The sequence below is a fragment of the Poromitra crassiceps genome (assembly GCF_964638095.1).
Source record: "Poromitra crassiceps genome assembly, chromosome: 12".
Classification (NCBI taxonomy): domain Eukaryota; kingdom Metazoa; phylum Chordata; class Actinopteri; order Beryciformes; family Melamphaidae; genus Poromitra; species Poromitra crassiceps.
The window spans coordinates 23,039,099-23,183,277 of NC_139632.1; the positions used below are offsets into that span (position 1 = coordinate 23,039,099).

At 42.4% G+C, this 144,179-nt stretch overlaps 8 protein-coding genes across 11 annotated transcripts in view; 5 read left to right on the plus strand and 3 right to left on the minus strand.

Annotated features, from left to right (window-relative positions):
* Nucleotides 1–5,963: 5,963 nt before the first annotated feature.
* LOC310787046 (cyclin-dependent kinase-like 5) lies at nucleotides 5,964–42,257 on the plus strand (the record flags this gene model as incomplete). Its single annotated transcript, XM_083648379.1, has 18 exons — nucleotides 5,964–6,027; nucleotides 8,484–8,518; nucleotides 28,985–29,030; nucleotides 29,261–29,397; nucleotides 29,524–29,644; nucleotides 30,317–30,376; nucleotides 32,136–32,226; nucleotides 32,353–32,542; nucleotides 33,777–33,857; nucleotides 34,748–34,902; nucleotides 35,032–36,067; nucleotides 36,765–36,866; nucleotides 37,987–38,092; nucleotides 39,429–39,552; nucleotides 39,791–39,893; nucleotides 40,177–40,299; nucleotides 41,507–41,656; nucleotides 41,895–42,257. 18 exons carry the CDS (start codon nucleotides 5,964–5,966, stop codon nucleotides 42,255–42,257), a joined length of 3,087 nt encoding a protein of 1,028 aa, XP_083504505.1.
* Nucleotides 42,258–44,573: 2,316 nt separating this feature from the next.
* LOC310786424 (E3 ubiquitin-protein ligase TRIM39-like) lies at nucleotides 44,574–52,175 on the minus strand. Its single transcript, XM_083647632.1, has 2 exons — nucleotides 52,118–52,175; nucleotides 44,574–46,661 (listed from the first exon to the last, which is right to left on the minus strand). Exon 2 carries the CDS (start codon nucleotides 46,652–46,654, stop codon nucleotides 45,272–45,274), a length of 1,383 nt encoding a protein of 460 aa, XP_083503758.1. The 5' UTR covers nucleotides 46,655–46,661; nucleotides 52,118–52,175; the 3' UTR covers nucleotides 44,574–45,271.
* A 939-nt stretch (nucleotides 52,176–53,114) lies between these two features.
* On the plus strand, nucleotides 53,115–68,064 carry LOC310787034 (AP-1 complex subunit sigma-2). 2 transcript variants are annotated; one of them, XM_083648367.1, is made up of 5 exons: nucleotides 53,115–53,155; nucleotides 53,709–53,887; nucleotides 55,329–55,437; nucleotides 56,170–56,307; nucleotides 66,521–68,064. In XM_083648367.1, the coding sequence occupies exons 2-5, from the start codon at nucleotides 53,709–53,711 to the stop codon at nucleotides 66,566–66,568; spliced, it is 474 nt and encodes a 157-aa protein (XP_083504493.1). In that variant the 5' UTR covers nucleotides 53,115–53,155; the 3' UTR covers nucleotides 66,569–68,064. The 2 variants fall into 2 exon arrangements, with proteins under 2 accessions (XP_083504493.1, XP_083504494.1); XM_083648368.1 differs by lacking the exon at nucleotides 66,521–68,064 and adding an exon at nucleotides 63,849–65,422.
* A 244-nt stretch (nucleotides 68,065–68,308) lies between these two features.
* On the minus strand, nucleotides 68,309–73,129 carry LOC310787033 (synapse-associated protein 1-like). Its single transcript, XM_083648366.1, has 9 exons — nucleotides 72,868–73,129; nucleotides 72,575–72,693; nucleotides 72,414–72,480; nucleotides 72,144–72,217; nucleotides 71,860–71,999; nucleotides 71,504–71,655; nucleotides 70,436–70,494; nucleotides 70,151–70,295; nucleotides 68,309–69,739 (listed from the first exon to the last, which is right to left on the minus strand). Exons 1-9 carry the CDS (start codon nucleotides 73,064–73,066, stop codon nucleotides 69,612–69,614), a joined length of 1,083 nt encoding a protein of 360 aa, XP_083504492.1. The 5' UTR covers nucleotides 73,067–73,129; the 3' UTR covers nucleotides 68,309–69,611.
* A 407-nt stretch (nucleotides 73,130–73,536) lies between these two features.
* Nucleotides 73,537–111,179, plus strand: shroom2a (shroom family member 2a; the record flags this gene model as incomplete). Of its 2 annotated transcripts, XM_083648253.1 has the most annotated exons (11): nucleotides 73,537–73,764; nucleotides 75,623–75,833; nucleotides 83,731–83,879; nucleotides 97,003–97,125; nucleotides 98,005–100,540; nucleotides 101,084–101,166; nucleotides 104,940–105,578; nucleotides 106,699–107,247; nucleotides 107,980–108,151; nucleotides 108,859–109,131; nucleotides 109,454–111,179. In XM_083648253.1, the coding sequence occupies 10 exons, from the start codon at nucleotides 75,627–75,629 to the stop codon at nucleotides 109,724–109,726; spliced, it is 5,004 nt and encodes a 1,667-aa protein (XP_083504379.1). In that variant the 3' UTR covers nucleotides 109,727–111,179. The 2 variants fall into 2 exon arrangements, with proteins under 2 accessions (XP_083504379.1, XP_083504380.1); XM_083648254.1 differs by lacking the exons at nucleotides 73,537–73,764; nucleotides 75,623–75,833; nucleotides 83,731–83,879 and adding an exon at nucleotides 96,178–96,269.
* Nucleotides 111,180–113,312: 2,133 nt separating this feature from the next.
* On the plus strand, nucleotides 113,313–114,056 carry cldn34a (claudin 34a; the record flags this gene model as incomplete). Its single annotated transcript, XM_083647278.1, has 1 exon — nucleotides 113,313–114,056. The coding sequence occupies one exon, from the start codon at nucleotides 113,313–113,315 to the stop codon at nucleotides 114,054–114,056; it is 744 nt and encodes a 247-aa protein (XP_083503404.1).
* Nucleotides 114,057–121,392: 7,336 nt separating this feature from the next.
* On the minus strand, nucleotides 121,393–122,586 carry cldn33b (claudin 33b; the record flags this gene model as incomplete). Its single annotated transcript, XM_083647132.1, has 1 exon — nucleotides 121,393–122,586. The coding sequence occupies one exon, from the start codon at nucleotides 122,584–122,586 to the stop codon at nucleotides 121,924–121,926; it is 663 nt and encodes a 220-aa protein (XP_083503258.1). The 3' UTR covers nucleotides 121,393–121,923.
* A 3,308-nt stretch (nucleotides 122,587–125,894) lies between these two features.
* wwc3 (WWC family member 3) overlaps nucleotides 125,895–144,179 on the plus strand; it is a 42,984-nt gene continuing 24,699 nt past the window's right edge. For both annotated transcript variants that reach the window (XM_083647962.1, XM_083647963.1), the window contains exons 1-2: nucleotides 125,895–126,261; nucleotides 143,528–143,637. In XM_083647962.1, the coding sequence (XP_083504088.1) occupies nucleotides 126,116–126,261; nucleotides 143,528–143,637 (256 nt within the window). In that variant the 5' untranslated portion in view covers nucleotides 125,895–126,115. The remainder of the gene's footprint in view (nucleotides 126,262–143,527; nucleotides 143,638–144,179) is intronic.

Sequence of the window (144,179 nt, forward strand, 5' to 3'; positions counted from 1 at the left end):
AGCTACTGTATTTGAGCTACGTTCTGAAGGTAGTCAGAGCTAACGCACTGGCGAGTTAGGTATCGACAGCCACATTTTTGTTTTGTTATTGTTCAGGATGGTTAGGAGTGAGATATTTGTGACAATAAGCAAAACAGCCTGATTCACTCAATTCACAATATCTTCCAGCAATCATTTAAAAACTCATGCAACATTTTATTCAAAATGAATATTTGGCTGTTTATATATATTTTTTGTATTAAGTCCTTGTTTTTGTATATATTTTTAATACAATGTCAAATTTGAATGATTATAATCATTCATATTAGACATTGTGTTTATAGACTATTAGGCTATAAATAATGCTGCATTCCTGCTGCAGGTTGGAGGTCTTGTGTTTTGAAAACATGAATTCCACAGACTCAGTCCATTACCACGCATGAGTCATTCTGTTGATAAGAGACAATATACTGTATATGATCTACTCTGCAATGCCCTATACATTCCTGCTCATATTAGCCTTCTAGGTCTAGGCCTGGCTGTCTTAGTATTGGTCCAAATCTGATCTTGAAACGATAGGCCAGATGCCACCACATGTAGGCTATTAGATACGGAGAAGAAGGAGGCTCTTTAACACAATCAAATGTTAGAATAGAATAGATGAACAAAAGCAAGTGTTTGAAGAGATCTGAGAATCAGAAGAACCTTTATTCGGCAAGGTGCATTACTCGTAGGCCTACTACCTGTAGTAATTTTACTTGGTATTCTCTGTGCCGCTCAGTACAGTACATAAACAGAATACACAATAAAAAGAATACAGTGTGCAGGACTTACAATATAGTAATATACGCTGTACAATATACAATAAAATACTATGCAATATTTAATCAATCAAAGACCACACAATGAGACATGCAATGCAATGTTATTTCTGTCAAGTAGGTTATTATCAAAATACTAAAATACCATCTTAACAATTCACTGTCAAGAAACCAAAGTCGCTGTCAAAACACCAATTCAAATACCAGCCACTACAAAAAATAAGTACTATAGCAATTACTACAAAAGTACCATTTCAAGTAGTAATTATTACATAAATACAGTGTAAGAGTTCAGGAGGTATTGAGAAGGGCTACCACCTTTGGAAAGAAGCTGTGCAGGTGACGTGTGGTTTTAGTCTTGATAGACCTGTGCTGCTGAATGGGAGGGAGTTCTTTCTTTGAACAAGCTGTGGGCTCGATGGGAGGGATCAGCCACAATCTTCCTCGCACGTTTTCCCACTCTGGTGCTGCCTGTGAATGTCCTTGATGGAGGGCAGGTGGCAGCCGATGACCCTCTGAGCCGTGTGTATGACTCTTTGTAGCTTGGGCTTGGAGCGGGCAGACACAGAATTGTACCAGTGTCAGACAGTGATGGATGAGGTCAGGATGCTCTCTATGATGGCCCTGTCTGTAGAACTTAACCAGATGTGTGGGCAGACATGGAGTATCTTCAGCTGTCATAGGAAGAACATCCGCTGCTGTGTTTTCTTGACTAGAATGGTGATGTTATTGTCCCATCTTAGTGTGTGACAGTGTGTTAGTGGTACCCAGGAACTTGAAGGATTCCGCCTTGGTGACAGTGGTGTCATTGATTGCCATGAGGGGGGAGTGGGTTGGAGCATTTTTGCCATAGTCTATAATAGGGATCATAGTCTATAATCATCTTCTCCACTCACTGTTTTGTTGGTGTTGAACTCCAGATTATTGCTGGCACACCTAGCCTCAGAATTCGACTACTCATTCGTTTCACTCATATCATAGTCTCAGTCAACCCCCCACGAATTCCACTGCAGGCTCTATTCTCAAAGGCCCTACTTTTTCATACATGTAGCAATCACAAGAAAACAGCACTTGCCTTAAACACAAGGTTGTTGTCCGTTGAACCGGGATATTCGTGTTCTTAAATATTGCATAATGTCCAATACCGAGCCGATTATGTCATGCCAGCGCCTGTCTCAGACTGTCTTTTCCATTGAAAATGGCCGTTGTTGTTCTTCCTCTTCCCAGTGGGGAAACAGCGCCCTCTCTGCTGTGGCTACGGGTGGAAACCAGTAATTACGTACAGTCGTACACATCTAGGCTCTGGCATGACAGAAACAGCTTGATATTTGAAACTACACAATATTTAAGAACACAAATAGCCTGGTTGCAAGGGGTCCATACGTTGTTCAGTAGAGGCTTTGGGGTAGGAGAGGACCAGACATTCAAATGTTTTCATAACCACAGAGGTGTGTGTGACCGGTCTGTAGTCATTCAAAGAGGAGATTTTGGACTTTTAGGCACTGGGATTATGATGATGACTGATTTGAAGCAGGCAGAGACTCATTGGTTGCATAGGTTCAAAGGCTCGTTAAAAATGTCTATGAACACTGAAGCCAGCTCGCTGGCGCAGTGTATGAGGGCAGCAGATGACACCATGTCCGGGCCCCGAGAGACCGCTTGCAGTTAGGCTGTTTGAGGTTTGTAGCTGTAGTAGCTTTGCTTACAATGAGACTAGCCCTCTTCAAGTCTACGGATGCTATCAGTTTGCCTGTGTTAGGTAGCTGCAGCTGAAGCCTGAGTAAGATTAGAGAGTAACAGACCCCAGTGATGTTTAGTGTTCTGGGAGATAGAGTTTATTTTGGTGCTGAGGTTTTGCATACTGATGAGCAGCTCCTGAGCACACAAACATGTAGGAGACAGAGAAGGTGAGCAGAAGGTGATAGCAGCATCTGGGTCTAGAAGATACAATGCAATGAAAAGGAACAGATAGCCTGCAAAGTACTTTGGAGCATTAATTATTGGACAATATGATTGGACGCTTTAAAATGCTTCAGGGTGGCCAAGGCCAAAATAATAAACAAAATACCCAAACTGCCTATAAATAAATAGCTAAACTGCATTAAGCCAAAAGTACAATTCTAAACTCCCTCTGACCAAACAAGAAAAGATGGTGGGGGGGTTGGGCACTCCCCTACAGAGCTTCCACAATAGGAGCCAGCACAGAAACATTACAAAGTATAAGGTGCAATCTTTTCAATGTTGGATTTTGAAGTAATACAAAAGTAATACAAAAGTATTCAGATTAGATTACAATTGTTTTGTAATCAAAGGGATTACGTTACTTATAACAAAAATTGTCATGTAATTTGTAATCAGTAACTGACTACATTTCAAAGTCATCTGACCCAACACTTCAAAAAGTCTTAGCTGTCAAAGACTGTGTTGCATAGTTGATTTCTCTACTGTTGACAAAATGTGACATTGTAAGTCGCTTTGGATAAGAGTGTCATAATGTAATGTAATGTAATGTAATCTAAATGTAAGGGATGTAAATCAGATGACAAAATAAAAATAGAGCATGCATATCCACTCCTCAGTTAGCAGGTGCAAGACTAAGAAAACAGCAACAGGTAAAAAAAAAAGTCGAATCCGCAGACTCCGCACACTGCGTAGAGACTTGCTCCCAGTAGATTTTTGTATGGATTTACGTTTCAGTCATGGTGACCTTCATCAGAATGATCAAGGTCGCCATGACCGAAATGTAAATCCATACAATACGGTACAATACCGTTGCTGAGAATAGCGCTGCACGATATGGCACGATATGCCAATCCCATATTGGGATTGTACTGACAGATATTGCGATATGAGATACGATTTTAGTGGGAATGTCAATTGTTCAATTTATTTTTTACACAAACATAAAATAAAAGTGTGATGTGATTTTTACTGGGATCTGTACCAAACAGCATGTTCCCTTACATCTGGAGATTATAATTTGTAAGCCGGGACATCTCTGTAGCACCACAATGCTTCATTTAATGCTACGTTGTGACACATTTTTCCTTCATCAAATAATTGCAACTCCTGCGATTTGGATATTGCACTTAGCCATATTGCAATTTCGATTGCGATTCGATTAATTGTGCAGCCCTAGCTGAGAACAGCGGGAGGAGCGCCATGTTTGTGATAATAGAACAATGCATGAGAACAATGCCAACAAGCTCCAGGTGAGACCACCTCATAACCAATCACTGAGTCAAAGAGGGCCGGTCTGAAATGAGAGACAGACACACCCCAAACCATGGCCAGGATCTGGCATAGGCCATAACACTTACAATAAAGTATATAGTATATTTTGTACATAAAAAGCATACAATTTGTTACCTAGAATTTGCCTATATTTATGTTAACTGGAGATATACCATCCATCCATCCTTATCCCTCTTGAATTGCCCTGTAGAGAGAGCTTTAATTTACTGAAGTGCAACTACATTCTGACTACTGATGATGACCAGTACTGAGTACTGATAAAAGTACTTAAAAAAAACATGTGATGCTATTCTGAGGCTCTCTCCAGTCCTGACTACATATCTCACTACTATAATAGAGAGCCCCAGGGATGACGTATTTTTGTAGTCGGAACGCGGAAGTCCCGGACTTCCTGGTTCTTCACTGTTTCTGCCTATATGATTTTTGAATGGGTTTTTGCTGCAATGCTTCAAATAAGGTCTCTGGGCAACGCAAGCTTAATCAAACACGAACCAGTGTTCAGCCGGATAATCTTCACACATGAGGACCACTTTCATGAGGTTTGAAGCGTAAATGCGAGCCCTAGAAGTAAAAAGCTTGTGCTAAGCTAAACCATAACTACACACAGTGTCGCATAGGCTTCCCCGTCATGTCACCACTCAACCTGGACTGTTGTTGATGTGTGCGCTGCTGTGCACTGATTACCCCGGGCTGAACCAGGTGAGGGAAAGAGAATTTCCGTGTTCGTCCTTTGAAGTGATGACGTTATTGACGTATAATATCCCCGTCGACTCAACAGTGTAGTCTCATTTAGCCGTTTGCTAGCTAGCCGGCCTTTTAACAGCACGTAAAAGCTTAAAAACTAAAAGTGGTCCTCATGTGTGAAGATGATCCTACTGAACACTGGTTCGCGTTTGATTAAGCTTGTGTTGCCCAGAGACCTTATTAGAAGCATCGTGGCAAAAACCCATTCAAAAATCCCATAGGCGAAAACAGTGAAGAACCCGGAAGTGTTAGCATCAATGTTTTCTGGACTTTCTTATGGGGCTCTCTCAACTGCGTATGCGCGAAGCGCATGCCGGTGCAGGCGACATGCTAGAAATGGACGTGCGAAGTGCGCAATATTTCTAGTCAAGATATTTTGTGCCATGTTCACACCAAAGTATGAGCTCTTTGACATTGTTCTGAATGATATACAGTTCTTGGTATCTGTGGCCTTCACCAATACCAAGTATTTATGGCCATTAACCAATATTGGTGCACTACTAAAGGTAGGTGAGTAGTACCCGTAGGTATTTTATGTTTGATACAACTCTTGTGTGTTTTTGTGCAGGTGAGGTGAAGTCATTGCAGAAGGCATGTTGTGGGGACTATGGCTCACAGCCGGAGCACGCCTCCTCAGAGCCAACAGCTGGCTACCTCGGGCCATCTTTTAGCTGGACGTCTCCCTGAGCTCCAAGCAGCTCACGCAGCTTACCTTTTGACTTCATGAAGATTCCTGACATCAAGCAGCTCACGCAGCTTACCTTTTGACTTCATGAAGATTCCTGACATCAAGCAGCTCACGTAGCTTACCTTTTGACTTCATAAAGATTCCTGACATCAAGCACCACAAGCAGCTTACCTTTTGACTTCATGAAGATTCCTGACATCAAGCACCACAAGCAGCTTACCTTTTGACTTCATGAAGATTCCTGACATCAAGCACCACAAGCAGCTTACCTTTTGACTTCATGAAGATTCCTGACATCAAGCACCACAAGCAGCTTACCTTTTGACTTCATAAAGATTCCTGACATCAAGCAGCTCACGCAGCTTACCTTTTGATTTCATGAAGATTCCTGACATCAAGCACCTCACGCAGCTTACCTTTTGACTTCATGAAGATTCCTGACATCAAGCACCACATGCAGCTTACCTTTTGACTTCATGAAGATTCCTGACATCGGTGATGTAATGAATAAATTTGAAGTCCTTGGGATTGTAGGTGAAGGTAAGACTGCTGCCACTGTAATTTCTAGATTTTTTTTTATGTACTCCGCAGTCCGCAGGTCTTTACACTGTCAAGCCCAACAGATATTACTGGGTACTAGTCCCAAGTAACAGAACCTTCCATGTGACACAGTGGTTCGCGCATCTGGTAAAGATGCCACCTGGTGGCATCTCGTGGTTTTTTGAAAGCATGTCATTTTACTAAAGCTGCTTGTTTGGTGTGGCAGAGGCCCCACTTGTCCCAGTTTTTACACCCCTATTCCCACCACCTGCTGGAAGACACAGGGAAACTGAGCTAGATTTCGGAGCTGAGAGCGTGTCTAACTATGACTCAGCTTGGAAGGAAATCATTACTTTTAATGCCATATTATACCGCAACGTTTTTCTTTTGCACAACTCTGTTGCCTCTGCACTCACAGTGTGCTCCACCATGCAGCATCATAGATTTGTCCCTAGTCATCTTGAGGTCAATCAATTTTGTTAATCGTTTAGAATTGCCTTCAGCATATAGGCCCATTCTAGCAATTACAAATACATAGACTCTCAATATTTATATTAGCAAAAGTACCAGAAAAGGACTTTGGTAGAAGTTAAAGTCACCTATTAGAATATTACTTGAGTAAAAGTATTAAAGTATCTGATATTTACTGTACTTAAGTATCAAAAGTCCTTTTCTGATATTACATGTACTTAAGTATTGAAAGTAAAAGTACAAGTAAATGCTTAAAAGGCAAGTAAAAGACATGCTTGGGCTAGAGTGGAAATCTTCTCGAGTTTTATAGAGCTCAACAGGCATGGGACTTTTCATTTGCCCCGGAAGTAAGTTCCACATTCATTTTCTCCATAGACATTTTGATAAATCCTTATACAAGTTTTAAGGTTCGAACCAAGCCAAACCGTTACCTACTGAATCGCGAGTGACCACAAAACATTCGGTTTAAGCAAGAACAAAAAATAACAACGGGAAAAAAAATCAATTTATTTTCCCACGCAAATTGGACTAGACAAAGCCAGATATAGGGCCCGCTTGCGCTGGCCAAAAATTCTGCTCACAAAATAGGGTCCAGGTTGAAAAATACTGAAAGTCTCCTTTAAGTACTGTAACAAAGTATTATTAAAGGTACAGGATGGACAACCCGTCTTTATTTGCCACAATGCACCAATGCATGCACATACGCATTATACACACACACGCACACACATTAGAGGCGCCGTGGAATTTGTCCTCTGCATTTTTCCCGTCCTGGCTCATCTTCCTCCACTGGCATGGCCAGGAGTGGTGGGCAGCTGCAGTGAAGCGCGTGGGGAATACAACTTCTTCCAACTGCTGCTGGTCAGATGACGCTCTTCTTGCATGTTTTCAGTGGGGGTCCATATTGATGTTATATGGAGGAAACCCCAGAGGAGCACAGGGAGAACAATGCAAACTCCACACAGAAAGGCCTTTTCATGAGATAGCCCATCTGGGTACTAGGCACCGAAGGCATGGGAGACATACCCCCAGTGCCAAGAACAGAGAATCCAACCCAGGACCTTCTTGCTGTGAGGTGTGAGTGCTACCACTGCACCACTGTGCCCCCACAATTACTTTGTTACATTAACTCCAGTGCCACAATCCAGGAGTGGGTGTGTCATTGGTCTTTTTCTGTGTAGCAAAAATTATTGTTGTACTTGTCTCTGACTGTACTCTCTCAGGTTTTGAGTACTTTGGACATTTATCCCCCGCAAAAAATAAAGTATGTTCATACATTAGAGTAGCCCCCTGAAGAGAGCCGACGATTTGTAAACGTCTTCTACCACTGATGTTCTTGAAAAGGCCCGCTGAGCGGCTCGTCAGCCTACTCCGTCCAAGAATTCCACGTGGACCCTCGGGGGACATGTGAGTGACTGCCCGGGTCGATAACATCAGAACTACACTCGCTTGCCAACACTTGTGTCCTACTTTCTGAGCCACCTGTCCTTTTATAGAGGATGTTTTTCCTTAATTCGTTTGAGCTTTATAAGAGAAATAGGAGAAAGAGGCTTTAAAATTCATGTCGCTTTGTAGCAATAGACTGAAAGAAGAAATAGGTCCATTCGGTCCTAGACTTTTACAAAGGGGGCATTCATTGTTCCATGTGAGAATGGAAGGCTTTTTAGATACAATCAATATTTGTTCATTTGTAAGCTTATCTCAAGCTGACATTTTGGATCACAAATCTCTCTTTTTTTAGCCTAATTTATATTGTCATTACCTTCCTCAACCCCTTTTTACACAGGTCTTTAAGTGCCACCATTAAAAGGCTATAGTAGCTATTGGAAGACGTGGCTACATTACCATATTCATTAGAAATGTAGCTGTGGAATATGTCAGAGTGTGATTCTGATTCTCACAGCCGTACTGATATACAGTACAACAGCACTCCCCCTTGTGTGATATTGCTTAAGTTAAAGACACTGTTTGCTTCTTTGTTTTAGGTGCCTATGGTGTTGTTTTGAAGTGCAGACACAAGGTAAGATCTTTTTAATTTAGCTATTATCCGTTTCACTCGCACATCTGTTACTTGTAGGTCTTGTCAAACCATTCCAATCATCAATTATTTTTCAAATCATTATAATCCAGAGCTATTGTATACAGCACATTATCTGTTTGTTGCATCAAAACATGGTCTTATACTACAAAGTCAAGAAAAGCTTGGAGGATGGAGGGATTGAGTACTTGATGGAGTACTCTAAGAATCTCAGCTTTCTAGTGATACTAAAGCATTGCAATAGTACAGGTTTATGATGATTGAATGTTAGAACGCTTCCACAGAACCCGGGACCCTAACATCTAATAAGACAATGATGTTTTAATTGGTTTGTCTGAAGCAGGTGGTCTTTATGTACCAGGTCACTCCACTTTAGTTTACTGCAGTGGTCCCTGTGCCTCAGATTTACTGAGATGTCTTGGTGGCTAGTCTACCGTGGACAATTGGACGATTGTTCAATCCTGTTGTCTCTGCTCTGGTTCATCAGTGAGAGAGATTTGTGTACAGTAGCTGTGATCCCGACGAAGATAAGAAGATCTGCTTTGAATGGCGGGAAATTTTAGAATCCCGTTTCTAATTCTATTATCAAAAAGTTTAGTTTCTGTCAGTGAAAAATATACCAATCATGTTTACAACGAGTGAAAAAGAGCTCCTGCACCCAGTCCTGCTGATCGGGGCAGATCAATTCTCTTTTTCTCTCACAGGTTCTTATTGTTCCACCACCACTCTGTCACACATCACACATGTTTTCATTCATGTAATAGTAACTGGGATAGATGATTTTCAGGCACTCTGAACTTTGTCACGCTAAATTAATTTTTCAGCATGAGAATGATAGAAAAGTAGAAAAATTCTCAAAAGCAGGACTCAGACAGTTATAACCTTGTCATCTTGATCCATTCAAGGAAGTGACTGTGCCCGGAATTCACAGCAATCCAACATGAATATTCAAATGATACAGAGACTATACTGCCTCCTACAGTACTTACGGTTCTAGAGGGTTTGTGAGAATTTCTGGGCCTTTCTCATCAATGCTTTTCTTGTTCTACCATACCCAAGGGAATACTACATATGCCCACATGACAGTATTCATTACAGTATTGATTATGGAATGTCTGTCTTGTTGTCAATATTATCAACTGTGAGATGCCACAGTGAGCGAGGACTGTGAGCTTTGTAAGGGGAAAGCTGTACCATACTTGATGTTGAGCAAGCACTCAGATTATTGTGAGGAGAAAGAGGAAAGCCCTGCTGTAAACTGGATTCACAGCCTGTAATTATGGGCTTTATAATGCAGCCTGATTGATCCCAGGCCTAGGCAGCTGTAAATGCCAATGTCTTCATTTTATACAACAGAACTCGCATCAATGAATAGGCCTCAATTGGGTGACTCGAGACAGCTCTCTTTACTGTGGCTATTTGTGCTAAATCTCAGTATAGAACATCCTTGAGGATATAATAATGGCTTTTATGTTACCAGTGCTAACACATGTTCACTGTCTCAAAACTGATTTTTCAATGTTAATACATTACATGTTAAATACATTTGATTAAAGAATTAACAAATTCAGATTGCATACAGTCTCACAGTCCACACTGGCTCTATAGCTGATCAGCTGCCTTAATCTCTTCTATGGACAATACAGTAACGTTGGGCTACTTGGCTTACAATTTGACGTCAGCATCGGAACTGTTAGAAACATGCAATTCATTTGCATATGAGAAGAGGGTTATCAGAGTTGTGTGAAAAATCGCAGTTAACGTGTGAACATTTATGGTTAAAGTTACATTTTCACAATAATTCACCTTCAACTTCCTTCTATTATGTAGATAATAGAAATGATTGGTAGAATGTAGGGGTGTCACGATACACTCAGTTCACGATACGATACGTATCACGATACTGGGTTCACGATAACGATACGATACGATACGATTTTAACAATATTTTTTTAAACTTGAATAATGACAATATATGACTGGAAAAGTAGTATTTTATTTGAAATGCACAAATACAAAACATGCTGTTGTGGGAAATTGTTATTACAATAACAACTAGAAAAAACATGAGATTGGAGATAAGGCTTATCTTGAAATAGAATGAGTTACACCGTCACTTAGATTTACTTTGAACTAAAAGGTTTCTCAGCAGTATAAATTCTCATTATGCATCTTCAGTTTTTCTTCAAACTCAAACAACAAGACTTGCATCTTCAGTTTTTCCTGTCAAGTAAACAGTTTTGCCAGAAACTCAATTGAATGGTTTCTCTCCTGTATAACTTCTCATGTGTCTCTTCAGAGACTTGTTCAACTGAACTACTTTCCACACATTGAACTTCAACAAACAAAGACGTTTCTTAGTCTATTTTTTGAAAAAAAAAAAAAAAAAAAATTTTTTTTTTTTTTTTTTTTTGCGATATGATATTTCATCTCAACGATACATATCGTGACGTTTTACTATCGCGAAATTTCGTGGGACGATATATTGTGACACCCCTAGTAGAATGTAATTTTTACCACACCATGATGACGTTTGATAGCAGCCAGGGACAGGTGTCTCACATCCTCACGCACAGAGCTTTGTTCTCTGCTTGATCGCGTCAGCGTTGTGGCGTCAATGCAGTTAGTTTAAATAAAATACAATTGAATTAAAGAGATGCTTTACTAGTTTATTATAAAGGGTTGGGTTGGGTTGTATATTTAATCAGATATAATAATTTATCATTTCTTTGCCATACGTATACTGTACAGGTAGTTGAGAAAAACAAGCCCATAAAAGTCCAATACAGTATTGTGCTATGCATTCTCATTGCAATTTTTAGTTGGATGGCATGGCGGCCAGCTCTAGAAACAGCTCACACACCATCCAGCTATATATGAGGTTCACCCTAGTCTTGTTTTTTTAATGAGGATAACTTGCCAACAGACATAAATCTACAACATAATTACATGTAGGCACGTACATACATACAGAAAAAGACACATGCACACACACTCAAGCACACACACTCACTCACTCTCTCTCTCTCTCTCACACACACACACACACACACACACACACACACACACACACACACACACACACACACACACACACACACACACACACACACACACACACACACACACAAGCCTGCATGCATGTGCTGACACTCACAAAACACACAGACTCACACTAAGCCTACCCAGTGATGCTGTTGTGACAATAGGCAGTAAAGAGCACCGGCCAGAGAAAATGGCTGCATTTGTGGCAAACTGCCCGCCTTGCAGCTGGCAGTGCTTACCATAATTATTTCGCCAGTGCCACTCCCCTCAAATTTGGTTCATACATTTATTTAACAGCACGGATGAAAATAGTATGAGTCCCACTGAAATAGTCCTGCCCCTCCTCCCAAAAAAGAGGGAAAAAAAACATATATAAACAATGTATACGTTTCTACAACATTTTCTTACAAGCTTAATTTTTATTCTAACGACAGTAAATACGTTTACATATTTTCACCCAAATTATACTGTGTTGTTGAAGAAGAAGAAAGCACATGATGTGATAATAAATTAGGCCTACTCATGTGTTATCAATAAATACCATAGTTAGTTAGTTTAGTTTAGTTGACTGTTTTGTGCATACACAGCTTTTTAGTTTCAAATCCACAGAGTTTTATACCTCACTGGCCCCTGATCTGGACGACTAGTGACGTATTGTGCAGCAAACTCAATCAATCAGTCACAAGGGCTCCCAGCTAATGTGAACAAACAAGCCTGGCCTGTTATCGCAACAGAAAGTCTGCTCCGTTTGCAGGCTGGTGAACACCAGAGGCATGCTGGATGGGAGCAGTGAGCAGTCTGCACTCCTTTTATAAATCCTAATGCCCAACACAAAGGCCAGATACCCTGTTTAAATACAGTGATTTGAGTGCCCAGCACAAAGGCCAGATACCCTGTTTAAATACAGTGATTTGAGTGCCCAGCACAAAGGCCAGATACCCTGTTTAAATACAGTGATTTGAGTGGCAATTGATAAAGAATCCCCCCATTATATGTCACTTTGAAGGACTTTTACTTTGCACTTAATAATTTATAATAATAGTTTGAGATTGAGTTCTGTTTGCTCCATCTTCTGCTGTTGATGTGATCGCTGCGCTACATATTTGCACTAAGCCAAATTCCTCGTTTGTAATCTGATTACTCACTATGGCTATTAAAATGAATCTTGAAGGCCTAACTTTATGCTTTACATTGTTAGTAAGAAGAACTAGCTGGTACCTGGTTTTAGGGACACAATTCGTTTTTTAGAGTTTGTGACAGGTCTGCCGTACTTCTCTTGGTACCTCTCCATGCTCCTGCTGCCTCAATGCTTCTTATCGTGTCTTGCCGTATTGTGCGGCAGCTGTTTGAGGAGAGGGCTGCCAGACAGGAACAGCAGAATGCTCTTATGTCAGGTTCTGATACACTGGAGGACAGAGAAGCCTCATGTCTTGGAGCTCTGCCTCATGTTTTATCTTGTCCATGGTTAATGGAGCATAAAAACAGACGTTGGCTGGGTTTAGTCCTTGTTTCTTCCGCCCACTTTCTGCTGGGCATAATAGCGTGGCGTTGAGGGTTGACAACAGGAAAGAGGGGGATGCCAGAGTCAGACTCAAAGGTCTATTTCTTATGTCTGTTGATGTTTTATAAAGTTCTATGAGCCAAACCGTGAATCAATCTATCTATCTATATACAATACATATAAAAGGGAGTTAGGGCTCTGTCTGTCTGTTTGTCTGTCCCACTGATGACATCATCAGTAATGTCATAAATTCACGCTCTCTCTCACACACAGACACACACAGACACACACACACAGACACACACACACACACACACACACACACACACACACACACACACACACACACAGTCCCAGTGATGTTGTCATCAGTGATGTCATAAATTGTGACATCATCAGTGATCTCATAAACAACTTCAGCTCATTCAGAATGCGGCTGCTAGAGTTCTAACAAGAACCAAGAAAGCTGAACACATTACACCAGTTCTCAAATCCCTGCATTGGCTGCCAGTAAATCTTAGAATAGACTTTAAAATTCTGCTAATAGTTTACAAATCTCTCAACGGGTCAGGCCCACACACATCTCTGAAATGCTTCTACACTATGAACCATCCAGATCCCTGAGATCTTCAGGCACTGGTCTACTAATTGTCCCAAGGACCAAATCAAAACATGGTGAAGCCGCGTTCTCCCACTATGCCTCTCATAACTGGAACAAACTCCCTGAACACATTAGATCTGCCCCTACTCTGCCTATTTTTAAATCCAAGCTAAAGACCTTTATGTTTACTCTTGCTTTTAACTGCTACTAAACTACTGCCTCTCTCGGCCTGTAATTTAAAAAAAAATTCCTGTACATTTCCAACAAATGGACTGTACATGTAATAATAATACTGAAGAGTGCCTTGTAACTTATTTAAAACAGAAATAATGTTTCATGTTTGTTAATTTGAGTATATATTTTAACTAAAACTGTCGGCTGTGTTTTTTATGTGTTTTTTATATGTGCATTGCTTTGCTGCTTGTTTTTTCGATTATTTTTTTGTAAAGCACCTTGAATTGCCTTTGTGTATGAAAGGTGCTATATAAATAAAATTTGACTTGACTTGACTTGACTCATAAGAGTCCCACTGATTATGTCGTCAGTGATGTCATAAGAGCATTCAAAGCATAAGAAACTTTCTTTTAAAATGTAAAATGCAAGCAAAATCTAATTTCACTCATGTAAATCCGGTATAAATTTGCAAATGTCTTTGTCACAGGTAGGAAAAAGAGACCAGAGAATCTTGATAATGTCACAATATGATATATATATAAATGTGACAGAAATGGCACATTTGTAAGTAACTCTTAACACCAACATGAAGTCAACTAATTGCTGAAGAGTAGTGAGCAATGGCACAACCAGGCTGGCAGAGGAGAGGCAGGGCAGAGCTAAGTGGTGAGAGGGACTGAGGGGGTGGTTCCAGGAGTCAGGACACTGGTTCTACTGTCGAGCGCCTCAGAGGTGTCGTGGGCTAATCATTGAAACAGCGGTGAGGAAGGGTGCCCACTTGAAAACCCTCTGATGTTGCAAACGTCTGAACCATAAGGCTCTGCCCTCGGACGATGGAAGAGCGTTTGAAGAGAGCGATCCTATGCCAACTGAGGTAACTCCTGCCAGGTGTGGTTGCGGCTCCGATTTGACATCATGTACTGTAAAGATATATATATATATATACTGTATATATATATATATATATATATATATATATATATATATATATATATATTTTTTTTTCCCCTTTCAAAGTCAGCTTCCTATTCTGTGTCAGTGCAGTAGCTCCAGAAAGTGTACATTTTCAAAATTACACATTAACCTCTCGGTTTTCTAATTTAAGGCGGGTTTTACTGTAATGGGCAAAGTGAAACCAGTTATGTCATCACACCTATTTTAAGAGTCCCGCTGAACACACTTCCTCTGATGTACTAAGTGCATGCGACCCACCAAAGTGCACTCACATGTATTTGCTTCCTGCTAGATCGAAAGTTTGGAATGTTTGGTGTTGACCTTTCCTTTGTTTATTCTTTGTGTGGACGAAACTGGGCAGATCGAAAGTGGAAAATCCGTTTGCCTGCTCTTGAGTGACCCTGAGTTCACTGACCCTCAGTTTACTCAGTGTAGATCAGTGGTTCTCAAAGTGGGGTCCGAGGCGGTTCCATGGGGCCCCCCGGAAAAAGGTCAATAATTTACAACCCGGCTCAAGAAAGTAACAAATGAGGGGAGTCATAGACCAAAGTAAAAGTTAAAACAATACTTTATTAACTAAAACTAATGGAAAATAACTAGACAACACAAACTACATTAAACAAACTAAGAACAAAAGGAGCATCAGTGAGGAGGGAGAGAGACTGAATAGTCTCAAGTTCCTGAAGACCCTGGGACAAAATCTTATCAAATGGGGGTCTGTGGTCTAATTTGTGTCAGTTTAGGGGTCCTCAATGTGAAAAAGTTTGAGAACCACTGGTGTAGATAGATTATAGGTCAAGCTCAAATATTTCACTCAGTCTGTTGACCCATCAAAGTATTGTAAGCCCTCGTTCACACCATACACCAATCCCACGCTGAAGCTACGCAGCGCTATGGCAGTTTAATTTCGGCGTCCTTGTTAACAGGCGAAACCGTTCACACCAGCCGCACGCCACGCCATGCTGAAGCTGAAGCTAGCAGCAGTGATAGTTTCAGCTTCAGTTCTATTTTTCAAGCGTGCAGCACGCTGCACCCGAGCTGCTAGGCATGAAGTCAATGCAAGTTGTGAGTGGGGGATAGCACCTCCGAGCAAGGCGCTGAGGAAAAGAGTGTTTCTGGTGTGACCGGTTTAGCATGGTACTCTGCTTCTGTTAAGCACTGCTTCAGCCCTGCTTCTGTATAGCGCCTGGTGTGAACCAAGGCTTAGGCTATTACACTCATGCAAGTAGGTTTTGGGCAAGTTCCCTTTGTGCAGCATTCAGAAATATTGAGACTTAACAGAAATGGATTTCTATGATATATAAGTGTTTCATGATCATTTAAGCATTGTTTGAGCCATGGTGGCTCATAGGCTGGAGCTTATCTCTTGTTGTTTGTGTTTGGTATGACTTGGATGTTTTATTTCTGTTAGGCTGGCTTTACACAGTGAAACTTTCAGGCAACTAGTTGCAGGTTGCAAATTGCATGAAACATACTTTTCGTGCAACTTGACATTTACACAAAGCAATTAAAAAATAATCAAGTCTCATGCAACACGGTAGTGTGTTTCACTCAAACAAGCTAGCTAGATTGGTAATGTTTCATCTGTCATATTGTTTTTCCTTTTCTCTCTCTTGCTACAGTAAATTACTGTATCAACTGGGGAGTGTCTCATTGTAACTTGCATCTTTGTATCTTATTTTGTATCGTTTTCTAGCTGGACATAATATAAATTCGAACATGTTGTATCAGGTTTTATACCATGGTCTGAGTGAATACTCGATTCTGATTGGCTGCAAGGTGTCCATTAAAAAGTGATATTGTACAGTGATAATGGACACCTAGCTAAATGGTCTGTTCACCGTTCATATCAATGCGCCATAGTTTCATCAGTGTTATCAGGAGAGCAGTTTGAGCTCTATACCCCCGTTAAGGGTTAATATGACAATTTTGGATGTTGAGAAAAAAATTGACTCGGTCAAAGTAAGTATTTAAATCACCCCTGTGTGCTCAGTTTATCAAAAATAACTCTTATTTACAATTTTGATTTTCGTTTCGGAGATTTTTAACCTCGCGTCACCAGGCTCTTCTCGGCGAGAAAGAGAAGATTTCCCTCGTGCACGAGAGAGAGAGAGAGAGAGAGAGAGAGAGAGAGAGAGAGAGAGAGAGAGAGAGAGAGAGAGAGAGAGAGAGAGAGAGAGAGAGAGACAACTCTCTCTGCATTTCACCACATCAGCAGCACACGCAGGGCGCTGCTCTCTCACTCTCACTTCCTGAAAGTCTTCGCTCTTAAATGTTAATATACTTGGCCAATACGTATCTATCATACAAAATAAAGCAAGCTGCCAAACGGTAATGTCTTCATTTAATGTAGAACGCAAAACATCGTTAAACCTGCATTCCTGTAATAAAGTTAACGTTTGAGTCGGCTTTAAAACGGAGCGGGTGGTGGAGGTGGGAGGGACTATTTTATTTCGTGGAAGACTGATTTACAGTATGAATAACAGACATTTAGCCATTTAGATTGCTTTATTTATTACACATGGAAATATAAATGACTGGTCTTATTGTTTTGTTGGCAAGTGACCATGGTATAAGCGGGTTAATGCACTTCGAGGTGTCCATTATCACTTTTTAAGGGACTTCGCGGAGGCAACCGTCCCCTCCACGTCGTCCCTTAAAAAGTGATAATGGACACCTCGTCGTACATTAACCCTTACTTATTCTGCCACTGGCTGGCTACTTTTGTTCATTATGGCTGTCCCAGAGAATAGGAAGAGAGCCATCAGTGCATTAATAGCCTACTTATCAGCGTTTTGATTGGCTGTTGCATGAAAGTTGAGTTTTGCAACTGTTGCAGCTGAGTTTCAGACAAGTTTCAAGTGCATTGCAGAGGGCCTTAGACCATGCAAATCATTTGCAAGTTAGTTTCACCTCAGTTTCAACTAACTAAAGTTGCGTGAAAATTTCACCGTATAAAGCCAGCCTTACAGAGGTGAAAAAGGTTTCTCACTGCATTTGCCCAAAAACCTCAACATAAATATTCCTGTCCTATTACATTTTTACACAACAGCAAAGATGCTACTGAAACTGTATTATTACCGGTAATTCATTAATTGAAAATAAACTTCAAAACAATGAATGGTAAACTGAAGTAGCAACCCTGACACTTTTTTTTTATCACCTCTTTCACTGGTTGACTCGCAATATGGGACCTCCCATCAGCGCCGCGGGAAGTAGGGGTGCTGCAGGTGCTGCAGCACCCCCTAGATTTTTTCAAATTTTTTTTTTTTTTTTTTTTTTTTTTTACAAATGTAATTAAAAATATTTTGCAGTGCACTATGTTCCTTTCTTGTTTAAGAATGTTTCGGGAAATGAAAATGTAGCCTATTTAAATAGAATTATCAACAATAACAATCAAGGAAGTTACATGCTTGTAGGCTAGAGAAGAAGAAGCGCACATGCACGCACATGTTGTGTTGAACCAACCAACAACCAATACGAATTGTTTAATCTGGCAATAAAGAAATGTGAACTTGACATGCTATTTTAATAGCCTACTCAAAAATGCACCTCCCACTATACAGCAAAGAGAGGAGTCAATGTTTATTGATATATGCCATTCAGATCAGAATAATTAGTCTAGTCATTAAGTTTGCTGATAATATTTCTATCATGTTAAGTCTGTGTCATGTTAACTGGTGTATTCAGAGCAAATAGAGAGATATAGAGCATTATCATCATGCTATATATCTCCCTCTTTGCTCTGAATGAGTGAGAAAAGGAGAAAATACTGAATAATTACATCACAACAGTATCCTAATGTTAATTTATAATGAGATATTCCTCTAAATATGGCAAAAAAAATGTAAAAAAAAACGTCCAAATTCCTCCCAGCACCCCCTGCCTAAAATGACTTCCAGCGGCCCTGCCTCCCATCCTCTCTGCCCTCCCTCCTGGGACCTGTTGATTTACAAATGAAGCACTTTGTGTGCCTCTATCAAAACAGTCATTTGATACCTTGCTCTGTGGTAAGCCAAACACAAAGGCTTCTGTCTAGTTACATAGCTAATCACAAATCCAAGGTAAGCCTTGCATTTGGCCAATACAATGACAATCCTCTTATAGTGATCACCTTGGGACGGGTCAAATTTCAGTTTGTAAGTAAAAAAAATAATTACTGTAGTTTTAAACATTTTTTTCATTATTCTCACATGGGACAAGGCCTAAAATGATCACTGTAAGTGGAGTATTGATCACGATAAGCAAATTATTTAAGCAGCATGTGTATCGGAATGATTCCGGACCAAGCTTTTTGATCAGTATAACCGTGATCACGATAAGGGGATTCCACTGTATTGTCTGAGTCTGTGAAACGAAATGAGAGAGTAAACATTTAGTATTTATTTAAGCATGGAACTCCTCTGAGGAATGCACACAGCAAACAGCAGAATGCACTTATCATCAGCCCAGGAAGTGATTTCCCAAGCCACTCTGCCTAGAGAGAGGTCAAACATTGACAGCGTCAGTCTGCTCATCATGAGCTCTTACATTATGCAGTTTGGAAAATGTTGAGCATTGAAATTATCTGTCAAATTGTTTTCATTAATCAGAGGAGACAAAAGCTGCTTTGTGGAAAGCCTTCTGTCAATGGAGGTGGTCTGGCTCGCATTATGATTGGATTCTCAGCCAGTCAACCAAGTGCAAATGCAATCCACACAGTTTGCATTAGTGAGAAGAAAGTTTCTGCCCACGGAGTAGAAACGTCACCACTGCAGCCAAACGCCATCACATGGCTTCTATCCTCCACCACTTCACCACGGAAAAAATGGACACCTCTCCGCCTGTCTAGTTTGTCGTTGACTAACGTGATGTTTGAGAACAGTGTGATGGCAGGTGTTGTCAGGGACACATTGGGAGTTTCTATAGAAATAGACCAATATGAGATACGCAGATAGTAGAGCAGGGATGGGTGAGTCATCTACGACTAGACCTCCGTGACCTGACCTTACAGCTGCTGTGTTTGTCAAATCGGGTAATGGTCTGCATTGCATAGTGGATACAAAAATGAGATCCCATCAGACAGCATGCAGCTGAGAAAGTGTACCGCATAAAGGTGTAACGTAAGGGTGTGGTGGTCATGTTCAGCATCCAGAGAGCATACAGTAATTGCATTTTAATACTAGGTGTAAATTATGCCTATTTCTTGGGTACACTTGTGGGAAGAGTTTCAGTGAGGAAGATTGCCGATGTTCCACACGAAAGAGTGACAGAAATCTGATGGAAAGACATTAACTTGGGGTATTGGGGTAACTGTAAATGTCTTGACCATGACGTCCATGCATGGGTTTGAGATGCAAGGACAAGTAAACGAGTAAATCAGTTCACTACAAATGTCAGTCCAACACATGAGTTTTTATCAGAGCAGTTTGTTGAGAACCATGGTCAGGTGGCAGTGTATAATGACCTTCTTACACCTTCCCCCCTCCCCCACAAAATAAGTCAAGTGGTGCAAAGAACACAGGCAGTGTTCTACTGAGCAGTGGAAAATGTCACATGGTTCGATGAGTCATCCTATTATTTGCAACCAAACAAGTATGTATGTGGCACATGCCAAAATAAATCTACAGGTTCAAGCTCTTGATTGTTATGGTGAAGGGTTCTGGCAGCTCTGATATGGTTCTGGCAGCTCTGATGTGGTTCTGGCAGCTCTGATGTGGTTCTGGCAGCTCTGATATGGCGTGGGCTTTATTTTCCTACCATGGTTCAGGTTCAGTGAACCCCTTGGGGTGCAAGGCAAGTGCTAATGCAAGCCACTTTTAGTGATACGTGAGGTGCGTGGATCCTGATGTCACTGGTATCTTCCAGAATGATGATACCATGCTGAGCACAGAAACAACCACGGCCCATCACTAGGGCTAGGTATCGGTGCTCAGTACCTTTAAGGTATGCACCAAAATAGCCCAATACCAAGTGGTATCGATACTTCTCCATTCAAATGATAACTGCATTCCATCCTTTTTGTACATAGATCTAGAAAAAAAATACTGTTTTTTCTCGCAGCCAATAACTGCAAGCGTTCTTTGATTTAATGTGACGTGTGATTGGCCCAGTCACAGTCTGTGGTGAAGTCGAGCGCGTTGTATGTGACAGAGTTGGGAGTTCAGCATGCTGAGATGCCTTCAAAACACTCAAAAGTATGTCTATACTACATGCCTGTGGCATCTGGAAAAAAGGTATCGAATGAAATACTCTTGTTATCGGTATTACTGGTACTACTGGTATCGCTACTGGTATTAGGGCTAGGTATTGGCAAGGACCTCACAATTAATTTATTTATTTATTTATTTGCACATATTAAAAAATATAGAAACAAAGAAAGGAAAACAACAAAAAATCATGTACAGGAAACCCTAAGTTGGCTTTATTCAGGGTCTCCACCTCAGAAATTATATTCAAAATAATCCTTACAAAGCATACAATATAAACAAGAGCAAGTATTTGCACAGTTGCATACTACTGAACACACTGACATAAAAAAAATAGTCTTATTGTGCACAAGTGCACAAGTATTCTTACTGTGTCGCTGAACACACGGTTGTGCAAAAAATTGATACAGCAATATATTGCGATATTTTTCTGAAATATCGGTGTATTGCAGGAAGAAATATTGTGATATATTGTCGTGTCAATTGTATTGCACAGCCTTAACTATAATCATGATTTGAGCTACCCATCACCATACCAACACTAGCTACTTGGTGTACAGTTGTATTTTGGCAGTGACTTGTAGTTCATCTGGCACTAATGTTTCTATAACCCAACATATAAATCCCCTTCCATGGTAGGTCTCTCTCCAGCCTTAAAGGAACACTCCGCCCATTTTCAACCAGCTTTGTATCATTAGAACATCAGTAGTATATCAGAAAACTGTAAACGGTTTTGAAGTCTGTCATTTAATTTGACAGTTATTGAGTGTTAAAGTGTGGACCAGTGACATCACTGGTCCACACTAACTCAAATGAATAACTCATTAACTAAAATCAACGCTCAATAACTGTCAAACTATTAATCATTCATCTAGTTTGACAGTTATTGAGAGTTGATTTGAGTTAATGAGTTATTAATTTGAGTTAGTGTGGACCATGTCACTGGTCCACACTTTAACACTCAATAACTGTCAAATTAAATGACAGACTTCAAAACCGTTTACAGTTTTCTGATATACTACTGATGTTCTAATGATACAAAGCTGGTTGAAAATGGGCAGAGTGTTCCTTTAAGCAGATGACTTATATACCTGCCCGCATGGTAGATGCTCGAGCCCGTGCTACCCAATCAACCTGATCAATAGTGCGCTCTTGAAGTACACAGATGACATCACATTTGTGCCAAGTGAGGATCAGTCTCTTTCCAATCGCTCTTGTATAAACATTGTGTCAGTTTGTTAATTAAGAGGAATTATATTAGAGTTAGCTTTCTGGAAGCCATTCCTGGATGTTGGCGTTGCTTTTGCCTGTGACTTTCAGTCGTTTGAAGGAGATTTCACAGAACGGTCCAAAACACAGTGTATTAGTGTATTGACTAGATCTATTATGCACATTGCTGTTCCAGGAGCAGCCATACATACATCATCGACTGAGTCACCACAGCTCTGCGGTCATCTGTTGTTTGTCCTTTCTTGTTCATGAATGTGTGTTTTATGATGATGATGATGATGATGATGATGATGATGATTATTTGGTTTTTAGCATTGATTGAGTTCCACTTTTATTAGGTTGTGTAATTGATGTAGCCTTTTGCACAGATAAATTAATACAACTGATGCATTGTGGGCTTCAATTGTATTCCTCCTAAATAAGCTGAATGGCTTTCAGTAACATCTAGAATTATCCAGTGAAAAAAGTATATCCGCCTCCTTTGGAGGGAACAGTTATTTTTGCACCCACTGAACATAAACTGGGACAGGAGAGGAAAAAACGGACTTCCACATGTAGCATTAAATAGGTCACCTTGAGTGGAGCACTTGGCTATCTGGTCCTATCAGGAGGCAAGGAGGGAGAGAGAGAGAGAGAGAGAGAGAGAGAGAGCGCGCGAGAGAGATGCATCTACTGTCTGAATATGTTCATTTCTTCATCGTCTCCTGATAGACCGAGGCTATTTCAGGCTGTTTCTGAAGTATTGTCAAATGCAAGCTCTCAGGTCTTAGCCCACCTGTTGTACCCTTTTGTGACTGTTGTGTCTCACTTTCTCGATGCGTTCTTCTCTCCAGAGATGTAAGTCTCAAGAGACGGTTACAGGTAGAGAGTCAGACCAGTCACTAAAGTAATAGTGGTAACCTATGGATGTAAAGGCCTACATTAAAATTCTCCATCACAGCAATATGGCCAGGGCTTCCATGCAGTTTTGCTCACACAGTAGATATCCATTCATTTAGTCTCTCACCCCTACTCTTAATTACTGGTACAGTGATTAGTTACAGTGAAATATTTATCCATCTTTTCCTTCCTTGAAAGTGCACAAGGCGAAACAATTAGGGAAATAGGTGTTATAGAGGGTCAAGGCCCTGACCTCAGTCGTGGTCAAGCCCTGTCTGTTTCTATAAATAACCCTACTGCATTGATGTAGCCAATTTAGACTGTGCGCGTCTTGTAAAAACATTGTGTGCTTTGGGTGCAGTGCTGCTACTTTCTTTGTAGCAGATAACATTGCAGCAGTTGCTCAGAGATATTGGTATTCTCCATTTGCCTTGTGGTGCGATATACTTCATTGTCCCATTCGCATGGAAATTCACTTTGCGAGGTCAGCACCACTTGATAAATAAAACAAATACACACAATGCAGCACAACGCAGAAGAGTTAATTTGCAAAACTTAAATGCCATTCTTAAAATGAATCAACAACACCTGTTTGATACACCCTGGAGTGCACATAAAAAAATATTATTGAGGTGATTTATGTGAAAAATGATCAGATGAATATGGTTTAATCATGATTGATAATAAACATATACAAAAACATCAAATAATTACAATATAATATAAATACACCAATAGGGTTAGGGTTGAACTCTTCATATATTGTCACACAAATACACATAAAACTCACTGTATATTCTCAGAAAACACCAAGCATGGTCACTCACTGCCATCAGTTCTGTTCATGATTACTCCTTCTTCAGACGTCTGAATGCTGTGGGATGAACCTTGCTCTGTATCTCCAATTGGAGGCAACAGGTCAAAGTCCACAAAACGCTTGTGGGAGCTGTCTCACTGATTTGCATGGCCTTCTTTCTCACTCTCATGTTGAACAGTACCTGGAGTGCTGCTACAGCTGCTGCTGTACTGCTGTCCACAGAGCTGGAGTGCTGCTACAGCTGCTGCTGTACTGCTGTCCACAGAGCTGGAGTGCTGCTACAGCTGCTGCTGTACCGGGCCACTAGAGACAACTCTCTCTGCGGCAGGGGTAGCGTGTATGGAGAAGCCATGATTCAACAAGACGTGGATTCAGTTTTCTGATTCTGGTTTGGGATATCCATTCTTATAGAAATAAATGCAGTGCTCCTTGTTTTATGTTTAGGTTGAGGTAGTTCCTCTTGCACCAAGTGAACACCACCCTGTTGGCTTTGCACGCAAATTGTTGATCGTCAAGACTGCGATTCGCCAGGCAGTTATCAGGAAATTTCGCATCCAAGCAGTCCACGTTTGAGTTCCTTATCAATATGTGTACAGTAGATAGAGAAGAGGATGGGATTATTCTGCGTTATTCAATTGATCATATCACTTTCAGTGTAGAGGTCTGTTAATTGCAGTTAATGCAGGGTTCAGTGTTGCAGTTGACAGGTGTGCCTGCATGCTAGTGTTATTTAGGGCCACCTTAGTGCATGCCCTTCAGACCAGATGAGAAACAGGAACATCACATGCCCATAGGAGTATGGGCTCTCAAGGTGTCTCGGTGTGTTATGCAGCACTGTTAACACTGCATCCTCTAATGACTAATTGTGCCTTGCTGGGATGACACACAGGCACCGATAGCTTTAATCAAGACTCAACAAGTCATAGCCTATTTATTTGATGCCTTTTATGGTTTCCATTGGGTGATATTTGCAGTCAGAAGATTTATGTGCGAGTATAACACATTTTTATAACTGGGTGGATTTGCGTGGTCTGTAGCCTAATTATCTTTATGTGGTCACTCAGTTGATAAGGCTTCTGCAATGTTATACAAAATAGACCAAATTAATTGCTTGCTAGATGTTCTGCATAATATGACATTCTTTTGGCTGATCTATCATCTAGCTTTTGCGTGGGCTCGCTCTATCCCCTGCTGCCCTGGCTGTAGAGTCCATGGGGTGCGTGACCTGAGGAATAGGTGCTCCAGTATGGAGGACCACCCATGTGATCACTCTGTGCTCCTCATGTCGTGTGAGAGAGCCAGAGTTTTCATAATGAATAATTTACATAGCTAGGTTTCTCTCCCACATAAATGAGCTTCCCCATCCGTTGCTGCATTGGAATTCCTAGAGGGCTTAAAATCAAGTGTTACCCAAAAAGACCTTCAGCGGAGATGTACTTAACTGATGCCTCTGAGCATGAGCATGCAGGCTTAATAAATTACCATTATTTTACATGGTTTTCACTTTTCAGCAATTGAGAAGAGATCAGCATATGTGCTGTATTCTTTGTTCATACTATACCGTCTCAATGTTTCAGCTTTCAATATTTAACAACAAAGTAGCCCTGAACCATTGGAAGTTGGAGGGAGGATTCCTTTCCCCAAATATCTTAAGGTTATGTATATAACCCCGGTTTTATGAATGAGTGAGATAACTCACTTTATGGGGAACAGACCTCTGTGACCCTACAGAAGCACACTATTTAATCTACACCAATATCCTCATGTTGGGGTCGGAGAAAATTACATTTTTCACTTTCTGCCGCTAGGGGCACTAGCACTGTCCTTTATAAATAGGAGCTGTGGGGGTGGTAGGGTCTACGTTAGTGAATAAGATTGAAGCTAACAATAAACAAGTAACCGGTAATTTATTTGACACTGACTCTTTTCATCTGCACTCTTGTTTGCATCGTCTCCCTTGGCTCAGGCTGGTTTGCGTGTGTGTGTGTGCTGAGTATGATGATCATGATGTTGAGCCTGCTGTGACTCATCCTATATTCCTCTGTGCTGGGAGGAGGGCTCGCTCTTCACTGTGATCCATGTTGCTCTGGCATGATGCTGGGAGGAGGGCTCCCTCTTCAGTGTGATCCATGTTGCTCTGGTGTGATGCTGGGAGGAGGGCTCCCTCTTCAGTGTGATCCATGTTGCTCTGGTGTGATGCTGGGAGGAGGGCTCCCTCTTCACTGTGATCCATGTTGCTCTGGTGTGATGCTGGGAGGAGGGCTCCCTCTTCACTGTGATCCATGTTGCTCTGGCGTGATGCTGGGAGGAGGGCTCCCTCTTCACTGTGATCCATGTTGCTCTGGCGTGATGCTGGGAGGAGGGCTCCCTCTTCACTGTGATCCATGTTGCTCTGACGTGATGCTGGGAGGAGGCCTCGCTCTTCACTGTGATCCATGGTGCTCTGGCATGATGCTGGGAGGAGGGCTCGCTCTTCACTGTGATCCATGGTGCTCTGGCGTGATGCTGGGAGGAGGGCTCCCTCTTCACTGTGATCCATGGTGCTCTGGCGTGATGCTGGGAGGAGGCCTCCCTCTTTACTGTGATCCATGTTGCTCTGACGTGATGCTGGGAGGAGGGCTCCCTCTTCACTGTGATCCATGTTGCTCTGGCGTGATGCTGGGAGGAGGGCTCCCTCTTTACTGTGATCCATGTTGCTCTGGCGTGATGCTGGGAGGAGGCCTCCCTCTTTACTGTGATCCATGTTGCTCTGGCGTGATGCTGGGAGGAGGGCTCCCTCTTTACTGTGATCCATGGTGCTCTGGCGTGATGCTGGGAGGAGGGCTCCCTCTTCACTGTGATCCATGTTGCTCTGGCATGATGCTGGGAGGAGGGCTCCCTCTTTACTGTGATCCATGGTGCTCTGACGTGATGCTGGGAGGAGGGCTCCCTCTTCACTGTGATCCATGTTGCTCTGGCATGATGCTGGGAGGAGGGCTCCCTCTTCAGTGTGATCCATGTTGCTCTGGTGTGATGCTGGGAGGAGGGCTCCCTCTTCACTGTGATCCATGTTGCTCTGGTGTGATGCTGGGAGGAGGGCTCCCTCTTCACTGTGATCCATGTTGCTCTGGTGTGATGCTGGGAGGAGGGCTCCCTCTTCACTGTGATCCATGTTGCTCTGGCGTGATGCTGGGAGGAGGCCTCCCTCTTTACTGTGATCCATGTTGCTCTGGCGTGATGCTGGGAGGAGGGCTCCCTCTTTACTGTGATCCATGGTGCTCTGGCGTGATGCTGGGAGGAGGGCTCCCTCTTCACTGTGATCCATGTTGCTCTGGCATGATGCTGGGAGGAGGGCTCCCTCTTTACTGTGATCCATGGTGCTCTGATGTGATGCTGGGAGGAGGGCTCCCTCTTCACTGTGATCCATGGTGCTCTGGCATGATGCTGGGAGGAGGGCTCCCTCTTCACTGTGATCCATGGTACTCTGACGTGATGCTGGGAGGAGGGCTCCCTCTTTACTGTGATCCATGGTACTCTGGCTTGATGCTGGGAGGAGGGCTCCCTCTTCACTGTGATCCATGGTGCTCTGGTGTGATGCTGGGAGGAGGGCTCACTCTTCACTGTGATCCATGGTGCTCTGGTGTGATGCTGGGAGGAGGGCTCCCTCTTTACTGTGATCCATGTTGCTCTGGCGTGATGCTGGGAGGAGGGCTCGCTCTTCACTGTGATCCATGTTGCTCTGACGTGATGCTGGGAGGAGGGCTCCCTCTTCACTGTGATCCATGTTGCTCTGGCATGATGCTGGGAGGAGGGCTCCCTCTTTACTGTGATCCATGGTGCTCTGACGTGATGCTGGGAGGAGGGCTCCCTCTTTACTGTGATCCATGGTACTCTGGCTTGATGCTGGGAGGAGGGCTCCCTCTTCACTGTGATCCATGGTGCTCTGGTGTGATGCTGGGAGGAGGGCTCACTCTTCACTGTGATCCATGGTGCTCTGGTGTGATGCTGGGAGGAGGGCTCCCTCTTCACTGTGATCCATGGTGCTCTGGCATGATGCTGGGAGGAGGGCTCCCTCTTCACTGTGATCCATGGTACTCTGACGTGATGCTGGGAGGAGGGCTCCCTCTTTACTGTGATCCATGGTACTCTGGCTTGATGCTGGGAGGAGGGCTCCCTCTTCACTGTGATCCATGGTGCTCTGGTGTGATGCTGGGAGGAGGGCTCACTCTTCACTGTGATCCATGGTGCTCTGGCGTGATGCTGGGAGGAGGGCTCCCTCTTTACTGTGATCCATGTTGCTCTGGCGTGATGCTGGGAGGAGGGCTCGCTCTTCACTGTGATCCATGTTGCTCTGACGTGATGCTGGGAGGAGGGCTCCCTCTTCACTGTGATCCATGTTGCTCTGGTGTGATGCTGGGAGGAGGGCTCCCTCTTCACTGTGATCCATGTTGCTCTGGTGTGATGCTGGGAGGAGGGCTCGCTGTTTACTGTGATCCATGTTGCTCTGGTGTGATGCTGGGAGGAGGGCTCCCTCTTCACTGTGATCCATGTTGCTCTGGTGTGATGCTGGGAGGAGGGCTCCCTCTTCACTGTGATCCATGTTGCTCTGGTGTGATGCTGGGAGGAGGGCTCGCTCTTTACTGTGATCCATGGTGCTCTGGCGTGATGCTGCCTGTGGCTTTCTGAGGGGGGAAACTAGAGCAAGCTCTGAGCCATAGGCAGAAATACCAGGCCTAACTAGGACATGTAGAGAAACAGGGCTAGTGGTGGGATGTCTCTCGCAGAGACCTCATGCAAGGATGATGAGAATGCTCTCAGTAAAGACAATGACTCAGTGGGGATTTTTCAACTTTATCAGGTCATCTGTCTGCATTTCTTTGTATACTCCTTATATTGTTGATTATTCCATTGTTGATTCATCCCTGTATTTGTCGATGATTGTTTTTGCAGGATTTGTTATTGATAATCCACTTTCCAGATGCTTTTTTTGAGCATTGATCCTAATCATCCCATGTGCATTGCATTTCATCAGTGAGCCCTTCTACTGCTGCTAGTGAACTGCTCTCTGCTTTCATTGCAGGAGACAAATGAAATTGTGGCCATTAAGAAATTCAAGGACAGTGAAGGTAAGGTCACTCTTCTCTGTCAATGAAAATAAGACAAGACATGTTGTTTCTAATAACAGTTGTCTTTGTATTGCAAGTGTCAAAACATGTACCATCGCATCTCAACTCCTGAACTTTCTCAGCACTCTATTCCTTATGTGCATTCTGTCTTAGGCTATTCTATTCTATTCTATTCTGTGTCATTCATATGTAATTCCATGTCATTTGTGTTCTCGCTGCCCTCCATGCAGAGAATGAGGAGGTTAAAGAGACGACGCTACGGGAGCTTAAGATGCTCCGCACCCTCAAGCAGGAGAACATTGTTGAGTTGAAGGAGGCCTTCCGCAGAAGAGGAAAGCTATATCTTGTCTTTGAATATGTGGAGAAGGTAGGCCCACTGCAGAGCATAATATCATTCATATCAGCGATGTTCTGATTGCAGAAGCCAAGACTGTTAGCCAAGATCATTCCATACAGTTAAACTGTATCTTCTGGTTGTGTTTTTCTCTTTTAGAACATGCTTGAGTTGCTTGAGGAGTTACCCAATGGTGTGCCCTCTGAGAAAGTGCGCAGTTACATCTACCAGTTAATCAAAGCAATTCACTGGTGCCATAAGCATGACATTGTCCACAGGGGTAAAATCCATCTCTTTTTGCTTTTTCATAGAATAGGCAGTCCACTCATCTTAGTGTGTTTTTACTTTATTAAGATAAATGGTAAGAAAGCAGAGAGGGAGACAGTCTAAGAGAGGCGTAGGAGAGAGCCTGTTCTGGCAGGTGTTTTAACCACTACTACACCCTCACATTTGGTTAGAAATGGGTTATCTCAGATTTGCAGTGTAAAGTGAGAAATGACAAGTGGGAATATTCCTCTGTGCTGAAATGATGGCTTGATTGGGTCTTCTGATCTACTGTAACTACCCATTCAATTATTCACAAGACGAGCTTTTGGCAAATCAGTGGCAACAGAGCAGGAAACCAGATGGCCCATGTGAGCTTTTGGCAACTTGATTGCAACAGAGCAGGAAACCAGATGGCCTGTAGTATATCCAGGCATACATATGACCCTGTTATGGGGGGTTTCTATTCATTATGGTCTATCTTTACATTCTGTGGATTTTCACCAATCTAATTTGGCTCTTGGGATTCTTTGTTGTATTTAATCAGATAAATCATTCACACATATAATCTTTTCATTGAGACAGATGAACATGAGGCACTAGAGCTGAGAGTAGTGATGATGCAATGAGGATGCCCCCTGCCAGCCATCGTATTGTCTTACTCCCTGTCTGTGCTCCTCTACCTCAGATATCAAGCCAGAGAACCTCCTCATCAGCTCTGATGACGTCCTCAAGTTATGTGACTTCGGTGAGCAACTCTGTCCAATTACATAGCTCTAATGCAAAACAATTGTATTCTATAGAGTCTCTATAGGGGCTTAAACTTGTAAGTAAGTATGTAAGTAAGCAAGTCATTTATTTGTCAAAGTGGGTCAGACTGTGCCTTTAACACATCAGATCTAAAGTGGCCTCCTACAATGCTGGTAGGCATTGATTGAACACAAACTGAGCTAGGTGAAACCCTTTGTCTGTAAACAGGTACTGAAGTCTACAATCATCAAACATAGAAAACAAATCAGGACATTCTGCAGACATTCTATGGAAAAGCCTGTCTAAGATTGTGCACAACAGAACAAAAAGTACATTTCATTTTCGACCTCTCCCAGATCACACAGGTGACACTTATCTTATCTATCTTATCTATCTCATCTTGTCTGTTCTCCTAATGGTAGAGTGTAGGCAGTCTTCATCAGGCTATCTAAAGCGACCTCTTCTCATTCTGGACGTGCTGCTGTGCCTGATCTCCATGAATGAAATGTGTTGGAAAACAAGAGGCTAGTCAAGCGTTGATTCAATCTGGACGTAATACCAGCACCAAAACAAAACGGGGGGGGAAGCAGCAAACATAGCATGGCTGACATTATGTGGGCAATGTGGAGTGAGAGAATGAAGACCTGCTGCTGGCTCTGTGTCAGAGAACAAACACAGGCCAAACACACTCCACATGGACCACAAATTCAGAGGCTTATATTTGGGACTTCAGTTTTTGCACGTTTTATTTTCAATGCACAATGTTTTTCATGTGAATTCATGCCGTTTTGAAAGATGCACAAACTGAAAATGAACGGCTCATGCAAACAGTTGGGTTTCTGGCTGTATTGGATGATGTCATGATGCCATTCATTGTGGGTTGTTATTTTTCCTCTTCCTCTTTTTCGATCAGTATGTAATCACTCAGAAATACTTTTGTAACTATTATGATAGATTTCTATATTTTCACATTAATGGTGGTTTGGGTGTATACAAATAAACAGAACAATAATCCAAATAAATAATCCAAATAATTGAAATCAGTAGGAGAGGACATGTGTTAAACAAGATTCAGGAATAATGTGCCTGATGATTTCTCCTCTGTCCTAGTCTATCTTCAGAATTCGGCTCTTACCTAAATCAACAACTTCCTTTGACTCACTGCTGGACTCAATGTTGTAGTCAAGTCACTATATCTCGAGTCCCAGTCGAGTCTTGAGTCCCCAGTGTTCGAGTCCAAGTCAAGTCCCCATTACCTGAGTCAGAGTCCGGAGTTACTGAACATGAGCTTGAATCCACATGCCGGTGGAACACACATGCCTGCCCTTGCACGAAATTGAATAATGTCACAGTCTTATATAGCTATCAATATATTTTATGCTAAATTATATATATATGCTAAATTATATATATATGTATATATATATATATATATATATATATATATATATATATATATATATATATATATATATATATATATATATATATATATATATATATATATATATATATATATATATATATATAAAATACTTAAGTCTGAGTCTCCAATTTCCAAGTCCAAATGCATGAATGCTCGAGTCCACGTCCAAGTCTGAGTCATCAGTGCTCAAGTCCAAGTCGAGTCACAAGTCCTGGAAATGAGTACTACAACACTGGCTGGAGCACAGAGAGGTGGCCAGCTGTGTAATCTTTTTTAGCCATTTCAATACCCCTCATCTCACTATGTTGCCTCTTGTGTCTTGCTCTGCCAGGCTTTGCACGTAATCTCTCTGAGGGAAATGATGCCAACTACACAGAGTATGTGGCCACTAGATGGTACCGCTCTCCAGAGCTCCTGCTTGGGTAAGTCAGCTCTTCTTTAGCCTTGTCCAGGAGCCCACAGCGGGTGGCAAACTCGCTTACTATTCTGAACCCAACGTAGTGCCATGTACTTTAGCAGCCGCCCCCACCTTAATTATCTTGTCCCAGGGCTCCTTATGGCAAGGCAGTGGACATGTGGTCAGTGGGCTGCATTCTTGGGGAGCTGAGTGACGGACAGCCTCTGTTCCCAGGAGAGAGTGAGATTGACCAGCTCTTTACCATCCAGAAAGTCCTGGGACCCCTGCCACCTGAACAGATGAAGCTCTTCTACAACAACCCTCGCTTCCACGGGCTGCGGGTAACTCCACGCCGCCACGTCACTCCCAACGCCCCCCCAACCTTCATTCTACTCTACTCTGTTCTCCTGCTCTCCTCCCATCCTTACCTCTCTCTGTCTCTCTGTCTCTTCCCTGCCGCTCTTATTTCAGCTTCTTTGCATGTTTCTCTTGTTTTCCATTTCTTTATGCCTCCTCCTCTTCTCTCTTCCCTGATTTATTTTCTCTCCCTGCTCTGTCTCTGTGCTCTCTGCTTGTTTCATTTCTGGCTGGCTTTGCCGTGGCATGACTGATTGGATCACAATGAGTCATGGTGTATCATGTATCCTGTGTGTGCTCTGTGAGAGAAGGCTCTGATAGTCTTCAGTAGCAGACTGGTGGTGCAGCTGACCCGGGCCACCCCTTCCCTCTCTCTCTCTCTCTCTCTCTCTCTCTCTCCCAGCCCCACAACTTCACTATCTGAAATAAGTAGTATGCAAAGTTCCCTTCTGTGAATCCCTGACAGTGAATGCCCGCTGATGATGCCCCCTGCTGCTTGACAGTGCTACGCTGCAACATTTCAGATGCCTGCTCGTGGGTGTGGAAATGCGTGTAGGCAAATTCAATGGTACAGGGCCTATTAATAACTACGTTCTCAATTGACTGCTAGTTATCTTATGAAGTTGTCTTTCTGAAATGCTCTGGAACGACAGGCGGAAGGAGATGCTCCATGAAAAGACATCAATCAAACATCTGACGTTCTATTTGTTAAAACTCGCCCCAGGAAAATGGGGGAAAAGGTAGACTTCACTAGAGCCCAGAATCAGTCAGCTGGTCAGTGGGCATTTACTCTTAAGCCTAAAACTAACAAAGGCTGCCTGGTATAGCCAGATCCACATGACGATGCGTGCGTGCCATTTTTAAAGGGGTGGGGGGTGGGGCGAGTACCCAAACAGCGGCAACATTACTCGAGTACTGACGTTATGAACGAGTACTCGAGTACCTGAGTACTCGAGTACCTGAGTACTCCCGCCCATCCCTAATACTTAAATCACAGTAGCATGCTAATAATGGATATTTACAGCTCTGCACGTGAAGGACATGAGCCCAACAATGAGCGTTCGATAACCTTTTCTTTCTTTTTACACAGGGGACTTTTAGCACTTGGAGGCAGACTACATGTCTGATGTTAAACTCCCCATTGCTACACCAGAACAGATTTATTGTTAAACTGGCTACATTTCTTACAATCCTATTTTGTGCTGTCTTTTGTTTTAGTTCCCTGCTGTGAATCACCCCCAAACCCTGGACCGTAGATACCTGGCCATCGTCAGCGGAGCCCTGCTGGATCTGCTGAAGGTACGGATCACAGGTCTCACAAAGCTCTCTGGCTGCTGCTCTGCTGAAGGTACAGATCACAGGTCTCACAAAGCTCTCTGGCTGCTGCTCTGCTGAGGGACTATGTTCTTTTTATTGTTTTTACATTCATGAAAGCATGCTGTGCTGCCATGAAACAAAACTCTAATTTATCAGAAAAATAGAGGTCTGGCCATTGCATCAAATGCATCAAATGTCTATAGTGTGTGTTTACATTGTGAATGCATGATGCCTCTTTCATGCTTCAGCATCTCTCAACTCATTTCCTGGTTTCAGCATTGCTGTTATTGCTGCGTCTGCACTGTAAACAGGAGCTCCAAGCTAAGCATGTGGGCTGTGCCTGTGCACTTGCACTTTTATTACTAATAATAATGAAGCCTACCTTGAGGTGAACCTTTATTTGCTAGAGTTGCAGTTAAATATGTTGTCGTAGGCATACTTTCTCATGCAAAGCTGCATGGCTCATAAATAATAATTGTCATAGTATCCTTAGCTCCGTTGTTGTTCTCTTCCAACAGTATCGGGGTTACTCACCCTGAGAAAAGTCGCTACCACCATTTTAGTTGTGTGGGAAAGAAGCTTCACTGAGGGTTCAGAAAGTACCTCCAGTTCACAGGATTTATTTTTAATGCACACAAGATTCAGGTTTCGCAAAGGTATATATTATTATAGATATTTATTTAAGAAATAAAAAAGAAAATGTCACAGTAACTAAGTGGATTTCACATCACTGTTTAACTAATGAGTCATTTTGCAGCCTGACTTTTAGGATAATGGAGATGACTCATAACAGCACGACTGTTTGGTTTGTTTTTGCGAGGTGTTCAGTGTTTCCTGAGGACTCATAGGGGTCCCGTGTGTTTCTGCACCAGAACTTGCTGCTGCTGAGCCCAACAGAACGCTTTCTGACAGAGCAGAGCCTGAACCACCACGCCTTCCAGACCCAGTGTCCCGGCCCACCCACGCCTACACCTGTACGCTCGTCCAAGAGAAAACCTCACCATGGAGACAACAGCACCCCCAGCAGGTCAGCGGTGCACACTAAAGCGAGTTTATGCTTGGCAGCATCTCCCTATTTTTGCAGGTTATATGGCATGCAGTTGGTGAATGCGTGCAGTTGATGCCCTCCTCTTGTCTGTCTTCTGCTCTCGGTCAGGAACCATGGGGGAAAGAGCTCAGGACACCACCGCTCTGGCAGCAGAGACTGCTCCAGCCTGCCTCGGCACGAAGACCACCCCAGCAATGACGGCTTTCCCAACGGCAACATGCATACGGCGGTCAACCTCAGTCCCACCCTCCATCCTAAGAACTACCAGCCGCAGATCTTCAACCACTCAACCTCATGCAGCATGGACCTGGCCAGCAGCAACCTGCCCCATCTGCTCAGCCCCGGTGAATCCAAGAACCAGGGGGAATTTGACGTGAACCTGGGGTCCAAGGTTTCCGACGGCCCCGGAGCCAAGTACCTCAAATCCAACTTCCGCTCACAGCAGAACCGCCATTCTTTTGTGGAGGGGAAGACCAACACGCTTCAGTCCGGGGAGAAACACGCTCGACACAGCCATATGGAGTCCCACGGCTCCACGCCCTCCTCCAAGTTCGCCTACCTGAATTTGTCCAAGAGCCACGGCACGCTCAGCGACGCCAAGTCAGTGGGGAATCTGAATGAGGTGCACCTGATGGCCGACGAGCCCTCGTCTCGCTACTTTCCCTCCAGTTGTCTTGATCTCACAGCTCCGAGCAGCCCGTCGACACGGCGCATGGACAGGCTCGGCCACAGCCGGGGAAGCACGCGCTCAGAGAGAGAGAGCAACACCCTCGATTCGTCCTACCGGCGCTCCTCCTCGCGCCACAAGGCCTCCGAGGGCGACAAATCCCCAGAGGCCCTGGAGCCCGCGGAGAGCGGTGTGGCAGTAGGCAGTAGCCACGCTCACTCTCTGGCTGCCCCGCATGACGCCCTGGTTTATGGTCAGGGATACACCAGCCCCTTCTCATCCCAACAGCGGCCGCACCGCCACTCCATGTACGTGCGGAGGGACCATCAGCGGACGCATGCGGCAGACGAGGGACTGTCTGTGGTGCAGGGCATGCCCACCCGAGCCAACAGCCTCCAGCTCCTCTCGCCACAGCTGCAGCACCGCACCCTGCCCCGCCACTCAGGGGGCTCCTCCAGAGAAGAGGACATGAGCAGGGTCAGTCATCAACCCACAACAAACTTCTCCAATCCCACCCCCTTCCCCCAAAATAAATTCTAAGCTTAGAGGATCTATTAGTAACAAATGCTGATTTATGCCAGGTTGTATGGAAAACTCAATTTTAGTCACAAGCATCCACAGTCCTGCAGTCAAGAGTTATTACTTACTGACTTACTTACTGGCTTTATTGTCTGCATAGGGAAACAATTTCTGCATCCACAGCAAACAGTATCAAATGAAGGCAGTAGTAAAAGTGAAAAATGCACACTAGAGTATCAAAGTGCACACTACAGCATCCAAAAATGCACATCACAATATATCACAAAATCAGAGCAGACACGTTGCAAGTTACACAATACTCTCTCTGCCCCAGACCAGCTGGGCAGAGTCGATGAAGGTCACAGAGAGCATGTAATTTGATAATATTCCTTAAAGCATTCATTTTTTGAGAGTGTCTATATTTGATCTATATTTTCATCCAATTCTTGGTAGTCGATTCTCCAGGTTTGTAAAAAGCACTCACCCTATAGATGTTGAGTGTGGCCTTCGCTTTAGGATATACAATGAATCATATTACCTGTATATATTTATATATGCACACATGCAGTATATATATATATATTGTGCGTGTGTGTATATGTGTGTGCTGTGATGTGAAGCTCACCCCCCTGCTTCATCATCTTTACATCAACAGAGCGAACAGGCACCCACTGAGGTCACCCACAGCCGACCCCCAATAAGGGACTCCACGCGGGACAACACCGCGTCTTTTCACATACAGCGGCAAAAAAGCGAGGTCCGATATTCTGCCTGCACCCACCATTCCCCACCCACATCCAGTCTCCCGAGAGCGCGGATGTGGGTGGATACTGCTGTCATGAACTGCTCTCTCTGTGTCTGTGCATCAGATGCCTCTTCATTTTCTCTGTGTGCTGTGCTTCCCTCTAATGTGACTACTTACGATAGCTTGTCAGTGCACGACATTTTGATTTGAGTCTGGAATACTTACCTCATAGCTGAATGCTACGGATATTGCTCAGTTCATATTAGGGCTGCAACTAATGGTTATTTTCATCCTCGATTAGTCCATTGTCGATTGTTTCCTTGATTAATCGATTAGTTGTTTGGTCTATAAAAGGCTGAAAAAATGTCGATCAGTGTTTCCCAAAGCCTAAGATGATGTCCTCAAATGTCTTGTTTTGTCCAAAACCCCCAAATATTTACTTTACTCTCATAGAGGAGTAAAGAAACCAGAAAATATTCACATTTAAGAAGCTGGAATCAGAGAATTCTTAAAATCTTCTTAAAAAATGACTTAAAACGATTAATCGATTATCAAAATAGTTGTTGATTAATTTTCTGTCAATCGACTAATTGATTATTCGTTGCAGCTCTAGTTCATATGCAAATTTTGTCTACATGACCATTTTTTTTCATTACCGTTTCATCCCATGTTGTTTCATAGATGTTATTTTGAACCAAATAAAAATAAATCTGCTTAGATAGTGAGGAATAGACTAGAGTACGGCAGGGATGACGTATTTTTGTAGGCTTACCCAGAAGTCCCTGCACTTCCTGCTTTCTACCTGTAAAATTCAATTCGATTTTTGTATGCAAATTTCGGTTAATTGCATGAAACAAGGTCTGTGGTTAACTTTGTGTTCAGCAAGATCATTTTCACAAATAAGGACCACTTTTATAACTTTTGAAGCATTTTCTGAAAATCATAAACTTTCATAAACTTTTGTTAACCACAGACCTTATTTCAAGCACCAAAATCCGCATACGAAAATCGACTTTTAAAATTGACTTTTAGTGCTAACATATAGGTTTTCCGCACTCATTCCTGCAGTACTCTATACCTAGCAGCTTCTGCCTCTGACTTTTACGTGATCAGTTCTTCTGTTGTGAACCAGGCTGGAATATATCACGACCAGCAAACAGAGGATGGGAGCTCTTCCAAAGAGAACCGCAACATCTACAGCGAGTCGATGCCTCGGAGGGTGGGCAGCTTCTACAGAGGTTGGTTCAGTTAGTCATGCATTTTATCCACAACGCTGTCATCTGCTGCTGGGGGCATCAAGATGCAAATTTCAGTTAGACAAGCATCAGACTCTTTGCTCGTCTGTATCTGCACGCTGTCAAACTTCATTCAAGTTTACAGCACTTGAGAAAATAATCTTTATACCTCCACTGGCGATAGCCGTGGCCGGAGGCATTCGGGTTGTCCTTCCATCCCTCCGTATGTACTGTCTCATGCTCATTAACGTGATATCTCAGGAATACATTAAGGGAATTTCTTCAAATTTGGCTGAAACATCCACTTGGACTCAAAGATGAACTGATTAGCTTTTGGTTATCAAAAGTCAAAGTTCAAGGTCCCTGTGACCTCACGTTCTCCGTTCCATCAAGGAAGGAGGCAGGCTAGGTAAAAGGGGCCATACTGTAGCTAGGGATAGGAAGGTTGTAGAGAGTCGGAATTCGAGAGGTGGGTAGGGGGGATGGGTAGGGGTGTGGGTGGTGAGAGGGGGTGTGGTGAGGGAAAGGGGTGGGGCTAGGGAAAAGGGGCCGTAGCTAGGGATAGGAAGGTCATAGAGAGTCGGGGTTCCAGGGGTGGGTAGGGGAAGTTAGCATTTTCCATGTTGAAAACGATTAGCCGTGTTGTTGAGATACCCCCAACCATTGCCTAAAGTGCCATAAGGCTGAATAACCCACACCACTGTGCCGTGGGCTTCAAGGTATTTCTGCTTGTATGAGTCTGGACATAGATGTAGACTGCAACTTGACTTGTTTGCGGAGGCATACAACCGCTAGGCGGTTATTTCTAGTCTACAATCGTATCTACTGCTTATTGAGCAGTATCTACTTAATGAAGGGAAGCTGATGTTCCATTATTGTGAAATGTATCCATAACATAACTCTTCACACCTTAGCTGCAAAATTTAACATAACTGTCACAATCCTCTCCTCATATTCAGAAAGATCTGCCATATGTCTTTTATTACTCAGGTCAACATCTGTCTGTGGGAATTCTCCATTGTTTTTAATGCATAATGCAGTATATGATTGAAAATACATCATCTTACATCTTATCTGAGGTAAAACGTATCACTTTGGGGTCACAATTCACAGTCCTTTCTGATGTGGATTATGGCTGATATTTACACTTCAGTCATGTGTTTTGAAATTGTTTTAGCTAGTAATAAAAACAAACCACGTATAAACAAAGCAACACATTCAATTACGTACACCTCTAATTAGTACACTTGCAAAACCACAACTGCACAGTGGTACTGTAACACTTGTTTTCTCCATGTATCAAAAGGTGAACAAACTAATGGTTTGTGTTTTGTAACAGTCCCTTCTCCCCGGCCAGACAACTCCTTCCATGACAGCAGGGCTCAGAGCAGGGGCTCTGGCCTGGCAGCGGACGGCAGCATTTTGACTAACCATTCCAAACGTCAAACAGCCTTTGACCCTTGGTAAATACTGAATATCTTCTCATCACAGCAAAACTAATTTACCGGATAATATCTTTCCTAACCCACTCATTTGTTGGTTTGCTCTGTGACACGAGTCAGTGGCATGTTAAATCTCACCCTGGCCCTATTATTACATGCTGGCTTAGCAGAACTTTGCCAAATCTTACATTAGGAGTTGTAAACTACCATATATTGTTACTTAGATCGACCTTCTCAGTGTCCTTTGTTTCGTCCCAAGGACTGTCCCAGAGTCTGTCGTTTTGAACCCTGAGCCAGCCAAAGAAAAGGAGAAGCAGGGTTTCTTCAGAGCAATAAAGAAGAAAAAGAAAAAATCACAAATGGTGCGTTCAATGTCAGTCAATCTCAATGACATTTTATAATGCCATCTTCTTAATATAGTTCTGTAGTGTACACGAGCCATTTCTGGATGCAGCGCTACATTTATTTTTGGATTGATGTCAATACTGTGTGAAGTTGTCTACATCTCCTCTGTTTTTTGCAACGTTTTATTTCTTGCACTTTTACCTGTAGAGAGAGATAAAATCCTTTGTTGTTGTTGTTGTTGTTGTTGTTGTTGTTGTTCATGTATTCCTGTTCCACCGGAGTCATGTGCCTCTATTGCAGATGGAAGTCCCTGACGGAAGGCCTCCCATCATCAAGAAATGTCTTTTCCCTCTGTTTAACCCAAAGAATAACATAAAGCATAGTTCCTCTGTGCGAGTCCTCCCTGTAGTGTCCTCTCCCATGGTACAGCGCTGTTTTACAGTATCCTACTCACCTCCTAACTCCATCTGACCCATTTGACATTGCATGCATTAACAACATTAATCAAACCCACTTTATTGTTTTCTATTCAAATCTTGCTTTCAAAGGTGTTATTTGGTAATCATGTTATGATCAAAATGTGGTTCATTCATGTAGCGAATGCAAACAAAAACCAGCCAGATCCATCTAGGTGTCCATATAAATCTTAACCTATGGACAATAGAGCTACAATTAACAATGTATTATGATGTGTCTATTATGATTATTTACATAATAGACAATTTAGTGCAGCTGGCTTCTTGCACTTAAAATTTTCCATTTCGAAAATTCCATTTGGAAAATAGTTCACAAAACTGTTTACAACTAAACTCATGGATCTGGTGGGTTATTCTCTGATCACTTTGTTGGTCTATGATGGGATTGCGATTCAATTACCACTGATTCCAGCCACATATTCTAACAGCATGTCTCAGGTTATGAGTTGAGGATGAAAGAGAGAGGTCAGGAGAGTCTGGTTTGCATGGTTACACTGGTGCTGAGTCGAATGTTTACCAACATCACACAGATGTACGTCGCCCATCGACTTCTCTGCCCCTAAAAGCATTCCTTAACACTGCGGAGAGAGACATGGAAGAGCGCTACCTCCGACTTGATTATAGAGCATAGATCAGTATAACCCTCACACTTACATGAAGTACCACTTGGCAAAATAATTGCTAAATTCAACAGCAGCCACATTTTCATATTTGATATTCCACTCAGGAGTTCAAGCCACTTTTCATTCACTATCACCCAGTGGCAATAATGGCTTTGTGTGTGAAACAGGTTTTTGAGACTCTTCCATTCGGATTTATTTTCTGTTGGTCTGTGACTATTTGCTTGGATAGTAAAAGAGGGGCTGCTGGTGACAGAGCCCATGTAATCTGGCCAGAAGAAATCAGGCCATCAATAAATTTGATGGAAAATAGTGTCTGCTGCGCAAACAGTAGAAAATACTGCGCCTTTAGACGCATCATTGATTGTATAAATGTCTATAATCACCAAGAGAGACCATACGATATAAAAGAGGAAGTTGTGTCTCCCCCTGTCCTCTCCCTTGGGTCGGGGAACGCTTAGGGGTGCTTGCTCTGGATGCATGTTAGGTTCTAAGTGTTGGCAGGTAGTGATACCTGCTCCCTCTGTGTGACAGGTTGCTAGTGAAGATGCAGTCTTCCAGAAATCCTCCAGGGCCTCTGGGCACCAGAGCAGCCGCCATAGGGGACGGGACAAGAGCCGGGACCGGGAGCAGGACAGGGACAAGGACTGGCAATCTGAGAAACTGTCGGACACACACTCTCAGGTACTTGCCAAAGAATGCTTAGAGTTCTTGCTATGTATGGCAGAATGCTTAAGAGTTATTGCTATGTATGGCAGAATGCTCAGAGTTCTTGCTATATCATTTCATGCAGGTTAGATATCAAAGAATGCTTAGTTCTTGCCATGTATGGCAGAATTCTTAGAGTTCTTGCTATATCATTTCATGCAGGTTATATCAATGTTGTTGACCCTATGTCATGTGTCATCATGACCCTTTTCAGAGTCAGCCCCTGAAGTCTCTGCGCAAGCTCCTGCACCTTTCGTCCTCGTCCTCCAATCAAACGGCCCCATCCGACATGCGCTTCCAGCCACTCCCCAACCCGGCCTCCGCTAAAGGCGGTGCTTTCAGTGAAGGTCGGGGTCACTCAGGAGTCAGCACCCCCCAGCTGAAGAGCCGGCAGACGGCCTACCCGCTCCCCGGACAGCTGGAGTCCAGCTGGCACACGTCGGCCCTGGGCCGCGCCGAGGGCAACCCCTACCCAGAACAAATGAGCATCAAGGGAGGCCAAAACGGGCACGGCTTCGGACGCCCTTCTCGATCTCGAATGCCAAACCTGAACGACCTGAAAGAGACGGCTCTGTAATATCCCCCCCCCCTCAGCTCTCAGATCCATTTCAAACTCCTCTGTTTCCCCCCTGTTGCTCATATGCTTCTACACTTCTCACATAACAGTACAGCCATTGAATAGACACATACACACAAACGCTCATACACTGTTACCGAACCCTTCAGTTTTAAACACTGCTTGCAAATAGGCCGAAAGCATTGGTCTTCATGTCTTAATTTTTTAAAGCTTCCATGTTTGATAGGATTTATAATATTACCTATGTAATTCTGATTATAATTTTATTATAAAGTATTACAAATTATGGACAGCTAAGGTGTAGAGTTTAAGTGTAGCTTAGGTGTAGATTTTAAGTGTAAGTATTTTTGTTTCTATTCAATAGAAATATAGTACATTTTACTGCATAGTATTTCCTTAAGATGATCTAAAGCAGTCTGAACAAATGATTTTATCAATTGTTGCAATAGATTGGTAATGTCAGTAACTTTGCATTGTGTTCATCCCACCCAGGTTTGCAACTCTTCGGTCCAGGCAGTCTTAACGTTGGATATGTTCTATCATACTGGTTAGAGATGCTCAAATGTGGATTACATCAACAACAGGTTCATTTCAGTGCTTGTTTTTGAAAACAGAGCTATAGTAAAGTTTTCTGAGTTGGCACTGACAATCTAAAAAGCCTAGATTTGCTTTTTTGTTTTGTTTTTGTCATATTGAAACGCAGCCATTTTAGAAACTATGGTGCCATAAACTGATAAACACACTTACCTTCATCACCCTCTGTAGGATATAATGAAGCACTGCATTTACATTTTTCGGACTGAGATTATCTACCTAGGTTTAGAGACTGACTTTATTAAATTCAATTTCACATTTTTCACGCACAATATATGTAACTAATATTAAGGACCCCCCCCATATATATCTAAAAACTATGGTCACAACTCAATCATTAGCAGTAGAACAAACATGCATATAATGTTCCTTATAGAAATTGTACAGGTCAATTTGGTAGTAACATTATCTACTGTAAGATTCTTTACTGTAAACACAGAACTATTTTTATCTACAAACATTAAAAACAAAAAAACAGTGCAAGTGTTATGCAGTCCCCTTAGGTGTGAATCTTTTCAGACAGTAAAACCTTAATACTTTTCTTTGCACAATTTGGAGCAAACGTGGAGAGTCCAGTCTATGGCAAAGGACATATCTGAAGCTGGATACTGAAGGATGTGATTCTTCCTTGTAAGGAACAGAAGTCCCACTCCTGCCGTGATTCAAGGACGTCTTTTTATTGCTCATTTCTCACATAGAGATTTCTCAAAAGCTAGTTCCAAGAGGTTCCATGCATTGAAACCATTTAAACATTTACCTGTAGACCCAGGATATTGTGCAATTTGTAAAGATTCTTAAAAAGCATATAAAGTACATTGTATAACACACATTGTAATTTCTACAACAGTTAGATGACATTGTAGTACATTCTGGGTGTCCTGGTAAACCTTTAGACTCAAGCCGCCTGGAACCAGGTTTTAAGAAATCTTACAATGGAACCACAGTGGGGGCAGAAGCTCTTTACTCCACGGTTGTTTTCTTTCTGAGACTAAGTGCCATGAAAGTAGCCTGGCAGAACTTTTTAATGTTGCACTTTGAAGAGACTGTGTGGCATAGCAATACTGCTATTAAGCTAAATTCCTCTTCACCTTGTGTTCATTGTCTGCAGTGTGACACATGACTCCAAACCTGACCGTTGTATCGTATCGTGCAATGTGCATCTTTGAGGACTGTGCACTCTAGCCTACTTGACACCGTACACTTCTTTGTTTGGATTATTGTTTTGCTGAAGGAGCACAGTGTATTATATTAATACTGATGTGTGACTATTTGTTTGGTAATATTTATAAGAGATGTTTATCAACTGTCCAAATGAAATCAAGTATTAAGTTTGTGCTTTTATTACAGACACAAATTAGTAGCATAGTCAGTGTTGATCAGCTTTTTTCTCCAACAGAGCATTTACACAAGAACTTAAACCCACAGACGAATGCTTAACTATTTTAGAATATTCATGTTTAAATATGTAACAGTAAATCTCAAATAAAACAAACTTTGATTTGATTCAACTCTTTACCTGTAATATATTTTTTAAGCTGATTCAAAGAAAGTGTGAAAGAATGTCCAACACACGTCAGAGATGAACAAACATCAAAATTACAACCCAAAGGCAGTACAGGCTCTTGAACATTTGGTTGTAGTTTCCTCATTTCCATTTTTTTCCCCTTAGACATTCCATAAAATGCTTATGAGTTTTAGTTGGTCAAACCAAGTGATTCAGCTATCTTTAGAATCAGGAGACCAAATTTAAGAGAAAAAAGTGGATTACAACCCCCCCCCCCCCCAAATGAAATGTGGTCTCTCCTGATCCTAGATGACTGAATCGCTTGGTTTGACCAACTAAAACTATTTTTACTTTAGCTCTCTATAGTCAAAGAACAGGAATGCAGTATGTATTCGAAAACCATGACAAGCAAAGAACTAAGTGCTGCCCCCTAGAGCTCAGGAGAAGTAACTGTGCATCAAGATGACAAACATTGCTGGGATTATCCCGATAAAATAAAACAATCTGTGTAGGAAGCATTCTCTAATGGATTATAACTACTTTGTTGAGTCTTCAAGCAAGTATACAAGTCTTACAAAAACTACCGAAAATATAATTTATATAAAGGAGGAGCACCAACAGTTCACAGTGCAAAGCTGGACACATGGTCAGCTGCCATCCTAATTGCTGACTGCAACATTTCAACTCTTATGCCTGGAGGACCTCGCATAAGCATTTCTGTTACATTTCAAAAGTGTTTTCCTAGTTTCCTATCACATTTCTCTTTACTTTTGGCTGTTTGTTTTTCTTTTTTCTTTACTGCATTCTATTGCTTTTTGTTGCTGTTAAAGACCCCGACTTCCCCACAGGGATCAAAAAAGTGCATTATTTTTCTATCTTTTATTCACATTACCCCCTCCTCATCACCCTCATCTTCTTAATGATTAACAGTTACAGAGACCTTCACTGGTAAAATCCTCAGTTCCAATATAGTCCCAATGAATGGAAACATCTTGTCAGTGAAAGTGTGTGTGAAGGTGTGTATGTGTGTGTTAGTATCAGGATCAGAGAATGATAGCTTTCCTCTGTCCCAGTCCAGATGCACTCTGACCTTCTGGAGCTTCTTCTTCACTGGGATAACAGTGTCTGGATCTGATGGGGAGCATGCTTTGTATTGATCATTGTAGAACCTTATTTCCCATAATCCAGACAGTGGTAATTCCTTCCTCTGGACAGACTCTTCTGCCACACCCAGTCCCCAGTATATAGTGTCTCCAACCTCAACATCCCAGCTGTGAGTTCCTGAATTAAACCCCTCAGAGCCCAGGACAGAACAGAAGCAGTGGGCAAACCTCTCTGGATTGTCAGGAAGCTTCTTTGTCTGACCACGTCTCACACTGGTCAGATCTTCAGACAGGATGAGGTATTGATAGGCAGTGTTGGGGTCCAGAATCACAGGAGTGTAGGAGACCATCTCCTTCATCTTGTCCCATACTGTGAAGCTCAGGTTGCCCAGGTGTTTGGCCTCATCCATCAGAGCCCCTGAGACCAGCTGTGGATCATCCAGCAGGGGGCGCTGGACTCTTTCCACTGTAGCTTTGTAGTTCTGCAGGAAGGAGACATCTTCAGCTCTCAGCTGCTCCTCTATGGCTGAAAGAGCTGCTATCTCTCTGGTCAGACCCTCAATCTTCTCGGTCATCGTCTGACTCTTCTGCTCCTCTTCCTCCTTCAGTGCAGAGATTCTGGCCACTTCTTCATCTTGGAGAAACTGGTGAAGCTTCTTAATCTCCTCCTTAATCCGAGTCTCTATGCAACGAGCCTGGACCTTAATGTGTTCTGCTGTTTGAACACAGTTTCCTTTAACTTCATTTAACAGCTTCAGTTTCTTCTGTAAAGGCTTCAGTGATTTCTGGAGTTGCTCCTTGAGATCCAGTGCAGCTTCAAAGATGGGGCTGAATCTGTGGTCCTTGTGTCTTTTTGAATCCCAACAGACGAGACACACTAGCTGTTGATGGTCCAGACAGAAGAGCGTGAATTTCTCAGAGTGCAGACTGCAGAGAGACTCTGACTCTGCTGAAGCTCTCTGTTCTCTCTCCAGTAAGAAAGCCTCACACAGGTTCTTCAACACCAAGTTATGAGGAGGTTCTCTCTGTGAAGATATAGCCTTGCAAACTGGACACTGATTAATTCCTCTTGTTCTCCACCATTGCTGCACACAGGCTTCACAGAAGCTGTGGCTGCATAACAGGAGGACAGGATCTTTAAATATGTCATGGCAGATAGGACAGGAGAGACTCTTCTCTGACATGGAACAAGCCATTTTCTCTCTGAGTGAAGCGAAAAACAGACAGGAGAAACAGGTCAAACAGTCAGAAAATTCAGGGAAAGTTGTTTTCACATTCGGCTCATTTCCACCGCATGGTATTGCATAGTGTAGTATCAACTCATCTCTACTTGAAGTAGTGTCTGCTTCCACTGCAAGTAGTACCCACCCAATCTGCCCCTGCCAACAACTGGTCATCATAGCAACGCCACAGCGCTGCATGAAACTGCCGAGCTGCCCATAAAAGTTTTATACCAAAAAGAGGATAAAGTCAACATTTTTATTTTTTTTCTGTCCGATTGAAATGTTATGTCTCTCCTGATTCTAAATAGGGCTGCTAACGATTTTCATTATCGATTCATCTGTCTATTTTCTCGATTGATTACGGTACTTGTTTGATCTATAAAATGTCAGAAAATGCTGAAAAAATGTCGATCACCTCGCGAGATCAAAAGAGATTCTCTCGACGTAATCCATCTTGTCATGCACAGGCAGTTAAGATGATTGGCCGAACCATGCCGGCTCAACGAATCAGCGGCAGCCTTAAGGCTGAATTATGCTCACCCTGCCGTGAAGGGCGCGGGGGTGGAGCGAGGGGCGGGCGCGTCAAATTACGTAAATTTGTTGGGCGTGGTCATTCGCTAGCTCCAACGGCCGCTCGCGTTGTGCCTGATTTTTTTTCTAACAGCGCGAGCTTCTCTCCAAACATGTCCGCTTTCGAGCCACTGAACCCTGAACTATGAGCTGTGTTTTCGCCACATTTCTTGACCCATGTAGTAGGCTATAAACTTAGATTTGCAACTGTTCGTTTTTAGTAATTTCACCAAGTAAATGTGTTGTGTTGAGAGCATTATTGAGAGAGATTAAAAGCAGCACAGAGTAGACTATCAGGGCTGAGAAGTAAAAACGGCTTTCAGTAAAAACAAGTTTGGTGATTCATTCATGTGCTGATGTGCGGTCGTTTGAGAGTGAAAGCGCACTCAGTACTGCACAGCGTTTCATTGCGACTTTTCACGGGCTGTTCTCACCATTGTACAATACATGCTGATCACTTTCTGAGTATAATGGCATCACCCCCAGCGCGAGGTCTGACGGAGACTCACGGAGACTCGCGGGGCCCCACCCCCACGGAGCTTTGCTCGAGTATAAGAGCACCTATAGACCAATTATACGCCTACGTCACAATGACAACAAAGCAAGCTGCGCGCGCATCGTGTAGGCAGAAAGCCGTCAGCCCAGCATTCACAGACAGTGAAAAAGCCCCGCTGTCAGGACTGCTCTATGCCCATCTGCAACACACAGTTATATTTTAGTTTTAAAATGCAGTTCTCGGCTTACTACCACAGCTTATCGCCTAGTGATAAGCAATGTTATGCATCGAAATTAACGTTGTTTAATGGGATATGTCTTACAGACCCATACGCACTGGCGCTGTCAATTGGCCAAGCCTAGTCATACATATCGTGCATTCCTTTATAACTGGGGATAGCGTAGATAATTATTCTGTAACTTGCAAAGATATATTGTTATGTTGATAATGCACACAACTCAATAATGACATTATGTAACGTTACTTGGTCGTTAACTAACCGAGCGATGTGGCTGAGCAGCCTACAGTTTCAGGCAGCTTACCTGATTATGAAATGAGCACTACAAAGTCGGGCATTTTTAATGATGTCCTCGTTCCAATCAGTTCAACTCAATAATGACATTATTTAACGTTACTTGGTTGTTAACTAACCGAGCGATGTGGCTGTTACTAGCAGCCTACTACAGTTTACCTGATATGAAATGAGCGAGCACTGCAAAGTCGGGCATTTTTAACGATTTCCTCTTTCGGCTTGCAACCAAAGACACCTACGGTTAGCATTAAAAAGCAAGGACTAAAGTTTTACCGAATCCCGTCAACTCATACTGCTTTTAATGCAGTAGGTGTAGGTGTCTTTGGTTGCAAGCCGAAAGAGGAAATCGTTAAGAATGCCCGACTTTGCAGTGCTCGCTCATTTCATATCAGGTAAACTGTAGTAGGCTGCTAGTAACAGCCACATCGCTCGGTTAGTTAACAACTAGGGATGGGCATCGAATTTCGAATTTTCGAATAATCGTTGTTATTATCAAGGTCGACTTTTATTATTGAAATTCGAAATTCGAAAAAAAAAAAAAAAAAAAAAAAATTTTTTTTTGAGTGAAATGTTGCATTGTCTCCCCTGATTCTAAGTACCGGTATAGTCAAATCGCTATAAGCATTTTAAGCAAGGTTTATGGAAAAATGAATGGCGGATGAAATCCCATGAAGAGGGAGAGGGGGTGACTTTGGCACCCCTTTGGCACTCAGACCTGAGCCTACTAAATATTTAATGAACCACAACCACTCATGATTGTCAAAACTGTTTTTTATTTTCGAAAATGTCAATGTAAAAAAAATTAAAAATGTAAAAAAAAAATTTTTTTTTTTTTTTTTACATTTTTTTATTTATTTTCGAAATTCGAATTAAATTCGAATTTGGCCAGCGAATTTCGAATAGTGTTTTTGCTAGAAATGCCCATCCCTATTAACAACCAAGTAACGTTAAATAATGTCATTATTGAGTTGAACTGATTGGAACGAGGACATCAATAAAAATGCCCGACTTTGTAGTGCTCTTCATAATCAGGTAAGCTGCCTGAAGCTGTAGGCTGCTCAGCCACATCGCTCGGTTGGTTAACGACCAAGTAACGTTACATAATGTCATTATTGAGTTGTGTGCATTATCAACATAACAATATATCTTTGCAAGTTACAGAATAATTATCTACGCTATCCCCAGTTATAAAGGAATGCACGATATGTATGACTAGGCTTGGCCAATTGACAGCGCCAGTGCGTATGGGTCTGTAAGACATATCCCATTAAACAATAGGGCTGTGGCGATTCACTTATCTCCCGATTCGATACTATCACGATTCTTGGGTGCCGATTCGATTTATATTGCGATTCTTAAGTATTGCGATTCTACGATTATTGCGATTCGATATTACGATTTATTGCGATTTTTGTTTATTTTTTTCTTTTCTTTTTTCAGTTTGTTTGCTTTTTTACACTAGATTAGAACATGGGAAAAGTTGAATCATGCACTAGAGACTGTATATTATATATCATGAGTAGGGCTGGGCGATATAGTTAAAAACAGGGGCGGACTGGGATCATAATTCAGGCCGGGCATTAGATACCAAGCAGGCCAGGCCGATATGGGCCAACGCGCGTGAAATTTGGGCCGTTTGAAGCCAGATTTGGGCCGTTTGAAGTCCAATTTTACAATGAGATGCACCCACTTTAACCCTGAAGTGTAATTATTACTTCAGACTAACTAATAAAGTAATAAAACCACTAGTAAACCAGTAGGCGGCGGCTGGCCTGCTGTTCAGTGAGTGGCCTGACTGCAAGCACCCAAAAAAAAAAAAAAAAAAAAAAAATTAATTTGCGATTATCGATTCTGGAATAAAAGATCGATCCAAAAAATCGTGACATTAAAAATCGCGATACTTAGGTGAATCGATTTTTTCCCCCACCCCTATTAAACAACGTTAATTTCGATGCATAACATTGCTTATCACTAGGCGATAAGCTGTGGTAGTAAGCCGAGAACTGCATTTTAAAACTAAAATATAACTGTGTGTTGCAGATGGGCATAGAGCAGTCCTGACAGCGGGGCTTTTTCACTGTCTGTGAATGCTGGGCTGACGGCTTTTTGCCTACACGATGCGCGCGCAGCTCAATGTTGACAAGCTGTATAAGGGGCCTATAGGCTCGTCTGGGCAAGTAGTGGGTACATGGTCTTTGTAGTTCTTTTCACTCGTCAACATGGCTGCCGCCGCGGAAGTGACAGGCAGTCTGAACGAAATTGAATGTAACGTTCCCAATTCTATGTATTAAATTCTAAAAAAACGACCCTCAACATTTGGGAAGGCTAAGCCACACAACTAGTTCGCTATAATCTAATGTCATGCTTCAAAGGCGACTTTACGACGATGAGGACGGTGAGGACTCAATCAATGAATACCATGGAGATCAGGCACCTTCCTCCGGTCGCAAACGTGACGTCAGAAGCATGGCGATCTGATTGGTTGAAGTTAACACGCACCAGCGGTGATAGACAGATGGGTCATCCAATCACCTGCCAAATAGCTTGGAAAAAGTGCCCCGCCTCTGTCAGCGGGTCGGGTTACTGCATTCCCAGATCGACTGGTTTAGTGAAATGCAATGTGGAGCTAAACCGTCAATCTGGCAGCGTCAGGTTAACCAAAAGCATCCCCATCGTTCAAATGAATTGGTGGGCGTGTCCTATACCTTCTAATGCATCCATGTCCCCACCTCACTGGAGCATATTGCAGAGATGGGCACTTGAGAATTGGTGACTAACTTCCAAGTCCAATTAAGTCTCAAGTTATTTATGTTTTTGTCAAGTTGCAAGTCATCCAAACAGGGACTTGAGTCTACTCTAGACTCGAGACTTGACTTGAGACTTCAAATTCCCATGACCATATTTTAATGAAATCAAGTATTATGTAACTTCAACTCAACAAAAAAGTCCGCAAACAGTATACCCACTTATTTTTTAGTCGGCATTGAGTATACCCACTTCTAAATCCCCTCTATAGCCTAGTGAAGGCATATGGCCATCTATTTTTGTTAAATATTGCTTTAGCTAAATAATTTGCAGTGGAGCCCATCATATGTGAGAGTGAATAGTAATTTAAAAAGTCTCCTATAGACAGTCACAGCCATCAGTCCTGTAACTTCTGAATACATGCACTGATCTGTTTGACAGAGCCAAAAGGAGGCTCAGGCAGGAGGCAGACCAGCAGAGTTCAGCTGACTCAATGTGTACAAATTAATAAAGCTAAAATGAGTGGAGCCTATTCCTGGTTTTGCTAAAGATGTTTATGCCATAAAAGTGATGCCCATCTCCTGGCATCCTTGTGATAAGGAGCTATGTCAGAGCCATGTGGGCTGAAATGACCAACAGCCCTCCAGGTTAGGCCATGATCTTTACTCCCTGAAGTCAAGCAAGTCAAGTGACAATACTACTGGCCATTTTTTGTGTAAAGTAGCTAAATATGCAATAGTATCGTGTAACGCTAGTTATGCATTTAATTAGCCTTTTGGTCGTTGCAGCTGCTAAGTTCGTCAGACTGCCAGACACGTTGAGCAGGTAACATAACATTTAACAGAAGGGTGATGCCATTATGTGCATTTACACATCGAAGTGACTACAGTTTTATAAGCTAACGCTAATCATGCGAATGTTTGTGTGCGCGCGCCTGCATGGCCAAATTATGAGCAACAGCCACCGTGGGAGCGTCTGGCCGAGTTGACGTAACATGATTAAAATACATCTTGTGTTACATAGTCATACATACATGTCATGTGTTACAATTAGCTGCATTAGTTTAAATCCTTAATTCATTTGAAACTCATACCTGTGTAACTTTTTTCTGGGGGAGAGGACAGACTAGCCACAAAACGTCAACCATTTTTCTCAAAGAGGGAAGAACAAGGAAGAGCAGCGTGATGACGTTTCACGTTGCGTCACAGATTTCCGTCAACACAATACATCAGCGCCCTCTGGAGGCAGTGGCACCCAGCTGTTACTTTAGAAAAGAAAGTGTCAGCCAGTTCCCAAACTTGTCGAAAATCCCTCAATAGATACTACAGATTAAACCACCTGACCCTGCCCAATTTGATTGAGGTTCAGGAAAGTTTGGCTCATCATGCATGGGCATCGATTTAGGATGCAGAAAATAGAATGAAGTTCAGTGTCAAAATATGAACAAAGGTTTATTTCATATCAATCATACAATTGCAATTCATTGAGGATGGGGAACAAACACACATGGACTGCTTAGTCTGAAAGACAAACACAGGATTAGGAAAAACACAGTAAATCAAATTAGCCCATGTAACGAAAGAAAGATAAACAAAGTTCCCCATTTGAACTAAAATGGACATGAGTAAGAACATAGATAAAGAGAGTAAGGTAAAACATGTTACCAGTACTCCTGCTCCATGCAAAGGTGGATAAAGTGAGAGGGAGTGCAGGTTCATATAAGGAGTGAGGAGGGGAACCCAGGTGAACTTAATGAGCCAAGCAACAATTAGTGAGGAGTAAAGCTGAGGAAAGAAGTGAGGCAAAGGAAGTGAACTCAGTGAGGAGAGGAAGTGGAAAACTAAGAGGGAAATAGGAATCTTTGGAACACTCTTTCATTTTTTTAACGAAGTGTGCTGCTTTTGACAGTTTTACTACTGTAGCTGATGTAGCTACCTCAAGTGCTCAGCCTCAGTTTTGCTTGATGTATACAACCGCCAATCACACGGGAACAACGACACGCACTAGCCAATGAGCAACCTTGTATGTGTTTCATTGGCCAATCAGAAGATTAAAGTCAACTGACTGTGTTTGTCGGGGTGGTGTTGGGTGCTTAATTCTTCAGAGGGAGAATACAGTCTTGTTATTCAAGGTAAGTACTTTCGAGTACGTATTTTTTTGTATTACATTTAAATTACGATGTACAGTCACGCTCGTCTCATGTCGTATCCAACCCGACCTTTTTGGCTGACCGGTCTAATGCATATAACAGCTGAATAACGGTGTTACTTCCGTTGTGTTGACAGACAGGCGAGGTGATGATGATGGTTTCACAACTATCCTTCCTTGAACTGGCTTTGATGGCTGTCATCTTGTTCTCGTTGTTGTATGATCGTGAAATTTAAACACGCGGAACATGTTGCCCAAGTGAAACGCCGACAACACCTGCGGCCGGTTTGTCCTAAACATGCGTTCTAACTTTGGCTGTGCCTGTTACACATGGCAGCAGCAGTGTATAACGTTTACACAAATAAATTATCGAGACAAGATCACTGACTCTCATTGCCTACATGTGGGTAATAAATCAGATGCCATTATACGTTATAGATATGTTATTTTGTCAATGTCTTTTTCTGTAGCTGCCTGTATCTTGATTCCTTATCTGTCCATCCCGTCTAACCACCCCCCCCCCCCCCCTCCCCCAGATGCAGTTCATGCTTCTATTCAGCCGGCAAGGCAAGCTCAGGCTTCAGAAATGGTACGTGCCCTTGTCTGACAAGGAGAAAAAGAAGATCACCCGAGAGCTGGTGCAGACAATCCTGGCTCGAAAGCCCAAAATGTGCAGCTTTTTAGAATGGAGGGACCTCAAGGTTGTATACAAGAGGTCAGTAGAATCTGCACTATCTTATGTAGGCTACAAAATGCTTGCTGACTCACTGAATGCACACTGAATATATTTTCCACACTTCCCTGGCCAATTCATAGACCTATCATTCATGCAAGGTGTGGCTCAGTTGCAAAATCAAGTTAGGGGGTGATAAAAGAGTTGAAGGCATCAATGTACTCCCACTACAACAACAGGCACTGTTGCCGTGCCAACGGATGGGTAGGCAGGATACTGGTGACCCAAACCGGGACAGCTAAGCGGCACAGCATCTCCATTACACAACTAGACTGAACCCACAGACAGTGTTTGCCTAGACTCCTGGGGCCGCAACTGGCCCCTGTTGAATATTTTGAAGGAAACACTTTTCCCATATTTTTGTGGCAATAATTGATCTCTCCTGCTTCAATTTGTTTAGCAGCAGCATCTCAGTGGACTCCATATTATTCTTTTATTTATTTAATGTTCAGGCAAACAATCAAGCCTGTGTAACAAGAAGCATGAAGTGGGTGTCCTCCTGAGATGGTGTAGTGGTGACCTGCCTCTACATCTATATGTGCTTCAAGTGACAGGGTCTCTCCTTTAGTCATTTCTCTCTCCTACTCTGTGTAACTAAATGTCTGAATACAGACAGAATATGATCTGGAAGTGGTAGGGCTGGGCGATATGACTTCAAATCAAAATCATGATTTCAAACTTTTACCTCGATTACAATTAATGAACGATGCTCTGACAAAGACTGTACTGTAGTGTTTGTTGGCCCTGTGTTTTCGCTTGTGTCATCCTCCATGCCGACAGCTTCGCTTTGAGTAAACGCCTGAACGTTAGTTGGACAGGCGAGGCACGTGATGTGTATGCCACAAAGAAGTGAACACACATTTCTGCCTGAGCCTCGCTACACTTTGCATTCAGTCACACACAGAAGACAAGGCGGCCGTAACAGAAGACAAGGCGGCCGTAACAGAATGAAACAGAAAAAAGAAAGACTTTTGTTTCATTATTTTCGGCTTGTCCTCCTCCAACCTGCTGTGCCCTGCCCTCATGGCCCCCTGGCTTCTGCAGAATCAGCTGACTGACTACATTACCAGCCAATCAGCACTTGCTTAAAGAGTGCCTCGGGGATTATCAGGGATAAGGAACCATGGCAGAATGAGGCTGAACTGATACAGTGCTCTGCACCCGGCCTCTAGCGCTTAAATGAATAGCCGGCATGCTGTAAACAGCAATACTGTACCTCATGACAGAGAAGCACTCTCTCAGCACTTTTAAAATGAGCTGGACTTCACTATATTACTTGGAACTCTCATCTTAGTGGGGGAAAATGCATGAAGTCAGCTCTTCTTGCTTTGTTATATTGACTTTACAGTTTTCACAGTAACATGTTTGCACTAGTAGTTGTGATTTGAAAGCTGAAGTTGTCTGGTTTGTCATTCTGTTGCAGATATGCCAGCCTGTATTTCTGCTGTGCCATAGAGGACCAGGATAACGAGCTGATCACGCTGGAGATCATCCACAGATATGTGGAGCTGCTGGATAAATACTTTGGCAGTGTATGTTTCTGCTTTCTCCTTACCCTTCTTACTCTTTTATATGTTGTGTATCTAGGCCAGGGATGGGCAACTGGTGGCCCACAGGCCGCATGCGGCCCCCGACCTAACTCAGTGTGGCCCCTGGGTCAATTTCTTTTCTTTTTAATTTTTTTTACAAGGTGGACGTTTTTGGTTAGGTTAGACCATCCAAATCTGTATTTTTATTTTACTGTACATCCCAGAACATGGCGCTAATGGCATTAGCATTGTCCATCCACATACTGTTTAACGTTAGCATTTGAGCTAACGCTATTGTAACAAACTATATCCAGGATGCACATTGCACATGCAACATTACTAATCTGATTAATATGACATATTTGGGTAATGTACCCCCTCAAATTGCTGTAGCAGGCTGTTAAAGCTAGAGCAAATGTTCTGGTGTCATCTGGAAGATTCCTACTAAATTTGAATATGAAAAATATAAATGTTGGTATAATAAACTTTGATTACCAGTCCTTTTCATCAAATTAGTAGCTATAATTGGGAGTGATGGTGTTACAGTAGGCTACTGGTGGAAGTGCACGTCACTATCTGGCGGGCCCTCTGGTAGCGAGGACATTTTTTGTCGCCCTCTCTATCATCAAAATTGGCTATCCCTGATCTAGGGTAATGATGTGTTTGCCACCCATTGAGCTGAGACATGAGCTAGTATTCTGTCATAACAAGTGTTGTTTCTTTTCTGCTAAACAGGTTTGTGAGTTGGATATTATTTTCAACTTTGAGAAGGCCTACTTCATTTTGGATGAATTCCTGCTGGGCGGGGAAGCTCAAGAAACATCCAAAAAGAACGTACTGAAGGCCATTGAGCAGGCCGACCTGCTACAGGAGGTAAGGCACCTAGCTAAATCAAACTGGGAATGACAGTTTTAATGCTAATGGTTTTGCATTTTTATTCCATCTCTCTCTCCCTTTACACTCGTCACTCGCCCTCCCTCTCTCCAAATTCTTCAGTATAAATGTGTAGACATTTCTGATTCTTCAGTTGAAGGTCAGATTAAATGGAGAAAATTTTGCCTGGGACAGAGGTATAAAGAGTATTGAACTATTACACTTATAAAGTACTGCTTCTTCAGTAACATTTTACTCAAGTCAGAGTAAGAGTACTTATCACTGAGTAAGAGAAATACTCAAGTATTGTTACTTTAAAGCCAAATTCTTGAAGAGTTTGTGCACGATCCAAACGCTTCTCCCCTCAGAAATGACTGATTTACCTGATTTGGCATGGTCCTCACAAGCAGTTTTAGTCTGTCACAAGGTTTATTTAGTAATGTCCCCCAATTTGTATTTTATTTTTTAAGCTTACACAGCAACAGTGTGGGTTATGGTATGCAGACAGCAGACCCACTATAATGTTACTATAAAATGAACTCAATCAGAGTAGGTGTAACTAGTTCCACTACACACCTCTGGTTAGAGAGTCTTGATATGAGTGAACCCATCTTTTAAATAACTACTTTATTAATAGTTTGGGATTACTAGTGCATCTGGTGTGTGCTTTTGTTTTTACACATTTTCTCGCACTCGTCATGGTTGGATGCCTTCTGAACGTTCCAGTGTCTTTAATTTCATGATGTGAGCAGCATGGGTGTAGTTCTCTGTTGATTGCTCTAGCTTTACATTGGGCAAAAGTTCTGTTTTCATGTTCTTTCTGTTGGTTTTGTAGCCCTTTGCTCTCTATCCATTTAGTTTGCCTGATCTTGATCCTGATTTCAGCTTACATATTTCTCTCCATGCCTGTGTATTCTTTACTCTTGTGATTCACAGAATATAGACTTTCAGATGCGCCTGTTTGCAGGTACAGTTGGTGGAAAGCCAAATAGCCCCTTGCTGTAGTATTAGATTAGTAGCCTTAGAAGTGGACTCACCGGCACAATGCTAAAGCCAGTAGAAACAACATATCAGCAACAGAAATATCTTCAGTGGCATGAACATACCATCGATATTGAAGTTGCTGGTGTGTTTTTCTCCCCCATAATGACTTCAACCCTCATATCTCTAATAATACATTAAATCGTGTAGTAGATATAATCTTAGACACTAACTAATAACCTGCCTTTAATTAGCAGCATGTCTAACATAAATATTTTATGGCACAAGCAAGAATAATAATCAGTGGTCTTGAACATATTATTTCCTCCTTAATTTGCATCCTTTGAGCCATTCATAAGGGCCTAAACTATTTGGCAATGCAAAAAAAATCTATGCTCAGAATCAAACCCTTTCAGTGCTGGCCATATGAGTACAGTATGTATTGAGATAATATTATATATCAAGTAGACTTATGAGGAGGCCATGAAAAGCCACAGTAGTTAGCTGGTCAGGGTTAATCCTCCATGGCAGATGCCTGAAACCCTAGGGAATCTTAAAAGAATATCACTGAATTGAACTGAAATGTTCCAAGTATTTTATTACTTCTACAATTAAGTCTGTATTAATGAGTTTCACTGTATGTCTCTTATAGCCAGACACAAGAGAGAGGTTTGTTCTTCCATCTGATTTGTGTTGCCACAAGCATGTACAGCAGTGGTACTCAACCTTCCCCTACCCAGGAGCCAGATTGACAAAAAATACATACATTATTAAATTATTTATTTAAGAGCCACAATCCAAAAATGTCCCTTTCCTCCCTGAAACCAGTTGGTCTATTCTGTTGACAATGTTGTTGTTTAGTTTTTAGTTTTTTAGTTATAGTTTTAGTTATTTTTTTAAGTAGGACTTAAAAGAGCAACAACCACCCGTAAAGGTAGCCTGGTAAACCAGCCGGTCACGTGAACTCACATTTCATTTCGTTCTGCGGGACCTTCTGGCCTCAAGCCCTGGGGGGGCTTTAGCAGAAACTACAAAGCGGACGAGCCAATCAGCGACCCGCCTCGTAGTTGACATCGTAGCCGGCCAATCAGGAACGCCACTAGCAAAACAATAATGGCCGCCTCCTTGCCTGTCTGCCTTGAGGAGTAATGTCAACATTTGTCGAGTTTAAACAGTCATAAATTGCAGTTATTGCAGAAATAGACTCAAAAACAACAATTAAACAAGTACAGGAGTATGCAACAGCGGAGTTTCTCGGCAGAAAATGTGTTTTTGCTGTTCTCCTGAGTGGATTTGGGTTTGACTGGATCCAACGCTGATTGGCTGAAGGAGTTGTCTGTCAAGGCAAGTACTGTACATCCGCCCAACTTCCGCCCACTGCAAAGACTGTTGTGAAGGCTTCAGGCCAGACGGGAACGAAGAACTAAATGAAATGTGAGTTCACGTGACCGGCTGGTTTACCAGACTACCATACAGGAGCCGCATGCAGCTCTAGAGCCTTGGGTTGAGTATCACTGATGTACAGTATAACTCCATAGATAATTATTTAGGAAGTGGGGAAAATGTGGGTGCTAGTGTGTGATTGGGTTATGGATTATAGATTGATAGCACAAATATCAAATAAACACATTAATTGTGTGAGTCAAACAAAGTCGTTCACCCTTTCATTGTCAAGAGAAACTTCAGTGTGATATCACACATTAGACTCTTAGTTCTCGCTCGGGCATATTGGCATTGAAAAAGTAGTTCAAGTGCCCAATGAATGAGTGAACCTTGCGAGGCAATAAGAATAGCATAATATGCAGATTGTTAAGCTGAGTGCTGCTCCACTTGAAGTATCCATACATCCTTTACATTCCTTCAGGATTTGGTTAATGGTTGTAGTAAGGGGAGACAGACTTGCAACCCAGAAACAAGGCCTCATTGTCTGCATTGAGACCACACAAACAGTCCTGGCCTAGATGAGCATTCCACAGAGGGAGCATAATTACAGTAGCAAAAGCACGGTGTCTCTGCACTGTCACAGAGTCTGAGCGTAGGCGTCGTATTCAGCAGCACACACTGACATATTGATCACACCACCACAAGCTGTGAACAGCCAGCTGTAGTGCCAGAGCAATTCTCTCTCACTTCAAGGTGAACTTGCTGTTGCTATTCTTACACTTACACTTACAAAATCAGGCCACTTACAGACACTTACAGAATTGTCTCGGTAAATTAATGGGTACATTTGGAATATTAAATATGGATGTATCAAAATATGCATAGGTCCTTCAGCAGTAGTGTGGTCTAGCACAGGGGTTCCCAAACTTCTTCATCTTGGGACCCAAAAGATACATTATTTTGTGTCTCCCTGGGACCCAAACTCACAAAAAAACATACGGTAATGAGTTGCCATGACGACCAGTTGGCGACCCGCGACCCAAATTGGGTCCCGACCCATAGTTTGGGAAACACTGGTCTAACCCTAAACCCTAACCCAGGTTGATGGGTTCGGCTGGCTTCGTTTGCTCAACATTTAGTCAATTAGGGACCCAAAAAGCCACTCCTACTGAGTTGGAAGTAAAATCAGGCCACTGCTGAAAGCCTTAGCATCCAGTAGAGATGCTAATGTGAACTGTACATGAAAATCCACCCTGGCTAAAACACATCAACACTTCAAAAGCAGCTATTGGCAATGTAGGCTACCTGTGCATTTCTGTGCCATTTTGTTGTTTTTATAAGTGGACAAATGTGTCTTCACATCGATATTTCCAGCAGCTACAAGTTGATAGAAAAAAAAAAACTAAAATGTAAATGTCAGGTGTTGGTGTCAGCCCCAATCAATAAACATTATGTCCATGTCCAGCAACACAATCTAACCACATTTTGAAAAGAGGGATTTGGTGCTCGACAGTAGAGGACAAAGGCTATAGAACAAAGCTATTTTACCTGGGCACAGATAAACAAAAATAATCAACAATAAGAGTTTTGGCTTGAATCATGATCATGATTTGTCATGAAATTACTTAGCCATGCCTGTAAATATGGACAGAAACATATAAGGAAAAGCATGAGGGCACCAAAGTTAAAAAAATGTGCAAGCTTTGGACAACCCACTTTGGAAATTGTCCCCGCGTTTCTAGATGGGAATACAAAGTAAGCTAAAATATGTAGTGAACTGTGCAGTAAAGGTGTGTAGCATAAGGAAATGATCAGAATATGGCCCAAAACCATTAGCAATGTGGAATTTGCTGCCCAGTCAAGATTACAACCCCCAGAGATAATTTAAGAAGCCCATTGATTTACATTCAAGTAGGAGCAACAGGTACTCTGTACTGTACATAATGTACTGTACTGTGATCCCAGCATGCTTATATAAAGTACTTGGTTACTGTATGCTTTATAAAGTGCACTGTTAACTCATTTCTGGCTTCATTTCCATGTGCCACAAGATTATGAATGACAATTCCACATTTACCTCTAGGTCCTAGAGTGAGAGAGGGGTCTCTGATCAGCTCAATTCTGTATTTATAGAGCCAGAGTGAAGACTGGGGAAGTTTGCCAAATGAGGAGATCTTGTAAAGGGCCTACAGGCCATGCCTCCATCTGGGCATTTGGTAAATACTGGACTGGTCAGTCAGTCAGCATGGGTTTCCACTGCGTGCCGTGTTCATTTAACTGCATGTTCTTCTGTCAGTATGTCTGTCTCATAATACGGAGTGGAAAATGGATGACAATAACATCAGGGTCATAACCAGACATGAGCCCAAACTGGATTGTTTAGGCCATGTCGGAATATACTCAATTTCACAAACAGGCAGCATAAACAATCTTTTCAATTTGGTTGCAGTTTTAACTTTGCAGAACTATTTAAACATTTTAGTAATTATAAATTCATCCTGTTTCATGCATAAAGATAAAACAGGCATGAAACAGAATTCTTACACTGAAATGTAATTCTAAGGCCACGGATACAGTATTTTTGAAACAATTCATACCTATTCTCACAGATATGTGAAAGAGCTATGCTGCCTGTGTGAAGACTAGCCTTTTTAAATTACACTATTTTACTAACAGCATTGAAACAAATTGTTTAGATTAATGATGTAAGTTTTGTATTGTGGAGAAGGATTTCTGAGCAACAGGGTTACTGATGTAAAGTGCATGGTGTAATTATTTGACTTAAAATGCAATTCTTTTCTATTCTAAGATTACCCAGATCTGAAGGCAGTGGTAACTAATGAAATATTGTTTTTCTTTTCAAAATTTCAGTGAGCATTACGTGTGACGTGTGAAAGTGTTTTGTTTTGTTTTTGTTCTCAATTTGAAATTACATTCCTTGAGCTCTGTACTGTAGGTCATCATTACACAGAGCAGCACAAAGCCATCTCCCCTCACCTTTCAAACCTGGGCCATCACACAGTGATTTGTGCACTAAATTAAAATAAGTGTTTGATTGTTGAAATAATCTCTTGCTGTGCAGAGATTAAATTTAATTAAATCATTCTCTATGAATGATGCAGTACCCTTCTGGGCCAATCCCTTGCAAATATGTCACCTTGTTTTGACCTGTAATTGTAGCTCCCCTGTTATCAGGGTAATTTTGTAATCGGGCCAATCAATGAAAACGGCAGAATGTAGTAGTGAGATGGGTAATTTCCCCTGGTTGCCTCAAAGTCAATCAAATAAACAGGCCCATCCATAGTCATATGGGGGAAACAAAATACATGTAACACAAAGTGCATGCGAGTGAGCAGATACAAAGGAATTGCAGGGTGAAAATAACACGGGTTGAGTTGGTTGAGAGGGTGCATTCGGATTTAGTCCTTTGGGCTTTAAGGTATTAATAGTGCATGGTGCAATGTTTACGTGGAAGACATACCACAGGGGATTTGGATGAAACAATTTTAATTAGCCTTTAATTAAACTTTTCTTGGGAGCTGGTCATTATTTTAGTGCAAGAAAACAGATATTCTCTTGTAGTCATGGTGCCTCAGAAGATTTTCAGCTCAGTTCAACTCTTCTTCCAGACAAGGCCTTTTTTATTGTGGTGGTGCACGCTTATCTCCAGGTCTCTCTGAGCTCATACTGTGTGTAGGTAGGTGCTGTGGGCAGAGGAGAGATTTTCAGTTGACCAGTGGTCAGGTCTCTCTGAGCTCATACTGTGTGTAGGTGCTGTGCGCTGAGGAGAGATTTTCAGTTGACCAGTGGTGCATCATTCTGTTCATTTTTGTCCTTAAAATAAAATGTTTGCCTCGCAGGTGTGCTGGTCCCAAATATGGCCTCTGAATCCTCTGGTCTTTTCCAGAATTAGAGCCACTGAGGTGAATACTCTGTCTGTGGATTTAGGCCTGCTGTACCACTAGAGCCCACTAGTCAGAACTAGTCACACTGTACCACTAGAGCCCACTAGTCAGAACTAGTCACACTGTACCACTAGAGCCCACTAAACTAGTCACACTGTACCACTAGAACCCACTAGTCAGAACTAGTCACACTGTACCACTAGAGCCCACTAAACTAGTCACACTGTACCACTAGAGCCCACTAGTCAGAACTAGTCACACTGTACCACTAGAGCCCACTAAACTAGTCACACTGTACCACTAGAGCCCACTAGTCAGAACTAGTCACACTGTACCACTAGAGCCCACTAAACTAGTCACACTGTACCACTAGAGCCCACTAGTCAGAACTAGTCACACTGTACCACTAGAGCCCACTAAACTAGTCACACTGTACCACTAGAGCCCACTAGTCAGAACTAGTCACACTGTACCACTAGAGCCCACTAGTCAGAACTAGTCACACTGACTGTACCACTAGAGCCCACTAGTCAGAACTAGTCACACTGTACCACTAGAGCCCACTAGTCAGAACTAGTCACACTGACTGTACCACTAGAGCCCACTAGTCAGAACTAGTCACACTGTACCACTAGAGCCCACTAGTCAGAACTAGTCACACTGTACCACTAGATCCCACTAGTCAGAACTAGTCACACTGTACGACTAGAGCCCACTAGTCAGAACTAGTCAAACTGACTGTTCCACTAGAGCCCACTAGTCAGAACTAGTCACACTGACTGTACCACTAGAGCCTGCTAGTCAGAACTAGTCACAGTCTTTTTTCACATCTCAGTCCCTACTCATCATGACACTGTATTGTTTGCCATTCGTTCCCGGTCTCTTGTCAACAGTAACCATTCTTCTACAGCTGACACTAGATGCTTGTATTGAAAACAAAGCCTGTCCTAGTCTGTCTGTCTCTGTATCCCTTTTATGTGTAACATTTCATTGACATTGTCCAGACTACCAAATGTTCCATATGACTTCAATTCAGGTTGAATCCCAACGCAGCTGTTTGGATTAGCGATACTTTTGACTGTATGCCCACAGTTAAGATATATTAAAGGCCACCGTATAAAGTGCGGAAACAGAGGTCAGAGTAGTTTGTCTGCGTCACAGTGCTACAGTATGTGTCTCCTGCATGTCCTGTGAATGAAGTAGCTGAGTGAGGTGGCTGTTGTGACTTAACGCTGTAGTGTTTTCTAAGCTGTGTGCGTTTCTCTCCCCCAGCCCCGTCATGACTACTTTAACGTGCCTGTGTACTGATTGGCTGCCATCGCTGCTGCTGCTGCTGCTATCCACCCTGCATGCTGAGCGCCTCAGTGCCTGCCACGTTTCTCTCTGCCCTCTAAGCACCTGCATCACAGTCTCAGCTTAGGGGTCTAACAATACGCGCATATATCTGACACCCATGATACCAAATTGGCAGTAAATTGAAAAACTAAACAACATTGCCCATGATGAACAAGTTGGATTTCTTCTTTAACATATATAGTGAAAGGGACACCAAGATGTGATTTGTATTGTGTCATGATATATTTGGTGGCGTCGTATTGTTACATGCCTATCACTGGTTCACTTCACTGTTGCTCCCAACTTTCCCAACTGAACACCTCTATTTATTGTCTCACTATAAAGCAGCGGTTTTCTATCATGTGCCATTGTCAGCCAAGCTTCTCCAGGTTTTTATTCCAATCAAAGACTACAGCATCAGCTGATTTCACTGATTAGTGAAAACCTACATACTGTTGGGTCACGATCGGGTCACGATAGCATGTGATTGAAAACCACTGGGTTAAAGTTTAGGCCAAAGCTAGACCGTTCATAGTATACTATATCCATTAATGTCGAACTGAATTGTATTAAGGTGAAAGTATTTTGCTATGATGCGTGTTCCCAAAAATCCATATTTCTTATTCTGTTCATCTGACCTATTGCCACTCAAAGTATGTGGGAACAGTGCCCCCTTTTGCACAGGTGGTAGTGCAGGTGCAGGATGTGTATGTGACTGTTAAAGATGAAACATTACATTACGTAGTTTCAGTTTAAAAACATTTAAAAAAGTAACAAATGTGTGTGTTAGTAACACACTTCAGATCAAAAGCTATGATCATCTAAATCTCATTTTGATTTTACTTAAACCGATTCCAGGCTGATGACTTTCATATTTGATTGATTATTATGGCCAAGAGGTGTTCATTCCATTCAGTTTTATATTTTATATTTTGCTTGGTTCCCTCACTGGTCTTGGAATTGTTTTTCTTTTACCAAATTCACATTAACTCAGCCATAGGAGGGGAGTGAATGCAATACATGTTGATAGAGGAAACGTCTTCCCTCCCTTGTCATGTCTCTTGTGGATTTCCATCATATGTATGTCAATTTCTTGTTCAACCGTCCTTACTATTACTTTAAGGAGTTTGTGGTATCACTATGAAAATCCAAACCAATCATTGTTCAAGCCATATCACAGGCTTAAAGACTTATACGTTATTATTTTTAACACATTTTAATAAGTGGAGTTATTTTTAAATTATTGATAGACCCTGATGATTTCCTTTTAACTATGTAGAGAAAAGACCATTTTCAAGTAAGTGGTATTTGTGAGATTAATGTTAAAGTAATATATACAGTAGGGTCACTATTTGCACTGATTAATTAAGAGGTACGGCTCCCTTTGTTAGTTGAAATCGGTAGCCTTGCAATTTATTTAGCTATAGCAAATACACACTGAGTGAGCACTTACAATGTTTTATATGGTATGTAATTGTTCAAGTGTGTCTGACTAATAATAAAATATTGCATTAATAGGTCTACATGATGATAAATTGAAGTATGTTATCAATTGATTTCTGTCAAAGTACATAGGTAATCAATAAATTGTTTAAATTAATTGACAATTAAGTACACAAAGTGTCCCTATGTTTGTGGTGTTTTCCCCCTACATGTGATGCCTTTGAAGTTCAGGCTGACTTTTAGTACCGTACTTTCCAGACATACAATCTACTGACTGACATATTTTTGTACCTGTTTTCTCTAAAGTCAGATGAATTTGTCAGAAGTGTATGGAAAACCAATCCAATACTCATCTCCATTTGCTTTGCAAATTAAGTTGTTTAACCTACATAATAAGTGACAAGGGATTCAATAAGTATTTACCGGGCAGTATTCCTGTAGTTCTCCCCAAGAGTGGAAGTCTGTTAATTGGTGAATAATGTCTATCCCTTGTTTTAAGATCTGGGTTGAGAAATAAGCACATTTTGCCCTGGAAATGAACTGAAAGTTAAGTAACACCATGTAGAAGTTGCTTGTTTTCACCTCTTTTCACTCTGCTCTGATGTAACTCCTGTCTTTACTTTGTGCTGAACCTTGTTTTAGGATGCCAAAGTAAGTGCTTCTCTTTCTTTCTTGTTTTCAAGATAAAAAAAGATTCAACATAAAGCAAAAAAACTAAGAGGCTGTGCTTTTAACACCCGATGTCTTTCAGTATATTTACAGTATGTTTACATTATCACCCATAACCATTAGTTCAATGAAAATCAAAACAATTTTACACCAAATAATTAGTTGATAGCATTTAGCTCAATGTGATCTAGACCTACAATCAAGAGCTCATCTGTCTAAATTTTATATTTTTCATTTCAATTTCCAATAACAATATAATATTGCTCTGCCTAGGGTTAACTAATAGATTAGCTGCGTAAAGCTGGCAGACTCATGGGTTGACTCATCTTTGTGGAACTGCTCTGCTGCATGGTTGAAGGTGCGGGTGATGTTACAGTAGTAGTTTAAAGGTAGTGTGTGACTGCGCAGTGAACAGAGAGTTACTGAGAGCCAGTGTGTTGCTGACTGAACAATGAAGGCCCTTTCCTCACAAGCTGTACTTCCTCTCCCCTCCACAGGAGGCAGAGACCCCACGCAGCGTACTGGAGGAAATTGGACTGACATAAACATGTGGTCTTCATCATCTGTTTGCCACATCTGTGTTCCAGAACTCTGCCATTCTTTTCTACTTTTCTCTGAAACACACAATGTAGCACTTTTGGTTATTTCCCAATGAGCTATTTGTCTGTAGTTCAGTTTGGTCTTTAACATATCCCCACCAAGCGCAAGATGATGTCAGCCGTTAGCTGAGATATTGTATTTACTGAGCTGCTTGCTTTTTGATTTGCTTTTCAAATGTGGTCTGACCAAAACTAAATCGCAAGCAAGCAATGCAGGCAGAGGCTTTACTGCAAAGGGACGTCAAACAAAAGTATTACAAAACCAAAGACTATGTTTCATCTTGCCTTCGTTTCTTTAACATTGCACTGAGCACTGAAGATTAACTTAAAGATGGGCCGTAGTTTTTAAGCACAACATATTTGACAATTGAAATTTACCCACTGCAATTTGTAATGCACCACTGGAATCTGCAGTGAAACGACGGTGGACGAAGTAACTTGAAAGCAGTATTATGGTCTTATTTCATAGAGTATTCCTTCAGTTTACAGGGGCATGTTCAGGCTGGGATCACACTTATTGTACATTGAATGCCTTACTCTCTGATGGAAGTTAATTCATTTGAGACGAGAGAATATGTCACTGGTACATCGTGCAGTTTCTGTGGTGAAAACACGTTGTTAAATTAAAGTTACAGTGGCAATTTATGTTGGGATCCTTGTGTAGAACTCTGCACATAGTTTACATTAATGTATTAGGAACATCAGAATTTAGAGATGGGTAAAAGCAGGGACATATAGTTTTCCTTCTTCAATTTGTCTATTTATTTAGTAACAAATTTGTGCTAATCAGGTGGGTGATTCCATCATCACCCCCAGGTAGTCACATTGCTGCAATTATTTGATCAAATTACTTGAAATTCTTGTTGCAAATGACAATTTAAGACTGAGTCACTTTTGCGACAGGTTGTAATATTACAACACAATCTAGTATTTTATACTGTTGCTCTAACCAAAATTGCTGGCCATTCAATATGAATAGCCTTACAAAGAAGCATTGGCTTATAGCCACATATAACATTTGTGAAGTACTGGCTTATTTCTTAATAATGTGACTGCAAAGAACAGTGGCATAAAGAATATTTCTTCATTAAAAAGTTGAACTACAAGTGGTAGTTCCAGCTTCTCTGGCATTCTATGTGTATGTTATGTTCATCATCTTGCACAGTATGTGCATTTTATAAGGAGAATGGGATTGTTTTTTCTCTATACAACGGACATTTTTTTTTTTTCATTTTGTAATTCTGTATATCATGATTGAGCTACATTTTGAAATAACCTCTTCCTATGAACACTTTTGTATAACTTCAAAGAAACATTTCATGTATGATTTATTCTGTACGATACCTATCAGAAGAGTGATGTTAGGAGCTCTGCTATTCTATATGAAATAAACAGCCCATGAGCATTGCAAGCACTGTATAACATTACTTACAGAGGATGTTTTGTTCAGTTTATTGTTCTAATGCCCTGAGATGTTTCCATGCAACAAAATAAAAATAATTAGAAAGACAAATTGGTATGTTTTCCTGCCATGTTCAGCACTAAAGAGTAAGCCAACCCAGTGGGAAGTTGTCCTTTGTACTCTGCTGCTAATCTTGTTTTCTTTAATTATTCAGCAGGAGTGGACTGGCTAAATTGTGTTTGTTGTTGTTTAGTACAGAAAATACCAAATGTATCTGAAAGTGTTACATATTGACAAAAAGCATGTTTATTATCTACATTTATGTTCTTTTTTCTTCACTACAGAAATGAGACAGATCCTTGAATCAGCCTGAGATGTACAGTATTTAGAAATGAAAGGCTTTCCTAATAAGGAAGATTAATCTATTATACACTTATTGTCTGTGATATAACTTTGTATCCAACCACTACAACCCATATGCAAACATTACATGTAGATGCACTAATGTGCATTAACATAAAAAAGAAAGAAAAAGAAAATACACTTTTAGATATCATGATGAATGACAAACATTAAGGTTCAATCAAATGTGGCAGTATGATGCAGTTTGTGTATACAAATTTAGTATAAACAAGGAAGGCAGTGGATTTGAGAGGGTTTCCTGTATCAATCATATACAGTAGGAAAAGGGCATACATGGTGTGGACTGAAATTTCTCCATACAGTACATTATATAACCATTGTATGTGTGCATATAGAGAAGATAGTGCTGATTCCATTTTATGATTGTTGACAAAACACAAGTCCCTTTGGTCCATTATAAGCATAGTCTGTATATACTATAGCCATCTACCAGTCTACAGAATTTAGGAGTGATACCACAACCAGCCTTTAGACGTTTTCAACAGACTCAGCTAGCTATCTATAAAACATATTAGGCTCAAAAATAGGATAAACTTTGCTCCAGAAAACACTACACAGGTCATATGACTTACATGAAATTCTCTATGGAAATATCACTTGATTCAAAATTCACATTATTCCTACAGCGCGACCCAATCAGTAAGGCCGGAAGCAGACATCAAAGACTCTCTGTGATTCCATACTTGTGCATAGTCTGAAGCTGCTCCATTTTCAATGGATGGAATGTAGATTCATAGATTTTTGTCTGAACTTTTAAATCATAGTAAGGCCGCTTGTGCCAGATATATCCTCATCCCAAGAAACGTGTGAGCCAACGTTTCATTTCAATGGGTCAGTATATCAGTATGACATCACAGATTTGGTCAGTATATCAGTATGACATCACAGATTTGGGCAGTATATCAGTATGACATCAGAGACAATTTCTCCCCTCTGTTTTGCTCCAGGAGGCAATGCGGAATATTTACTAATATGTACTTACTTTAACTATTTTTAAGGCACATGAGTAACACATTTCAATGCTGATGTTCAGTTATTAGTCCTGAAATATCAGAGCAATGTTAACATGCATCATTACAGTGGGGTGATAAAAACCTGCTGGCAAGTGTTGTTTCGGGTCTTTCTGGGCTGGGGGCTGGAGCGGTCACTCTGTACTGAGGTCCTCTAGCTGTCGTCCTGCAGCATCTCTTCGATCTCCTTGTCCCAGTTGTCATCACGGTTCTCATTCTCAGCCACCACCTCGTACTCCTGAAGCTCCTGCTGCAACTCCCTCTCCCAGTCTGGAGTCTCCTCTGAAAAAAACGATGTTTGTCACTCATGGAACTGTGAAACATGCTACAACGTCAGCCTTGACTTGGAGTGTTGCCGACGGCAGCTAGACCTATATACTCGATACTTTGACGTTCTAGCATGTTTTCGCTTTAAAGGAACACTGCCAATTTTCAACCAGCTTTGTATGATTACAAAATCACTAGTATATCCGAAAACTGTAAACAGTTTTGAGGGCATCCATTTATTTAGTATGACTAACTGAAATCCACTCTCAATAACAGTCAAACTAAATGAATGCCTGCAAAACTGTTTTCGGATTTACGACTGATTTTGTAATGATACAAAGCTGGTTGAAAATCGGCGGACTGTTCCTTAAGTACATGTTAACCTAGTTCAGCAGAAAGACTTGTCTGAGGCCTCTAAAAACCTACCCGCATGTGTGTTAGGATGTTCCCTCTTGTCCAGAACCAGCTGCTCCATTTCTTTACGCAGATCTTCCTCGTTTATCTTACAAGAGTCAAAGGCATCACTCACAAACTCAGACACGCCTGGGCTCATGGAGATTTCTTCTTCATCCTGCCATAACAGGAAGAAAGACATCAGATTGTCAAAAATAAAAAATAAATCTTTTATTTCTTTTTTTTGTGTGACCATTGGTTTCGCAATGAACAGAGAATGTTGTATTCAAATCTAAATGTGGGAATTTAGTATCTTACCTCATTGGGCTTAGCGTTGGCACTGATGATGGCAGGGGGTGTTTTCCGCTGTACTATTTCTGCAAAAGTGTGATATTATCTTAATGTAATGGAAAAATAACATCATATTCATGCTTTCTGTATGAGGAGCTGAAGAAGATATGCCTGTCATGGGGAGAGGCACCAACACGTTGCCAAAGACAAAATGTGATGGAGAGAGCTCATTGCAGCGTTATGTCCCATAAGGGATGAAGAGGAGTTAGTAAGTCTATCTCAACATGTTTTACTATGACTGTTTTTGAAATTAGATGCACTCTCTTCAGTCAAATGAAAGAAAAACATAACATTGGCTATAATACAGGCTAAAAAGGCTGGGGAGCAGTATGGGTTAGCGCCCCAGCCTGTGTCTTCCGTGAGGAAGAAGCCCAACAAATCCATGAGAGGCCTTTTAGGAGGGCCATTCAAGCCGCAAGTGGAGCCTGCAGTACCACCACGGCCCAAGAAACATCATACCGGAATGAAATGTTGGGAGCGGGGGAGTCTGGTGCAACGCACAGGTCCTGGACCTGGTGAGACGTAGGAGGAGCCCGGACAGGAGTCAACCCACAGAGCCCAGTCCCTCCACGTGCCAGAGCCTCCCGGCCCCGGCAGAGTAGTTCCGGAGCAGCGGATTGAGTGGCCCTGTGTTTCCCTAAGAGGGCTGACCGTGGGTAGCTACTGGGACGTAAGTCGGGGCGTGATTAACCCCGGCTGGGTCACCTGGGCGAGGGTGTATGATGTTGCAGTACCCGAAACATCCTATGACCCCAGGGTACATCACTGATGATACGTCCCGGTTGCATCCATGTGATGTTTTTTCTATATATTATATTGATTATTATGACGCAAAACCATAGGTAAAATAGCATTGAGGCAAAGTGCATTTGGGTTAACATAAGGTATTCAAAAGGAAAATCCACCCTTATCTTGGTTTAGATAGATATAAATGAGTATATCTATCTTTTATTTGTTGAAGCTATGAACTTTCAGAGACAATGACATATTAAAATTAGACACAGGGCCAATCTAATTTTAGTTAGCAGATTATACCTTTTTGAGGAACATCTTCAGGACTGGAAGCATGTTTCTCCCCCTCCCTCCTCTCAGCAGCTTGTTGCGCTGCTAGGGCTGTGAGCTGAGCCGACTGTTTTATCAAGGAGACACGGTAGAAGTAATTTTTCCAGAAGATGTCCTCTTTTACCCTAAGAAGAAGAATGACATACATGAGTAAATGTGCAGTCATCTCTATGGTGTAATGATTCCATAGATAGACTACATCCCTTCAAGCACCACATACATAGGCCTATCTAAAAATAAATGTATTCTTACTAAACATAGATAGTCTTACACAGGGATGCACATGCTGGACAGGTAGGACAAAATAGTGACAAAACATTCATTCTCACTGTTTGGGGACTAGATGGAAACGCATCTTCCTGAGGAGCTCATCTTCCTCCAACATCACCAATGCGATTGGGTACATTTGCTCAAAGTCGAAGTGAAACTGCACACCAGCAGGAGGGTCTCGCAAAAAATTGCGTTTGTCCTGCCAATAAGCAAAGCAATCAACTGAAGTGAAATGTTCAAATGGTAGGGTATTGATGCAATGAGTAGTGAGCAAATAAACTATAGATCGAAGAGGATTCTTTTAATATTAAATATTAAATATTTCTGTTGGTAGCCTACTCACTGCTGAAAGAGCCAACATCTGTTGCTGGATGGTCTCCTCTTCATTATAACCAACCCATGGTGGTACAGCAGTATCTATGATAAAGAAAACTGGACTGTAGTTAATGTACTCATGTTTAGATGTTTTTGATGTATTCACTTGGGCTATATTTAGATGTTGTACACCTTGAAATGAAGCATTATATTGATGAATTCTGAATGACCAACAGGCATAGACAGTAAAACCTGATAGATTCAACATATCTACAAAAATAAAATAAACTCTACTCACCAGTCTTTCTTGCATTTTTCTCCTGAACAAACCTTTCTTGCTCTTTCTGGAAATCACCCAAAATGGTCTAAGGGAGGAACACATGTTACTGATACTATTTCAATATAAAGAAGGAGGCATCTATATACTGTATATTTAAAAATCAACGTTAAGGCATTTACCTTATCAAGGATTCCATCAATCTTCCCCTCCTCCACAGTTTTCTTTATGGTTTGTGCAGTCTCAACGACAGAGTCTGATATTTTCTTCGAGGCACTGCTGGCAAAGTTATAAATGTAACCTGTTGAGAAGCAATATGTCAAAGTAACTTTAGTTTAGCATAGCACATTATTTGCTAGCTGACAACACGTTTTCCCCTTGGCGTTAGCCAGCAAACATCATAAACATAAAAAAAATTCACATAAATGATTATGCATCTGATCTCGCTTATTAATTGAAATGTGAAGTAACTTACCACCGAATCCCTTTGCTTTTTGTAGAAGCTGAGGAGGTTGGACATCTCTCTCAACACTGCTCTGTTGATCATCGGCAAAAACAGTCGGTTTGTTTACTTCATGATTGTCTTCATTAACATCAACGACAGCCTTGCTTTCCTGTGTAACTTGATCATTTTCGCTTTCCAACCCTAGCCATGTTCCCCAGTTCTTGAACATCTTGTGTCTAATATTGAAAATTATTAATTTTAAATGTCAATCGTTTGGTGTGAGCTAACGTAGTTTAAGTTGGTGACGTTTCAGCTAAACTATTAGACTTCCGCGAATGGGTTTAGGTTACGCTGTTGTTTGGTCCCTCTACCGACCCTTACTTGCTGCGTTGTCATGGAAACGTACGTGCTCAGCTCGAAACTCTAACTTAGCTTTAGCAAGTTAATAATACGAAATACTACATTCAATCCGTTACTATATTATACCCACCCAAGTTTAATGGATGTGAACATTTTTAGTCATCTTGTCAGAATAAGTTATAAAGTAATTTGTCACAGTGAAACGTAGTCACTTTACTAACAGCAGATGGCACGCTTGCGCTTTACCTTTGCTACACTTGTTATCGACGTCTATGGATGGAGCTAGCCAGCTTAGCTCATAAACTATCGTGTGCGTTTCTGTCGTCGGGTTGGTATGAAGTAGGCTACCGACTAAACGGCTGCGTTTAAAACACAGGGAAAACTAGCGTTACCAGCTCGTTACACGAAAATTGCACAGAACTAAGTAGAGAGTAATTTTGGCGAAACCAAGCGACGGACTTGGTGGAAGAAATAGAATGAAGTATGTGTAACACGAACTTAGAAGATAACTGCGTGCCAAACCGACGAAGCTGTCTTGTTCACCGGTTTATCAAGTTGAATTCCCAGGTAAGATTGGCTCATTCGCACTTTCTGTGCTTTATTTTTGTGTGTGAGGTTGCTAGTTAGCGTTCATTGAATAAACAATGGGCCATACCGGACCGAATACGGTAGTTATTCTTTACAAGAAAGTGTCTTTCATGCTACGACTGAACTGAAGACTTTCAAGAATGAACTTCGCCTGGTTATGCTTATTTAGGAAAACATGGTTAACAACATTGTGCTGCTCGTCATTAGTTGTGTGTTGTGTTTCTCACACATGCATTAAGATAGCTTGTCCGAGTGTGACAACAGGTGTGTCAGGGGTATAGATGTCCTATAGCCACCCGGGTGCATTTGGAAGCACTGAGCATGGGGGAACAAAGCTTTGTTTACTGGTAAAGTTCGTTTATTCGCATTCACACATTCAGTTTGAATTTGAATAACAGTCAAATTCAAAGTTAATACCGTCTGTCACCCCAATGGTCTTATTTGTCTAACGTTACCGACAATCAATATTTATTACCACGAATGATCTTGTCTAGTTAGAAGCCTGCTGCCTGTCTCTGGTCCACTCCAGCTCCAGACTTTACATCCTGATGACATCACAGCTTCTACTAGTCTCAGAACCCTGTTTTTGGGCTTTAGAAATAAGCCGTTGATATCAGCTGTCCTAACCAAAGGCAAAACACAGACTACTTAACTTTAGTGACATTAAAAATAAGTAACATTCAATATTCACATCCTAGGAATATTGAAGGTATACAGACTTTTTTTTTTTTACTGTCCGATAGCTTATTTAAATGCATTTATTTAAACAGCATCCCAACAGTGACCTAAGGTTAAGTCAAACATATATGATCAGTATGTTTTCTAATTCTTAAAATAGACTACTGACCAATAAAGTCATGTTAGTAAGCAGGACATCCAACGTTTTACGGTTTATAAACTATTGTAATGCATTGCCATTTTTTCATGTGGTCTCTTCATTTAGAACCACTTAAGATAGCTGCAGCATGCTGAAGATGAGGGAGTGATTTATGACTGAGGCCTGTGGGAGTTACACTAGTCTAAACAAGGTGATAGAAGCATGGAACACATCCTCCAAATGCGCAAAGGATACCCCCTGCCCCAGGTTTTTATTTCCTCAACTGAAAGAAACTGGACTGTGCTCCTCTCTTAATCTGAATGTCAAATGTCAAATCATTTTCAAAATTACCCGGCATGTTTCTGACTGCTGGTTTGATATTGGTGGATTCCTAGCTTGCTTCAGACTGATGCTTCTGCTGCTGGGAGGGCTGGAAGAAAATATTTCCTATTTACTATATCTCACTGTACAAAGTTCTGGGACATCCAGCGCTTTGTCGACAAGGCTGTTGGGATCGTCAGGTTTCAGTGGGAGATGTAGCTGGGTGTCATAAGGGTAGCAGTGGAACAAAACATTGTGCTTAATGGATTATGTGGCAGATTGGGAGCATGTACAATGAGAATACCAGAAATTGAGCCTTGCAACACACCACATGTAATATTAGCTAAGGAGGATAAAAAAGTTGCCTATGAGTCTGCTTATTGAGAAGGTACTATCAGAATAAGGTAGGAGTTGAACTGGACAAATCCCATCATACAAGATAATTATTTTCTCCCTATATCAGCCAATCTACAGACTGTTGATGTTGGATATGAAATTACAGTCCAATTTATGTCTTCTGAGCTAGTAGTTTTATCTGGTACTACCTGCAGTAAAACACATTTTACCTTCACTCCCATTTGGTCAAGATTAACTCATTTACTGCTTCTCCGGTAAGTGAATGTTATTGTTGTGTCCAGTAGACAAGTTTAATGATAATGTTTTGTTTTTGTTTTTTCTTTACCTTCCCATTCTTAACAGCACCATGGATGCTGGGGGCTGTAGAAATGATCCACACTATATGGAAGGAGAGAGCGTTCGGTATGTGATGGAGAGATCAGGAGATCTGGATCAGAGGGCCAGAGACGATGGAGGCTGGAGGCTGGTGGATGTGCTACTTTGTGGGGGTGCACCATGGGGGTTTACACTCAGAGGGGGACGGGAGCATCGAGAACCTCTGCTTATAACCAAGGTAAATAATCCAACACAGTCTTTAATTTCATTGCAGTGAGGAAAGACTGAGATGGTGAAAGCTACCTAGGGTGCCAAGTTAGCTCGCCAACATGTTAGGTTAAGGTGATGATACAAGTGATCATAGGTAGTGAAGTTAATATGCTGTCTAAATATGACTCTCTTTGTGTGTCTGCACAAACTGTCACTGTCTGGAATAGTGGTCTAGACCAGTTAAGTTGTTATTTTTATTTTATTTTATAAGCTGCTATCATTCAGTTGTCATTAGTAAATGCAAGCAAATTCTTATCAGTCTAATTTGCCACATCTAAATTATTTCTTAACTGGATTTGATCCCTCTTTTATCTGATTTTATTTTAACACAGCTTGGAAGTAACCACTGAAATAACACTTTGAAACTTTTATTGTTTTACATTTTATTTTTACAACATTTTTCTGATATTGGCGATTAAAATGAAAGATGGGGAGGGAGAGATGATATGTGACAAATGTCAGATTTAAATCCATAATGGAATACATACATGTATTTGACATGCAGCTACTGTGCAGATTGGACCAGAGTTTAAGATGTATATTTCAAGTGTACTTAATGTCCAAATGTGCTCATGGTTGTGTTCATTTGGTAAAATGGGACAAACGTATTGTGTCAAGTTCCTCCAATCATTATAGAAACACACACACAATTGCTAATTTTCCTGACCATCTAGACCCAAACTGACCTTGTGATATGAGCTACCATGTATCTCAAATGGTCAGGAGAGCACCTAATCTCAGTCCAAACAAAGTAGGATAGCAGTTCTAAAATCACACTGTAACCTCACTTCTCTGTTGACAGTTTAATGATTTACTACCAAAGACCTTGCTAGTTAATTTGACATGGTAAAAAACCAGCACCTGTTTGTCGGGAGTTGTGTCCCTTGCTTGATTTTGTGTGTGTGTGTGTGTGTGTGTGTGTGTGTGTGTGTGTGTGTGTGTGTGTGTGTGTGTGTGTGTGTGTGTGTGTGTGTGTGTGTGTGTGTGTGTGTGTGTGTGTGTGTGTGTGTGTGTGTGTGTGTGTGTGTGTGTGTGTGTGTGTGTGCGCTAGGTGTGTGTGTGCGCCAGGTGTGTGCGGGCGCCGTGTCATTTCTGTATTGACCCAAATGAGTCCAAAGTCCACACAGGCGAAACTCGGGCACCATAGAGGCTTGGTGCAACACAGTTGTGACCCCCTTACCATAGGTTTTACAAGCATGTGATCCAAATGAGTAGAATTCCGGCCATTTTAAGTCTTTAAGCTTAGATTAAATGGCCAGGTCACATTGCTGAATTGTGTAGCGTGAGCCGTTACCCAGCTGGACTGCAGTTTTTAGGTTGAATATTGGCAGTATTTGTCACTGAAGGCCAGATCCTCGCTCCAGGGACCAACTCAAATCTCAAGTGGACATTTTTACTTCTGTTGGTGAGATGTTAATTTCTCAGAACTTTCTCAAAAAGCCTTTCATATAGAGGCCTAGTATAATCAGGACCCTTTGTATCATATTTAGCTATCAAGAGTTTTGCCAGCCGGAACTAAAAAGATTTTTCAGTCATTTCAATTGAAAAAGAAAGTCAGTGAAGGACTAGGCTTGTTTGACCTGATTTGAAATCGATGAGTTCAGTGTTTGGTTACATTGTATTTGCTGTCACTTTGGTTATGGTGAGAGTTGGTGGATCTCACCTAGACATTTGCTTTCTTGTGGTCTTTGTGTTGGATTGGGTTAAATGAGGGTTTGAAGGGTAACTTGCAGTACCAGGAGCAGGCAGGAATGTTGGAGATGTACTGAATTATCCCTGACAGCCTGAAGCCTGTTGGAATGGCCTGATGGGAATAATTTAGTCAGGATTAGTGATTAGTGCTTCTTTTGGGGCCGTCCTCTTTGATTTCGAACGTTATTTTTTTGAATTATTGCTGTAGACTAGATAAAGATGCAAGTAGACCTACTATTTTATTTCCCTGAAAAAACTGATAACCTCACAGTATAGTTTAACAAAACAGCCTGGTGCCCGGCTGCTTGACATTGACTAAATAAGGAAATGTCCTGAAGTCTTCTTAGTCCTAACATTCATTGTCTATGAATAGGCTTGTATCACTGAAGTCACAAATTGGCAGACATATTTTCAAAAGAATGCATGCCGATGCATTAGCTGTTTCTCCTGTTCCTTATCTATCTACCCCAGTCTTTTGGAAGGCTAATTTCAGCAGAACATACCATAGGCCAGTAGGGTTGGCACGATGGACGATGGCATCGACCATCGTCAATGAGCCGACTCCCATCGACCTCTGAGCCTTCTACATCGGACCATCGTGATGTCCATTCAATTAAGAATCCTGACTTAAACTCAGAACTCAAATACATTTGTTCACATGTGGCCCTAATCATCTTCGGTAGTTTTAAATTGTGTGGTGTAAAAAAAAAAAAAAAATAATAATTTCAGGTGACCCCATTTGAATTACAGGCGACCCCACTTGGTGTTGAGACCCCAAGGTTGGGAACCACTAGGCTGTCCTTGCACCTGTATGTGCATAATGTCCTATCTAGTCCAATTGTTGTGGGGGCTTTTTAAAAGAGGACATCCTATCCTGCCTGAGCACATATTCAAGGTTGAATAAACAATAAAAATGAGAGGCGATTAATGCCATCTCTCAGCTATTGCAATGAGAGCTGAACATTTCAGAAGTGGACACAATGACTATTAGATTTCATCTGTCATGTTTATTTGCAACCCTTTTGTAATAAACAGCAATGTAGTTACTCTGTTCGGGGCAAAACATCTAAGACAACACTTAGCCATTCTAAGTCTGGAATTGTGTGATTTGTAGCAGGTGATAACTGTTCAAATCAGTTCTGTGTCTTGCTGCTTGCTGCAGGTCAAGAGGGCCATATGACACAGTAGCATCTACGTATATGGGCTGTTTCACCCAGCTATCAATTTTTCATCCACATTCCACTTTACTGTAATTAAGATTGCATACCTCTCTAGAAATTACAGTGGAAACCTCCCCTTGGAATTAACTTGAAATGTGTGAAATATTCTGATGTAAAATGGCATCTCTCCATTTTTTCTCGTTGTTCCATTTCCCTTCCCTTTCTGCATCTGTGTTTCAAAACTTTCAATGCGAGTAGTGGCAGACTGGTCTGCAGAGGCCTGAGGTCGAACACAGTCAACACACATTGTTGAACAGGGCTTAAATTAACAGCTCTGCTAGCTATTTTCTCTCTTTTATGGAGCTTTTCGAATTGGTAAAGTAATGATAATAAAGAAGCGTCCAGATGATTGAAGACCGTTAAGAGTATTATTGTTAAAAAAAAACATTCTGGATCAAATTAAAATTCTTAACATTCCACTCATAGCTCAAGTTTTGCCAAAGGTCTACACAGACTTTGTTTAAGTCCTCTGTCTCAATAAACTTAAATAATCCTGTTTTACACAACACAGCTGGGCATGCACCTCTTATGTTCCCCTTGGCCAGGATCACCTTTTGGTGATGGAAAAATGTTTTGCACTTAAAGAGGCAGAAGAAAACCTTGAAAGAAACGACTGTGTTCTTACGTGCTCCTCCACAGGTAAGCAGGTTTTGTCAATTAATCAATCATTTGTGAGACACGTTTGTGGGTTAGATTTTCGGGATTACACAAGCTCTGGAATGAAGATGATTCATATGGAATAGGTCTAGTACTGACTCATGGGAGTCAAAAGCACATTCAGATTTTTCCCAATTGTAAAAGTATGAGGAAGTCATTATTGTGAAGTTGGGTTATTCACCATGAAATGCTGGTACACAAATGGAGAACACCTCTGACTCTGTCAGAGGAGCTGCAGGAACTGTCCTGGGAGTAATGCGAGAAGAGGGATTGTTTTTTGTGTTGAACGAGAGCGAGAAGGAGAGGCGGTTCAAAGTTGTCTGTTGTGTTAGATGGAATTTTGGAATGTTCAACATAAGGCGTGGTAAAACTCCATAATTCACAATTGTCTTCAGTGTTGCCTAAATATGAAGACATTATTTGGTCTCATTTAAAGTGACAGGAAGACCATAGCCCACCAGAGTGGACATTGCTCTTTAGCTTGTTGTGTCTTTTAGAATGAAGTAGGGCAGGCAAATTCCCCTGGTTTGATGTTCAGTCTCTAATATGCACGGATCTATTTCTTGTCTGGCAGAAGACAGAAGCTCTGCATCGTGGCACACGTCTGAGCTTTTTACCTGCATTGTTTGGTGGTCAGTTCCAAAGTACTGACTAATACATTAAATAAGTGTCTGACTCCAATTGTAGCATGCTGCACATGCATAAAAAAGACATACTTGGTAAAAAGAATAATTATCCCCTAAAATATGTGCAGGAAAAGCACAAGCCATGCATGGGGTCTGAGAGATCAGTGCCCTGTCAGCAGCACACTGCACACTGCACAGGACGTCTGTCAGCAGAAAGACACATTCCTTACCACCATCGCCACCACATCCTTCCCTCCATGTCCCACAGAGAGACGGGAGGCTATTTTTGAGGATACTCAAGAGTTCAGGATGGCTTGAGCCTGAGTGATAATAGCCTGGAGGAAGATAGTAAACAAAGGCCATGCTATGGCTCATGTGCGGGGGGGGGGGGGGGGGGGCGCATAGTGGAAACAATATTTGAAAAAGCAGTATGGATGTCCTGCCTTGACATTGTGTGAACTCTGCTTTTATGTCTCTTTTTATGTTTTCTTGTGCTTTTATGTTTCCAGTGCATATTCTTCTTCTTTGTTATTATTTTAGAAAATCCCCTTCCATTGTTAAAGGGTTTTCTCATTGGGGAGCCTTGCTTCCTATGAGGTTGTTTTGAATTACAGCTAGTCTAATACAGCCCTAGGCTAGGCTGTATCCCAGATGTCATGGAGGCCTGTTGATTTGGACGTAATAACTGTACCATGCAGCAACTTTTGGAAAAGAAGGAGTTGTACACATACACTGTTTTTAGATTGAACAGCGTTGACCTTCTTAGGTTTAGATAAGGTAACTGAAACCAAGATTTGCCTTGCTTGCTCTAGCCACAGTTGATTTTGTATATTCTCTCTGGTTCTCCTGAACTGCTGTTGACTTCATCTTTTTATCAACTTACGGTAGATTCTTTGGACACAGTTGGCTACAGTTGGCTGGTCCCACTCTGCCTAAACCACATTGGTATTGTCTACTCAGTCTGTCTGCTGATGATGTCATCAGTTATGTCATACGACTGTACAATGTCTATGACATCATCAGTGGAACAAAGGCTGAAACAGTTTGCTGACTCATCACTGATGACATCATCACTGATGACGTCATCGTCACTGATGACATCACATCAAAGATCCGGCTCCATCATTACTGATGTCACTATGACATCACTGATCAGTCTTGTCACAATGCCTCCTTGTGTGTGTGTGTGACATCATCACTAACCAGTCTTGTCACAATGCGCCCCATGTGTGCGCCCTTATGACATCACTGATGACATCACTGATGACATCACATCATTAGCGAATTGGCCTAATTAAAAAATCCGGCTCTGTCAGGTCACCCCCACTGGTGCCCTTTACACCCCCTGAAAGTTTCAGCCCGATCGCACTTGAAACGGCGTAGCTGTTGCCGGACACAGAATTGAAACATACAAACAAACATCGCCCACATACTCAATTTTATATATAGATTTTGTAACGTTTATGTGGGTTTTGTTTAACCAAAACTGGATTGTTTTGTGTCTTAGAAACCTTGTAACTTACAGTATATTCAGTGTATCGGTCGGTGATTAAATTTCTCTACAAAACACACTTGACCATATCAGGGCCATCTCAGGAACCTAGCCAGCCCTCATAATAGTTCTGAATCCCTCCTGCCTTATAACGCTGCCTCTAAATCCTCTCTTTATTAGAGACTAATGAAAAGGGGCTCTGATCAGTGCTATCTGGGCTCTGCTTCGCTGTTTGGAGGATAAAGGCCATATAAGACGTAATGGGCTGTAAATGTACACATGCCTTAGCGGTTGAGTCATGCGGCCTCCTCTCACAGGTTACATGTGAGTAGAGAACTGATAATCAGTTGCAGAGCTTGGCTTTGTGTGTTAATATGCCAACTGCCAAGCAGGCACTCACTGCCTTTCTTCAGCCTGCCTTGCACCTCTCATGTCTGACTCTTTGGCGTAGGTGCAGCCTTGACCTTTGACCCTTGGTGGTTCTGACACTTCAGTGACCCTCACGTTAAGGTGCTGTGCTTCTGTGTCATTTTACTAGCTTGAGTCTAGCCTTTCTGTTGGTGGTTCCTCTCCAGAGATTCACCATCACTATTCCAATCCACTTTACTACTGTTTGAGGGGATGTGTTGTTATTCCAGGTGTCTAACCTCAGATGGACAGGACTCTATTTTCTGTCTCCCAGCATGCAAACACAATACGGTTTGTTTTTACACCCTGTCACTGGCCTTAACTACAGCTCTTTGAAGCATTTTTATACCCTTTGAGCCTTGTCTTGAGAAACTGGCTATCTTAGGTAAACAGTGCATGATTTTGTGTCACTGATATCCTAATCTATTTTTTTTTTTAAGATAATTGTTGTGTGACTAGTGGCTGATGGTTGTATCTGACCAACATATCCCTTTAATCTGGCCCGCTTAGTAACGTAGTACCTTTTCATTTTTAGCTGTATTTTTTGTAATGCCAGTACACATACGATTTCATCTATGATTTCGGGACCCTTCAAGCTCCAGTATGTATTTAGTATTGTAGGACAGACGCACTTCTTCACTTTCATATTTGTCAGGTGAACAGTGGAGTGGAAATTACTTCCCACTCTTGGTGTAATTATTGTTGTCTAAGCTGTTTTTTAACTTTTCTTCTGTTCTTTTTGTCTGTTTAGCCTTGGTTTTGATGACTCAACTGCCATTTTACTCAATTTATAACTAGAGATGTAACTGTATGAAAATTTCACATCACGATTATCGTGACCAAAATTATCACGGTTATCGTATTATCACGGTATTCGTAAAAAATTGCTGAAAATGTTCAAAAAGTACTGAGAGACTCACTGAAATCATTTTTACAACGTTTTATATTGAAAACTCAGACCCAAAAAGGATTGATACACTCACTGAAATCATTTCTCCAAGACTGCACTTTAGCATCTGGGAGACTTTGCCAACTTTGGTTGATGATGGACAGTATTTACCATGTTTTTCAAAGCACTGTAATCACAGTACCACAGTAATCACGGCACCACAGTTTTAATGATAATGAAAATTTGAAACAGTACGGTTATCACAAGGAATTTGATCACGGTTATCATTAAAACCGGTTATCGTTACATCCCTATTTATAACATTTATGTCTATGTATATATTCCAGTACTTAACCATGACTCCACAATGTAGCAGTTATGGCTTTTTTTTTTTTACTGAGGGTTCCCTAAAGGCTCTCATGCAAGTAGCCTTAACATTTTGTGATTTGCGAGCAGTGTATAATTCCAATATTTCCTTTTAAAGGTGCACTCAAATAGAAACAATAGTGGGAATCTCAAACCTTTTGGTACACCGTTATGCATATTGTCTCTGCATTTGGTGGCCATGCTGTTTTTTTTACGCATGTATTTATTAGACCATGTCTATTATACAATATGGGTTATAAGCATCAGTTTCATGTAGACAGCATGCACAGACACAATGGCTACATTTTGTTTTGTTTTGTTTTACTATTTTATTTTATTTTATTTTAATCAGTCATGATACTTTCAACTTCAGGGATCCTTTTTCTCTTTGCACACAGCTGACACATAATCATTACGTACTTCACACCGACTGCTCAGTTTAAAATGTATTAAATGTATTAGGCTGGATGTTTTATTTAATTCTCAATTTTCCATCTGCTGTGTTTATGTTCCAGGTGGAAGAGGGAAGCAAGGCAGCAGCTGTGAGTCTCCAGGTGGGAGACGAGCTTGTTAACATCAATGAGATTCCCCTGAGTGGCTACAGACAGGAGGCTATCTGCCTGGTGAAAGGCTCCCATAAGACCCTCACTCTGGTGGTGAAAAGGTAGGTAACCAATCCCCAGCTCTCTCCCCATGCCCCCTCCCTCTGCATCTGCTGGTGTCATAAGATGCACCCCCCCCCCCCCCCCTCCTTGACCTAGCAAATCACCATGGTTACATCTCCAACAAACCAGGGTTACTATGGAGGAGTGGAGTGGAGATGGAGGGATTGTGATCCTTGCAGCTGTTTGTCTTTATTAACGTGCCTTATGCCTTATGGCATCTCTACTACCCGTTTTACACCAGGGGTCCAACCAGGGTTATTCCCAGGTTGACTTTAGGTATGAAAGGGTTAACCCGGGTTGCCTGACCCAGGTTAGCGACCCACCTCAAGAGGTGGGTTGATTTAAGTGTGAATGGCACCACCCGGGTTGTTATGTGTTATGTTAGCCTAGGCCAGTGGTTCCCAAACTGGGGTATACATCTACCCAGGCGTACGTGGAGGTACTACAGGGGGTACTTGAGAGAAAGGGGAAAATGGGGAAAATGGAAAAATGGAAGAATAAATTACTAAAATAAATGAAATGTTAAAATAAATCTGCTCAGGCGGCACTAATTGCAACTCTTTCACTCCATTTCATATTTTGTAATGTTATAGTCTTCAAAAGGTGGGTTCATTGCATCATATGCTATAGTTTTCTCTTGCAGTTTTCGAAGCAGAATGTTGCAGTCAGGTAAAGGGGGTACGTGGATTCAGAAATCGGGGAAAGGGGTACTGAAGCCAAAAAAGTTTGAGAACCACTAGGCCTAGGCTAACTGTTGTGTATCTCTCCAGGGTTGTGACCCGGGTCGGGTCTGAATTGTCATGACCAGAGATTAACCCGTGGTGACTGTCTTGGTGTGAATTTGGCAAAAGAAGGGTTGAACATGGTTTCAAGTAACCCCGGACCAACCCTGGTCCGTTGGTATGAAAGTGCTATAACTGTCACTGCTGAGGCCTCGGTAGCCGGACGGTCCTGTTTTGCCAGATTATGCCGTGTTGCAGTCGAGAGGAGTTTAGGGTTTGTGACACAATTTCCTACATGTAGATCAAGTGGAAGGCAGGAAGAGAGGTGTGTGTTTGTGTGTCGAAGGAGTCCAATGATGTCATCTTCCATCATTAGACTCCACCCAGGCAGGTATGGAAAAGACTAGCAACAGGAAGTCTATGATGCAAATGCAATGATTTGGCTCTGATTCACTGGGCTATTTCTTTTGGTTTGATCGGTTCAATCTGAACACCACCACATCTCTTGCTCTCACGCCCTCTCTCTCTGTGATAATAGCTCTGCTTGCTGCACTTATTCATAAATCTAGCACACATTTCACTCATTCCGATTTTTCCCATCTCTACACAAATGACATTGACCAAGTGGCAAGTAATATAACACACTCTTGATTAACAGTGTGCACCCACATTGAATAATTAATCGGATTCCCTCATCTTGTTATACATGTGAATCTGTGTCTTATTGTTTAGTGTTCACATCTTGATACAGTAACTAACTGATGAATCATTTGTCAACTGAGTCCTGAAGGTCTTCTTACAAATGGCCTCATTGTGTGTGAAACACTGGTCTCATTGTCCCTCCTTGCTGTCTGGATTTCTTGCTATATTGTATCATATCATAACGTAATCCCTAAACAAATCCTGACGTACAAGGAAGTCCACTCCGTTTTTCTCTCCACAAAGACGCAGCTATGTGTCTTCCTCTTTGTTTATTCACAATAGCCTTTCCTGTTAAAGGATACATGGTACAAGTGTACACTGGTATCTGTAACCATCACTTTGTCTATTGCTGCTATATATATATATATATATATATATATATATATATATATATATATATATATATATATATATATATATATATATATATATATATACATATATATACAGTCAGTAATATGTAAGGATACAGTCGTTATCACAAATTTGTGCACGCCTTGACTATATGTACATTGTGTTGTGCTACAAAGTAACTTAATTGTAGTGTGCAAAAGTGCACACTCCTTCATTTAGTGGTGGTTGTTTGGTATTTAGGGGTGACATCAGAGGCTTATCATCTGAGGTTTCAAAGAAAAACTTGATCCTCATCCACCCGCTATCATGTAGAAAAAACATTTATGGAGGTCAATGAGGATATTGGACCGTAAAATCCACTGAAAGTGTACCTTATGAGTTTTCACATATTAAAGTGGGAGGGACCAATCTTTTCTTTTGCTTTGAAACAGGAGGACTGGGAGACAGAAAAAGTGGGTTAGCGGTACTCTACAGAGGAGCTGGAGGCAAAATGTTATGATCTATAGAAGCGAAGCATACACCTGTGACACTATTGTTATTCCAATAAAGCTCAACAGTCACGTGACCCCTCTGTTCCGGAAGAGTATTTCCCGCTTCATATTCTGCAGTGAGATTTTTATTATTAGCCATAATGTCGTAACCACCCAATATAGACACGGGCTTGACAGTGGTGAAACAATGGTATATATTTCTGTAGAAGCCACATATCTGTATCTTGTTTGTTTATTTAAAAAATATATATATTTGATTGCATGGAGAAGTACTACACTACCCACAATTCAACAATGTAATATCGTCTTTGATTGGTGGAGCTCGCTGTATGGTCATCTGTGATTGGCGGCCTGCACTCATTTCTCTCTCTGGCTCTTCTGTCTCTGGCTAGGCTACTATGGACTTAGGCTACATCTTCCCGCCCACTGCCGCTCAGAGTGCTCTTCCATTGGCTGAAACGCTCTGTCGCTCAATCTGATTGACCGGAAATGCCTTGTCTTGTACCCAGCACTCTTTTTTTTCTTTTTCTTCCATTTTTCCATGTTTCTTCAATTCTGAATCAAATGTTTTTTGGTTATGATTCTCTCTCAGGCCCGTTGGCTTGGTTCCAGGCTTAAAACCCTTTAGATAAGGATTTTCCGAAACGCGATGAATGAATGGGGAAATACCCGAGGTGAGGTGTCACGTGACTGTTGAGCTCTATACCCTTGTGTCTGCATGGAGAGACATCATTCATTTATGTTTCATTGTTCATATTGTTGTGAGATGGACTGTTGGTCCTGTGGGACCCTTAGCTCCTCCTACTATAGGTTCATATTGGAGCGTTTGCTTTGTTTGCCCTGTCACTGAGTATCTCAAATAGCATCTCCAGTCAGTCATTTCCCAAGGCCACAATAACAAGTCTGTGTCTGAATTAGAACACAGCATGCTGATACCGGGTCATTACAGAACCTCAAGTTCAGTTCTGATCACAGTTTCTTCTTCCTTCCTTCCTTCCTTCCATCTGCAGCCTGCAGATTGCTTATAAACTTGTCTTGGGGTTTGCATATGTTTTACAATGTAGCATTCCAGACCACTGCCGGTATTCATATGGAGCCCTTGTGTGTGTGTGTGTACGTGTACGTGTACGTGTACGTGTACGTGTACGTGTACGTGTACGTGTACGTGTACGTGTACGTGTACGTGTACGTGTACAGTATAGCCTTAAACTAAGCCTGTGCATGTAGGTGTCAGCCTGGAAACCTATGTTAGACAGTTGAATGATCAGGAAGCTGTCGGAACCTGCTCCTGTTCACAGGTGTGGTCTCTTTACAGACGGCAGCGGGGAGGAGCCTTATTTACAATGTATTTTGCATGCAGTGACTAATGTGAAATAATTTGTGACGTCGTCATTTGAGAGAGGGAGAGGCTTGTCATGCTTCACTTAGAACAGAGAATAGACAGGTGTGCTTAGCTGTGGGAAAGCATCACGCCGTTTGTTTTTGGGAGCCATTTTTCACAGGATAGGCTGGAAGCTTTAGAGACGCATGCCTCGACACAACTTATGAGCTCCACTGCTCTGCTGTGGCACGTCAAGTGAGGCAGGCAAGGCTGTACTTAAAGGGATACTTTCACATTTGGGGATTTTATTTTATGATTTTTCTTCAGCAGGGACATTTCAGAAAGAGATGTCTAGATCTATCCTACGTTTTTACTCAAATAGCTTGTTATTGTTGCTTACTGAAAAGACACATAGGCATTTTAGAATGTATGAAAACTGATCTCTCTGTGTGTGTATGTCTCTCTGTCACCCTTTATCTGTAAGGGGGAATTATTACAGAAATACCCTGTTGGTGCAAAAGTTGCCAGTTTAGGATCCTATTTTGCAGTGAGACTTTTCTTAAATGTGTTATTCACTGACAGGCCATCACTAAAGCATTTTAACTCCTTTTTAACATTTAACTCTCTTTTAACATTTCTAGAGTAAACATCCATAAATCAAAAACAAAACCAGGGGGCGACTGACCAGCTATAATCAGTTTCAGCTGCCTGAAACTGAAATGTTGCATGGGACAACAGTCCCATGCAACTTTGCCAAATATATTGTATTATGGTCAAACACAGAACAGTGCATTTGCATCGGTTGCAACTTGTTGTGGTTAGGGTTTGTTAAGTGCAAAATCCAAAAGCTGTAACTTGGTTAAATGGAGCACTGTTGCAATAAGTTTATGTCAACTTGCCACTGATGACTGAGGATACATCACTATATTCTGGACAGCTCTTGTCTACAGGCCAACTGAATCGGCTTTATTCAGGCATGGATGGATAAAACTTGACCTGTCAAATCACACTGGTCAGAATTATATTCAGGGGGACTCTTGACTCTCTACAATGTACATACTACCTCAAATAAACCCAAAGATGGGGTGGCAAAGTTAAGAATTTGTTTGTTTGACAAAATGAGAAATGTCCTGCTTTGATTCGTTTTTTTAAATGACATAGGTTTGGAGAGATAGGATTTTTATGCTGCGTCATGCCTTGGACTCCAGCGGTCTGCATTGCCTTCCTGTCCGTTCCCTGCCCTTCTCTTGGTGCATTGGCACCACATGTAACCAAGCATAGAATGAATAACGATACGCCTTAGAATATCAAGTCGCTGGTTGTTGCATTTGACTTCCCCCTTCTGGCATTGATAGAGAACAGCCACAATCAGTAACATGCTCTGTTATTTAGCAGTGGAAGCTGCTGCCAGGGTTTCAACCTTTAGTCGTTACAGTGTGAAAAATGCTGATTAAGAAGCTGTTTCCAATATAATCATACAACATGTGGCTATTTTGAATGAGCGCGGCTACACACAGCTTTGGTGCACAATCCAATGATACCTGGAAAAGTTTATTGGTCCAACTTAACAGTGTAAGCATTCTGCAGGGGTTGAGGGTGGAGTGCTCTTTGTTTTTCTAAATAATCCTATACTGTATGGTTATGCATGCTGTGTGGCAGTATGTATACGCTGAATTCATGTTAGTAGATTTCTTAAAATTGCCTGGGTCTCAGTTTAGGAAATCGTAATTAAGAGATTTCAACGTAGCCTAATCCTATACTCAAGTACACCCCCCCCCCTGCTATTTTTTTTGGTTTCCATTGCCAAGGTGAGTCAACAGGAGTGATTGATTTCATTGGTGTTACAGGGTGAAGGTTTTTCATTCTCATTTTGGAGACTATAGAGCCTAATTAAATAAAATGCACTTGCTTTCTACCCTGATGCATTTCACACAATGTATGTGACATGAAGAAATAATAGTTCTTAATAATAAAGAACTATTGAACTACTGAACCTGAACAACAACCAGTTTAATGATCGTCATCATTATCATCATCACAACTTAAATATTTAGCACTAAGTTTGTCCTTCATCTGTGATAGCAAACTGCTCCTTATCCTCTCATCTTGTCTTCACTTAACATGTTACAATGTTACATCATCAGACATCAGTCGTTATGAGTGATTACCGCTCCCTGGGGGGCAATCTTCTCCCTGACCATGTCATGGCTAACATTTAATGTATAACTTCAACATCTAACTGCTTAAGTTTAGCCATCTCAGCTGCTAAAATATCCCATAGCATGGGTAAATGTTCTCGTGCAAAATTGCTCACACTTGACGTTAGCTTTGGCACTTGTATAAAAAGACCCCAGGCCAGTACAACTTTGTATCACTACTTTACAATTCATATGTAGTTGTAAAATCATTCACTGCCTACATTTGGTACAGTACCACATTGTGTGGGACTACAATTAATCCTCAGACTATTTGTTGTTGCTGTTTGCCTTGCATGCAGTTGTCTTCCATACTTTTTTTTTTCTTTTTTTTTTTTCTCGGTCATGGGCAATTAAAACATTTCATAAAATAAAAAATAAAAAAAGTACAAACAAAGCAGCACAAGGCTGTTAGACCGAAAAGGTGTAGGCTGAAGCTATAGCTTATAGCGCCTACCCTTCTTACTTATACAAGCTATACAAACAGAAAAATGATTATCGAATAATCAATTATAAACAAAACAGAACTTGAACTTGAACTTGATACTCAATAAGACAGTCAACAGAGAGAACCGCTAGCTTGCTTTAGGTCGTTAAGAGGTTGTTAGCAAAATGATCCCTGGTTGCCTGCGCCTCAGACCACTGATTGCCCTAATCTAACATAGAATATAATAGTGGGTGCCATGGTGTGTGAGTGGCAGGATGTAGACGAGTCTGTCATCCTGATGTTCAGACCCTCAAACCCAGACAAAAGCTGTCCAGGTGTTTGGGGCTGTGGGTCAGTGCAGCCAGCCAGCGACTTGACAGTTGGTATGCCACTCAGCCCCGGAATGTGCCGGTCATTACATGCTGCTCACGGTTCACCTCTCTCACCCCAACATGACTGGCTTGATTGTAGGCTCTGCTGAAGAAGGCCTTTGTGAGACCCTCAGGGACCAGTGGTATCAAACAGCTCACCTGCAAGTCCAGGTTGGGTGCACACAACCTCAGCATATTTCTGCACAGTAACATATGATGCTGCACAGTATATGTTATTGCCATGCTTAGCAGTTAAGTACCAGTTATTCTAGCTTTTAATTACCAGCATTTCTGTTCTGAAAGAGCCCGATGGCCAGGCTTTAGTAATGGACTTGATTGTCATTCCCTCAACAAAGATCAGGTGTGGGGAAAATCTGATGAAGCAACATTTGCTCACTTTGTTGTACTTTATAAAACGGCTCTCTCAAATCAAGCAATCTGATTGGTTCACAGCTGTGGTATATTTAGCCTATACCACAGCTAGAGCCGCATCCCCGAAACACTCTGCCTCTGAGAAAACAAATGGTAGCTTGCTAGCCTCGCAAACGGGAGCTCCTAAGCCAACGCGTGTCACCATAATACCCAGAGTGCCTTGCGGTAGTGTTTACTGTCGTCTCCTGCTAGTGACGTCATCAGTATGAGACAGCTGAGCTAACGGTAACAACGTTCGTGTTTTAGCCCTCCGCCGCCTTAGTTGTGGTATAATGAGCATATACCACGGCCTGTCATGACTCGAGCTATTGCTTAAATGTAGTTTATTCATAAAAAAATCGATCTAAAAACTGGACTCATCCCCATGCATTGACAGCATTAGCAGCATTTACACCCTGTTTTAGCGGAAATCTGCACTGTAGTTGCTCGAAGTAGTGGTGAGCCCCACTTCTTGGAGCACCTGTGGAGATTTCAGGGTGTAAATGTCTTTTCAGGTCAACTTGGCATCTCAGGGCTTGTAGAGACTTTATTATTATTGATTATGCCAGGTGAGCAGTATGGAAGCATTTTATCTTTTTTTTTCTTCTTTCTGTTCTTTTACGTTTTAGCTCGTGACCCTGCTACGGCCAGCTACATTCTACTGCATGTACTACACTGACTGTATGCAAGTACCTCCAACCCCACATCAATAAAATCTGAACTATCCCTTTAGATATGATCTTTGCAATCTTGGCAAAATCCCTTCTTATTTAGGACATGTACTGTACATCAAAAGCAGCAAGGGAGGTAATTAATGGCTGCGTAAAGCAGCCATTGGCTATATATTACTTACCGTATATCTTCATTCTTTATTACCTTTATCATATCAACAGCTTGGATCATTATTTTGTTCTTGTAGCTTTGTAGGTTTAGTGTTAGACATTGCTGTATTTATATGACCTGATGTGATAAACAATCCATATGATGCGTTTACTTGACTCAACTCTTGTCTGGAATTCACGCTTGATCGCTTCACTCACAATAGATCATTGTGAAAGGTGGTTTTACTGCCTTCCTATCAACTTTAGGTCCCAACAATTCTTCGCTAATCTTCTTGCCTGTCACCAGACCACTTGTTTAAGTGCCAGAGCCGGTTTTAATTAAAAACAAATCTTGTGGCTCACTCAGGCCACTGTGTGTTTCCCCCCTGTTTAGGCTGTTGAAGATGGTCTTTACCTAAAGATAAAGGTGAAACATCTAAAGCTGTTTAGGCTGTTGAAGATGGTCTTTACCTAAAGGATAAAGGTGAGACATCTAAAGCTGTTTAGGCTGTTGGAGATGGTCTTTACCTAAAGATAAAGGTGAGACATCTAAAGCTGTTTAGTCTGTTGGAGATGGTCTTTACCTAAAGATAAAGGTGAGACATCTAAAGCTGTTGGAGATGGTCTTTACCTAAAGGATAAAGGTGAGACATCTAAAGCTGTTTAGTCTGTTGGAGATGGTCTTTACCTAAAGATAAAGGTGAGACATCTAAAGCTGTTGGAGATGGTCTTTACCTAAAGGATAAAGGTGAGACATCTAAAGCTGTTTAGTCTGTTGGAGATGGTCTTTACCTAAAGATAAAGGTGAGACAGCTAAAGTGGATACTCAGCTGAGATGTCTGCCCCTGCTAAGTAGAGCTGCACAATTAATTGGGCAAAAATAGAAATGTCAGACTACTGAAAGAAGACCACTGTCATTTCTGAATCAAAGGATTCAGTCTTTCTTTAGAAAGAAAGGTGTAAGCTTTTCTAAATACTGTATTCTCATGCTGGATGTGTAAAATCCCGACCCTGCAAATTAAGTTGCACATTGGCGAGAGACCTTCATTTTATAACTGAGCAAATGCTAAGCATTACTATAAAATTTTAGATTGAACGTGAGAGCCAGTATTTGTTACTCTTACGTTACTGATTATTTGCAGTTGCGAATGCGATACAGTATTTGTCATGTGTTGCGTGCTGACGTTCCTGCTAGGGAAGTGGCAATGTTTGGTGCATTCCCTAGTTACCAGGGGCTTTCAGGAACCAGGGTGCCCTTGCACCCATTAGCGATCAACCTGTTGCCATAGTAATGGGAGAAATGCATGTCTGCCTCACACAACAGGAGATAGGAAGAGAAGAGTCCGGCATTTCATCCCATCATTAGCATATTGTCCCTAAGAGCCAATGAGACGGCACAAGGTGCGGGATTACTCAAGGGGACTGGCTGTGTGACAATAGCCCTCCTCCTCTGTACACTCTAGCACCCCCTTTCAGTGGCAAAAAGCCCCATAATCCTAAGGGAAATCTCCCCTCGGCTGAAAGAAACACTGCCAGGAGAACTTGTGGTTTTAGTGAGCCTACATGGTCATTCTGTGTGGAAGATTCTATTAGAGTTGTGTGTTGGTCTATGTTTTGGAGGTAGTGGATCGGTCGTAGAGCTGATGATGCTCAGACCCCGGCAGCCTGCATGTCTCTTTATTTCGGCCTATCTTTGAAGTGTCTGTGGAATGTGCTGCCCGAGGAGCACGGGAGCACAACTGCCCTCAGTTTCTTGTCCAAGTTGAACTCCAGTCTGATATTCTGTGGTGTTGTGGATAGCGTGGTTCTTCTTTGTTTCAGATTCCTTCACCCAGAGATTTGGTGAGTTAAAACTACCCTGGTTTTATATCCAACCAATATTTTGTTGTCTTGAAAATTTGACTTCTGTGTTTGATGGCTGTCATGCCTTTTGGTGCTTTGTTTTGTATTGTCATGTTACATTGAGATGAATGAGCGGGAAAGATTATATGGGGGGTTTCTATGTTCCGTTTTGTGACCCTAATATCCTGTTATTGTTTTGTCTTTTCCTCTTGTCATTCAGCATGACTTGGTCGTGCATCATTTAGGTTAAGCTGTGATCAGCAAGATTTAGTATTTCATAATCAGATGCAAATTAATCTCGGACTACTTTATGGTGTGAAAAGCCGGCTTGCAGTCAAAAAAATAATTCTGAATGTTATTTTTGAATATATCGGCTCTAAGTTATGGCCATGAGTTAGTCAAGATGTTTGACAAGTTCTGCGGTGTGTTTGGTATCCATGAACGAACTGTTTATTTTAGTTTGTACAGGACTGCTTGACGACACATATAGATGGGGCTCTCTACAGATCACTCTCAGAGCAACCTCCCCTCCCTGCCCCCTTCCCAGCCAACTGATTCACTTTCCTAGCATATCTGTGCTGGCCCAGCTGTAGCCCTGACGATATGCCTAATAAAACCAGGTTCATTTGCATACCAATAGCAGGCGCCATGTGTGGCTAGCTCCTAGTGCCCCAGAAACACGGAATCGGAGGAGACAAGGAAGACTGAGCTTCATGTTGGCCTCTCTTTGTCCTTTAAATAGGCCTTAACTCTAATCCACAATTCATTTTGTGGAATTGTCCCACTTTATGGAGCTTAGCCAAATCTCTGTCTCAATCTGAAAATTATCAATCTATTGCCATTTTGCCTTCAAAATCAGTGCAGGGCACTAGTATGATGCTAGTTAGGCTGTGTTGTTCGTTTCCCCCCACAAATCATTTTCACAGATAAGTCTCTGTCTGAAGGAAGCTGTTTGGAAGTCTTGTCATCAGATCATTCAAGGCCTTTAGACAAGGTGGCTGAGGGGGCAGGACCTCTTGACCTCATGGCTTTGTGGGGCAGTCTATGTCCAATGAGAACGAAAGCAAGGCACAGCTTTGTCTCAGTGCTGGAGCCTTATAGGACCAAAGTTTCACAATTCCTTCTCAGTTAAACTGGTTACCATGGGCTAAACCAGTGGTTCTCAACTGGTGGGTCCTTAGGGCCATTTTGAGTGGCCTCGCGGATGTGTGCATGAAAAAAAAGTATTACTCCCTTATTACTGTCTTTCAGACACTGTAGTGGGCTCCTTTTTAGAGCCAGAGTGAAGACCCTGGTATTATACTGTATGAAAGTAGAAGACCTACAGGCATCCATTGGTACCAATCTTGTCATGCTAGCTTGTCGGGAAGGGAGCTAAATAATGCTCCAAATGTAGGCTAAATTTTGGCGATGGAAAAATCTGAAATTTGGGTCATGACTTAATGACTAAGGGAAAATGTGGGTCATGAGGCTAGACCAGTTGAGAACCACTGGTCTAAACTATAACTGGTTTTGTTTGGTAATGGACTAAGTTGTTAAAGAGTAACAAAAGGCTAAAAATTTAACTTCAAAAGTGTTTAATTGTTTTTTATTGTTTACCAATTTTGTACTCAGTTTACATGTAGTGATAAAGTTCAGGGGGCTATGTATAAAAAACTACCGGTATTAAAAGTCCCAGTGAAAAGATGTCACTACACATATACATTCAGTTTGTAAACACACAAGGTAAAGTAAGAGCTTGAATCAGTTTGACCCGTTTCATAGACGCAGAAAACACTGTCGCTCAAACGTTAACCTTAGAAACATTATGTAGAGATAGCTATTACCTTCAGTCAGGCGATCAAATTAGCCGTGCCATAAATGAGCCCTGGTTTTTCCCTTCAGTTTTCTCTTCCCTTTGTTTGAACGTGTTGCCTACACGAGGCTGCGTTATCGCTGTCAGTCCTACCAAAGCCACTTGTGCTGATCAAATGTTGACAGTTCTGAACCTCATGGAGGCTCGAAAAGAGCCAGATCTGTCTGGGAGGCAGACAACAGCTTGTCCTGAGGGGTGAGGTGGCTGATCTGGTTTTGACATTCCCTGGTCTCTAAGCCCTCTGCCCCATGCTGGCTTTCTGTTCCCCATGGGGCCATATGGCAAAGACTGAGCAAGCACAATCAGCTCACCTCAGCTATCTCCTGTTTAGATAATGAGCCTAATGAGTAGAATTGTGACAGTATCATCCCGTTATTGACCGTCGTATAGTAATTTCTGGCACAATTTCCTCATATTTTTCAACTTGTGTGATAGTAAAAAGCCTATGTAAAGCGACACCATAAGCATATACTGTAGTTTGACCAGGAGAGGGGGCAATGACACCATGTATCTGCAAGCGTTCACATGTGTGTACACTACTCATTCAGTTGGATGCAGAGTAGTTTTAAGGATCCTAACTTCTGATGAGCGTCAGAGAAGTTGGCCTGCCGTACACTTGGCTTTTCCCAGACTACATTTATCTCAATAGGTCATCCATCAGTGTCCAGCAGTCCTAATGCTTAGTGGTGTTTTGTCCCTTCTCCTTCTATTAATTGTGAGTCCAGTCTATTATCAGTGAGTTCTTAGTTTGTGTGTTCCTCCCCCTGCTGCCTAGGAATATGAAAATGGTGGATATTGTAGCTCAGAAAATGCCCTCAGAGAATGACGTGCATGTGGCAAGAAGCTTTCTTACGAAGATTTTGCGAAGTTCCATGAGGTATGGTTCCGTGGCTTCATATATAGTTACCAGTAGCAACCATTCCTTTTCTCCTATCCTCCTCTCTCTTCCTCTCAGACGTGTGCCCTTAATCACATTACCCATTCGTCTGGCAGTGTCATCATCTCCATTCCTCCCACCATAGCAACTTTCCCTATACCGTGGTTTATTACCTGTCTTCATTCTCCCTATACCGTGGTTTATTACCTGTCTTCATTCTCCCTATACCGTGGTTTATTACCTGTCTTCATTGGCATGCCTCTTTGGATTGTGTCTTGGCTCGTGTCAGTAGATTAATATGCCTTCCGAATGTGTAGCATGCGATACAGTGTCGGCGTTTTGTGTGTATATTATTGAGATTGGGTTTTATCTAGGTATATTTCATTTTATCTTGATGATATATTGCATCTGTTTACCTTCTCCTGACATGCATCTCAGAAAGAACCGCTTTAAAGAGTATGTTTCACCTGCATAACTGACAACTGTACAAGGTTTTTGATTTACTGTAGCCTTCCCAACAAGCAGATCAAATCCCTCCAAATTGTTTCCATTGGGATTTGGTGGTGTAAATCTAAAATGTTGCAAATTACAGCCTTGATGGATATGTAGTAAGGCAATTATTTTTGACGGGCGGAGTTGCAGTACTCGCCGTTGCGGTTACTTTCAATTGTACAAATTCAGTTTTCCATGCGGGGTTGGTCTCTAATCCACTCTGTTTTTGCCCTCTCTTTAGGCGGAATGAACCCATAAGCAGGCCTCACTCCTGGCACTCCACCAAGTTTAACGAAAGCCAACCAGAGACTGCCAAAACACAGGCTCCACCCACACCAGCCTGGCACACAAGATATGATGCAAGGTAACACCGGGATCAAGAAATGGGCCTCTTGAATATCCATGTTAGAGATCAAGGCCTTTAATGAACACTGGAGGATTATTCTTCGGAAAGGGCTTGAAGTTGACTTTTGAGTTGTCATTCTGCAACATTTCCCTAGATTTTGCAAAGATTTTTTGGGCTGTTCTTTTAGTTACAAGTTATGAGATGCAACACCAAGGAAAATGCAGTCCTCTGATGTCATCAAATTGCATTGGCTCTGCTGGTTGAAAGTAATTTTTATGCACAGTGAGGGCCCTATACATAAACATCATAGAAAAATGAAAACATCTACATATTTATAGGTACAAGGACATGACTATTCAAAATGTAATGTTTTTTTATTTTTTTATTTTTTTACCAGAACATGCAAATGAGAGATGTCATCTGACTGAATTTAGCCAAATTCAGCTGGAGCAATTGGAAGTGGAACACTTCACTCCTCTATACTTGGGCACTATGAAACTTTGTCATGGTGTTGTGAAAGTATGCACTGAGTTGAGCAGTATCCAATTAATAAACAGGAGTAAAAGTTGTATTATTGTAAAAGTTTAACAAAATACATTTTTACATGTGAATCTTTCTGTTTTAGTTCAGATTTTATTCTCTCATAATCCTATTTGTATTCGAGTGTTGCTTATGTCAAATCAGAGTACTTCTTCTACAAACTACTTCTGGGTTAATTAGGTCTATTTATATGATCCCCATCAAAGGGGGAGATCTCTTCCTGTAAATAGATGTACAGAATTTATGTCTATTTAGAGCTCATAATTCATCATTTGAAAAACAATAGCAAACCATAGGAAAATTTATCCTTTTTGCAGAATAACAATCACAATTTCTTTCCTTTGTTTTAACCTCCAGCTCATCCTCAACTGATCTCTCCAGTGGCTGGGAGCAGACAAACCTGCGCAGAGTGTCAGACCAGTTCAGCTCTCTGGGCAGTATGGACAGTCTAGAGCATGTCTCACACCCCTATCCTCCTGGTCAGCTCTCACCAGCCAAGTCCAACAACAGTATGGAACACCTTGGAGGGGGTAAACGAGACTCGGCCTACAGCTCCTTTTCCACCAGCTCTGGCACACCAGACTATAGTCTTTCGAAGAGCAATGCTGCCTCCACAGAGAACATGCTCTATAAAGTGAGTCAGTGGGAAGCAGTGGGCAAGCACAACAATGTCAGAAATAGCCAGAGCCTTAGTGAGGGGGTCAAACAGGACGATAGGTCGGGTTACCTCCAGATGCCAGGAGGGAGCACAGGCCGGGATAGTCCACGGACCGAAGACCAGGCCGGCTCCCGCCAGTCCACTTCTAGCAGAGCCAGCTGTGGACCTGTTTGGCATGTTCCTGAGAAGAAGAAGGCCCCCTCTCCTCCCCCACCTCTTCCACCCGTCCGTAGTGACAGTTTTGCTGCAACCAAGGTCCATGAAAGGGGGCTCATAATATCCTACCCCGAGGGTTCTGACTCACATGTCCCCTCTAAACCCCATGAGAAAGGAATGGACAAAAGAGCAGAGGCCTCTGATAATGCTAAACGCACCACCGAAAGCCGCCGTAGCCACATTCTACCCCCCAAAAATGGTAGTGACAATTTTTACATTTCGTCTGATAACGCTAATCACAAGCAGTTCAACTCAAACAAGCAGTACTCCATGTCCAGTACTGATGTTAGGCTAGCCCAGCCCCCGCACCTTAGCCAGCCCTACCATCAATGGCAACATAGTGACACAAGTACTTCTTACTGCCAGTCTAGGGCCACATCTGTACCAAAGCCACAGAACATAACTGGCTACTATTGCAGTATGCAGGAGCTGCCCACTAATGGCTCTGCTCAACACTATGGTCAGAACCAGGGAAGGACCCCCAGCGCCTCCCCGTCCACCACAGCCATTGACCAAAATCCTGATGGACATAGCCGCTACTACTGCATCACAACATGCCAGCCTGGCCCCCAACCCCTGTCAGGGAAATCAGAGGACAGGAAAAGTGCACCAGGCATAGACCTGGTGCAGACTGGAAATGACATGAATTCGCTTGGCTCCCAGACAGTCGCCAAAGCAAAGTATCATCTGCCTCAACAGCAGCAACACGCCTCCCACAGTAAGGACAGTAATGATTACAGCAAGCAGGATGAAAGTCTGCGTCATAAACAGCCGCTTACAGTTGCTCCCCCTACTCTACTGGAAACCTCTATACCTGCACCCGGTTCTGATGACCGGGGAAGCCAGAGGAGACACAATACCCAAACTGCAGAAACTCCCTACGTGAGTTATCCCCCGAGCAAACCGTCTGAACAGCGAAAGTCTCTTCCACTGCAACAAAGAGAATTAGACATCAGGCATCAGAGTCAAGTGAGTAACAAGATCTGTCCACGGACAACCCCCATGCTCCACTCTCTGTCCATTGAGACCACAGGTCAAGATGAGAAATCCAGAGGCACAAGCTGTGAGGAGTCCTTTGACAGCAAGCACTTAAGGCGTACGGACCGTTTTGCCACCACATTAAGGAATGAAATCCAGATGAGGAGAGCCAGGCTGCAGAAAAGTATGAGCGCAGCCACCCTCACCAGCGCTGAGACTGAGGAAGACCAGGATGTCTGGAAGTCCACAGAAGGCTCCACCCCCACCTCTTCCTTTACGAGCACCTACAAGGATAATCTCAAGGAGGCCCAGGCTAGAGTGCTCAAGGCTACCTCTTTTAGGAGGAAAGACCTGGAGCCTGTCTTACTGGAGCATCCTGTGGCTGAGGCCTTACCTACCTACCCGCCCTCAGTGGTGCTCCGTAAAGATGTCACCCCTCTGCCGACTGTCTCTGAGTCTGTAATGAGTCAATCAGGATCTGCTGGTGGTCAGGTGACTCGCATTGGAGGCCGAAAACGCTTCTCTGCAGAAAAGAAGGGAAGATCTTTCTCTGAACCAGACCTGATCCACGAAGTGGGAGTGAAAGAAGATCTCCCTTCCAATGAAAATACAAGCTCTTTACTAGATCAACGCAAACTCTTTGAAGCAACTGGTAAAAATGCATTCCCCAATCCCATGCCCATACAAGCCATAGAGAGTGGTACAGAGGACTCCAAAGAGGCTATGGCCTCCACCAGTGAAACAGAGGACACACTAAAAGGGATCAGGAGCAGAGTTATTCCCCTCACAGAGTACACCGAGGAGCTCCAGGGAGTTGCTTACTCTGCCCACACGCAGTCTCTGCTGGAGCAGCAAAGACTAGGCACCTTTGCAGAGTATGAGGCAAGTTGGAATGTACAGAAGAAACCCCCCGAAACAAGAGCCTCCGGACGATACCGGTCCGCTGAGAACATCCTGGACCCAGGAACAGAGGACAGAACCAAACCGGCCTGCTTCCATGAGAGATCTCGCTCCTCTCCCTCAGCCGACTTCTATGGGCAGGTGAGGCACAAACTTGTCTGATTGTGTGATCTCAAAATGACATTCTTTACTTGCAAGACTTTTACTAGAATAATCTGGGGTCATTGTTGGCTAGCTTTTGTTGTAATTGATATTAATTTAACAACTAATCAACAAATTAACCTACTATGAGTCTTTCTATACCAACAGTTTAGTTAATTAATTTCGGTTAGACAAAATTAACTTATTTGGACAACTAATAAACTTAGTTGGAATCAATTAGCTGTGGCTTCAGGTGACTTCATATCACATTTAGACAAGCGCGAGTGAGGGCACAAAGGAAAAAGCAAAGTCAAATATTAATCCATGTTTGTTCATAACGACACACCCTCAGACTAAGGAAGGGAGAAGGGGTATTAACCTGCTGAAATGTTTTGTCATAGTAGAAACCAAGTAGCCACAACATGAGTTTGTTAGTGTAGTTCACAAAAGACAAGACTTTGACGCCTCTAATGGGTGGAGGCTTCTTTCCTGTGGGGTTGTTTTTGCCTAACGGAATATGTGTTTGTTCTACTTTATTTACAGAAGATTCCAGTTCCCGGAAGAAAGTCTGCCGAATATTCGCAGCCGGAGAGTAAACCTGCCGAACAGCTCAACCCTGCCACAAGGTGAGAGTCTCTCATTTGATATGACTTGCTAATACACCAGTTTCCAGGGCAGTCGGACAATCTGTTGACTCCTGTGTGCTGCCAACATAAACTTTATTGGATATCACTGTAAAATGTAAAGAATATAAATACTTTCACATTTGATTTTTGACTCCATGGATTGCCTCTTGTGTCATCTTAATCTTTGAGACGGAGTTGTCTGTATGGATATTTGTTATGCTAATGCTAATGCTTCTAACAGACAGTATTCTGTCTGGCTTCCCTTAACAAAATCATGTGATGATATCTTTTTTTTTCTTATCAATAATTCAGTGATTTGCTCTTGTACCAGTGTCTTGGTCATATTTAGTGTAATGTCTTATAATCTTTCGGTTTATGAGCTTTATCAGTGGAGGGATCCTTGCCCAGAAAGGCAGGGAGTTTGTAGAGGAACAGCGAGTTCTTTATGATCTCTCAAGGCATACCAGTGGCACTGCCTTGGCGCAGCTGTGACAACATGGGCCTTCTCTCTGGCTGCACTTTGTGTTGTTAGTGGCGGCTTACTGGTGTGGGCGAAGGCATCTGACTATGTCTGTGACAGTGAGGAAGTGTTTCTTCAGCCCTCTACTAGAATGCCATGGGGAACCTCCGTTCAGTGGGTCAGACCAAAGTAATGAAATGCTGATCAATAAGATATATTACTTTGCATAACTGTTTTTGCTTTTGTCTGAAGGAAATAAAACTTCAAATTGCTTTTAACAATTTGACATGCATGCATACCACATTGCATACCACAGAAACATCCATCCGTTTTCAAGGTTTAAGAGATAAGGCTCACAGGAGAGCAGGGAGTGCGAGACAACATGTATCCGGAAAAAAAACTATATTTCTTACAAACTGTGGACTCTTGCCCAAGGACTGATTCTGCAGGTGGAATCTTTCCAGGCTTTGACTAGCAGAGCCTTTTCCAGCTCAGGCTAGTCTACGGCTCACCCCAGATCGGCAGAGGGGGTGGAGCATCGACTGGGGCAGCAGGGGGAAATTGGCCAAGTACAATTGGGGAGAAAATGTGGGGAAAATCAAAAATAATAATAATAAACAGAACAGTCTGGTCATAAAATTACACCACTTTACTGTAATGCAGCCTTTAAAACCAGGAAAAGATGACACTCATGTGATATCATATCACGATATCCAAAATCGAAGTCTCATAGTCTAATATCACGATGATAATACAATATTGATATGTTGCCCAGCCCTAGTGTCCCCATCAGACTTTTGTGGTGGTAGCAGTGGTGCTGCTTCTCTTGACATTGCGTTGCTGAATGAATGTGGGTAAGACATTGAGGTGACTGTATTTATCAAACGGTTTGGTCACGGCACCAAGCCTGCCTCCTTAGTGACTGTTTGTTCTGTGGGCAGGGTCAAAGTGCTCATGGCTAACACTTGATGATTCAGGTGATACATGATCCAGCCTCTATGAAGGTTACTGAACTCCTGTGTTGCTGAGGTCTCTAATATCCTACATTTTTCAGGGATTAGTTTTATTGGTCTCTTATCTTTGAAGTCAGCTATTGTGTATTTCTCTCTTCCATTTATTCATTTGTTAAAAACAAGTAAAGCAGTCTTTGCTTAGATTTATTAGTGTTTTGTACCTAGACAACTTATTTTGGTGTATTAATGCTGATCAGTTACATACTTTACATATTATTCTATTTACACTTTACATACTCTTCCAATGCCAATTGTTCTTAGTAGAGTATTAAAAAAAAATCAGTTTTTTGGTTTTGCCTATTGCCTAATTTTGAAACCTAATTCTATTTTGCTCAGATTACTCAATACGGATCTTTATACAAAGCACGGTGACATGGTCAAAATGACTTCATGATTTGTAACCAGTTATTCAGAAGCCTTGATGAACAGGTGAAACTCATTGAAGAGTGTTGAATATCTTGTCTTGGGCAACCTCATTGTATGAGCCGCACCATATGACACTCACGTTTGCATTACAACAACAGTGCAGAGGATGTTATTGTCAGTGAAAAGCCCTGGAGATGAGCTAGGCGAGGCATGCTCCACCCAGAGAGGGTCATTGATACAGGTGTAAACGGATACAAACGGGTGCCTCCTGTCACAGAGAGCAGCAGGCGGAGGTGCGCACAGCGTACTCTTTATTTCTACTGTCCTATGGCACTGACAGGGGTAGAACTTCACTTGAGGTGAGGTAGTATTCATTAATTTGCTATGATCACTACAGACTGTATTAATTGCAGATTTGTCTATTTCATTCTGTATGTTTTATGTCATTTTGTTGTGCTGTAGTAGCTGCCAGTAATAAGGTTTTAGTTTATATTTAAGATCTAGGCTATATCAGAAACGACCTGCTTCATTTGTACTTGGTTGCTCTAGTTTGTACACAGCAAAAATATTCAGAGAAAAGAGTCGGCAGTGCCTGCCTACGGAGTGCTTTATCACGTAGAATTGTCTGGTTTTAGGAAATATTTCAGGAAACTTTTTGACCGTTGTCCCGTTGTCTTTCTATGTTGCTTGTTGCTGAGTGTTGTGCATCTCCAGTGCAAGTCATGCTAAACAATCTATAAGATACATTCCCGTCATTGACTCGTCGTCTTTCATGCCACTTCCAGGTCACGTTTTCGCACTGTAGTAGGCAGGCAGACTGAGGCATGAAAACGGGTATAAACTTCAACAACATTGTTCTTTGGGTTACTTGTCACAACTTGTCAAAATTCCAATTGGGAGGCTTGGATTATGGTGTGTGTATGTCCACATAACCACCACCCCACTACTAATATTTCAGCAACCATATCTGTAATAAAAGGTGTAGGATTGATGTGTTTGTTATACACTCTGAGTACCCATAACTGGATTCATATCATGTGAGTGTAGTCTGTGTTCTGTGTTGATTGTACATGCCCTCTTGTGAACTCAGAGTATTAGGGAACTGTGCATGCTTCTCCCATAGTCAAGTTGCTTCAGTTAATGACAGCATTGTGACACTTGCACCAAGTCGTCTGCAGGGTTTTCCCTGGATGTTTTTGAGACACGTGGCAAAGGCTGGGGAACGTGCATGGCATGTGCGCTGTACAGAGTTTGTGTGCGCACCGTTAGATAGGCAAGGAAAACCCCTGGTATGGTTTCATTATGCCAAAGTTTACTGGTCTGAATTTTTGTCGAGAATCACTTTTAACTGAATCACTGCGTCGCTGTATGAAATTGCACTTTGCAGATTGTTGCAATTATTCATCCATTACAGTCTACAGTACTAACCACCCTATCTTTATTTTTGCTGGTAATCAACCTCACTACCAGAGGCACTGAGAACTTGGACTCATTTATACAAACACAAGTTCCCATGATATCCTGTATTTCTCTATTGGACCTCTGCTGACCCACGTGACCTCAAAACGTCCACCTTTTGCTCGCCCTGCCTGTCTGACTTTGCCCCCAAAGAGTTAAACATGTGACTGTGAATCAGGGATGAGAAAAGTGAGCTTGCCTTGCTGCTTTGGAGCAGAGGATTAGTTCTTCCCTCTATGCAGACTTGTGGGAAGAGAAATATGCCTCTCCAGGCTGCCAGCTGAACACTTAACAGGGAGAATTGCAAAATGGAGGGAGAAGTGTCTTGTCATGTTGGAATAGTGGTAATCATAGTGGCTGTTGAGATGATCAAGGCCTGTGCCACACTGTATTATTTGATTGAGCTGCAGATGATAGTTCCTGCTGCCTCGTTGTTGAACAGTGTATCATTAAAAGCTTTCTACTCTGTTTCTCAGCTTCTCTGACAGAGGGCCTGCTGACTGTAACGTGAGAGAAAAGCCCGTGGAGTTTGAACATTACTCGGCGCCACCCCCACTGCCCATGACAGGACCCGACCCTGAGTGCAGACAGAGAGCTGCCCCTGCCTCTGTGTACCACAGACCCACATCCATCTCCCATAGTCTCATCGAGTCTGCCCTGCCTCCTCACCCTGAGGACCACAGCCACACGGAGCCGCCGTCTGGACCTAGGAGGAAGCCTTCTGCTCCAGAAAGGCCTCCCCCACCCAAGTTGGACAATCCCAGACGTCTAGAGATCACTCCCCCATTCGGCGACTCCCACGAGTCCTTCACTGGTTCCCAGAGTGAAGTCTTCACCCAGTGCTCTCCTCACAGAGACCTTAACCCCACCCTTGTCCCCGCCCACTCTCCAAAGAGAGATTCTGAGCAGAGCAAAGGACTTGTGGACAAAGGACAAGGGGCAGTGCATCAAGTATCAACGTCCAATCCTCAGCCGGCTTCTTCTCCGCTGGCTTCCTCCTACAGACCTTCAGTGCTGGCCACTATGGAGGGGCAGCGCTCGCCATCGCCACAGTTTTCCCCACAGAGACTCAGCGACAAGCCTCCAGTCTCTCTGCAAAATGAAGACTCAAACAGGTAAGCTTTGAACTTTCTATACATCTCATATGGCAGCCAGGAAAGCTCACATTATTGCTGCCACTCTTGAACCAATGTCCCAGCTCAGTCAGAACAGAATGGCTGTGCTGCTCCTCCTTACTGTATATTTATGCTACATGCACAAAGGGGCTTATTGAGAATCACTGCTTCCCTACAACCCACATGTGAATCCATCCACAGTACATTAGAGGGATCCTCTGCATTTCTGGAAAGGCCCCTGGCAATCTAGGCGCAAATCAGCAAAATGCCTATTATGTTGTAAAATATTGGATAAATGCCTCCTTCATGAAGCTGCTTGTTCATATTCCTGATTCAAAACTAATTGATATCATGTGTAGTGAACTTAGCAGTGTACAGTACTAATATTATATCATGTGTAGTGAACGTAGCAGTGTACAGTACTAATATTGCAGCTAGCAGAAACCAAAGTAATGGGAGGAGTCCAGATGTCTTGGATGTTCCAGGATGCTGGGCATGGAAAAAGGCTCTGTTGCCATCACGCAATGAGTCTTTAAATCAGCATATGGATAGAATAACTGCAACAACTCTATTTCTGCTCTTCCCTCCCACAGAAAGATGCATGGAAAATTCGTTGAGCCTTTTTCTGCAAGATTGATAAATTCATAGTGTGTCTCTCTCTCTCCCTCTGTCCCTCTCTCTCTCTCTCTCTCTCTCTACCTCTGTCCCTCTCTCTCTCTCCCTCTGTCCCTCTCTCTCTCTCTCTCTCTCTCTCTCTACCTCTGTCCCTCTCTCTCTCTCTCTCTCTCTCTATCTCCCTCTGTCCCTCTCTCTCTCTCTCTCTCCCCCTGTCCCTCTCTCTCGCTCTCTCTCTCCCTCTGTCCCTCTCTCTCTCTCTCTCCCTCTGTCCCTCTCTCTCTCTCTCTCTCTCTCTACCTCTGTCCCTCTCTCTCTCTCCCTCTGTCCCTATCTCTCTCTCTCTCTCTCTCTCTCTACCTCTGTCCCTCTCTCTCTCTCTCTCTCTCTCTCTATCTCCCTCTGTCCCTCTCTCTCTCTCTCCCCCTGTCCCTCTCTCTCGCTCTCTCTCTCCCTCTGTCCCTCTCTCTCTCTCTCTCTCCCTCTCTCTCTCCTGACATCTCAGGATGGAGAATGTGATAGAAAACAACAATACTGCAGTGAAGAAAGTGCCCATCAGGATTGTCCACTCAGAGAGTGACTCAGAGAAGGAGAATCGTCAGTTCCTGCTGCACGATGACGCCCCCGCTCCAGAAGCGGAGGGGCCCGGTGTGACGGGCCTCAGCAGCCTGGTAGCTGCAGACCAGGACTACTCGGTGTTCTGTGCCTTCACGCGTCAGAGAGAGGCCGCTCAGAGAGACACGGACACGGACGCTGTCCGAGATCACATCAACTCCAGCAGCCTGCAGCCATCGCAGCCCACAGACCAGCCCAACGGCAACGGGGCAGCCCCGAACCCCGGGCTTTCTCAGGAGGACCAGAAGAGAGAGGAGCTGGCCCGGGATATCATGGGCAAGGACAGGTCACTCGCTGAGATCCTGGACCAGAGCAAGAGGAAGACCACCATGGATCTGATGGAAGGCATCTTCCCCCAAGGGGAGCAGCTGCTGGAGGATGCTCACCAGCGCAGGAAGGTGCTGCCCAAACAGACTGTCTCACGGCCCACCGAGGAGAGGTCAGCCTTGCTCTTACCCTCTAACGTCAGTTTCCATACTAGGCCTGAGAGGTGGCTAAGCTTGTATCAATGATTTACCATAGGCCCTAAGAAATAAGTTAGGTCCAGGACGTAACTTATTTCTTACATGCAGCCAAGTGCATGGCACGTTTTACTGTCATACACTGCCACTTTGTTTGCCATCATCCTCTGACAGTACCTGACCAATGGAATATGGATCTACCTTCAGCCTTCACATTTTTGTTTGACAATTCTAAACAAGCTAAATTAACCTACTTCTGAAAATTATTAGGTCTCAATTTGTTAGCGTTTATATACTACTGTATATGTGTGTTAGAGAGATCATTTTCAGATCACTAGGACAGCTAATGTTGGTGATTGACTGCTCAGGTATTCATGTGAGGATAGAGATGCTGGAAACTATGAACATTATACCAAAAGTGAAATATCAGTTTTAGTGTCCATGATCCTCTGCACAAAATGAGCTTCACGCTGCTGCTGCTGCTGCTGCTGCCACAGTTAAATATATTTACAGCTGTGATGACTATTATCATGATGAAGCCTGGTCAAAATCACTTCCATTAGCTCAACCACATCATGGTGGCATTATGAATTCCTGGGAAAAAGCTCATTCATGGGCATGACTTGTACAAAAGACATTGTTATTTTTGATGAGTTTACACTGCATTTGTGTTTGCTCTGTTAATGCAAGAAACATTATTTGCATCTCAGGAAAGAGGAAGACAGTCTATCAGCAGCTGTCTCCGTGGTGACCAGTTCTACATATTACAGCACATCAGCTCCCAAGGCCGAGCTTCTAATCAAGATGAAGGACATGCAGGAGCAGGAGCAGGAGGAGGAAGACTCCGAGGATGAACTGGACATTGATCTGGCCAACAAGAAGGTATCAAACACTTACCAGGCTTCCTACTGGACCCATTCATAGAGTTAAATAGCATTCACACCAACTACAAGAAATAACCCCAAAACATGTGGCGTCATGGGTGTAATGAGATGGATGTGTCAAACCAGTCAAGATGCCCTCTCATTATATGGGCTGAGGAGCATTTATTTAGACTCCCTCTGCCACCAAAATCTCTACCCTGATGGAATGACAGGTTACAAAGCTCTGTTCAGTAAACGAGCCACTTGAATCTATGTGACCTTTTGTTTATAGGCCTTGGTTCAAGGGATGGAACAATATGCTTATCTCATGATTTGATTAGATGCACAATATACAACCACAATACGATGTTATAAGTCAAAGTTGAATGACAACAAGGTGTGACTGCAGAATTTATTAAATGTCTGATTCATCCACAGATCTTTCTATCAATGGCATTGCCTTCATTTTTCTGCCCCACGATGCGTATTGTCACATTTTTGTATTGCGATATATTGAATTTCGATCATCCCATCCCTATTGGGTCGGGTCCACTTGTGATTTGGGCAGTGTGAATCTAAACAAACCAAATGCAACAAAGTCGCATTTCCAACCAATTGCGCTTTTAAGCATTCGTTGCTAGGTGTCAGATTATTTTCGACACAACCAACGGTATTAATTGCACTGCTTTGCTTTTTTAATGTTTTATTTTGCATGGCCATCTGCAGCAAGAGCTGATCGATAGCCTTAGCAAGAAGCTGCAGGTGCTGCGGGAGGCGAGGGAGAGTCTTCAGGAGGACGTCCTGGACAACAATGCTCTGGGGGACGAGGTGGAGGTCACTGTCCAGCAGGTCTGCAAACCCAACGAGCTGGACAAGTTCAGGATGTTTGTAGGAGACCTGGACAAGGTGGTCAGCCTACTGCTGTCCCTGTCGGGCCGTCTGGCCAGAGTGGAGAACGCCCTCAACAGTCTGGAGGAGGACACCACTCCTGAGGAGAGGGTGAGTTCACTGGAGCAACGAGAGAGAGGGAGAAAGAGTGCACTCGTTCATGAGAGGCACTTCTTCCCCTATGGAGGCACTTGGTAGTCAGTTGTATCTGAGTAACCAATCCAGCATGGCATAAAGTTGTCTTTTGAGAAAGTACGGTAGACAGAAAATGTAAACCTGAGAAATTCTCTTTTTCTTTCTTTCTTTTTTCCCTGCTTGCCAGTAATTAGTGTTAATGGAAGCAAACAAAATCTAACTTGAAGTTAAGTTTAAATCCTCACAATTGTAAAAGTTTCTACTGTCCATTGTCTTACTATTTGTCTCCCTTCTGCAGCGTACGCTGATGGAAAAGAGGAAGCTGTTGATCCGACAGCATGAGGATGCAAAGGAACTGAAGGAGAACCTGGACCGTCGGGAACGCGTGGTTTACGACATCCTGGCCAGCCACCTGCAGGAAGAGAGCCTTACAGACTACAAGCACTTTGTCAAGATGAAGTCTGCGCTCATCATCGAGCAGCGCAAGCTAGAGGACAAAATCAAACTTGGCGAGGAGCAGCTCAAGTGTCTGATGGACAGTCTGCCGCTGGAGCAGAGGCTGCCCCTGTGAAGACGCTGGACCGTCACCACACTGTCCACTAGTCTTCCATGTCGCCCTCCATCTGAATGGTATCTGTGCTCTAAACTGCAGTAGAGCCCCATTGCCAACAGAGGGAGACAGAGATATAGAGACAAAGATAGACTTTTGGAGGATGGAGTGTTACATTTTCTGTCATGTCTCTCCCCAGCGTCACACACACACCATACTGTGGTGGAGCCTCAGCAGAGCTTGTCCTGCGACTTCTGTGAGTGGTGTTTCACATCTAGTCTAAACTGGACTGCCATTCAGATTGATGGCCTCCATAACTGACTCCTTTTTGACAGATGCTGTATCTCCAGGCATCAACCACTGTATCTGATGTCTCAAAAGTCATTCCATGCCGTTTTTTTTTTTTTTTTTAGTAATTTATTGTAGCCTTTTGAATCTGTACAGAAGGGGACAGTATTTTATCTTCAATTGATTTTAGCAACCATGTTATCTGATGTGTGTATACAGTTAACTAGGAGCATTTATCAAAGCTTATCTCTGCAAAATGTCTTACTGATTTCACATCCTGAAGTCCTTTTCATGTGACATAATAATAATAATAAAAAATCTGGCCCAATATTTCACTACAATTATGTTTTTTTTTAAATAAATGATATACAGTATAATGTATAAACTAGTGGCCTTTTACTAAGATTTATGTTTCCCCACTTTCCTGCCTGAAGAGGCTTTTTCTCTGAGATGTATGAAACTTAATAAACAGGATAAGATGAAGAGAACGTTAAATGCAGCTTCCCTGTGAATGTACCTACGAAGAGGGAGTGAGCAGATACCAGCCATTTTTAAAGAGCACTTGTTCAAGCACTTCACATCCCAGACTTCTCTCCCATGCCTGTTCCACTGTGGTCTTTGCTATACACCTGTATGTTGTATCCATTAGTTCTGTCCCACTTTACACACAGGCCAACACACCCCTTCTCATGTTATACTCATAATATGGGCCACGCATTAATTGATCAACGGTTGCTGTATATTATTATAGTGTTGTTTCTACAGGTTAAATGTTGTGTGTTTTGTTAACTCACGGTCTCACAGTTCAGCTGCCCTGTGAGACGGGACTAAAGAAGGACCTACTTCTCAAATTGTAGCGTAAGCTGTGAGTACACAGCATTTCATAAGACAAAATGTGTTACTTGACTTTGTTTAATTTCAACACTAAAAACCTTTAACGTTCCAGGTTGAACATATTGCAACCAAAAATGGATATATTTCATTCCAAAGCATTTTGACCGACTACTACAGTCTATTTAATAATGTCTAAATTTAGACTGTAGGAATTGAATCAGGTTCGAAAGGTAAAGCCAATTGGAGATTTGTTTTTCGCATTTGACTGTTACCATTTCACACGCTTCATCCACTGCTACTCTTAACACTTTACCTGCTGTGCTACTTTATATCAAATAAAGGGTCTGCTGAAACCAGGCAGGAGTGTCTGACTGAGTTATTGTTTATGATAACCTCATTCTCCAGCGTTATATATAATAATCTATTAACTTTCTCCACCCTTCTCTCTGCTGATAATCTGGATGTCAAGGGAAGACTTTGACATGATAAGAAATATCTTGGGCCCTCAGGTGTTACAACCTGATCAACATTACTGAAGCAAAATGAAGAATCTCAGGTTGTTGCTCCCATCATACTGTCAAATATGGAAGTATTTGGTTTATATTGACAACTTAGAATTCAAAACCAAAAAAAGAAACCAAAAACACCAAGATGAGTTAAGCACAGGGCATAACTGAGGATTGGTTTATCTTACTTCCTACCCTCTGCAAGACTTAAAGACCTGGCTAGTCAATCATTAACTACAGCGATGGTTGCACTCCCTGTACGTCAATCCAAAACACTCATTCAGCAAGCCGTTCCCGATGCTATTTTACAGCAACCTTGAGAGGTTTTACTCTCGTTCTCAACATAATTGATCAACATTAGGATTTTCACCTGGGATAATATTCAGTGTGTTTCCAGAAACTTAAGACAGGTAATATATTTTCTTCTAAATCTAGAATATATTAATAAATTGTGATTACAGATAGGCATGTGATCTATCTCTGACTACTTTAATGTCAAATTCAGGAGGGATCACAAAACAAAGAACCAACCTGGAAACAAGTGTTTTGTTTTGCCATTGCCATGAACTCATGTTGTTGAATTAGATTTAAGATTTGGTTGACTGACATTGACATTGTCATCTTGCTGGACAGTAATTTAGCATGTTGTATTGTACATGTTTGTATTGTCTAGTAACTAGACAACACAAACTACATGATTTCCCTTACTTTTATAAATTATTTAACTTTTACTTTGGTGTATATGAAGCTCCTCATATGTTTACAACCCAGCTGAAGGAAGTAATAATAAGTGAGGGGAGTCATACACCAAAGTAAAAGTTAAAACAACAATTTATGAACTAAAACTAAGGTGAAATAACTAGACAACACCAATTGTATTAAGCAAAGAAACATAACAAAAGGTGGATCTGTGAGGAGGGAGAGAGACTGGTCTGTATGAGTGCACTGGGCCCAGGTGCACCCAATCAGCGTAATGACCCCAACACCGGCTCCTGCAAGACAGGGCCAGGAGAGTGGGAGGGTCATCACAAAAGCTAAAATCTTATCACATGGGGGTCCGTGGTCTAATTTGTGTCAGTTTAGAGGTCCTTGACGTGAAAAGATATTGCAGATATTGCATTAACAAATAAACATTGATAAATTCTCAATATTACAATGGAAAAATAACTTAACAGGCCACATAAAGCAACAGCAAATTGTGTTTACATTTCTTAGTATCTGCATATATATGCATTTCCATTCATTTCTTTTACCCGCTCCATTGTTTTTGGTGTTGTGGGGTGCTGGAGCCTTTTCCCAGCATGCATTGGGGGAAGGCAGGGAAACCCCCTTATCCGGGGTACTGGAAACAATATGGCTTTTACAGGGAATACTCGCATATCTGAGCATAATACCAGAACAGTAATATGCACATAAGCTCACTCCTAGCTAGAAAACGCTCCTGTATCAGGGGCAGACTTAGAGATTTGGGGGGCCCCAACTAAATGCAAACACGGGGCCCCCTGAGTCCCAATATTCATCCTTTTCCATCCTGCCTTCCAATACTACCTTCAAGGTGGGTCTGAGGTTGGAGGCAGTGGTATCATTGCTAAGCAGCAACACGAGCAACAGTTGATTATTTGATGAAAACAAGTTCTACTACTTCTACTTTCCTCTCATTACCACTGTAGGCTGACTGAGCAGGGGAGTGGCCATGACCTAGAATTGAAATAATTTTACTCTAACAAAAACAGGTATTTTTCAGTAAGCCTAAGCCAGTTTCTTTTAAAGTTATGAAAATTACGTTCATAGTGGCTCCATTCTCTGGCTGCTGGGGCCCAAAGCAGTCCACTACATTGTCCTAATGGTCAGCCCGCCCCTGCCTCTAAGGCCCTGTGTTTATGCTTTTCAGCAGGTGTGATGGAGCTCAGACCGGCTGCGTGAACTCAGCTATGTCAGAGTCAACAAAAAGTCAGACCGCCCATCCCACAGTCAGCAGGATGATCTACCTGTCCCACACCGCTCACTGGCAGTTCGTGGGGCTGATGATGGGGGTCGTGGCCTGGATCCTGACCATGCTCACTGCCGGCCTCAACGAGTGGAGGCTGTGGTACGTGGCCGACGAGTCGGTCGTCACCTCGGGCGTGGCCTGGGTGGGCATCTGGAGGGCGTGTTTCTACAGCCACGCCCTTCCCGAAATGGAGTTCTGTCGTAGGATCGGCATCGCGGACGTATTCGTGCCGGTGGAAATCGCCGCAGCTCAGGTGCTGATGGTGGTGGCGATCGGTGGCGGCCTGGCGGGGAACGTCAGCGCCGCGTTTGCCATGAGGATGGTCTACTTCTCCGTGGAAGACCGAGGTCACATCAGACTGGTGTTCTCGCTGACGGGGGCCCTGTATGTGCTGACAGGGCTTTGCTCCATGGTGCCTGTGCTGTGGAACATGAGCTCTGTCCACTCCAACAGCACTATAGACTTTCCCCCTGAGTTCCTCCTCCCAGCCGCCCCCGTCAGTCAGGTAGTGGGATCAGCCATCGGGGTGGGGATCGTCGCCTCCATCCTGATCATCGTCAGCGGGCTGCTGTTCCTCTGCTACAGGTACACCTGCCAGGCCCTGAGCCCAGAGGCGGGGCCAGACAGAGGGGACCGGGACTGTCTGTCACAGAAGACGCCGCTGCCCATTGGGAAGAGCAGAGATCATCAAGACAGGGATAATCCTGTATTCCACACCGAGGAAGACTTGTGAGGGCAAAGCACAGCCTCAGGAACACTTCAGTGGCTTGAAATCTATCTGTAAAATCTGAGATGTTCTTTTTCCATGGAAAATTGACTTGGAAAATAACAGAGTACAAAGTAGAATAATCAGAATGCATTATTCCCCAGGACTGTTGAGTTTGTATAGGAGAGCATTACTCATGTTATACTGCCAGAAACAGTGTGTGCTACACCCAAGTCTATGATGTCACATCAGTGTGCAATAACATAACATAACATAACATAACATAACATAACATAACATAAGGAGGATTAGGAGAAAATTCTTAATGCAGTCTGGATAATTATTTTCCTACCAAACAAATGGGTGAGACTTTACTTTATTAAGTCGTGTACCCATGGAAAAGTACTGTAAATACACAATATTATTCTCTACTTGATGAAAATCTCCCTAATACATAAACGTGTTTTAATGAAGCCATTCGAATGGTGTGTTACACTTCTTTTATGATTATTATTACCGACCAGAGGAGGCGCTAGTGCAGCAACCAGGACACATACCCTGAATCCGGCTTCCCACCTGCAGACACAGCCAAACGTGCCTGTATGAACGCCCGACCAAGCCGGAGGTAACACAGGGGCGCGAACCTGCAACCCTCGTGTTGGTAGGCAGGCAATCTGTGTTATACATTTCAAGTACATTACGTATTAGGGAGATTTCTGTACCGCATAGCAATATTTGTGTACTTACAATACTTTTCCATAGGTTAATACACTGGAACAAGGCTATTGTAAAGTGTCAACCACTGAATTGCCATTATTACACAGAGATACCTGTAATTGTCTGCCTGTTAGATTATATCATGGCTGATCAATTTGGGGCCCGCGGGCCAAGTTTGGCCTGTCCCCTTTTTGATTTGGCTCCCTGTGCATTTGACAAAAAAAGAAAAGAAAATAAAGAAATCTGCGGCTGATATTACGGTCTTTAGGAGGCTGTGGCAGGCTCATTTTTAAAGCTTATATCGGTAACACTTCATAATACTGTAACACAAAAAATGGGTAGTTACTGAGGAACGAGTAAGGAACGAACCATTAGTTCATGAATAGTTAATGATTAGTTAATGAGTAGTTGATAGGTAGTTCCTTAATGGTAGTTACTTAAGAACTGACCATTAGTTACCATGTTAACGAACCAGTAAGTAATGATTACTTCCCTAATTTTTTTTTTTTTAAATGTTTTCATTCACTAGTTCATTAATAGTTAATGGGTAGTTCCTTAAAGATCCTTAATGGTAGTTACTTAAGAACTGACCATTAGTTCCCATGGTAGTTACTAAAGAACTGACCATTAGTTACCATGTTAACGAACCAGTAAGTAATGATTACTTCCCTAAATTTTTTTTTTTTTAATATTTCACTAGTTCATGAACAGGTAGTTCCTTAAGAACTGACTATTAGTTACCATGTTCGTGAGCATGACTCCACCAAATACTTACCAGTTGTTCATGAGTACTCATCGTTACTTCATGATTACCTTACCATTACTTACCATGTTAGTGCATCATTACTTCCTGCTTACTTTACCATTAGTTCCCATGTTTGTGCCCCCTCAAGTGAAGCAGTACATCTTACTGAGTAGTTACTAAGGAATACACCATTACTTCCTGCTTACTTTACCATTACTTAACATGTTTGTGCCCCCTCAAGTAAAGCAGTACATCTTCCTGAGTTGTTACTAAGGGATACACCATTACTTCCTGCTTACTTTACCATTAGTTCCCATGTTTGTGCCCCCTCAAGTGAAGCAGTACATCTTACTGAGTAGTTATTAAGGGATACACCATTACTTCCTGCTTACTTTACCATTAGTTCCCATGTTTGTGCCCCCTCAAGTGAAGCAGTACATCTTACTGAGTAGTTACTAAGGAATACACCATTACTTCCTGCTTACTTTACCATTAGTTCCCATGTTTGTGCCCCCTCAAGTGAAGCAGTACATCTTCCTGAGTTGTTCCTAAGGAATATACCATTACTTCCTGCTTACTTTACTAGTGAAGACGAATTTATTCAAGTATGCAAATTAAAAAAGTGTAGCTCCTCCCACTTTAGTAAAGTACCCTACCCCACTTAGGAGATCGAGGTACCCCACTAAAACCACGCCCCCGAGGCTCTACGACCTTCAGGGGCGGAGTTACCTTTTTTGGCTCCACCCACCCCCACCGGAAGCCAGGGAAAGGGGGCGGAGGCTATTTTTTCACATTCGAACTCCTTGGGGGCGTGGCTACAGTTCTAGCCTACTTTGGTTAGGCCACGCCCACCGGAAGTGCGATATGTAAACCCTACCAAAAAAAGTGTTTTTTTTTACTAAGTGTTTGAGCCAAGAACTAGTGAAATATTAAAAAAAACAATTTTTAGGGAAGTAATCATTACTTACTGGTTCGTTAACATGGTAACTAATGGGCAGTTCTTAAGTAACTACCATTAAGGAACTACCTATCAACTACTCATTAACTAATCATTAACTATTCATGAACTAATGGTTCGTTCCTTACTCGTTCCTCAGTAACTACCCATTTTACTACCCTAAATTTTTTTTTTTTTTTAATATTTCACTAGTTCTTGGCTCAAACACTTAGTAAAAAAAACACTTTTTTTGGTAGGGTTTACATATCGCACTTCCGGTGGGCGTGGCCTAACCAAAGTAGGCTAGAACTGTAGCCACGCCCCCAAGGAGTTCGAATGTGAAAAAATAGGCTCCGCCCCCTTTCCCTGGCTTCCGGCGGGGGTGGGTGGAGCCAAAAAAGGTAACTCCGCCCCTGAAGGTCGTAGAGCCTCGGGGGCGTGGTTTTAGTGGGGTACCTCGATCTCCTAAGTGGGGTAGGGTACTTTACTAAAGTGGGAGGAGCTACACTTTTTTAATTTGCATACTTGAATAAATTCGTCTTCACTAGTAAAGTAAGCAGGAAGTAATGGTATATTCCTTAGGAACAACTCAGGAAGATGTACTGCTTCACTTGAGGGGGCACAAACATGGGAACTAATGGTAAAGTAAGCAGGAAGTAATGGTGTATTCCTTAGTAACTACTCAGTAAGATGTACTGCTTCACTTGAGGGGGCACAAACATGGGAACTAATGGTAAAGTAAGCAGGAAGTAATGGTGTATCCCTTAGTAACTACTCAGTAAGATGTACTGCTTCACTTGAGGGGGCACAAACATGGGAACTAATGGTAAAGTAAGCAGGAAGTAATGGTGTATCCCTTAGTAACAACTCAGGAAGATGTACTGCTTTACTTGAGGGGGCACAAACATGTTAAGTAATGGTAAAGTAAGCAGGAAGTAATGGTGTATTCCTTAGTAACTACTCAGTAAGATGTACTGCTTCACTTGAGGGGGCACAAACATGGGAACTAATGGTAAAGTAAGCAGGAAGTAATGATGCACTAACATGGTAAGTAATGGTAAGGTAATCATGAAGTAACGATGAGTACTCATGAACAACTGGTAAGTATTTGGTGGAGTCATGCTCACGAACATGGTAACTAATAGTCAGTTCTTAAGGAACTACCTGTTCATGAACTAGTGAAATATTAAAAAAAAAAATTTTTTAGGGAAGTAATCATTACTTACTGGTTCGTTAACATGGTAACTAATGGTCAGTTCTTTAGTAACTACCATGGGAACTAATGGTCAGTTCTTAAGTAACTACCATTAAGGATCTTTAAGGAACTACCCATTAACTATTAATGAACTAGTGAATGAAAACAAATGAAAAAAAAATTAGGGAAGTAATCATTACTTACTGGTTCGTTAACATGGTAACTAATGGTCCGTTCTTTAGTAACTACCATGGGAACTAATGGTCAGTTCTTAAGTAACTACCATTAAGGATCTTTAAGGAACTACCCATTAACTATTAATGAACTAGTGAATGAAAACATATAAAAAAAAAAAAAATTAGGGAAGTAATCATTACTTACTGGTTCGTTAACATGGTAACTAATGGTCAGTTCTTAAGTAACTACCATTAAGGAACTACCTATCAACTACTCATTAACTAATCATTAACTATTCATGAACTAATGGTTCGTTCCTTACTCGTTCCTCAGTAACTACCCATTTTTTGTGTTACAGTATTATGAAGTGTTACCCTTATATCATATGAAACTAGAAGACCTAAGAAATCGAGTGGTACCATGTCAACCTAGCATGTCGGGAACGGGGTAAACAACGCTCCGAATTTAGGCTAAATGTATTTTTTGGCCCACGGCCCTCCATCCAGATACATTTTTGGCCCATCGTAGGAAAGAATTTGGGCACCTCTGAATTATATTTTGCTCCAAGTGAATTGTAGCTTCAGGGATTGAAGCTGCCATAGGTCAGTGCCACAGTGCTCTTTTATCTCTCCAGTGTTACCTAAGAGTCCTCTCTGGAATAGTAATCTGAGCATTCCTGTAATATGTGCGTCTCTTACCGCTGAAACGGGGGAGGTGAAATGCCAAAAGGTGTGGGCTTCTGAGGCCTCGTGAGGAGGGATGCGAGCGGGTCAGGTTGACTGGGGCCCTGCTCATGTGAGCCGGGTGGGAGGCTGACGAGAGCAGGCATGTGAGTTTGGAGAGGGGGCTCAGAGTGCTGATTGTTGCCAGGGAGAGTGGCCCAGTGGCTGGCTGCACCTCTCTGTCTGGGGGTGGAGAGCTGCAGAAGAACAAAAGAGCCTCTTCAGCAGAGCACAGCTCTTTGTCAAAAACACAAGTCACACAAGTGGATGACTGGCAGACCTGAAGGTTTGCATGGTGCTGCTTTGTGGAGAAACCGTTCTGTGCAACAACTACCACTATGAGTTTAGTGCCACTAATCTGTAACAGGGGGAACATTGATGCTATTTCATTTGGTATGACAAAATGTTATGCAGAAATGTTCTTTTAGCCAATAGATTTGTATCTAAGCACACAAATGAATCTCCTTCCCTCCTCTCTCCCTCTCCACTCACACATCCCCTGCAGATGAGGTGGACATATAACCCGGGAGTTGGCTATGCTTTATCTAATCTGTTTTGCTCAGCATCTTCACTATCAGCTATGATGGAGGAGTCTACATAAGATAAGACTTTGGGAGCGCTGGTCAGCAACATTGCAAAGACTTTTACTGATTCAATTAAGATGTGTTTCAGTCATTGCCGTCATATCAAAGTATGTATCATTTTATCAGAGACCGTGATGGGTTCATAATGGGGTTTCGGGAGATGGCATTTTATTCTGTGGTCAATACACTTTACTTGCTCAGGAGAAGATCGTGCCTGGTGCTACAATTAAAGGCAAATGGGCAATTAGCCTACTTCACATCCCACCCAAATCATCCATTTTGTGTCTAAAAGGCAGGAACACTAATGAGGGTTTCCAACTTCCAATCGGTGTTCCAGTGCCGGGGCCCTAATCAATGTGTTGCTAGCACCTGTTTTACTTCTTGCCTTTTAGACACAAAATGGGTGATTTGGGTGGGATGTGAAATAGGCTAATGACACAGGGCATGTTCTGTTATCGTCTTCTGAGATAGCTGAGATCGTCCCCATTGATCAGGACAAGATAGCAAATATATATTGTAGTTGGTATCATCACTAACTCTAGATAACCAACAGGTAGATAACCAATCTGCAATCTTGTAAAAATCTGTCTTTGTAAACTGTATGATAATTTCACAGTGGAAATCTGTACATTTTACAAGCAAAAACAAAACATGAGTCCTCCTGTCCTCATAAAGGGGGTTTTGGTATGGAAATTGTGAGGGAGTGGCTGCTGTGACAACATTATCAGGATTGCTTGAGACAAGATCTGGGTGTGTTGAGCACTGAGCAGTGCACAGCTGATCTCATGACTACAGCTAACCTATTGCTCTAAATATTATACTATATCAATTTTTGAATTCAGGTTTGGATAATCTCCATATTTCAAGACTGCTGAAATAATGTGTCGCATTACAGTCAGTACAGTTGATATAATCAAAATATAAACAATACTGTATGTTCTGCACTGTGAGCAATTACCTTATCAGGCCATCGAGGTAGTTTTGTTTATTTGCAGACAAATGCATTAAAACATTCTTGAGAAGAAGACATGCCATTTTCTTTGTGTTATCGTGATGCCTGGCCCGAGCACAGTAATCAAGGCCAGCATCTCTCTGCCATTAAGGCGGTTGTTTCCAAAGCCTCCCTGCTGATAGCTGCGCTCATGCTAGGAGACACCGAGTCGTCCAAGCAGTCTGCAGGGCGTCAGACGACTGGAGGGTGCCTCTCTGTGCTGTCTATGCTCTTTAGGTCTTTGAAGCAACCTGACGCAACTAGGAACAGTTTTTTGTCCTATCCTGTCAAGCCTGTGGGCCTCCTGGGTGAGCGAGGTATCCTGTCAACCCTGTGGGCCTCCTGGGCGAGGTATAGTTTTGTGGTAACATCAAAGCCTGTGGGCCTCCTGGGCGAGGTATCCTGTCAAGCCCGTGGGCCTCCTGGGCGAGGTATAGTTTTGTGGTAACATCATTATCACTCATTAACTTGACTCATTAGGATGTGAAGGTTTTGAAATCTTGGTCAGCAAAAGCCCCTGACTCAAAAGACCAGGCTCTGCCTTTGTGTAACTCTATGTAAATGACAGAGACAGACGTTTTGGAATAGAGCGGAGAGCATTGTCGGCCTCTGACCTTGGCAAATTTGTGTAATTATGTCAAAGCCGGGGCCACAGGGCAACCTGTTCTGCATTCTTCACAGGACACGCTGCCCATTAAAGCATTCATTAAACACAGCTTAGCTCAGCGAGTGACCAGGAAATCTGATGGAATTAGTCTCAAGCTGTGTTTCCACTAGCAGACACACCTGATGGGCCGAGTTGGCTGTTTTCTGTTCAGCTTGTCGTCCCGTTAGAGAAACCAGAGAATACTTCAGATCAAAACATCTGACATATTAGGCTCTTTGTGTCATGGGTTATTATGATATGTTTAAGTGACTAAATCCACTGTAGTTCAGCATGTGCTCACGACGACCAGATGTCGCTGAGCAAGAGGGTGGCCATCTTTCCTCCTCTGACATAACTCAGGTCAAATGATTCCTTCTTTGATACGATGCTCATATCACAGCTTCTCAATTTTGAGATAATCTGAATTCTAAATTAATATCATGTTCAATTGAGAGACTTAGTTGAGTAAAGTCAAAAACATCTACACCATCCATGTGTGCATACATGCAGACGTATAGTGCAGTACAGGAAAGTGGCTTGTTGAAATGTAAAAAAGACAAGTATTCAACATAATCGCAACAGATGTCTTTATATGAATCATTTGAATGTGCTGAGCAATACAGCACATAGCATACTTAAGCAGGCACGGAAATGTTTGTGCTTCAGGAACTAATCTCTACATTTTAGTATTGACAATAAGTTACAATCACAGCATTTTATGAAGTGTCTTGAAAGAAACGTATGTAACAGAAATGTCTCTGTGTTTGCACTGATAAGAAAAAGATCCTGAAATCATCCCATAATGAGGAAAAACAAAGCATTATAAAATACAATTTAAAAAAATATGTACATGTATTTCTATTGGTCACAGCACTTTTTCCTTTAAAGTAGTTTGATTGTGGAGGTGGACTTAAAATAGCTGCAGCAAATATTCACTAATCATTTAGTGGTATTTTCTACAGTACAACTGCAACATGCAATTTTCACTATGATCTATGATGGGGTATTATAAACAAACTCCAAATGCTATATCAAAATCCTTCTTTTTTTCCACCAATGATGAAGCCCCGCTCATGCGTTGTCTTTGATATAAAACCAGATATATATACTCATTGTTTTAAAAGCAGATCTACGGCTGATTCAGTTGTGCTGTCAAGTCTCTTTGCAGGCAATTCATTCATTAAACATACTCTGAGCGTCTCCTGGGGGAAATGTCTGTACTCCTCCTGACCTGGTGTCTCCGCTGCAGCACAGGCTGAGCTTCTGTCTGTGCGCACAAGCAAGAGGAGACCAGGAGAAGCCCGGCCACCACGAGGAGAAATCCTCCTACCCAGCCGCAGAACAGGGCATCGCCAAACTCCCATCGCGGCACCACATCGGGCACCGTCTCGTCAAAGAAGTGTAACACTGCTAAATGGGCCACATAGGAGACCGGGATCAGACAGAGGACTCCAGCCAGCATCCCCAGCGCCCCTCCTATGACGGTCAGCATCCTCTTGGTCCGATAGCCGCCCTGTCCTTTACAGCTGTTGACCAGGTAAAGTCCCGGTATGGCCAGCAGGATCCCCAGCAGGCCCGTGGCCAGGGAGATGCACATGAGGATGCGGGCCAGCTTGAGGTCATAGGAGAGGCCCAGGAGACTGTCATAAGATCGACACTCCATGCCCCCGACCTCCTGCACCACGCACGTCTCCCACAAGCCCAGCTCGTAGCTCTCTATGGCCAGCAGCTCAGTGGACATGGTCAGCCACTGTGGCGTGATGGTGGTGGCTAGTGCGCACAGCCACGCTCCGACATACACAAACATCCCCAGCAGCTCCAAAGCGCAGGCGCACGTGTCCATGGTTGGCCTCTCTGTGGCCTCCGCTCCACGCTCCACAGACCCACAAACACTTCTCCTGGCTGCACTTCAGATGGAACGGCTCGCCTCGCAGCGTCCGGTCGACACACACGCCGCTCAGTACACCTGCTAATTAGAGTTGAGCACTCTGGCTCTCGGCGAGGAGCCGTTTCACAAACAGTTCCCACTCAGAGAAGCACACGTTCTCTGTGGCAGGGAGGGAAGGCCCTCCCCACTGTGGTCCTCCTGCTCCTCTGCTGTGCCAATGGGCAGAGGAGGCAGAGGCAGAGATGGCCAGCCTTCGACAAGATCACTGTCAAACGCTTGCTCCACAATAGCGGGCCATGAGGGAAGCAATTAAAAGCAGACAGGATAATATTTTTTATGCAGATTGTTGCAGATATTGGGACTGACCTCAGGCCCTGCCCTCTGTTTCCATTCATCCTGTTTCTGCTCCCACTAGTGACAGGCTATTCCAGTGAGCTTGTACGGATAAACAAACAAGACATTATGACGGGCAAACACACACAAAACATGAGCAGCAGCTTGTTTACACTATCATTTGCAAATGCCAGGCTGAGCAGACAGAGATAAGCTTCCCATGACCTCTGACCTGGGATGTCAATTCTGCTCCCGACAGAGAAACTATGAAATTGCCCGTTTTAATCTCACTGGGGCAGCACAAAGCAATCATGCTGTACTGAGTAAACAGTCTCTAGGCCACTTAATGCGATCTTCAGTCAATGCGTTCCATGTGAATTAATTTATTATAGAGTTGTTAAGGTAGATGCAGTCTGTTTCATGAATTATGAAGTCTATTCTACTTTATCAGTCAGTGCCCATCACTATGTTTAATTGGTGATAATGTGAGTTATGTAAAGAAACTGTCTGCACCTTCTTTCTATGTCAGATTCAAGATGCATATTTATAGCCATAGTAAGTAATCAGATTACAAACGAGGAATTTGACTTAGTGCAAGTGTGCAGCGCAGCGATCACATCAACAGCAGAAGACGGAGCAAACAGAAAACAATCTCAAATTATGAATTACTAGGACTCGAGCGTGCTATGCACACTCCATTCCTCGGGTGGAGACTCTGGAGATGATCCGCCATGGTCCAAAATCGTGACTGACAGACTGACAGACAGACACCGCCCACCCACCTAGGCGCCATTGTGCAACTGTGCGCCATCGGCTCATATTACATCACAGTTGCTCGAGTGACATCACAACTGCCAGAGTGACATCACAGTTGTGCAAACACAGCTGCTCGAGTGACATCACTGATGACATCACAGTTGCTCGAGTGACATCACTGCTGACATCACTTCTGTCACAAATCATGACTGACATCGCCACAGACACCACTTAGCCAATTTGAACTAAAGAGAAGATGAAGTCCTTTAAAGTGACATAAGGGGTGTGGGTGGTAGGGTACTGTCTGTGGGATAATGGCCATGTATAAAGTCCAGTAAAAGTTCTTTAAGTGATATAATGGGGGGTGGGAGGGGTAGGATAGTGTCCGTGGGATAATGTCCATGGGGGGACCCCAGTCGTTGTAGAGCCGGTTGAAACAACAAACAGTTAAAGAAACAGCCTAACCTTTTATATATGAAGGAGTTTGATACAGCTGGTCCCAAAGTCAGGCCCTTCCAGGATTGGTTGAGAAACAACAGTGGAGCTTATTGTGTGTATGGGCTCCGATATGAACACTATGTAGCCTGTGAGAACTGACAGTAGGAGGCTAAAGATCAAAGCTATGATGTGTGAAAATGTTTCTCAGAACACACAGTTGTACGCATCATCACACACAAACACGCAAACAAAAATGCATACATAAAACCCCCGGCCCACGCTCAGCTGACCGGACTGATGTCTTGGCAGTGACACGCTGCCTGGCTACACACACCCCCCCTCCGCACTGACGTCAGACTGCAACTAGGGTTGGGGGTTGGGTACTGAAATTGGTACTTTTAAGGGTAGCAACTCTTGAATTTGTTAGGTACAAGTAATGATTCAGTACTCATTAACTACTCTGAATGATATATGAACTACTCAGTATGATGCACCACTTTACAATAGGGTACACAAAAAGAGTAACTAATGGACAGGTAATAATTAAGTAATGATTCAGTACTCATGAACTATGCACCACTTTACAATAGGGTAGCCTACACAAAAATACACAAAATAGTAACTATGGACAGGTAAAATTAAGTAACGATTAACTAATGATGAACTACTACACTCACAAACTGACCATTAACTAATGATTAACTACTAAGGAACTGACCAACTAATGATTAACTAATGAAGTGACTAATGATTAACTATACTCACAAACTGAATTTAACTCATCATTAACTAATAGTTCCTCATTAGTTCCCTAACTACTGTACATTTTGTGTTCCTTATTATTGCAAAGTGTTACTGTGTAACCAGGTGGTAACTGGTAAAATAATATGAAATGAAATCCATGTAATGGAAGTTCTCAATTGCTGCACTGATTATTTTGAACAGCTGCAATTATTACGTTGGACAGCAGAGGGCGTGGGTCCGCCATTTCATACCATTGACTGTTTCATACCTGCTGCGTACTCGTCTACTCATCTGACCTGTCAAAAAAAGTGAAAAGATCTGATCTGTCGCCACTAGATGGCAGCAAAGCGTGTCCACTAAATATGTAAAGTGAGATTTACTCTGGGTTACATGCATGCACTTCTCCACTAAGTATTTGGTGAAAATCTGGCTGATAAATTTAAGAAGTGGAGAGAGAGAGAGAGAGAGAGAGAGAGAGAGAAAAAATAAATAATAATAATAATAATAATAATAATAATAATAATAATAATAATTATAATAATAATAATAATAATAATAATCTCCAATTGTATTTAAGCCAGACCACAATATAATAAATAAGTTCCCCCAAAGTACCACTTAGACTTCACACTATTGCTCATAAGTGGTGTAGAAAATAAAAAGTAAATCCAACACTTACGCCACTATGGGTTCTCTTTTAATTACAGTCTAAAACTTGAGGCACGAATGGAGTAAAATGAGAGCAAGATTTTTCTGAAAGTATTATTTGATATGTGTTGTTGGCTATGTAATGTCCTTCACTGGCATTGCAGCTGATGTCTACCATAATTTCTACACAATGTATTATGGGCGACCAACACTACAACACCCCTATTGGACGGAGAGGCTGGTGCACTCGTACGTCCCACCGTTTATGCAAATCTCCCCTACCCGAATATGGACACGGAGGAATGAAATATGGTGGAGGAGCCTGCGAACATGGAGGACCGAGGACCGTGAGAGCACAGCGAGAGTTTTTTGTTGGGGGAAAAGTGGATGTATCTCCAGCGGGATTGTTTCGGCTGACGGCTGCGAAGCTCGGTGGAGGTTTTGTGTCTTTTTTCGCCCACAAGTGCGTTGATGTGGAGTTTGTAATGCTGTGAAGAGGCGGTTTTCGGGCAGGGGAAAACAGCTAGGGCAGGGGGGTCTGTCTGGGGCTCACCATCCCGACGCTATGCCGTGGGTCAGCGGCGGTAAGCGGAGAGAGAGCTCGGAGCTACCGCTGCCCGCGGGCTGGGAGGAAGCCCGGGACTACGATGGCAGAGTGTTTTTTATCGACCACAACACCCGGCAAACTTCGTGGATTGACCCCAGAGATAGGTAGGTGGACGAAAGGCTTATTTGTGAGTGTTGGGATGTCCGAAAAGTGGGGTTAACTCAACAAGTCCCCCCCTGTAAACGGTTGCCTTCCCCGGGAAGATGTGAGGGCGGGAGGGGGGACGACGACGAAGACAAGTGATAGCAGTTTTGTTGTGTTTTGTTTGTTTGTTTGTTTGTTTGTTTGTTTGTTTGTTTGTTTGTTTGTTTTGACCAGGGCGATCACTTTTCCTCTGGACACTTTAATTTGGCACAACGATGCCACACGCTGTGGTGGATATTACAATCAGCTGAGGTTTGGCAGCAAATTGGCCTCCACACCTCTTGGAGAAGTTACCACGCAAACACGGGATGTAAACACCCATGATGATTGCCCACTGTGCAGGAGGAAGACTTGATTTGCTGTCTGTCTCTTTACAAGTCTGACAAGTTTTGTCGCATTGATTGACATGACATTAGAAAGCAGTGCAGCCTTTCGGGTTTGTTATGTTTCTGGGGAGTTGGACAGTAGTCTGCAGAACATGATCAAAGTAGTTGAATGGCGTGATGCTAGAATAATTGTATTCAAACGCAGTCAGGTCACAATCAAACATCAAACTCCTGTGTCACTGGATAACTGACAACCCCTGTCAGTCAGGTCACCTGAGTGTGCAGAAGGCTAATCTCATCTTCCTCTTGATGGGATAGGAAACTTGAAAACTTTTTCTATTCACATTCATCAGTACATTTCTGATACCTGATGAGATGAACATTCCTGGTTCACACATCTAATAGACAGTTGTTATTGTTATTTTAAATCCCATTTCCTTTACATACAGGGATACAAATATATCAACTAGTTCTATAGCCTACTGGATATATATGGGTTTTCACCCCCAAATAATACTTAATTAATTTCATTTGGATTGAGAATGAAGTACACACTGAAAAGCAGGAGTTGCAAGGGAGAGGGCGCATTCAAACTCCATCTCCCAGAAATCCTTGTGAAAATATGTAAGGAATGCTAGTTGGGCCACTGGGAAAGCTGCAAGGATGTGCTTTTGTGGGGACTGGGATTTCACCAACCCAGAAACAGGCTCAATCAGGCATTCAAAGCAAGACTTCAGGAGATTACGGGGAATTATAGAGTATTTAAACTGTGTTGTATTATGAAAGAGAGGCAGAAGTTCACAATAAGCCCACAAAAACAACACGCTCGCTGGAAACAGGTCTTTTTCTGTTTGAAAAGACAGGAGAGTAAGCAGCTCATAATGGCATACTACTACATACAACTTCAGTCACATTTCTTGTCATTCATTTCAGCAGAAGGAATCAGCTTGTGTAGAATCTAGATAAGAAAAACCTGATCTACTTGAAGGCCCCCTCCTCCCCAACAAGTTGATTAACCATTGTTATGTAAAGCTGATAGGAGTCTCACAAGATCTTATAGTTATCCGTATTGTGGGTGGGGGGGGGGGGCTCATGTGGGTTTGTGTTTGCATGACTGAAGGATGTTTTCTGTGGTGCTTTTTCAACCCCTGAAAACAAAATGCAGTTCATGCAGGTGCTGCTCACTGGCTTATACAGCAATGCAGGCTATGTAGCCAGAAATGACTTTAGTCACTGTCTGATACTGATTGTCCAAGATTTGTTATGTACTTTGTCACAAGCACGAACTCTGACTTTTTATTAACATGCAGCAGGCAGAGAAGGGTGTCAAGTTAGTTCAGTCAATCATGCTTCAGTCAATCTACTTCTTCCTTCAGCTACGGGAAAATTGTTAGACGATTGTTTGCATGCCATTTACAGATGACGTGGATGGCAAGAGCTAAGAGATTAATGTGTTTACACGAATATCAGTTCCCCCTCGTTATGTTCTACTCTTAAAGACCGGTTCGACAACTGCACTCCAAGTAGTTAACCTAAAATCATCAGAGGCTGGTGATTTGTGGATCATAGTCTGGTATCAAGCCATATTGTAAGTCCATTATCATGAGTTACAGGTTAAAAGTGCATCTGACAATTTCTTACATGGGATAATGTAAGTATGGCTAGTTAAACTAGGCACACACGGAAAGAATTTGGTGGAAATCCTCAATGATTGTGACCAGATTCCTCCTGTGTTACAGTGCAGATGTGGCACAGGGGTCCAACATGAACTTTATGTGGTAAGGTTTGGGCAGAGAGCAATGATACCTGAATACTTAACTCATTCCATTCAGTCAGCGCTGAAGAGATTCGCCTAGCAGCAATGCTGATGAAAATTGTATCATGGTTATTATGGCGATACTATTAGTTTTTATGGGCAGCTTAGTCAGGCCAGACAGATATATCAGACACTGATATTAATAGCCTACATTTGTATATGGGCTTAATATTAGAAGATATAGAGATATTCAATTCAAAATAAATAACTATTGTTCAAAGTCCTTCAAATGGAAAACGTCACTAGGCTCAGACACTCTTGTCATCCCAGTTTTTCCCAGTGCAGGGAAATGGGAATTTTATCTTGCAAATATAAATACCATAATATCAAATAGTCCTTTATTGCTCAGACCTTGGTAGTTTATTGTGGATAGTAATCTGACAGGTGTGTGTGTGTGTGTGTGTGTGTGTGTGTGTGTGTGTGTGTGTGTGTGTGTGTGTGTGTGTGTGCGTGTGTGCGTGGGGGTGTGTGTGTGTGTGTGTGTGTGTGTGTGTGTGTGTGTGTGTGTGTGTGTGTGTGGGTGTGTGTGTGTGGGTGTCGGTGTGTAGGTGGGTGGGGGTGCATGCATGCGCATGCACACTTACTACACTATACTGCATTATAATACTGTATTGTTCTGTAACCTTGTTCAGCTGAAACATGGGCAGTGATGATGTCATTCAGCTGAAACATCATGGACAGTGATGATGTCATTCAGCTGAAACACCATGGACAGTGATGATGTCATTCAGCTGAAACACCATGGACAGTGATGATGTCATTCAGCTGAAACATGGGCAGTGATGATGTCATTCAGCTGAAACACCATGGGCACTGATGATGTCATTCAGCTGAAACATGGGCAGTGATGATGTCATTCAGCTGAAACATCATGGACAGTGATGATGTCATTCAGCTGAAACACCATGGACAGTGATGATGTCATTCAGCTGAAACACCATGGCACTGGGCAGTGATGATGTCATTCAGCTGAAACATGGGCAGTGATGATGTCATTCAGCTGAAACATGGGCAGTGATGATGCCATTTAGCTGAAACACCATGGGCAGTGATGATGTCATTCAGCTGAAACATGGGCAGTGATGATGTCATTCAGCTGAAACATGGGCAGTGATGATGTCATTCAGCTGAAACATGGGCACTGATGATGTCATTCAGCTGAAACATCATGGACAGTGATGATGTCTTTCAGCTGAAACATCATGGACAGTGATGATGTCATTCAGCTGAAACACCATGGGCACTGATGATGTCATTCAGCTGAAACATCATGGACAGTGATGATGTCTTTCAGCTGAAACATCATGGACAGTGATGATGTCATTCAGCTGAAACATCATGGACAGTGATGATGTCATTCAGCTGAAACATCATGGGCAGTGATGATGTCATTCAGCTGAAACAATCATGGACAGTGATGATGTCATTCAGCTGAAACATCATGGACAGTGATGATGTCATTCAGCTGAAACATCATGGGCAGTGATGACCATGATGCGCTGTAACTGAGTTGTTTGTCAGCCAGGGTTCAGCTGTGTGCCCTCTGCTGTGTTGGACCTCTGCATCGCACGCTGCCAGTCAGGAGCTGTGGACGGAGCCGTGCTGGATGACAGCTTGTAGTGAAAAATGAGATGGGTGTGTGAAGGCACCGCACTGCACACACACCTGGGTGTGTGAAGGCACCGCACTGCACGTACACACCTGGGAAAGCTGTGGAGCATCTCTGGGCACATGGCTTGCCTCTTGTTACTGTTGATTCTCTAAAAACACAAGAGCAGTCTCATGTTTTTAGTTGGGTACCATACCACACCGTACAAAACACCTGATGCTGAAGCTCAAGTAGGGATGCACCGATTGCAAAATTGTGGGCCGATACCGATACCAATGTTAAAAATAACAATTCCGCCGATACCAAAAATACCAATGTCTTTTTTTAAGCCTTTTTTGAAAGAGAAACAAAGAAATCTTCATGATAAACAAATGACTGACCTGTTTTTTAAAGTCTTTTGAGCTCTTCATCTTCATTTGAGCACAAATTCAATCATACTGTAATGTAATTATGAAACAAATTATGTGATCCAACTGATAAAACTGCTAAATATTGGCCACTGCAATCGGTGAACGGCATCATTTTTTGACGATTACAGTCAACAAGGCCAATATCGGCTGATACAGATATACGGCCGATATATCTTATCAGTGCATCCTAAGCTCAAGTATCTATGGAGGATTTGTAACTGTGCAAATCCAGTTCTTATTAGGCAGCAATACTTGTAAGCATGGGTTGGGCTTTGTTTCTGGTTGTAATGATGCTGTCTTACTACAGAATGGTTTTAAGACAGCTTTAGATGACAGATCACAGACGGATAAAGAAGTCGGACTAACCAAACTGTTAAATGAATTCCTTGGCGTCGTGTCACTGCTGTGCGGCACCTATTATTCCAGGTCATGTCTTTAAGGACAGTGGATACCTGCAGCAGCTCTGGGGCCCAACCCTGCCCGCCTCCTCCAGCCCAGATAAGCTGAGCAGTCTTCTTCTGGGGCTTTCTTGTTGCTGTGGAATGAGTGTTATGTCAGGCATGCCTATACTAATGCCCGGGGGCTCTCTGCTCGCTAGCGGCCCCACCAGACAAAGCAGCAGAACAGAGGCAGTTTCCCACGTGTCTGCCTCCTCCTCTCCATCCCGGCCCCTGTAGGCCGCCTCCTCTGCATCCCCGGGCCCTGTAGGCCTCCTTTATTAGCCCTGTTATGCAACAGCCACGGCGGGCCTGCCGCTCGGCAAAGGGAGGCCTTTATACTTGGTCACAAAGCACACCAAATTCAATTATTGTGGAAAGGGTGAGCTGTGCTTCCAGCGCCCAAAGGTTATTCACATGCGCTGAACCCCGCTGCTATTTAGCTTCCCCCAGTGTTTTCATTATGACGCCTCTTTTTTGTCTTTTTGCTGGGGGGAGGTGACCAACATGCCATTGTCTCACCCGCTGTCATTTTGCCTGTGTGTTTTCTGTGTCCTTTTTTCACCAGCAGACAATGTGCCTTTAGCTTTCACTCTAGTCCAGTCCTTCTTCTGGAAGTTCAGACTTCTTCAGCAATTAGTAGTGGCCCACTGAAAGCTGTCTGCAGGCGGTCTCCATTTTTAACATCAGGCTACCTTCCCTACTTTGTTCTTGTTGTATTTTCTGGAGGGGAGGGGGGGTCAACTAAGTAACTTTTGTATTGTTAGTGAATTACACCAACAAAAAACAAGTAGCCTACATCTTTTCTGTTGGTTAGATATTGCTTCACAACGTGTGTGTGTGTGTGTGTGTGTGTGTGTGTGTGTGTGTGTGTGTGTGTGTGTGTGTGTGTGTGTGTGTGTGTGTGTGTGTGTGTGTGTGTGTGTGTATGGTTCTTCATTAGAAGCCAGTGATTCCCAAACTGTGGTCCGGGGACCTCTGGTGGTCCGCGAGGCTCCACCTGGTGGTACTCGAGAGCGGTCTGACTCGCAACAGTAGCCTACTAGTATTTAGCCTTTCTGATGCTTTTGTATGGTTAAATCAGTGTTTTTTTTAACTGAGAAAAAAAGGTGGTAGCCACAGTGGTACTTGGGACATTTGGGTTGGTACATGTGGTACTTGGTCTGAAAAGTTTGAGAACCTCTGGCTTAAGCTATCTTACAGGCACCTAGTCAAGAGGTTTAGCATGCTCACTGGCTCATTTGTAATGTGTATAATGTGAAGAATGCTACCTAAACAGGACATGCTGCTAAACTCAATGGACCAATTGAAAGATGTGGACGGCCATTTATTTTGCTGTTGTTTTTTCATATCTGCACAATCCTTCTTCAAACAAGGAGGAACAATTCAGTCATCTATAACAAACTGTGTTTGTGATCCACATAAAGCAGGGAGCCTCACTATTTTTTCCATGAGAGCCGCACTGGCACGACAAAGTCAGGAGGAGAGCAGCCACTTTTACCGCGAAAACACCAGAATTCTGTGTTTTACTGTTTGCGTTATTTTTAACAATCAGAGAGAGTGTCTAATAATGTGATGAATGCATAAATAAATAAACAAGATATAACAGTATATTTATAATAGTGCAACACAATATTGCACAATTTTGTTTAATCAAATGCTTCAATACAGTCAAAACAAATACATCAAAAACAATACAGAATAAATGATGCAATATTTCAAGTTGAATGAAGTGTGCTGCGAGCGCGCAATGAGTAAGGGGGACATAAAGGATGTGATTATTAAACCATAGATGGTATGAAACGTAGCCTCTATAATACAGTATGTTTCCCTTATCTACAATAGCATGTCATACTTTGTGCATGTTGACTGTTATGTTCTGCTATACCTACTAGTCTGCACACACTGCACTGATCACATGAACTTCAATGTCTTCTTCATGAATCTGGGATCTGGGAGAACTTGGATGGACCTTCTTCAGTGACTTCAACCTTTTGGAAATCCCATGGCTTTTACTTAGTTACAGCAGTTTTATCATCACTTTTCCCCCGTCTGCTGTCACAGTCGACCCCACTCCGACACTCTGACACTTTCCTCTGCTGCCAGTAAGACGGGCCCTTCCCATATGTGCAGACACCATCTAAATGTGTACTGAGACAGAGATGTCAGATGTTATCTACTTATAGGAGACCTATTTCCATAAGATTCTGGACATAATAGGAGGAGTGGGTGTGTCTGTGACGGTCTGTCTGTCTGTCTGTCTGTCTGCTGTGGCCAGCTGCTTTAGGCCGTGCTCTGAAATGCTTCACCAGTCCCTCAGAGAGGGTGCACATAAATGACATTCCTCTCAAAGTTGTTTTCACGTTTCTTTTTTAACTTTAGACTGGAATTTTTAGACCGACACTTGCGGCTTTTTTTTATACTGAGGCTGTCTGTTAGCCCCCTCTAGAGAAGCTCCAGCAGAGGAGTGGTACGAGAATGAAAGCAGGTGTTATTTGTGGTGCATATTAGAGTTAAAATGGGAACATCGACATATAATTTAGAATTTTCTTTCATCGCCTCGCCTCATGTCCATCTATGACACTGTGTTGATGTCATCACATTTGTTGTTTTTCTGGTCACACATGCAATGCTTGTCATCCAAGAGGTCAAGCCTCAATTCTTATTCTGAGACCTCAACAGTTGGCTCACTGAGATGATACCAGGCTCATACTTTCAGCGGTTGGACAAGTTTGTCGTTCTTTTTGAATCGGACGTTGAGTTATAAGAGCTTGCTAAACTATCTGGTGTCTGAGTTGCGCTGCTTTATTGGATTATTTTTTGAAGGTTTCAAGGAATCATGGAATTTGGTAATAAAAATTAAATCAACTGTAAAACATGGAATATTGCAGAATTTTCCGTAATTTGGCTGAAATTGCTAAAAAGTAGGCCTAATTATCAAAATCAAATGTACAGCTAATTGTTGTAGTAACCTAAATGATTTCATAATTGTAAAATAGGCCTAGAGAAATGATTCAGTTTTGGATTGGGGTGTTTTGAGAGGGGGATGGGCCTTGCGTCGCCCCACAATTTGGTTTTCAGTTTTCACTTTGAGAAACATGTCTGTTTGAGAGAGCCACGTCATCAAAAAAACAAAAATATCTCGATCCTAAACCCTAAATTAAAATTAATATGGGATTTAGAAAAAAATTAAATTAAATTTTGAAATTTATATAATATATATATTTCAAAATTTAATTTAATTTTTTTTAAATTAAAATATATATATATATATATATATTTCAAATTTTAATTTAAAAAAAATTAAATTAAATTTTGAAATATATATATTATATAAATTTCAAAATTTAATTTAATTTTTTTCTAAATCCCATATTAATTTTAATTTAGGGTTTAGGATCGAGATATTTTTGTTTTATTTATATATATATATATATATATATATATATATATATATATATATATATATATATATATATATATATATATTATATTTCATATGGCCCTAGGTTTATGCTGTAGTTGTGTTTTGACTCTCCAGTTTGTTTCAGCAGAGACTACTGTTTGGTTCAGTCAAACATCACAGTGAAACATGTCCCATATGAACCCCCACAGTGGGGAGAGACCGCACTTTGCTATGGCGACAACTTGTCTAAATGTCTAAATGAACCCAGTTGGAGTAATGAACTAAATGTGGTTCAATTCAATCTGACCTGATTGAATCATATGAAAGTCGGCAGCGGCAAGAGCGCCTTTCAATTTTATTAGCTGCCTAAAAACATGTGGCAATCAAGTCTCAAAGAGCGGTTGGTGTGTGTGCTCATTGTGGTCAAGCTGGAGAATCAAAAGCATTAAAACAGCCCCTCTTGGCTTCCATGATTCAATGTAACAAGGAATATTAGTTTGAGGGGAGCACTCAGCATTGGGGGAATGCAGGGCCCGTTGTTTGGCACATCTTAATTTGCAGTAGGAATGCTGCCCTGGCTTTTGTTGTAGATGAGGACCATGAGGAGCTGTGGAGATGGCCAGACGAGGTCCAGTAGCCCAGACTCCAGTTTCACATGCCTTTCCCATGCAGCACACCCGTCGCCAGGCAAACGGGGGCTACTGCAGATAGAAATATCCTCTGGGACAACCAAAGACAGCACAGATTACTCTAGAATTAGCAAATGTCTTTGACAACTAAATATATTTTGCTAATGTCGGACACCACCAGGCCTTGAAGCAAGTCGTTCCCATTCCACGCACAGCTGAAAATGTTTGTCATTCTGTCACTCGTTCTCATTTTCTATTTCAGCTAAGATTGTAGGCTTCATGTGGGCCTGTGTCTAGGATCAGAGAGAGTGTCATTTCTTTAGGATTGTAGGCTTATTGTGGGCCTGTGTCTAGGATCATAGAGTGTCATTTCTTTAGGATTGTAGGCTTAATGTGGGCCTGTGTCTAGGATCATAGAGTGTGTCATTTCTTTAAGATTGTAGGCTTAATGTGGGCCTGTGTCTAGGATCATAGAGTGTAATTTCTTTAAGATTGTAGGCTTAATGTGGGCCTGTGTCTAGGATCAGAGAGAGTCATTTCTTTAGGATTGTAGGCTTAATGTGGGCCTGTGTCTAGGATCAGAGAGTGTGTCATTTCTTTAAGATTGTAGGCTTAATGTGGGCCTGTGTCTAGGATCAGAGAGTGTCATTTCTTTAAGATTGTAGGCTTAATGTGGGCCTGTGTCTAGGATCAGAGAGTGTAATTTCTTTAAGATTGTAGGCTTAATGTGGGCCTGTGTCTAGGATCAGAGAGAGTCATTTCTTTAGGATTGTAGGCTTATTGTGGGTCTGTGTCTAGGATCAGAGAGTGTGTCATTTCTTTAAGATTGTAGGCTTAATGTGGGCCTGTGTCTAGGATCAGAGAGAGTGTAATTTCTTTAAGATTGTAGGCTTAATGTGGGCCTGTGTCTAGGATCAGAGAGAGTGTAATTTCTTTAAGATTGTAGGCTTAATGTGGGCCTGTGTCTAGGATCAGAGAGAGTGTAATTTCTTTAAGATTGTAGGCTTAATGTGGGCCTGTGTCTAGGATCATAGAGTGTAATTTCTTTAAGATTGTAGGCTTAATGTGGGCCTGTGTCTAGGATCATATATAAGATTGTAGGCTTAATGTGGGCCTGTGTCTAGGATCACAGAGAGAGTGTAATTTCTTTAGAACATTGCCATGACCCATATTAATAACCTCTTTCTTTTGCTGTTGGTGGTATTTCTGAGCAGCTTAAAACCATTAGGCCTCCTATTGGCAGTAATGCGTCACTGGGTGACAGACACAGTCTGTAGTGTAACAAGTACAGAACCTGCACAGGCCCATACTGGCTCCAATGTAGACTGCTGTACATGTGGTCCTGCTGCACGAGGCTTTTTTGTTAAGTGATCTATATCTGGTATGTTTTTTTTCTTTTTCCTTTAGATGTTTTGTTACAGAAAGTTGTATGAAACCCATGACCAAAATAGTCATGCATTCTGTCATTGTGTTACTTATTTTATGGCTGGAATTCCTTTTTTGCAGGGGAACCCCCTCAAGGACCCCTGGGGGTCCCCAGACCCCACTTTGAGAACCATTGATATAATTAGGTTACATTGATTGTCACTTAACTTTACCTCCTTAGCTTTAGCTAGTGATATGGTGTCTGAGCAGCACAGGCCAGAAAAAGAGAAACAAACTAATGGGGTTGGGGGCATGAAAGCATTTATACACTCACTTGCCCACAGCAGTTGCCAAATTGATGAACACTGATGAAGTTTTGCTATATCCACCCTGACTGTCTGACTGACAGATGTCTGACTGTTCCCCCCTGACTGTCTGACTGACACATATGTCTGACTGACACAGATGTCTGACTGTTCCCCCCTGACTGTCTGACTGACACATATGTCTGACTGTTCCCCCCCGACTGTCTGACTGACACATATGTCTGACTGTTCCCCCCCGACTGTCTGACTGACACATATGTCTGACTGTTCCCCCCCGACTGTCTGACTGACACATATGTCTGACTGTTCCCCCCTGACTGTCTGTCTGACACAGATGTCTGACTGTTCCCCCCCGACTGTCTGACTGACACAGATGTCTGACTGTTCCCCCCCGACTGTCTGACTGACACATATGTCTGACTGTTCCCCCCTGACTGTCTGACTGACACATATGTCTGACTGTTCCCCCCTGACTGTCTGACTGACACAGATGTCTGACTGTTCCCCCCTGACTGTCTGTCTGACACAGATGGACTGTGCTGCATGGATAAAAGAAAGGCAGGCCTTATGACAGGAATGACAGATGTGTCACTCGTTTTGTACTATTACTTTTTCAACTGGTTATTGATACTATTAAAGGAGAATTTCTGTATTTTTCAACCTGGACACTATTTGCATTTTTTTTTTATGTATAACTAAAATGTGAACAGAAATCTTTGAAATCGGTGCTGTATTGACCAAGATCGCTTCAGTTGGCAGCCGCTTTTCCCATCTGCCCTATACCCAACCCTACATTATATATATATGAAAATATGGTCCAGGTTGAAAAATACTGAAATTCTCCTTTAAGGATGTGATAGTTCTGAAGAAATGTAGATATCCTAAATATGTGTATAGTGTATGTACAAGTTTACCATATTTTGTCATAGTGTCCGAGACGAGTGCATATTTTGCTCTCTCGCCATGCAGTCTTTTCTGTATGAGCATGCTGTGCTGTCTAGCAGTTACAAAGTCTCCCAAGACCAAGACATGACTTGGCAAAACAGAGGCTGCTGTCACAAGACCGCGTAACAAACTAAACATTCAGATATTCTCTGATTCAGATCTGTGAGAGTGAACGTTTTCTCTCTCCCTCTCTCTCTCTCTCTCTCTCTCTCTCTCTCTCTCTCTCTCTCTCTCTCTCTCTCTCTCTCTCTCTCTCTCTGACGTCACATGACTTTCCAAAGCCTCTTGTATTGTGTTGTTGCTCTCTGTCCGCTGTATGGCTACCCACTCCAAAATATAGGAGCTAAGCACTTATTCTCTCTGTGGCTTAATTTTCTTTCCTGATTACCGTAATACTAAAAACTCTCATAACGGGACAAGCCCGTCTTTTATTGTCACACGAACACCACAACACATGCATGCGGCCACAACACACTCATGCTGACGGTGGCCGGTGAAAAGTGTCCTCTGCATTTAACCCATCCAGGCATGTCCTTTCCTCCGGGGGGCAGTCCAGGAGCAGTGGTCGCTTTCTCGTACAGCGCCCGGGGACCAACTTCGGATGTTGTCGTCACTGGTCGGATGACGATGACGATCTGATCTTTTACTTTTTAATTGTCGCTTCAGATTTTTCTTGCTTTAGTTTCTTCTTAAACCATCATGTACAGCAAAGACAGGAAGACTGTTCTGTCTGAATGTCCGGCACGTATTTACAAGTCCAGTTAGTGTTTACCTTTCACAAACACTTGAAGTGGGAGCAGGTGAGGAGTGTGCCTGTGTTTGCATTGTCCTTGTGTTTGCCTACACATGCATATGGCTCGTATAAGATCACACTTCTCCCCGTGCAACTTACTCAACTCAGTCACGTCAAGTCATGTCTTTGTCAAGTGTTTGATATTTGAGGGATTGCAAACATTGCAAACATTTTGTGTAATGTAACATACCTATCATATCTATCCATCTGCCTGTCTGTCTGTCTGTCTGTCTGTCTGTCTGTCTGTCTGTCTGTCTGTCTGTCTGTCTGTCTGTCTGTCTGCCTGTCTGTCTATCTATCTATCTATCTATCTATCTATCTATCTATCTATCTATCTATCTATCTATCTATCTATATGTATATACACACACACACACACATATATATATGTATATGCATATATATATATATATATATATATATATATATATATATATATATATATATATATATATATATATATAAAATATCGATACCTTCTTGATATCAGATTTTCTTTTTGCTCCCTAATATCGGTCCGGCTCTACTCTGTAGTACAGTTAGAGTTAAAAAGTGCCTACGAGTTTAATTCTGCATGTGGCTCTATCAAAACAAACTACAAAGGACAAGCACATGCATGTTGTTGATTGAAAATGTGACATTTGACCTGAATCTCTGTCTGGAGTTGTGGTTGTAGGCCTGGAGCTGAAGCCTTGGCATAAATACTAAGGGGGGTGTAATGATAGCTCTTTGGGCTAAAGTTTGATTCATATTCTGTGTGATACAGTATTATGTTGTTATCAGCGCACTGTATTGTCAGCATTTAGGATCAGGCAGGGCTTTGCCACAGCAGCCACTCATCTCTCTTTCACCTTCAAGACTGACATGCACTTATTCTGTAACATTAGCCTGTAACACATTATCACCCACAGACTGCCTCTGAACCTGTAACACATCACCACCCACAGACTGCCTCTGTCTGAACCTGTAACACATCACCACCCACAGACTGCCTCTGAGCCTGTAACACATCACCACCCACAGACTGCCTCTGAGCCTGTAACACATCACCACCCACAGACTGCCTCTGTCTGAACCTGTAACACATCACCACCCACAGACTGCCTCTGTCTGAACCTATAACACATCACCACCCACAGACTGCCTCTGTCTGAACCTGTAACACATCACCACCCACAGACTGCCTCTGTCTGAACCTGTAACACATCACCACCCACAGACTGCCTCTGTCTGAACCTATAACACATCACCACCCACAGACTGCCTCTGTCTGAACCTGTAACACATCACCACCCACAGACTGCCTCTGAGCCTGTAACACATCAACACCCACAGACTGCCTCTGAGACTGTAACACATCACCACCCACAGACTGCCTCTGAGACTGTAACACATCACCACCCACAGACTGCCTCTGTCTGAACCTGTAACACATCACCACCCACAGACTGCCTCTGAGACTGTAACACATCACCACCCACAGACTGCCTCTGAGCCTGTAACACATCAACACCCACAGACTGCCTCTGAGACTGTAACACATCACCACCCACAGACTGCCTCTGAGACTGTAACAAATCACCACCCACAGACTGCCTCTGTCTGAACCTGTAACACATCACCACCCACAGACTGCCTCTGAGACTGTAACACATCACCACCCACAGACTGCCTCTGAGCCTGTAACACATCAACACCCACAGACTGCCTCTGAGACTGTAACACATCACCACCCACAGACTGCCTCTGAGCCTGTATGTAACACATCACCACCCACAGACTGCCTCTGAGCCTGTATGTAACACATCACCACCCACAGACTGCCTCTGAGACTGTAACACATCACCACCCACAGACTGCCTATGAGCCTGTAACACATCAACACCCACAGACTGCCTCTGAGCCTGTAACACATCAACACCCACAGACTGCCTCTGAGCCTGTAACACATCAACACCCACAGACTGCCTCTGAGACTGTAACACATCACCACCCACAGACTGCCTCTGAGCCTGTATGTAACACATCACCACCCACAGACTGCCTCTGAGCCTGTATGTAACACATCACCACCCACAGACTGCCTCTGAGACTGTAACACATCACCACCCACAGACTGCCTCTGAGCCTGTAACACATCAACACCCACAGACTGCCTCTGAGACTGTAACACATCACCACCCACAGACTGCCTCTGAGCCTGTATGTAACACATCACCACCCACAGACTGCCTCTGAGCCTGTATGTAACACATCACCACCCACAGACTGCCTCTGAGCCTGTAACACATCACCACCCACAGACTGCCTCTGAGCCTGTAACACATCACCAGTAACAAATATAATTTCAAGAAGTTAAAACAAGCAACTTTGAATAAGGACATTCATTTCAGTTTTTTCGTTAATTAGTTACCGTAGTTATTTTTGTTTGTGTTGTATTTTGTAGTTGGAGCATATTTTTGTTGTAAACTGAAGTTGTTTGTTCAAGCTGTTTGTAACTGTTCCAATGTCTTTATGTTGTCTTTTTATATTATGTGTTGGACCCCAGGAAGAGTAGTCCTACACCTTGGTGTGGACTAATGGGGATCCTTAATAAACATAAACATAAACCCACAGACTGCCTCTGAACATGTAACACATCACCACCCACAGACTCACCTAATTACCTAATGATGTGATGTCATCAGTGATGTCATCCTTCCTGGCTGAGGCTATAAGTTCAGTGATGATGTCATCAGTGATGTCATAGAGCAGGCGAGGCCGCGTATGCGACGCGCAGTGGTCATCAGTCATAAGAGCAAGTGAGCCTGCACAGTGGGCGAGCTGCAGGGCGGGCGAGCCCCCGCGGCGGGCGAGCTTAGGAATTGTAGTGTTTTTATATTTCCTTGTTTGTATGCCACCCTAATAAAGGCATTTTTATTTTCTGATAGAGGTAGAGTACATTTGTTTTTCCTTCGTGATTTTGAAATCATCAGCATGTGTTGATTTTGAAATCATCAGCATGTGTCGGCCGGGTCAAGTCAGTTGGTCTGAAAACCATTTCTCTGGAAGAAAAGGAAGTAAAGGTATTGTGAACTTGGCTTATACACTGGCTGTATAAAGTGTGCAGGGCCAGGGAGAGAGCAGAGTCTGTGTGTCTCTCTCCTCTGGAATGTGGCGGAGATGCCTCAGCTACTCTCTCTGGCAGTCCCTTCATTGTATGCATACCTCTGCAGGACGAGGCCTCGTGCACTGTCTGCATTGTGGGCATACTGTGGTGGAAGGGGTCACTGTCCCAGGCCCTTTTGTCTCCACTGATTGATGGTAATCAGTCAGCTCCTAATATACTGTCATCAAAACAAAACCTCCTGATTCACAACTCATCAGTGTTTGGGAATTTCCTATAATCATGTATGAGCTTAATTTAATTAACCCTACACTATCAATGTCACTGGTCTGGTATAGCCTGCCAAAGCTAATGGTGCTGCTATTAGGGGCCAACATCATCATTGTAATCACTGCAAAGGGCAAATTCAAGCTTTAAAAATTCGGTTAAGAAACTTATTTCATAAATTGATGAAACTCTCCTATCTGTCTGTCTGACTGTGAATCTCAGTGTCAGAAATGAGAGACCCAGATTTGGTAATGTTCTCCACTCCCCGGTGAAATGCATGGGTTGATGTAAGCTTCTTCTCAAATAAATGACAGGTGTGCGAGCCCAATTTTCAAACTATTTTTTAAGACGGGCACTCCCCCCCCAGACTTGATTCTACTTGATTCTATGAACTGTCAGGATACTGAATTGTAGGTTTCAAAATGTAAGATAAATAATGCATTTTGGGGCCCATATGAAATCCGTTTTATTTTTTTCCGAATTGTTTTATTTTTTATTTCCAAATTTAGTTGTTTCCATTTAATTTTTAATTTTGGGTTTTTGGGACATGTCTCTCAAAGTTAAAACAAAGTTGTGAGGTGAGATAAGGGTCCCACGCAAGACGGACCCCCCCCTCTCAAAACACCCCAATCGGGGCTTAGTCCTTCGTGTGGCCGACCTGGGTTCGAATCCGACCCGTGGTCCTTTGCCACGTCATCCCCTCTCTCTCCCCACCTTTCCTGTCAATCTACTGTCTTATCCAATGAAGGCACACAAAAAAGGACTAGACCTATTTTACAATTATTTCATGAGATTCAGGAAGACTCACGACACTGTTGGTACTGTTAGCTCCCAATATTTTTTGGATTTATTTTACATTAAAAATGACAACGTTTGGACCCCTCACAGGCTCTTTGTCAGGTCAGGTTTGCAATGATCAAACAGGTTCAGGTGTTCCTCATACCCACCAGTGGGTGTGGCGAGTCTTCCTGAATCTCATGAAGTAACTTTTTTGACTCCGCACCTAAAAGAGATGTGCGTGTGGACATTTTAACTTCTCTATTTAACAGTTATCAAATCATTTAGGTTACTACAATAATTAGGTCTACTTTTGATTTTGATAATCAGTCATACTTTTGATACATTTCAGCCAAAGTATGGAAAATCTTTGCAATGTTACGTTTAATAGTTTATTCCATTTTTATTACCAAATTCCATGCTTCCGTCCGTTTTGTCCGTTTTGGGGAAATCATATGGCCCTAGCCTAGATTATTTAGTCATTTTATATATCTCTGTTACAGAGATCAGCTTGTCCATTTGTCCAGCTAACTACCGTAGATGTGAAGTTGCTGTGACTGGAATGCCCAGCCGAGGTGAAATTGAAACAGACTTGCTGGAGTATGATGAGCACATGAGTTTAGATAGATTTACTAAAGAAGTCAGAGCCAGTGTCGTGACATTTTTAAAAGCGTAGGTCAGCGTGTCTAGAGATAGTTCAGTGGTTAAATCCTCCGTGAGCTGCACGGATTCTCCCACTAGCCTACGGGTGAATCCCTGAAAGTGAGTGGACTGCATGCTCCCGTTTTAAAACGGCAACTATAGGTTGGTACGTGTACTCGGCAACAAAAAAACCTCACAACTAGTTACATTTTTTCTGTAAGTAGCTCTCATCCTAAGAAAAGGGTAGGGACCTTTGCTTTAAATGTTTTTGGATGTGCTATGATTTGGAAAAAGAAAAAGCACCATTCTATGAAGCATTTCTAGTGTATTCCTTGGTATTACTGTTGCAGTAAATGGTCTAAATTCTTGCAGGATCACCAAACCCCTGACGTTTGCTGACTGCGTTGGAGATGAGCTGCCCTTAGGTTGGGAGGTGGTTTACGACCAGCAGGTGGGAGTTTACTACATCGACCACATCAACAGTGAGTACATCCCCTTCCCCTCTAACCCCAATGTTGTGTGAAAACCAAATCTCTATGAATGGTATGAATCGTCCAGCTTATGGCATGAACAAGGATACTGAATAACATATATATTGGAGGGTGTCAGCCTTGTTGGTCTTGCCCAATCCAAGAATGGATGGAAGCTCTGGAATGTGTTTGCCCTCTGACCCATTTGCCTGTTTTGGACTTGCGTATTTTCTTTTTTTTGGACAAATTCTTAGCCGCAGTTAAACCGAGCCACAACCAGTTACCAGATCAGACTCTGACTCACCACATCGTCTTACCAGTTACCAGATCAGACTGACTCACCACATCGCCTTATAACCAGTTACCAGATCAGACTCTGACTCACCACATCGTCTTATAACCAGTTACCAGATCAGACTCTGACTCACCACATCGTCTTATAACCAGTTACCAGATCAGACTCTGACTCACCACATCGTCTTACCAGTTACCAGATCAGACTCTGACTCACCACATCGTCTTACCAGTTACCAGATCAGACTCTGACTCACCAC

Excerpts from the sequence above, each read along its gene's own strand:
- LOC310786424 (XM_083647632.1), bottom strand. The coding sequence starts at position 46,654 with ATGGCTTGTTCCATGTCAGAGAAGAGTCTCTCCTGTCCTATCTGCCAT.
- LOC310787034 (XM_083648367.1), top strand. The coding sequence starts at position 53,709 with ATGCAGTTCATGCTTCTATTCAGCCGGCAAGGCAAGCTCAGGCTTCAG. Across the intron at positions 53,888-55,328 it reads CTCAAGGTTGTATACAAGAG|ATATGCCAGCCTGTATTTCT; the intron begins GTCAGTAGAATC and ends ATTCTGTTGCAG. Across the intron at positions 55,438-56,169 it reads TGGATAAATACTTTGGCAGT|GTTTGTGAGTTGGATATTAT; the intron begins GTATGTTTCTGC and ends TCTGCTAAACAG.
- LOC310787033 (XM_083648366.1), bottom strand. The coding sequence starts at position 73,066 with ATGTTCAAGAACTGGGGAACATGGCTAGGGTTGGAAAGCGAAAATGAT. Across the intron at positions 72,218-72,413 it reads GAAAAATGCAAGAAAGACTG|ATACTGCTGTACCACCATGG; the intron begins GTGAGTAGAGTT and ends TCTTTATCATAG. Across the intron at positions 69,740-70,150 it reads ACATCCTAACACACATGCGG|AGGAGACTCCAGACTGGGAG; the intron begins GTAGGTTTTTAG and ends CGTTTTTTTCAG.